The sequence below is a fragment of the Chrysemys picta genome, chromosome 2 (assembly GCF_011386835.1).
Source record: "Chrysemys picta bellii isolate R12L10 chromosome 2, ASM1138683v2, whole genome shotgun sequence".
Taxonomy (NCBI): Eukaryota; Metazoa; Chordata; order Testudines; family Emydidae; genus Chrysemys; species Chrysemys picta.
This window is the reverse complement of record NC_088792.1, coordinates 180,344,271-180,485,126: the sequence shown is the minus strand read 5'-3', so window position 1 is coordinate 180,485,126 and position 140,856 is coordinate 180,344,271. Positions and strand designations below refer to the sequence as shown.

The following is a 140,856-nucleotide window of genomic DNA, read 5'->3' as shown; positions in this document are numbered from 1 at the left end:
AACCTAGCTGGGGAAGCAGCTCAGCTCCCCACAATCCTCTCAGCCACCCCCTGCCCCTCCAGCTGAGGCATTGGGAGGCTTTTGGCAGCAGGGAACTGGGGTGGGAGGAAGTTAAGACCTTTCCCCAAGTGACCTCTGGTTCTTGTGTTGAAGCCATGGACGGTAGCTCTGGTGAATGGGGCACATGGGCAGCCTCTGCTGATTGAATCCTCCAGTTTTCCCAGTGCAGGCCCAGCCCGGCCAGCAGCAGAGCAAGATTTCCCCAGCCCATGTGCCTCGGCCCAGCCCGGTTAGACTTTGTGGCCCTTTCAGTCCTTGGCCTCCAAAGCTGCCAGTGACGGGGCAACTCTGGATGGTGGTTCGGATGACATGGACACTAGACCACTAGGAACTGGTCTGAGGCTCTGAGGGGCACGAAAGGCTGGCAGAGGTCACTAGGGGAGTTTCCTGCCCCTAGCATGAGCAATGGCAGCTTGTCCTGTTGATGTGATGCCTGTAATTAAATAGCCTGGCTGAAAAGCTGGGTCCAGGGGTGAAAGTAACTTAAAGGGCTTACCGGTACTCCGGAGTCCTGAGCAGAGGGCATGGCCTCAACCAGAACGGGTGGGGCCTTTAGAGCCCCTGGCCCTTTAAATCGAAATTTAAAGGGCCCTGGGCTCCGACTGCGGTAGTGGTGGCTGGGAGCCCCTGGCCCTTTAAATCACTGCTGGAGCTACCAGCTGCAGAGGCAGCTGGGAGCTGCAGGGCTCGGGAACCATTTAAAGGGCCGGGGCCTCCGGCAGTGATTTAAAGGGCCAGGGGCTCCCAGCCGCTGCTACCACAGTGGAGCCTGGGCCTTTTAAATTGCCAACGGAGCCCCGGGGGTCCCGGCTGCTCCCCTATCCCAGGGCTCTGGCAGCAGGGCTCGGGTGGCAATTTAAAGGGCCCGAGGCTCCTGTCACCGCAACCGCCCTGAGCCCTTTAAATCTCTGCCGGCTCCAGCAGCAGGGCTCTGGCACCAAATTAAAGGGCCTGGGGTGGTAGCAGCGGCCGGAGTCCCGGGCCCTTTAAATTGCTGCCAGAGCTCCGCTGCCAGAGCCCCTGGATAGTGGAGGTGGCCGGGACCCCCGGGGTTCCGGCAGCAGGGCTCTGGCAGCAATTTAAAGGGCCCGGGGCGTATGGCGTACCGGCTTACTTTCACCTCTGGCTGGGTCTGAACTGCTTTGAGCTGCGCAAGGGACAAGCTGGCTCTACCCTGCGCATGGAGCTGAATTAATCTCTAACAATGGCACCTGCAATGACTCATTCACCTCCTTGCTCCCAGGCCAGTAGGGTGACCAGATCACACAGGTGAAATATCGGGACACAGGTGGGGTGGAGCAATAAATAAATAAATAAATAAACAGCTGCCAGAGCTCCACGCCCCGCCCCCTTCGCACCAGCATGCCTCCGCTCCATTTCCACTTCCCCCCTCCCTCCAGAGCTTGCGTCGCCATACAGCTGATCAGTGCAAGCCTGGAAGAGAGGGGGGAGGAGGAGGAATGCGGCGTGCTTGGGGAAGAGGCGGGGCCAGGGCAGGGATTTGGGGAGGGATCCAATGGGGCAGTGTGGGGGCGGGGCTGGGGGCGCAGGGCCAGGGCAGGGATTTGGGGAGGGATACAATGGGGGAAGGAGGGGGTAGAGTTGGGGCGGGGGGGGGGCGCGAGCCCCCTCCGGGCTCCGCTCCGCCTGTGAGCGGAGGCAAAATATCGGGACAATTTGCGTCCCGGACGAAGGTAGGTCGGGACGTGGGACAAATAAGCAAATATCGTGACGGTCCCGATAAAATCGGGACATCTGGTCACCCTACAGGCCAGCGAATGGGGATGGGATGGGAGTGACTTTCCAGTGCCTGGAGGTGAAAGGCCCTGGATCCCTCCCCAAAGCTAGATGAATCCTTCTCTGGTTACCTTGTCCTCTATCAGCTGGTCGGCTTCCCCCACAATGGAGACCGGCCCAGCCTGGTTGACATGTAGCCGGGGGTTGTGGATGGCCAGCAGCACCACCTGCGGGAAGGATCTTCTCTGGCCTTCTGAGAAGATCTCTCCAAAGACCTAAAACCAACAGCACCTGAGCCCTTGGCAGATTGCCCAGAACCAGGCTTCAAATCCCTCTAATGGCTCACATACAGGGTAAGAGTCCTGCTGCAGCCAAGGCAGCTAATTCCTCTTGAGGACGTTTGGGGTCCCATGGCCCAGGGATCCCCCTTTAGTAAGAGGTCGCAGGCACTGAGGCCTCTAATAGGTCAGGATTCACCTCAGGAGCCATGACATGCTGGGAATGTGTATGTGTGCCTCAGCCTGGTGCACTCTGGAATGTAGCTCACAAAGACCACACAGGGCCCTCTACTGCTTCCAGCAGCGATATCTCCTGGCGCTCACAAGCTAGCGGGATGGGGCTTTCAGAGCTCACTCAAGTCCCACTATCCACCCCACTGACATTCCTACAAGCCTTACATACAGTGCATTAATGCAGCCCAGGGTCAGGGCTGTCCCTAGCCATTTGGGTGCCCTACGCAGCCTGCCCAGTGTCTGAGAGGCAGGAGCTGTGGGGGGCACTTTTGGGGGCCCCACAGGCCCAGAGTGGCCTGGGGGATTAGCGAGGGGCCGGGAGCAGCCGCTCGGGGGAGGGGGTTTGGGGGAAGGGATCCCCACCCCCCAACTTACCAGCAGTGGCGGGAAGCGGAGCAGCCCAGCCCCAGCCCGCTCCACTCTGCCAGCTCCCAGCCACGGCGCTCCACTTCTAGCCACCAGTGAGAGCCGGGGGCGGTCCTTTCCCCAACCCAAGCGACATGGCTGGGGCCGGGGCAAGGAAAGCGGAGCTGCACTCACCGGCGGCGGGAAGTGGAGCACCGCGGCTGGGAGCTGGAGGAATAGAGCTGGCTGGGGCCGGGTTGCTCCGCTTCCCGCCGCTGCTGGTGAGTGCGGGGTCACTGGGGGAAGAGGTGGAATGGGGTGGGCCGGGGGCGGAGCAGGGAGGAAGGGGAAAGGGAAGGGGCAGGGCAGAGGGAGTTGTCCGGGACTCCACAGCCCCCTAGGGACGGCCCTGCCTCTTGCAGTGGGTGCAGCCCGCGGGGGGGGAGGGGCGGGGCAGCCAAGGAATAGGCCTGGTCACCGGGGCTGGTGCTGCCGTATATGCAGCACGCAGCTACCTAGGGAACCATGAAATTTGGGGCAATTTGGTGCCCCAAATTTCATGGTGCCTTACACAACTGCGTATGCTGTGTATGCCTAAGGACGGCCCTGGCAGGGAATCCAACAAGGATCTTGCCAGGCTGGACATGTCCTTCCCAACTCAGAGACACACACAATGGGTCCTCTCTCAGACACTTTGGTGTCAGCCATAGAGACAGTGAGTGGAGCCGTATGCCTCAAGAGACAATCCTGCATTAACTCTATGCCACATAGCAATGGATCTATGATGCATGCAGAAATCAGGGCCATTAGGAAGGCTCCAAACCAGGATCCTCAGCCTCTCCCAGCTGAATACTGTCAGCTGGAAATAAGTAGCAGGCTCGTGTCCTGTATCCAGACACAGCCACGGCAGGGGGAGACAGCTCCACACCTGAGGTGGTGAGTCAGGATGAGTCAGGTTGAGAGTCCTTACCTCCCCCGCTCTGGCCATATTCCTATAGCCAAGGCGCTTGGTGTCCTGAAGCCCGTCCCAACACCACAGCTCTTTGGCATCTCTGATGTCCAGGCCTGGGAAAGAAAGACACACACATTCACAGGCACCAACTTTCCAATATGCTGGGGGATGCTAGACCCCTGGCTCTGCCCCAGGCCCCATCCCCACTCCACCCTTTCCCCCAAGTCCCCATCCCATTCCACCTCTTCCCACCCCTGCTCCACCTCTTTCCGCCACATTTCACCTCCTCCCCTGAGTGCACCGCATCCTTGCTCCTCCCCCTTTCCCCAGAGCCTCATGCACGCGGCAAAACAGCTGATCGCAGCAGGTGGGAGGCACAGTGAAGGAGGAGGGTTGATAGGGGGCTGCCAGTTGGTGCTCAGCAGCCACCATTTTCCCCCGTGGAATCGGCCCCTATGCACACATTTGTGAGAGTTTTCATTCTGGTTTCAGTGCCTGTTTTTGTCTGTTTCCATTGCTGGGTGCACACTGGCTGGGGCCCTCACGATATCCATGTCCCAGTGGATTCGCAGGGTCACCACCAGGCAGTTTAGTATCTGGAGGGGGATTGTTCCATTCATCACAGAAATCATGTGACCATTACGGATTTTGTGCTCTAGGAGTGGGACCCTGTTAATGAAGGCGTCTAATGCTGAGAACCCCCCACTCCCACTGAAATCAGGATCTGGCCCTAGGTACCCAGCTGGTGACATCCTGCAAGCTTTGTGTCCTTCCCCTGTGGTCCCTGCTCCTTCCCCTGCCTTCACTGTGGGATTTTTCCCTCCATGTGTCTCAATAGCACCATTCCTGCCTCTTCACCAGCTGGCAGCCCCATGGATGGGTTGATTTCCCTGGGGTGGGGGACAGAGCTGGGCTGTCAGATAAAAGAGCCAATTTTTTTGGCACTTTCGCACTTATCTCTTCCTAATTCAGGGAGTGGGAAAAAGAAAGAAGAATTATATACGCTGGGGTCGGTCTCAGAGGAGGGGTCTTCTTTCTCTAGAGTCTTATAGCCCTGCAGAGTGAGTGTCAAAGGAGGGCCACTTTTCCATAGAGGTCCTATTGACCAGCTGGGGTCAATCTCCTTCCCTTCCCTCCTGCCCACAATGTGAGCAATGGGTCGGCTCCTCTGCCCCTCCCCTTCCCTCCTGCAGCTGCCAGCCGGGGGTGGGGAGGAACCTCAGGTGCTCGAGGTGTGCTGTGTCAGAGAAAAGGTGGGGAACCACTGCTATAGGGGCCCCATTGCCCAGCTGAAGTCAGTCTCAGAGCAGATCCTTGGTTCTATCGGGGTCACACTGCTCGTCTGGGTTGGTCTCAAAGGAGAGCCCCTGGTTATATTGAGGTCCCAATGGCCCGCTGGAGCTAGTCTTGGAGGGGCTCGTTTCGGTAGGTCACATTCCCCAGCTGGGTTTGTTACCCCTCTTCTGCAGTAGTAGCTGGTAGAGCCGGGACAATGGGGATAATAGTTTCCTCCCTCCCAGGGAGTGAGGAGAGGACAATCCCATTGTCAGCAAGAGACTCAGACACTCTGGGAGTGTATTGTGCCAGGGTGAGGGAAGGGACCCAGAGTTTGCTTCCTTCAGCCAGGGGGAGGAGGATGGGATCAGAAGGTCAAGGAACGGGGCAGGAACTGCTGCCACGGACATTCTTGAATGTGGTGGATTCATTGAAGCAGGTGGCTAGCCGCCGAGTTCGGAGAGTCTGTTGGTAGTGTGGGATGAAATCGGAGGGAAATCTATAGATAGCAAAAAAAAGTACCATTGGGTTTGTGGTTTGCAAATTCTGAGTAGCGTAGGAGGGTGGGGGAGCAATTCTCTTGGTTGTAATTAAGAAAAGCAACATAAATATTGCTCCAGTACTGGAGCAATATTGCTTGCCATCTTGCCATTCATCTGTGGGTAGTATGCCCAGGAGGCATTGGTGTGGATGTTTAGTAGCCGGATAGTTTAGCGCCAGAAACAAGAAATGAACTGGGGCCCTTTATGAGAAGTGATGTGGTTAGGAAGCCTATGCAGGGAGATGACATTTGTTTCTAGGAGCTGATCTGTCCTCTCAGACAAACGTACGTGGTAACTGGGGATGAAATGTGCCATCTTGCTCAGTTGATCTATGATAGTCAGTTTTTCCATATGGCTATTTGATTCAGGGAGTTCTACAATGAAATCCATGGAAATGGGTCTCCAGAAGCATAAGGGTGCCAAGAAGTCTGGTGTGTGGTGCCTTCATGCAAGCGCAAAAGTCACGTGACTGAACATAAGTCTGAATTTCAGCCCACATCTGGCAGCACTAAATGAAGCAGGAGGTTAGGCAGTAGGTATTGAGGCATCCAAAGCGCCCTGCAGGGGAATTCTCCTGGTTCGGATGTAGTACCTTCAAATGGGGACATCCTGGCAGAACACACATGAAGCCCTCAGTTAATGTTATTGTGTCCTACAAGGAATGTTTATTCTCATTCTTGGCTCCATTGCTCTGAGGGGTCCCCCATTCCCTGGCCAACGAGTCATCCCGCGAGGCTGATCAAATTAGCATGATTAGAGCTTGAAGTATGGCAGCATTAAGCACGTTGTGGGGCTTAAGGAGCTAGGGCTATTTCTGGCTAGCTTTCTCCCCCTCTTGGTTATATTCTCTATTATGGGACAGGATGTAGGCCTGCCCATTCTTGGTTCCCAGTCAATAAGTTAAGTAATCTTGAAATTGAAGCAGGAGAAGAATAAGATCTAGCTGAATTGTCCCTCATTCAGTGCTTTGGCCTTGTGCAGATACTGGATGTGTTTGTGATCAGTATAAACTTGCACTGAGTATCAAGCCCCCTTCAGCTAATGACACCAGTCTTTAAATGAGGATTTAATTAGAAGCAACAGATTATCACGGCTCTAGTAGTTTTGGTCTGGGGGAGGGGGGTGAGCCTCCATGAGTGTTATGCACGGGGTGCAACAGGTGCTTGGGGCCATGCCTGAAAAAACACAGTCCCGATGGCCATATTAGGTGTATCAACTTCCATGATGAAATGCTCCAATTGAATCGGGGTGCGCCAGAATAGGTGCAGCAGTGAAGGCATTTTTAGCCATTTGAGGGCTTCTTGGGCCTGGGGCAACCAGACAAATTTGGCGATTTTGTGGAGGAGAGCTATCATGGGGGTTATTCGCTCTGTGAACCCTGGGCTGAAGCAGTAGTAGAAACTGGCGAAGACTAGGAAGCGCTGCACTTCTTGAGCACTCCGAGCTGCCTCCCAGTTGCGAATGGCTTCCATTTTATTTGGATCAATCTTAATGCCTTCTGGGGAGAGGATGTGCCCCAAAAACTCCGTGGAGGATTGGCCGAAGGTATTCTTTTTCAGTTTTGCATATAGACCATGCTGCCACAACCTCTGATGTGGTGCATGTGCTGCTCTGGGTTCTCCAATAGGAGAAGTATGGCATCTAAATAGATGACAATGTATTGATCCAGAATGTCCCCAGATAAATCACTGATGATGTGTTGCAAGGTCACAGAGCCATTAGTCTGTCCAAATGGCATTACCGGATATTTAAAATGTCCATAATATGTTGGAAATCTGTCTTTCCGCTCAAATCTGTCCCCTACCCAAATGAGTATTAGATTCTAAGTCCCTGGAGGTCTAGTTTGATGAATATCCATCAGATTTCATGTGATCCAATGATTCTGGGATTAAAAGTAGGGATTCCAAACTGTCACTTCGTTCAGGGCCTGGTAGTCTACAGAGAAGTTCAGATTCCCACCTTTCTCCTTTCCAAAGAGAGCCAGGGCCCCTATATGACATGCTGAGTAGCAAATAAACACTTGTTTTTTCTTGACTATACGCAGGGAGAGCCACCAGTTCTGGTTCGGACAGTGGGTAAATACGGCCAAAGGCAACTTTCGGCCAAGGTTGGTGATCAATAGGGCATTCTTAGTCTCGACACAGAGGCAATGTGTCTGCATTTCTTTTGAAGATATCCACATTTGAGCAGGGGGTTGGACTAGATGACCTCCTGAGGTCTCTTCCAACCCTGATATTCTATGATTCTATGATATCCCTAGTATTTATCAGGAATGTGGGGTGTCAGACCCAAGAATAATGGAGTAGGTCCAGCAGCAGAGGCTAGTTAAGGAAACCCCTGAATTTTCAGTCATCCCCATCAAAACACTGCAGTAGGGGCACCACAGGGCCAGGCTCACATAGCAAGGCCATTGTTCACACCTGGTATAATGTGTCCCCTTTTGTGCACAGGCCACTTAGGTGCGGAAGGCCTGCCTTTCTGCAAAAATTTCACCACCTGGTGTCAGGTGCTGCCACCGATAATTAGGTCTGGTGGTTGGAGCGTAGGACACAGTTAGGCGTAGGGCTGGACCTAGGCAAAGGGTGGTGCTGGAATAAAGATCCAGGGACAGGATGAGGTCAAAACCAAGATCAGAGTCCACAGACAAACCAGAATCAGAACCGGAGCCAGAGTCCAGGTGCAGGCCAGAGGTCGAAGTCAGGTGGTCAGAGTCCAAAGGAAAGCCAAGACGATATGAAGCCAGAGTCCAGATACAGGCAGAAGGTCAAAGCCAGGTAGTCAGAGTATGAGGGTTTGGGGAAGATCAGGAGGAGGAGGCAAGATTGGAGCAGGTCATTGGTGGGGCTGGAGCGAGACTAGAGGAGGGCAAGGACAATACTGAGCCAGAGTTTGTAGTCAAGATTTAGAGCCAAGGGTCATGCCAGGGTCAGCAGCCAGATACCGGAGACGAGGGTCAAGCCAAGTCAATAGCCAGGAACTGGAGGGCAGAGCAGGGTGGTGCACGGAAGCAGGAACCAGGATCAAAGTGGGGACTGGCTCAGCAGAAGGGCAAGGATCTGCCTTGTTGCCTAGATGCCTTGGTACCCCCATGCACTGCACATCTGGAGCCTTGCAGACCTGGAATCAAGTCCCATGAACCCTCACCTGGGGACTCTCTTCCTAAGAATAAAAGAAGGACAGCACAATGACAAAATGCCTCTGTCTCTGTCCCTGGCCTGATCCAGGGCTGGGGGAGCTCCCACCCAGGCTACGTGCCAGGAACCACATCTCCATCCCTAGCTCCTGTTCATTTCACACTCAGAGACTCCCAAAAGAAGGGGAGAATATCGGGCAGAAAGTGAAGCTGTCCCGGGGAAGGCACTAGCCTAGGAACCCTGCAGTTCCCAGATCTACACCCAGGGTTGTGTAACCTGGGTCACAGCCCTTCCTCTGTGTTTTAGTCCCCATCTGTCAGATGGGGAAGAGCCTTTCCTGCCCCAGGGTGCTTGGGGGGAGTTTCATTCATGGCTGGGAGGGGTTCAGCTACAAGGTGTGTGGATTGGTCAGACATTCATAAGCTCATGAGTGTCACAGGCCATGGGAGCGTCTGAGCAGCGACCACGGGAGTGGGGCTCCACATCAGGCCACCTCTCCCAGATTGCAATGGTTATTGATGATGTAAGCAGAGTCAGAATGAGCTCTACCCTGACATCTGGTGGTGAGCTGTGGAAAAGGACTTCAGGGCTGATCTCGTTTGCATGGGCACACCCACCCTGCCTAGCATGATGGACTGCTTGCCCAAATGTTCACTTTGGCTGCTGTGGGATCCCTAGTTTCTTTGTTATTGGGGCAGGAGTAATAAAGTGTTGTTATCCTGGTTATGTGAATCAAGGACAGTAGAACTGTACTTGGCATTTTATGACGGAGGGAATCACCCTCAACTAAGTAGCACTCGCTAGGCAAGGGACATGGGTTCCAAAGCCCAGTGAGTTAGGAGAGGAGCTAAGATAGACATGTGTACCTGGTAGTGTGGGCCTCTTCTGATAGCTCAAACACCACTTTGATCCTCTCTCTCTTCTCCCCCCCTGCCATGGTGTAATAGAGCTAATTTTGGCTCTGTTAGGAGTCTTGTTAAGTGCTGCAGAGCTGAAATCATTGATTCTTAGGTCTAAGTATTAGATCTACTTTTGGCTAGTGGTTCTCAGTGTGCTAGCACTGAGACCCCCACCCTCCCAAACAGCTGAAATCACTGAGAGCTGTGTTAAGTGGGGGGAGGCCTGAAGACAAGTTGGTGAGCAGCTAGCAGGATGGCTGGCGGTGAAGACTGCAGCAGAACCCCATGGAGAGGTGTGGCAATTGGCCATTGACCCGAGCAGCAGAGCATCTAAGATGCCCCCATATCTCCTCCCACTTCCACCCAGGCTGGGAGGTAAACTCTGAAGATGAGCTTCTGAACTCTGAGGGCTGCACTGACCAAAGATAGAAACTGTGGGTGGGGTGACTGTTGGGTTGCTGGACTCAAGACCCTGAGGGGAAAAGGACACTGCCAAACTTACTTGGGGGTGGGTCTTTTGCTCATGGTTTGTGTTATGAATCCTGTTTGTGGTGTTTCCCCAACATAATGCCGCATTGTTTCCCTCCTTTATTAAAAGGCTTTTGCTACACTCAGACTCCGTGCTTGCGAGAGGGGAAGTATTGCCTCTTAGATGCGCCCAGGGGGGGTGGTATGTAATTGTCCCAGGTCACTGGGTGGGGGCTCGTGTCGATTTTGCATTGTGTTATTGAAAAGGAACCTCTAGATACTGAACCCGGCCCTTGTTGCTGCCAACTCAGACGGGCAGAAGGGTTACAATGATAAACCCTGATTCTATGGATGTTTTCATTGTAATAAACCAAACCTGTTTTCTGGGGTGGGCCAGACTCAGGCCCCGGACAGCCTGAGGCTTCCTAAAATGGCCTCTGCATATGGGGCAGGGACCATATCCAGCCTGCCCCTGGCTCCATGGGGCGGGGATGGGGCGTGGTGCTGAGAGGGAAGTAGTGTTCTAGCTCTGGCTCCCTGAGGTCAGATTCTTCCTCTGCATGGGCATGGGGAGGGACTGAGGGACAGGGAGAGGGAGTCATTGCCCTCGCCCTTAGGAGGGGAAAAATGGGTTGCGGGGGGGGTGTTCTTTAGGATTACCATATTTAAAAAATAAAAAAAGAGGACACTCCACGGGCCCTGGCCCCGTCCCTTTCCCACCCCTGCCCCTGTCCCAACTCCATCCCAACTCCATCCATTCCCCGCCCCTTCCCCAAAGTCCTTGCCGTAACTCCCCCTCCTCCCTCCCAGCCAGGCGAAAAGGACTGCCCAAGCGCTACCGGCTTCACGGTTTGCCGGGCAGCCTCCAGACCCTGCGCCCCTGGCCGGCGCTTCCCCAGCGCAGCTGGAGCCCGGGAGGGGAAGCGCCCGGCTGGTATTTTTCCCGGACATGTTCGGCTTTTTGGCAATTCCCCCCGGACGGGGGTTTGATTACCAAAAAGCTGGACATGTCTGGGAAAAACCGGACGTATGGTAACCCTAGGTTCCTGCCCTGTGAGGGAGGGGGAACAGCAGAAAAGGCCCAAGGGCCTCAGTACAATTCAGCTCCACACCCAGCAGTGAGGGGGGGACCATGTGCTGGGGAACATGATCCCACCCACCACTGCTTTGCCCCCTGCCTTCCCCCCTGACCCAGCTGCAAATTAGAAGAGGCTCTTGCTGTATATCTTGGGAGCTGCTGTTCCCTCACCCAACTTGTGCCCAGCAGGTCTCCTCATTAGCGGCTCCAAACCACAGCAGCCAGGGGCAGGCATGAGCCCAGAGTAGCTGGGAGGGAGATCTCCCGCCTCCCCCTAGCCTGGAGCTTGACTGGTGGGTGTGGCTGTCACTCAAGATTCTCAGGGAGGGCTCTGCCATAGCAGCCCCAGGTCAGACAGTGCTGCAGATGGGGCACTCTGCCATTCCCCCTGCTGCAATGCGGAGCTTTCTGAGCTCCAGTGGGGGACATGGGCCCAGGCCCTGACATACGGGCCCTTCTGCGTCAGGCCGGGCAGGGAGAATGAGGCCAAGAAAAAGGAGGGTGGGGAGAACCTATGGCCCAGACAAAGGGGATGTGGGAGCAGACGGAAGCCCCACCCCACCCACAAGGGAGAGGGTTTCTCAGTGCTGTGGGCTCTATCTCCACTCCCACTAGCCCCTCCCCCCCAAATTTACAGTGAGACAGAGCAGTACCTGCAGCAGGGAGTCTGAGCTGCTGGACAGGTTGGGGGGGCCCTTTAAGGGTGTCCCATGGGGCACAGGCCCTGTAGTGCCTTGGACACCTGGCACAAGCACCGGATGTAAAAAAGCTGGGCCATCACTTTGTCAGTAACATCCTCCTGCTGCAAGGGAAAAAGGATTCGTCAGAGATTTGGACATCCCGCAGCAACCAGGGGTACTAAAGGCACCTGAGGCCACCAAAATTTTCACCCAGCCCTTCTGCACATCTGAGGGATGGAGTCCCCCACCCAACCCCCAGATGGACTCTTGTCTCCTCTCTAGTGACCTCCAACCCCACTCCCACCATTGTAGAGTGAAGCTCCTGCCCCCATTCCTCTCAGTCCCCCTGTGAGAGCTGTTCTACCTCCAAACCTAGCTGGGGAAGCAGCTCAGTTCCCCATAATCCTCTAAGCCACCCCCTGCCCCTCCAGCTGAGGCACTGGGAGGCTTTTGGCAGCAGGGACTTGGATGGGAGGAAGTTGAGACCTTTCCCCAAGTGACCTCCGGTTCTTGTGGTGAAGCCATGGACGGTAGCTCTGGTGAATGGGGCACATGGGCAGCCTCTGCTGACTGAATTCTCCAGTTCTCCCAGCACAGGCCCAGCCCGGCCAGCAGCAGGGCAAGATTTCCCCAGCCCATGTGCCTCGGCCCAGCCTGGTTAGTCTTTGTGGCCCTTTCAATCCTTGGCCTGCGGCTGTCAATGATGGGGCAACTCTGGATGGTGGTTTGGATGACATGGACACTAGACCACTAGGAACTGGTCTGAGGCTCTGAGGGGCACGAAAGGCTGGCAGAGGTCACTAGGGGAGTTTCCTGCCCCTAGCATGAGCAGTGGCAGCTTGTCCTGTTGATGTGATGCCTGTAATTAAATAGCCTGGCTAGAGAGCTGGGACTGAACTGCTTTGAGCTGTGCAGGGGACAAGCTGGCCCTACCCTGCTCATGGAGTTGAATTAATCTCTAACAATGGCACCTGCAATGACTCATTCACCAACTTGCTCCCAGGCCAGCAAATAGGGATGGGACGGGAGTGTCTTTTCCTGGCCTAGAGGTGAAAGGCCCTGGTTCCCTCCCCAAAGCTAGATTAATCCTTCTCTGGTTACCTTGTCCTCTATCTGCTGGCCGGCTTCCCCCACAATGGAAAAGGCTAGGACCGGCCCCGCCTGGCTGACATGTAGCCGGGGGTTGTGGATGGCCAGCAGCACCACCTGCAGGAAGGATCTTCTCTGGCCTTCTGAGAAGATCTCTCTGAAGACCTAAAACCAACAGCACCTGAGCCCTTGGCAGATTGCCCAGAACCAGGCTTCAAATCCCTCTAATGGCTCACATACAGGGTAAGAGTCCTGCTGCACCCAAGGCAGCTAATTCCTCTTGAGGACGTTCGGGGTCCCATGGCCCAGGGATCCCCCTTTAGTAAGAGGTCGCAGGCACTGAGGCCTCTAATAGGTCAGGATTCACCTCAGGAGCCATGACATGCTGGGAATGTGTATGTGTGCCTCAGCCTGGCGCGCTCTGGAATGTAGCTCACAAAGACCACACAGGGCCCTCTACTGCTTCCAGCAGTGATATCTCCTGGCGCTCACACACTAGAGGGATGGGGCTTTCAGAGCTCACTCAGGTCCCACTCCCCATGTCACCGACATTCCCACAAGCCTTACGTATGGTGCATTAATGCAGCCCAGGGTAGGAGTTCAGTGTCCCTCACCAAACTCCCTGGGCAGGGGCAGGTTCTGCTTCCTTATTTGCAATGGTGTTGGGCAAACCCCACACCCTTCCCGTGCTTCCACAGGGAGCAGGGAATCCAATGAGGATCTGCTCAACCAATAGCTGGGTATGAGCTTCCCAACTCACTGACCCAGTGGCTCCCCTCTCAGACACTCAGGTGTCAGCCAGGGAGACAGTGAGCAGAGCCGGATCCCTCAAGATACAATCCTGCATTAACTCAATGCCCCAGGGGATTCCTTTTATGCCACGTAGCGATGGATCCATGTATCACCCCAAACCAGGGCCATTAGGAAGGCTCCGAACCAGGATCCTCAGCCTCTCCCAGCTAGGGTGACCAGACAGCAAGTGTGAAAAATCGGGACGGGGGTGGGGGTAATAAGGGCCTATATAAGAAAAAGACCCCAAAATCGGGACTGTCCCTATAAAATCGGGACATCTGGTCACCCTACTCCCAGCTGAACTGTCAGCTGGAAATACGCAGCAGGCTCTTGTCCTGTATCCAGGCACAACCACTGCAGGGAGAGACAGCTCCACACCTGAGCTGCTGCAATGCACTGGCGGAGAGTCCTTACCTCCCCCACCCTGGCGATATTCCTATAGCCAAGGTGCTTGGTGTCCTGGAGCCCGTCCCGACACCACAGCTCTTTGGCATCTCTGATGTTCAGCCCTGGGATTGAAAAACACACACATTTATGAAGTTGGCATTCTTGTTTCCGTGCTTGATTCCTTCTGTTCCCATTGCTGGGTGGACACCAGCTGGGGCCTTCACAGTATCCATGCCACAGTGGAATAGCAGGGTCCCCACCAAGCAGTTTAGTATCTGGAGGGGGATTTGTTCCATTCATCACAGAAATCATGTGACCCTTACGGTCTTTGTGCTCTGGAAGTGGGTCCCTGTTAATGACGGAGTCTAATGCTGAGAACCCACCACCCCCACTGAAGTCAGGATCTGGCCATAGGTACCCAGCTGGTGACATCCTGCAAAGTTTTGTGTCCTTCCCCTGCGGTCCTGTTCCTGCCCCTGCCCTCACTGTGGGCTCTTACCCTTTATGTGTCTCAAAGCTCCATTCCTGCCTCCTCACCAGCTGGCAGCCCCATCGCAGCTCAGCTGTGTCCTGTGAGATAAAAGAGCCAATTTCCTTGGCACTTTCACACTCATCTCTTCCTAATTCAGGGAGTGGGGAAGAAAAGAATCATCATTTAAGCTGGGGTTGGTCTCAGAGGAGGGGGCTTCTTTCTATAGGGCTTTATTGCCCAGGGAGTGAGTCGCAAAGGAGCGCCACTTTTCCATACAGGTCCCATTGCCCAGCTGGAGTCAGTCTCAAAAGAGGGACCTTGTTTCTACTGGGGTCCCTTGCCCAGCTGCGGTTGGTCTAAAAGGAGAGCCCTTAGTTCTACAAGAGTCTCGATGGCCTGCTGGAGTTAGTCTCCGAGGGGCTTGTTTCTATAGCATCCCGTTGCCCAGCTGGGTTTCTTACCCCTCTTCTGCAGCAGTAGCTGGTAGAGCCTGTAAATCCCCTCCCCTGGATTGCCGGCTGAAGTCATACGCTGAGTCAGTGATATAGAGACCCAGCTGTGCCACAAGATACCCCATCTTGGGGAAGTCGGATGAGCTCTGATGGAAGGAGGAGGAGGAGAGGGGAATCCATCAATATTCTACCTTCATCTCTTCATCTCCCCTGGGCCAGGAGTCTCTCTCCTCCCACTTCTTCTGCAGAAGGAAGAACTAGAGCTGTCATTCTGTCTGCCCCCAAGGGAGCTTGGAGCAAAGGGACCAGGGCAAGGGCTCTCTATGAGGACTCACTTCCCAGCTGCTCCAGAATAACAAGGGCCCTGAGGCCAGGCACAAATCTGCCAGCCAGTGGGCTATGGAGCACAGCCCCATATGGACCCAGGGGACCCACTTAGCCAGGAGAAGAGGAACTTGACTCAAGCATAGTTGATTTTCACTTCTGACTCTGCCTCCCCACAGGGGCCCTCTCAATCTAGAACCCCTGCAGCTGCAAATCTCCCAGCCTGTCAGAGCCAGCCCTGTCTATGCGGTGTGTGTGTGTGTGTGTGTGTCAAAGGTCACTTGCATCAAATCCTGAGAGGCAGGTGATGTATCGGAGCAGGGCAGTGCTGCTCCGTATGGCCCTGGCTCTCTCCTGAGTCACTCTGGAGTGCATCCTGAAATTGATGTGCTGTGGGAGAAGGAGGCAGGTGAGGGTCAGGGGACAGGCGCACATGCTCTACAAATGAGCCTCTCCCCCTCCCCATGGGGACATTGTGCTCAGGGTGGAATACCTGACTTGCCGATTGCAGAGCTTTAAAAGGGGGTTCTTGCACCCAGGACGCTGCCCCCACATCCTGCTGGTCACAAGCTGTCATTGTCTCTCCAGACTGGGACAATGTTCAGTCTTGGGGGTGGTCCCATCCTCTCTGAATCCATGATCCATGAACAGCACATCGGGATCCTTCCCTCTGTCCCAGCAAAGGCAAAAGGGCCCCAACATTGCACTGCACTGCACTACAGCTCTGGCCCGCTGGGTCCCAGCTGAGAGGACACAATGCAAACATGGTGTGACACTCTGTACCTCACAATAGCAGCCTGGACCTCACATATTCACCACTGTGATATGATGAAGATATGTTTGGTACAAAGTATGCCTTGTGAGGTAGCATTTGAGAAGTCATGATCTGTTGGACATTACTATCCTGTTGAACTGTATGTGCTATTTTATTGTATCTGAAGTTATGAAGTTTTGCTATAACAACAAGGAGTCTGGTGGCACCTTAAAGACTAACAGATTTATTTGGGCATAAGCTTTCGTGGGTAAAAACCTCACTTCTTCAGATGCATAGAGTGAAAGTTACAGATGCAGGCATTATATACTGACACATGGAGAGCAGGGAGTTACTTCGCAAGTGGAGAACCAGTGTTGACAGGGCCAATTCAATCAGGGTAGATGTAGTCCACTTCCAATAATAGATGAGGAGGTGTCAATTCCAGGAGAGGAAAAACTGCTTCTGTAATGAGCCAGCCACTCCCAGTCCCTATTCAAGCCCAGATTAATGGTGTTAAATTTGCAAATGAATATTAGTTCTGCTGTTTCTCTTTGAAGTCTGTTTCTGAAGTTTTTTTGTTCAATGATAGTGACTTTTAAATCTGTAACAGAATGACCAGGGAGATTGAAGTGTTCTCTTACTGGCTTATGTACGTTACCGTTCCTGATGTCTGATTTGTGTCCATTTATTCTTTTGTGGAGGGACTGTTCGGTTTGGCCAATGTACATGGCAGAGGGTTTTGCTATGTGTGTGTTATTGAAATATGCTGTGAGGTTGGGAGATGCTCACAGCTAGCCTTTCAGTGGCAACAAAGGAGCAACTGACAAGACAGATTTACATCAGGACCAGCCAGACATGTGTCGATGGCCCATCAAGAAGAATCCACTCTCTCAGAGACTCCTCAGAGAGGGCACAGTACACAATGGGGGCTGCCTAGCCCCATGTCACAGCAAGGATCTTTCTAGCACCTGGGCAGAAAGGATAAGTGAAGGTCAATGACATCACCACTTGGCCTCTCTCCTCCCCCATTTTAACAGCTGCAAGATTGTCTGGAAGACAAAGACTTTGAACCGGGGAGATTGGTCCCAGGGTTTATTTTGATTTCTTATGTAACCAACTTTGATCTCTGCCTACTACTTATAATCCCTTCAAATCTCTATCTTGCTGTAGGTAATCAATCTGTTTTATATTGTATCAAAAACAGTGTGATTTTGGCTGAAGTGCGTAGAGAATCTCAGCTCAGGTTAACAAGGGCTGTTGCCCGTCTACTACCCTTTGTTGGAGTGGCGAACCAATTAATGAGCTTGCGCTGTCCAAGGGAGTCTTGAGCAGTGTACAATGTTATACTTCTGGGGTGCAAGGCTGGGGGCTGGGGTGATTTGCTGGGGCATCTCCGTGTATAATTCATGAGTGGCTTGGAGAGCCTTCATGCAATTTTAGCTGGGTGTGGGTCTCCACATGCTGATGGCTGAGTGATCACAACACCTGGAGGGGTTTGCTGTTGGTCACTGGCACAGCATTGTCAGAGACAGCTCAGGCTGCAGAGTTAAAGGGGCACAGTGGTCCCACAGTTTCAGGTTGTACCCTGGGATCCCATCACACATGGCTCTTCCACTCTCTCCTTTGCAGCCCTTCCACGGAGTTAAGGTGAAATTCCCCCCAGACCCTCCTCTTGTGCTCACCTCCAAGAGGTGCTCAGCTTGTCCGTGGTGGGGGTTTCCGTGAGCAGGCTCCTCAGCATAATGTCCAGGCTGTCTGCATAGGCCCTGTGCAGAGCCTTTAAGAGGAGGACGCACCGGCCAGTCATAGGATCTGGGCCTACACTGGTCAGGAGATGATTAGGAGGGTTCTCTGGGGAGCCCTGGCAAGATCCCAAAGATGCATCCTGACCTCTCCCATTCCTATCACTCCAGAAAAAAAACAACAAGGAGTCTGGTTGGTCTCCCAGTTTCTACACCCTGCCCTGATGGCAGGGCATTATACTGCCCAGTGCAGCACCCTTTCCAGATCACATTGCTGTGGGAGAGCAAGGAAGAGGGCAAGGGAGAGGCCAACTCTGAGCATCTGCTACCCAGCTCTATGCCATCTAGAGCAAGTGAGTGGCACGTAGCTTGTCCTCAGAGGCTTCCCTGTTCTGCTTGGGGAGGGACAGAAATGGGGTGAATCTCCTCCCAATGAGACTAGATTTGCTAACACAGCACCCTACAGCCCTTCACTCTGGGCCTGGGCAGCCCTTCCTTTGTAGGAGACAGTTCCCCAGGCTGAGTCTCTCTGCGGGAGCCAGATCCTGCCAGCTGCTGAACACCTACAACCCCAATCAATGAAATCAGTGGGAACTGGGGGGGGGGGGGGGGGGCAGCAGAGGAGGGATTCCACTCTGAAAGTGAAGACTCCCCCTTTTCCTGTTCTCCCCCATGGATGGCTTGAGCCCTGGAGCCGGTTTGGGTGGGGCGGAGAGGCCCCTAGCTAACCGTTTCTCTCTCTCTCCCCCAACCCCACTCCTAGTGGATGCGGGACAGGGCCAAGCAGCTCCACTTCCTGTACGCTATCCCCACTCTGTGCTTCTCCGCACAAAAGCAGGGGAGGACACCCTGGAGCTGCACTGCTCCAAAGTGGCCCTTGTAGAGAGCATTGCGGTGAGTGAGACCCGGTGCCCGGCCCCTGTGGGGAGGGAGCCAGACATGAGCCAGTGGGGGGAGATGGTGGGGCTGGAGGGGGCAGCAGAGGAGGGATTCCTGGGGCTGAGGACTGGGGAGCAGGGAAGGGGGAAATTCTGGCACTGATTGGGAACTGGCAGCGGGGCGGGGGGGGTAGGGCCGGAGGGGCAGCTGAGGGGAGGGAGGAATGTGGGGGATGAGCTGGAGAGAGGGAGGACGGGGGACCAAGCTGGGTGGGGAAGGGGTTATGCTGGCTGAGTCTGCAACACAGTTTGGCCTCCTCTCTGCGAAGTGCCTGAATCTCACCCATTGCTTTGTCCCCTTTGGGTCTCCCAGGAGCTGATTGAAGACCTCCCCCTGGAGTCTGAGGCTACATCTACACTACGGGGGGGGGGGTCGATTTAAGATACGCAAATTCAGCTACGTGAATAGCGTAGCTGAATTCGACGTATCGCAGCCGACTTACCCCGCGGTGAGGACGGCGGCAAAATCGACCTCTGCGGCTTCCTGTCGACGGCGCTTACTCCCACCTCCGCTGGTGGAGTAAGAGCGTCGATTCGGGGATCGATTGTCGCGTCCCAACGGGACACGATAAATCGATCCCCGAGAGGTCGATTTCTACCCGCCGATTCAGGCGGGTAGTGTAGACCTAGCCTCAGTCAAGCTCCATCCTCTCCAGCTCTATGGCTACAGTTTGCAACCTAAGGTACCAGAACCCTCCCTCCCAGCTGCCCTGACCCTGGTGCTGTTCAGGCCCAGAGTCACAGATCCTCCCCCTCCTAGGTCACCCCTAATTGTGGCTGTTCGCATCCATCAGCAAAGGAGGCCGGAGCGTTCACTCTTTCTTGCTGGAGTGATTCATTTCACTCCAGTAACATTTCAGTGGCCTTAGGGAGAGGCTCACCAGGGTAGGGGGTTATATAAGAGGGACAGCAGGGTCCAGTGGTGGGATCAGGGGAACGGGCCCTGTTTTAGCCCTGCCACTGACTGGCAGGGCTGGCTCTGGCTTTTTTGCCGCCCGCCCGGCAGGGGAGGGCGCCGAGCCCGGCCACTCTCCCCGACCGGCTGGAGCGCCGGCGGGAGGGCGGCAAGCCTGGCCGGGGCTGCGCTGGCGGCCGGAGCCCCGGGGGGAGGGCGACGAGCCCGGCTGGGGCACTGCTCTTCCCGGCGGCCAGTGCGCCGGTGGGAGGGTGGCGAGCCCAGCCGCGGCGCCGCTCTCCCTGGCGGCCAGAGCGCTGTGAGGAGGACGGCGAGCCTGGCCAGGGCTCCGCTGTCCCCGGCGGCCGGAGCCGGAGCGTTGCGCTGCGCCGCCCCCCTCCAGGTGCCGCCCCAAGCACAAGCTTGGTGGGCTGGTGCCTGGAGCCGGCCCTGCTGACTGGCTCTGTGACTTTGGCCAGCTCCCTGCGCTTCTTCGCACCCCTATTTTTATTTTTGCTGGCCTGTGCCTATTTCCCTGACGTTTCATGTCCCATTATAGTGCCAGCGCCACTCTGGTGCTGCAAAGTCTAAGACAGGCTCCTCTCTCATGCCAGCAAACTGAAGCCGCCTCTGGAGCTGGAGCTGGAATCACACCTCCCGCAGGCTGTCCTGTACAGTGTTTTCACCATGCGCCCAGGGAAGGACACTGCTCACTTCCAGGTAGGTCATCATCCTACTTTTCTGTCCCAGGAGCAGGAGCAGCCTGTGGTCCCTGCTCCCTTGGTTTGGTGGAGCTGCTGAGAATAGGGGAGGCGTGAGCAGAGCTGGGAACAGGCCCCAGGTTAACGAAATGGCAAGGAGGTCCCCTTCCCTCCAGAGGGGATCGTGTTACCCTCTGAGAGAGGAGCCTGTCTTAGACTTTGCAGCACCAGAGTGGCGCTGGCACTATAATGGGACATGAAACGTCAAGAAAATAGGCACAGGCCAGCAAAAATAAAAATAGGGATGCGAAGAAGAGCAGGGAGCTGGCCAAAGTCACAGAGCCAGTCAGCTGGGCCGGCTCCAGGCACCAGCCCACCAAGCTTGTGCTTGGGGCGGCACCTGGAGGGGGGCGGCGCGGCGCAACACAACGCTCCGGCTCCGGTCGCCGGGGAGAGTGGAGCCACAGTGGGCTCGCCGCCCTCCCCCCGGTGCTCTGGCCGCCGGGGAGAGTGGTGCCGCAGCCAGGATCGCCGCCCTGCCCCCGGCGCTCTGGCCGGTCGGGGAGAGTGGCTGGGCTCGCCGCCCTCCCCTGCCGGGCTGGGAGGGCGGGGGGCAGTGGGAGGCTTTTTTGCCTTGGGCGGCAAAAAAGCCAGAGCCGGCCCTGCCAGTCAGTGGCAGGGCTAGAACAGGGCCCGTTCCCCTGATCCCACCACTGGACCCTGCTGTCCCTCTCATATAACCCCCTACCCCGGTGAGCCTCTCCCTAAGGCCACTGAAATGTTACTGGAGTGAAATGAGTCACTCCGGCAGGAAAGAGTGAACGCTCCCGCTTCCCTTTGCTGATGGATGCAAACAGCCACAATTAGGGGTGACCTAGGAGGGGGAGGATCTGTGACTCTGGGCCTGAACAGCACCAGGGTCAGGGCAGCTGGGAGGGAGGGTTCTGGTACCTTAGGTTGCAAACTGTAGCCATAGAGCTGGAGAGGATGGAGCTTGACTCAGACTCCAGGGGGAGGTCTTCAATCAGCTCCTGGGAGACCCAAAGGGGACAAAGCAATGGGTGAGATTCAGGCACTTCGCAGAGAGGAGGCCAAACTGTGTTGCAGACTCAGCCAGCATAACCCCTCCCCCACCCACCTTGGTCCCCCTGTCCTCCCTCTCTCCAGCTCATCCCCCACATTCCTCCCTCCCCTCAGCTGCCCCTCCAGCCCTACCCCCGCCCCCCCGCTGCCAGTTCCCAATCAGTGCCAGAATTTCCCCCTTCCCTGCTCCCCAGTCCTCAGCCCCAGGAATCCTTCCTCTGCTGCCCCCTCCAGCCCCACCATCTCCCCCCACTGGCTCATGTCTGGCTCCCTCCCCACAGGGGCCCGGGCACCGGGTCTCACTCACCACAATGCTCTCCACAAGGGCCACTTTGGAGCAGTGCAGCTCCAGGGTGTCCTCCCCTGCTTTTGTGTGGAGAAGCACAGAGTGGGGATAGCGTGCAGGAAGCGGAGCTGCTTGGCCCTGTCCCGCATCCACTAGGACTGGGGTTGAGGGAGAGAGAGAGACGGTTAGCTAGGGGCCTCTCCACCCCACCCAAACCGGCTCCAGGGCTCAAGCCATCCATGGGGGAGAACAGGAAAAGGCCGCCCCCCCCCCCGCCAAAACCAGTGTTCTCCTGCACAGGCAGGGTTTGTAACTGGCATGGTGTCTGTGGGGGGAGGAGGCCCTGGCCTTTGTGGGACAAACATCCCCACTTGGGGGTCCCAGATAACTGGGAGAAGTGCCCCCCATTAGGGGGTTATGGGTTCTCTGGGACAAAACCCCCCTGCAAGGCGTGGGGATGACGCAAGGGGTGGGGATGACGCAAGGGGCAGGACAGACTCAGTGCCAACTCAGATGGGGGATTTTTGTACCTCTTCTCTGCCCTGCAGTTGTTTCTGGATGACCCTGATGGCAGCTTCTTCTGGGGGGCACAACCTCCTCCTCCTCTTCCTCCTCCTCCAGAGAAGGAGAGAGGATGACTCCTGGTGCAGTGGAGAGAGAAGGCTTAAATGTTCCATCCTCCTCTGTAAGGAACCCCATGGCAAAGAGGGCCCCATGGCAGTCAGGCCACCCCTCAACATCATCGGGGCCCAGGAGTCTTGAGCTCCCCTGACTCCACCCCGAATGCCCTGCCCTAGGGCTTGGCTGCGCCACTCCCACTGGTGTCAGTGGGGCTCACGTGGCTCAGGCCTGACACCTTGGTGAACCAATGGGTGCTGGGTGTTTCTAGCCTCCCCCTCATCCTCCTCCCTTCCCCTGGTCTCCCCTCACCTGCAATGGGGGAGTCTTCAGCCTGAGTGCTCTCACACTCCACTGAGGTGCTGCTGCTGGCCCCTCGGAGCTGCTGGTGCTAGAGCCGGGGTCGCCCATCTCCTGCTCTGGGCAGGCTGGGGGCTCTCCAGTGGCCAGGCAGGGGGTGGCTCCTGCTGGGCCCTGTGGCTGGGCTCCTGGCTCCTCTGCTTCCTGGAGAGGAAGCCCCAGAGCTGCCTTGCCTGGCTCCTGTCCTGTCCTGGGTCCCTCCCGCACAGTTGCACCCTGGGCCACCTCCATGATGGCCCAGAGGGTGTCTCAGGGCCTGCTCTGGGAGCTGGTGTCCTCCTCCAGAATGCCAGGCACTTCCACTGCTTGGACAGGCCACAAGCTGCTTCCCCACCAGCGGGGACAGAGGGGCTGCTCTCCTCCTGGGGCTGCCAGCAGCGACTTCCCACTGGCCCTGGAGCCACCTTCACAGCCTTCTTCCGCAGCATCTGCCTGAGCCTCTCCATCCTGGAACTGAGTGGGGAGCAGCCATGAGTCTGGGTTCAAGGCAACCTCTCACTAACAGGCCTTCCTGCTCCGCCCCCACCTCCCCTCTGCTGGGGCAACTCCCCCTCACCGCATGCCCCACCACGGGCACAGGGACTGCAATCTACACACATGGGCAGGAGCTCACAGGACAGGCTGCTCCCAAAGTTCCCGCTCACCACTGAGGCACTGTGACATCGGGGGAGTCTTCACTTTCAGAGAAGTGGGGTTTTCAGTTAGTTTGGACAAGCAGCTCCCGCCCCCGCCAACCCCCACCCCAGGCCACACTCCCTGCCAGGCTAGAGAAAGAACAGAACCTGGGAAGGAGTCTGAGCCTGCCCTGGCAACCCCCAGCTAAAGTTCACAAGGTCCCAATCATATGAGTTCCCTCCCCCAGTTCCCACTGATTTCATTGATTGGGGTTGTAGGTGTTCAGCAGCTGGCAGGATCTGGCTCCCGCAGAGAGACTCAGCCTGGGGAACTGTCTCCTACAAAGGAAGGGCTGCCCAGGCCCAGAGTGAAGGGCTGTAGGGTGCTGTGTTAGCAAATCTAGTCTCATTGGGAGGAGATTCACCCCATTTCTGTCCCTCCCCAAGCAGAACAGGGAAGCCTCTGAGGACAAGCTACGTGCCACTCACTTGCTCTAGATGGCATAGAGCTGGGTAGCAGATGCTCAGAGTTGGCCTCTCCCTTGCCCTCTTCCTTGCTCTCCCACAGCAATGTGATCTGGAAAGGGTGCTGCACTGGGCGGTACAATGCCCTGCCATCAGGGCAGGGTGTAGAAACTGGGAGACCAACAGTGGCTGTGAAAACAAGATGATGTTTTATTGCCAATGGTTGGATAAACTCAGGCCAACAGCTCGGGGTCCAGAACACAGACCTACTGCAGGCAGGGCACCTCTCACCTCAAGGTCTCCTAGCACTTTACACACATTCCTGAAGCCTGACAAGTCCTGGGCTATAGGGAAGGGACTCCAACCCTACTGACCGAAAACTGTGGCCTGTGCAGGGGAAGCCACTGCCTCAGGGTCGCACTGGGATTCAGTGACAGAGCCAGGGATGGAGCCCAGGAGTCCTGTGTCCCGGGCACTGCACTAACCACTAGAGGAACACTCCCTTCCAGAGCTGGCAGTTGCAAGCAGGACCCTATTCCCAGTCTCCCTGAGAGGGTGTGTGGCCTGCTGCAGTGAATGTGGCAGGGTATTGGGAGTCAGGACTCCTGGCTTCCATTGGTGGTTTTCCTATTGACCTTGGACAAGCCATTCCCTCTCTCTATGTTTCAATCCCCATCAGTAAAATGGGTATAGAATACTTACCCACGATTGTAAAGTGCTGTGAGATTTACCCAGAAAAAGCCGCTCTGTAAGTGCTATGCAGCATTGGACCATCAAAGGTCAGATCCAAATTCCTAGAGTGAGAAGTGTTTGGATCTGGGCTTGTTCAGCCCAGTAAAGAGGAAAGGAGCCCACCCTAGAGTTGGATCGAGGAGGATCAGCCCTTCCTGGGTTTGGGAATGAGATAAGAGGCCTTTCCATCCCTCGCTGGGTGGATAAAAAATAGATGATTTTTAAAATATGAATTGAATTTTTAAATTAAATTAATCACAGGTTTATTAAAAATAATCTGCTTAAAATTAACTTTGAAATTGACCACCTATGTTAAGGCCTACATTTATTACAAAATCTTGAAATGATTTTAAAATAATTGAAAAAATTATATTAAACAAAACATGTTTACTGCCATGTTTTAAAGACAGTCAAACCACTGAAGTGATGGCTAAGCCTCTGGAACCAAAGTTAGTCGAAATGCTAAAACAGCTTAGGACAGAAGGAGCTTCGTTAGAAGTTGCAGAGAATAATTCCTTGTTTTCAAATTATTCAAATAGTTCCGTTCAATGACTAGTTCACTGAAATTTAAGAAACCCATTGGGAGCTGGCAAAGATCTACTAGTTCATAAATCTAGGACATGGTGACCAGAATGTATCATTTCACTTCAGTAACTACACATAACATTTCCTTTGTTTAATAAATCAATGCAAAACATTGTTGATAAAGCTTCCCTTGTGCTTCTCTGTCTGGCTATGCCATGGCCTTGCTGTGTGATTATGGATAAATCACTTCCTTTCTCTTTACCTTAGTTTCCCCATCTATATAATGGGGATGGAGACACTTCTCTGGGTATGTCTACACTACGAAATTAGGTTGATTTTATAGAAGTCGATTTTTAGAAATTGATTTTATACAGTCGATTGCGTATGTCCACACTAAGTGCATTAAGTCGGCGGAGTGCATCCTCACTACCGTAGCTAGCATCAACTTATGGAGCGGTGCACTTTGGGTAGCTATCCCCAGGGCCGGCTCCAGGGTTTTGGCCGCCCCAAGCAGCCAAAAAAAAAAAAAAAAAAAAGCCGCGATCGCGATCTGCGGCGCCAATTCGGCGGGAGGTCCTTTGCTCCCAGCGGGAGTGAGGGACCGTCCGCCGAATTGCCGCCGAATACCTGGACATGCCGCCCCTCTCTGGAGCAGCCGCCCCAAGCACCTGCTTGCCAGGCTGGTGCCTGGAGCCGGCCCTGGCTATCCCACAGTTCCTGCAGTCTCCGTCGCCCATTGGAATTCTGGGTTAAGCTCCCAATGCCTGATGGGACAAAAACATTGTCGCGGGTGGTTTTGGGTACATGTCATCAGTTGCCCCTCCCTCCGTGAAAGCAACGGCAGACAATTGTTTCACGCCTTTTTTCCTGGGCTACCCGTGCAGACGCCATACCACAGCAAGCATGGAGCCCACTCAGCTCACCATCACCGCTACTGTTGTGGGCAAGGCTACTGTGGGAGGCTGCTGTGATCCAAGTAGCCAATGCAATCATTGACGTTCTGTTATCAAGGGTAGTGACTCTGGGAAATGTGCAGGCATTTTTAGATTTTAGGTGCATCATATTCCTGTCCTTTGTCGCTGGTGAAGAAGTCTTGCAGCCACACATCCCAGTCCGCTCGGCGCTGTAACACCCCATAGCACTTCTGTGGTTGACACATGTAACAGCTCCAGGGCTATTGCTCTTTTGCCTTGGCCGGGGTATTTTGCCCTACCCGGACCTCCAAGCATTCGACACAGAAGCACCTGCAGCAGCTCCTTGCCTTCGCAGCAGACGGTGCAATAGGACTGCTAACCGTCCTCGTCAGACATGTAGCTTGGCCGGGGGTTCTGGTAACGTCTTCCCTGCCTGGCTCCAGGGCATGGTGTACTGCTCCACCGCTTCCGCTGCAACTCTGCTCTCCTGCAACTCTGCTCTCCAGCTCCACAGCGACGAGCTTGGGGGATCCGTTCTGGTCCTCCTGGGTGCTGCTGGCAGCAGACGGTGCAGTAGGACTGTTACCCATCCTCATCCACTGCTTCCGCTGCAACTCTGCTCTCCTGCTCAGGGGATCCGTTCATGAAGCCTGGACAGTAGTAAGGAGCAGTTCAACTATAGGCTGAGCAAGTGCAGAATGGTGGTAGAATGTGCCTTTGGATGTTTAAAAGCTCGCTGGCGCTGATGGTCAGACCTCAGCGCAACCAACATTCCCATTGTTATTGCTGCTTGCTGTGTGCTCCATAATATCTGTCAGAGTAAGGGGGAGACGTTTATGGTGTGGTGGGAGGTTGAGGCAAATTGCCTGGCATCCGATTTTGAGCAGCCAGACACCAGGGCGATTAGAAGAGCACAGCAAGGTACGCTGCGCATCAGAGAGGATTTGAAAACCAGTTTCACAACTGGTCAGGCTTCGGTGTGACAGTTGTGTGTGTTTCTCCTTGATGCAAACCTGCCCGCTTTGTTGATTTTAATTTCCTGTAAGCCAACCACCTTCCCTCCTTCGAAATAAAGTAACTATTGTTTTGAAACCATGCATTCTTTCTTTATTAATTAAAAAAAATGAGATAAGGAACAAGGTAGCCCAGATGGCGTGGGGGAGGAGGGAAGGATGAGGCCACATTGCTTATTGTAGCCACACTAAAAATCAAACTGTTTGAATGACAGCTTTCTGTTGCTTGGGCCATCCTCTGGAGTGGAGTGGCTGGGTGCCTGGAGCCTCCTCCCCTCCTCCCCCGCGTTCTTGGGCGTCTGGGTGAGGAGGCTATTGAACATGGGGACGATGGTAGGCGGTTATACAGTGGATGCAGCAGGGGTCTGTGCTCTTGTTGGCTTTCCTGCAGCTCCAACAGATGCTTCATCATGTCCGTTAGCTCCCTCAGTAGCCTCAGCATCGTGTCCTTCCTCTGCTCTTCGCGCTCACTTAATTCTTTCCTGACCTCTGCCACTGAATGCCTCCATGCATTAAGCTGTGCCCTATCAGTGCGGGAGGACTGCATGAGCTTGGAAAACATGTCATCGCAAATGCGTTTTTTTTGCCTTCTAATCTGCGATAACCTCAGGGACGGAGATAATAGGGGGAGCGTAGAAAGATTCTACACTCTACGATTCATGAGCTTGGAAAACATGTCATCGCGAGTCTGTTTTTTTCGCCTTCTAATCTGCGATAACCTCAGGGACGGAGATGATGGGGGAGTGTAGAAACATTCTACACTCTACGATTCTGGGTTGACTGCATGGTCACCTGTGCTGCTGAGTTCGCCACGCTGACCAAACAGGAAATGAAATTCAAAAGTTCCCGGGGCTTTTCCTGTGTACCTGGCTAGTGCATCGGAGTTCAAAGTGCTGTCCAGAGCGACCACAATGGAGCACTCTGGGATAGCTCCTGGAGGCCAATACGGATGATTTGCATCCACACTACCCCAAATTTGACCCAGCAAAGTCGATTTTAGCACTACTCCCCTCGTTGGGGAGGAGTACAGAAGACGATTTTAAGAGCCCTTTAGGTCGATGGAATGGGCTTGGTTGTGTGGATGCAGTCATTTTTAAATCGACCTAACATGGCTAAATTCAACCTAACCCAGTAGGGTAGACCAGGTCTCTAACTCCTGGCAGTGGAGAGATTTGAGTAGGTCAGGAGTGTTAGAGGCCTTCGAGCTCAAAAGGACAATAAGTGATTGTTGTTTGGGGCAAGAATTCCTACTGATTTCCTTGAAAACAATAACACATCTCTGGCCTTGGCTACATTTGTAGATGTACAGTGCTGTGAGTTAAACCTGACTTCGTGCAGCTGAGTAGGGAAAACGCTGCAGTCTGTCCACACTGACAGCTGCCCAGCGCACTGTCGTGGCCACATTTGCAGCAATTGCAGCGCTATTGAGAGCGGTGCATTATGGGCAGCTATCCCACAGAGCACCTTTTCCCATTCTGGCGCCATGGGTTGTAGGAAGGGGGTGTGGGTGCGGGGCATTTTGGGTCCTGTCCCAACGCCCCGTGATGCATCACTTCGCATCCCAGAAATCCCTTTGTTTCATTCACCTTTGGTGCCATCTTTCAACGGTTTCTGTGCAGCGCGATCTGTGTGCGGGAAATGGAGCCCGAACTGCTGAGGCGTATGCTGACTTATCTTGCCAGCACGTCATGTTTGGTTGTCAAACTATTCCTTAAGATCCAAAGTGACAGTGAGAGTGAGGAGTCCGACAATGCTATCGATCCGCGTAAGGCGTACAACACGAAATTGCTTGTGGCATTCACGGACATGCTCAGCACCGTGGAACACTGTTTTTGGGCTCGGGAAACAAGCACCGAGTGGTGGGATCACATCGTCATGGAAGTCTGGGATGACGAGCAGTGGCTGCAGAACTTTCGGATGAAAAAAGCCACTTTCATGGGACTATGTGAAGAGCTTGCCCCCACCCTGTGGCACAAGGACACGAGATTAAGAGCTGCCCTGCCAGTGGAGAAGTGGGTGGCTATTGCAATCTGGAAGCTGGCAACTCCAGACAGCTACCGGTCAGTTGCAAACCAGTTTGGAGTGGGAAAGTCGACCGTTGGAATTGTGTTGATGCAAGTTTGCAAGGCCATTAATCGCATCCTACTCAGAAGAACCGTGACTCTGGGTAACGTGCAGGAAATAGTGGATGGCTTTGCACAAATGGAGTTCCCTAACTGTGGAGGGGCGATAGATGGGACGCACATTCCTATTCTGGCACCACCCCACCTAGGATCCAAGTACGTTAATCGGAAGGGGTATTTCTCTATGGTTCTCCAGGCACTTGTGGATCACTGTGGGCATTTCATTGACATTAACACAGGCTGGCCTGGAAAGGTGCATGACGCACGCATCTTTCGGAACACTTGGCTGTTCAGGAAGATGCAGGCCGGGACTTTTTTCCCCGAGTGGAAAATCATGGTAGGGGAAGTTGAAATGCCCATTATAATCCTTGGAGATCCCGCTTACCCGTTAATGCCGTGGCTCATGAAACCCTACACAGGGAGCCTTGACAGCAGCAAGGAATGGTTCAACTACAGGCTGAGCCGGTGCCGAATGACTGTGGAGTGTGCCTTTGGCCGTTTAAAGGGCCGCTGGCGATCTCTGTATGGGAAGCTGGACTTGGCCAAAAACAGCATTCCCGCGGTTATATCCACGTGCTGTGCCCTCCATAATATTTGTGAAGGGAAGGGTGAAAGCTTCACTCAGGCATGGACCTCCGAGGTTCAACACCTGGAGGCTGAATTTGCACAGTCAGAGAGCAGGGCTATTACAGGGGCCCAGCGCGGGGCTGCAAAGATTAGGGATGCCTTGAGGTTGCAATTTGAGGCTGAAAACCAGCAGTGATATCTGGTGCCCTGCACGGGAGTGAAGTGCAGTAGTTCCAATCTTTAGGAATCAGTGTCTGCTAAGCAGACAAGCAGACTTGCAGTGCCTGTTTATTTCCTGGGCTAAGCAGTCTTTTACTTTATGCAGTAATAAAGAATGTTTTCAAAACCAAAGAATCCATTTATTGAAAAGAAAAAAATATTATTTATTGAAAAGAAACAAGGGAGTGGTGTGGGGAATGGTACAATCACAGATTTGCGTATGTCCTGTCTGGTGTGCTGTGCAGTGAGTGCTGCACTTCAGGATAGCTATACTGCATGGAGATCAGGGAGAACTAGAGATCACGGTGGATTGATTTAATTCAAAAGGTTTTGCATTCGTACTTTTTAGTTATTTTCCTAAAAAATGATTGGTTCTCATTACTAGGTAATTATTAAAGCATGTTGACTTGCTGGATGAGCTGGACACATAAAAACAAAAGTTGATTGAAACATATTTTTCATTTAAAACTAACTGATGTAAGGAAGTACTTCTAGTTAGTGAATTGAACTGATTGTTCCTGGTTATAATGTGTCCTTCAAGATTTTAGAACTAGTAGATCACATCCCTTCATATCTAGTGTTTATTCATGGATTAGAAGAGGAAAAGAAGCTTCCTGCTTTTTCAACTCCCAGTCATTTTTTAAAATTTGAATGAACTAGTCATTGAACTGAACTAGCTACATCAACTGAAATGAAGAAAACATTCTTTTTGTACCTGCAGAAGAGGTTGAGCTGAGCATTTCAACAAACTCTGGTTCCAGGTGCTTAGCCAATGACTTCCCATAGTTCAGTGGTTTGACTTCCTTTGAAACTTGGCAGCAAACGTGGACTTCTTAATATTTTTACTTAATTTGAATTAGTTTAATAGGTTAAAGTAACTTTAGGCCTTAATATTGGTTGTCATAGTTTCAAATTTAATCCCCAATAGGTTTGATTTTCAAAAAATAAACCTGTTTTTAATTTAAATTTGAAAAATACAATTTAAATGTTTAAAAATCCCTTTTTGGGGTTTTGGTTTTGAAACAAGCATTGATTTTTATTTACCTTGATTTTAGAAGAACTACTACATTCAAGAGAATCATAAATTGCACGTATTCAATTAAAGGAGAAAAGGCAGAAAAATTAATCATATCAATAATTTGTTGTTCATTATTTGTTCAGTCTTAAAGGAGACAAACTAGAGGGCTGGACACTTGTTTGTTTATGTAGGCCCAGCTAACAGGTGGTGGGAGGGGCAGGAATATGGTCTCCATTCTTGAACAAGTAGCAGTTGCACGGCACACTGCCACAAAACCTAAATTTTATTGTCAAATTGTCTAAGCCATTCCCCTCTTCTCTTCTTATTTTATAAGTTTCAGATCAACAAAAACTTCCCCTTGACAGTCACTGCCCATGTGGCACTACAGGTAGCGGAGTCTGAGCAGTAGCATTGTGATGTCAGAGGTAACTCAGCAACCCACCCATCACTCACTCCCTCCAATAACCCTGACCTTGAAACCTAACCCTGCCACTTGCGTTGGTCATCTCTCCCATTGAAAGCTGCAGGTTCATTTGCTGACTTATTTTCACCAATGGGGTTGAATTATGCAAATCACCTGCAGAGAGTTAGCACTGACTGGCTAAGTTAACTCTGAAGTCACAATGTCCTTCAGCTTCCAGCACCAATTTAATGGGCACGGTGTGGAAATCAAGCTTTTCTGGTGTTGTGTTTTCCAATTGTCACCAAAATCAACAACAGTTTTCCCACTGATGCCTAGACATTCTCTGAAATTTTGGAATCAATTGAATGTAGTCTTCAGAAATTATTGGGTTACAACCAGACAAAGAAATGCCTTTGAACTCAGTGTGAGGCTTCACTTCACTCAGCCAGCAATGACCTGAGTATCCTCCTTATTAGCTCAGCAATAATCCCAAACTCAGCCAATCAGTGTGGAGATTTTCAGGGACTGGAGGCTGAGCATTCTCAACAGATGGGCAAAAGACAGCTTTAGTCACCGCAGGAGGTCACTTTGGTGGAGATCACTGTCAGCACACGATTCCAGCACCACCTCTTTGTGAGGGCCTCTTAGAATGACAGCTAGAGAACAGCCCCACCCTCCTCAGAAAGAAGAGCAGCAGAGAGAAATGGAACAAGAAAAAAGAGAAGAAGAAGAGACAAGAGGGAAGGAGGAAAAGGGAAGGAAAAAAGGTCAAATTCCAAACGTCCCCAGCAAGTCACAGATTCATAAATTCCAAGGCCAGAAGGAACCACTTTGATCATCTAGTCTGACCTTCCATATAACATGGGCCATAGAACTTCCCTTAAAATAATTCCTATATGAATTAGAGTACATCTTTTAGAAAAACACCAATCTTGATTTTTAAAATGCCAGTTATGGAGGATCCATCACAACCCTGAGTAAATTGTTTCAAACCCTGACTGTTAAAATGTTCGCCTTATTCCCAGTCTGAATTTATCTAACTTCAACTTGCAGCTATTGGGTCTTGTTATGCTTTTGTCTGCTAAAGTGAAGAGCCCATTAGCAAATATTTGTTCCCTTATGCTCATCCCTTAACCTTCTCTTTGTTAAGGTAAACAGATTTTGCTCCTTGAGTCTATCATTATCAGGCATGTTTCCTAATCCTTCAAGCATTCTTATGACTCTTCTCTGAACCTTCTCAAATTTACAAATATCTGTCTCCAATTGTGGACACCAGAACTGGACCCAATATTCCAGTAGTGGTTGCACCAGTGCCAGATACAATCTCTCTACTTCTACTTGTGATTCCGCTATGTATGGGTCCAAGAATTGCATTTGTCCCTTTGGCCACAGTGTCCCACTGGGAGCTCATGCTCAGCTGATCAGCAAACATGACCCCAAGTCTTTTTCAGGATCACTGCTTCCCAGGATAGAGTCCCCCATCTTGTACATATAGCCTATATTTTTTGTTCCTAGAAGTATAACTTTACATTTGGACATACTAAACTATGTTGCTTGTGCTCAGCTTACCAAGCAGTCCAGATGGCTCTGTGTCAGTGACATATCCTGTTCATTATTTCCCACTCCCCTAATCTTTCTGTCATCTGCAGACTTTACAGTGATGATTTTATATTAGCTTCCAAGTCACTGATCAAAATGTTAAATAACATAGGGCCAAGAACCAATCTCTGCAGGACCATACTAGAAAGACACCTGCCCAATAATGATTTTTCATTTTACATTTTGAGACCTATTAGTTAGCTAGTTACTAAGGGGCGGATTCCTATGTGGGACATTTTTCTGCCAACTTAACTTGGGTTTTCTGAGCCCAGAGTTTGGATCAGACCGACCAGATTCCAAACCTCACTGAGAATCTTACCTTCTACACAGGGGATGTCTGCTTTCTACAAAATCAAGATCAAAAGGAGAAAACTCCCGAAGAAGCTCTTCCTTAGCACTCTGGTGTGTGAACACAAATCCTCTCTTAGCCCTCCAGGAGAGACTGTGAGAAGGAGGCTTGCTGCAGCAGGGCTACGGGGTCTCTGAGGTTCCCCCTGGCCCGCCCCTCTGTACTGCATGTCTGATGTCAAGGGAGCTCTGTGAGGTCACAGCCTCCTCATCACCTTTGCCCAATAGGCTGAGTTCCTGCCAACGGCCCTTGTGAAGTCACTGCCACACCCACCTCTCCCTTGCAGGGCTGATATCTGTCCTGGCCAGCCCCTTTGGAGGTCTCAGCTCCTCCCCCAAATCTCCCCACTTGCTCACTATTAATTCTGGGGAGCAAGCAAGCTAAACAGTAAAACAGCAGAGTCTGTTCCTCATCCCACACTGAGTTTTTCATAGATTTGTTGCCGGCCCAGAGGGCCCGAGGGGGCAACAGGGTTCATTGCCCGGTGTGCGTCGCACCAATAGACACACCAGGGTGGAGAAGCAAACCAAATTTATTCAAGAGCTCTGAATAGGCACTAGGAGACCAGCATGTCTCCAATCAAGTGCAGCAAATACAAGCAAGTTTCCCATTTTATATTCCAAGCTGTTTGTGTGCAAGCCTTTGTTCTGTCCTCTCTTACCCCTCCCTTCCCAACAGCAGTTACAGCAGGCATTACATTGTGGCGTGTTAGAAAAGTTCTCGTCCGCATGTTTATCTTTGGCCTTGCAAGCTGTCATAACTATAAAGGGAAGGGTAACAGCTGTCCTGTGTACAGTACTATAAAATCCCTCCTGGCCAGAGACTCCAAAATCCTTTTCCCTGTAAAGGGTTAAGAAGCTCAGGTAACCTGGCTGGCATCTGACCTAAAGGACCAATAAGGGGACAAGATACTTTCAAATCTTGGGGGGGGGGGGAAGGCTTTTGTTTGTGTTCTTTGTTTGGGGAGTGTGTTCGCTCTCGGGACTGAGAGGGACCAGACATCAATCCAGGTTCTCCACATCTTTCTAAACAAGTCTCTCCTATTTCAAACTTGTAAGTAAATAGCCAGGCAAGGTGTGTTAGTTTTCCTTTGTTTTCTCAACTTGTAAATGTACCTTTTACTAGAGTGTTTATCTTTGTTTGCTGTACTTTAAACCTAAGACTAGAGGGGAGTCCTCTGAGCTCTTTAAGTTTGATTACCCTGTAAGGTTAATTTCCATACTGATTTTACAGAGATGATTTTTACTTTTTTTCTTTAATTAAAAACCTTCTTTTTAAGAACCTGATTGATTTTTCCTTGTTTAAGATCCAAGGGGTTTGGATCTTGATTCACCAGGAGTTGGTGGGAGGAAGGAGGGGAATGGTTAATTTCTCCTTGTTTTAGATCCAAAGGGATTGGATCTGTGTTCACCAAGAGTTGGTGGAAGGAAGGAGGGGGGATGGTTAATTTCTCCCTGTTGTAGATCCAAGGGGTTTGGATCTGTATTCACCAGGGAATTGGTGAAGGTTTTTCAAGGCTTCCCAGGAAGGGAATTCATTGAAATGGTGGCAGCGGAACCAGAGCTAAGCTGGTAGTTAAGCTTAGAAGTTTTCATGCAGGCCCCTACATTTGTATCCTAAAGTTCAAAGTGGGGATCCAGCCTTGACACAAGCTCTACGTAGTAGGCCTCTCCCTCCCTCTTTCCCCCTCGTTATCACTACTGCTTCTGCCAGTGTGAGCAAAACTGCCACTGTCTGCTAAAAAAAGCTGACCATTACATATTCTGCTTCAGCATTTAGGCTATTAGCATGGAGGCTGGTTAAAGTTCACAAGATGGAGTTACTGTGGCTCACCAACGGGTGCTTGGTATGGGAAAGGAGGGAGCTGCTGTTTGAAACCATTCTCACATGTTATGAAGGTTGAAGAAGCCGAAAGACTGTGGCTTAGCATGGCTGCCTGCAAGCCGAATTCTGTTGCCTGGCCCTGCGTGTGAGATCCCTCACACCAAACCAGCAGGCCCTCAATACAAAAGGCAAAATGCGACCTTGTACCAAAAGCACATGTGCTATGTAATGTTAACAGCTTGGTTCACCCGTGAAAGAGTCTACCCATTGTTCTCTAAAATGTGTCTTTTTAAATACTACTCTCCCTTTTCTTCCTCCCGCAGCTGCAAATGTTTCAACGCTCCCCCTATCATCTCCGTCCCAGAGAATAGCACAGATAAGAAGGTGAAAAAAACGCACTCGTGATGAAATGTTCTCTGAGCTCAGGCAGTCCTCCCGCACTGAAAGAGCTCAGCAGAATGCGTGGAGGCAAACAATGTCAGGGTCCAGGAAAGCAGAAAATGAACGCGAGGACAGGAGGGACAAGCGAGATGAGAGGTGGCGGGAGCAAGATGAGGGGTGGCAGCAGCGCGATGAGAGGAGGCAGGATGCAATGCTGAGGCTACTGGGGGATCAAACTGACATTCTCAGGCATCTGGTGGAGCTGCAGGAAAGGGAGCAGGAGCACAGACCACTGCTGCTGCCCCTATGTAACCACCCGCCCTCCTCCCCAAGTTCCATAGCCTCCTCACCCAGACACCCAAAAACGCGGGGGCGGGGGGAGACTACGGGCACCCAGCCACTCCACCCCAGAGGATTGCCCAAGCAACAGAAGGCTGGCATTCAATGAGTTTTGAAGTGCAGTGTGGCCTTGTCCTTCTCTCCTCCCCTCATCCACCACCCCACCCGGTGCTTCTCTCCTTCCCCACCCCTCCCGGGCTACCTTGGCAGTTATCCCCCTATTTGTGGGATGAATTAATAAAGAATGCATGATTTTGAAACAATAATGACTTTATTGCCTCTGCAAGTGGTGATCAAAGGGGGGAAGGCAATTGGCTTACAGGGAAGTAGAGTGAACCAAGGGGGTGGGTTTTCATCAAGGAGAAACAAATAGAACTGTCAGACCGTAGCCTGGCTAGTCATGAAACTGGTTTTCAAAGCTTCTCTGATGTGCAGCATGCCCTGCTGTGCTCTTCTAATCGCCCTGGTGTCTGGCTGCGTGTAATCAGCGGACAGGCAATTTGCCTCAACCTCCCATCCTGCCATAAATGTCTCCCCCTTACTCTCACAGATATTGTGGAGCACACAGCAAGCGGCAATAACAACTGGAATATTGGTTTCGCTGAGGTCTATCCGAGTCAGTAAACTGTGCCAGCGCACTTTTAAACATCCAAATGCACATTTTACCACCATTATGCACTTGCTCAGCCTATAGTTGAACAGCTCCTTACTACTGTCCAGGGTGCCTGTGTATGGCTTCATGAGCCATGGCATTAAGGGGTAGGCTGGGTCCCCAAGGATAACTATAGGCATTTCAACGTCCCCAACAGTTATTTTCTGGTCTGGGAAGTAAGTCTCTTTCTGCAGCTGTTCAAACAGACCAGATTCCTGAAGATGCGAGCGTCATGTACCTTTCCCGGCCATCCCACATTGATGTCGGTGAAACGTCCCTTGTGATCCACCAGTGCTTGCAGCACCATTGAAAAGTATCCCTTGCGGTTTATGTACTGGCTGCGAAGGTGGTCCGGTCCCAAGATAGGGATATGCGTTCCGTCTATCGCCCCACCACAGTTAGGGAATCCCATTGCAGCAAAGCCATCCACTATGACCTGCACATTTCCCAGAGTCACTACCCTTGATAGCAGCAGCTCAGTGATTGCGCTGGCTACTTGGATCACAGCAGCCCCCACAGTAGATTTACTCACTCCAAATTGATTCCCAACTGACTGGTAGCTGTCTGGTGTTGCAAGCTTCCAGAGGGCTATCGCCACTCACTTCTCAACTTGGAGGGCTGCTCTCATCTTGGTATTCTTGCGCTTCAGGGCAGGGAAAATCAAGTCACAAAGTTCCATGAAAGTGCCCTTACACATGCAAAAGTTTCGCAGCCACTGAGAATTATCCCAGGCCTGCAACACTATGTGGTCGCACCAGTCTGTGTTTATTTCCTGGGCCCAGAATTGGCGTTCCACGGCATGAACCTGCCCCATTACCACCATGATGTCCAAATTGCCAGGGCCTGTGCTTTGAGAGAAGTCTGTGTTCATGTCCTCATCACTATCGTGATCGCGCTGTCATTGCCTCCTTGCCTGCTTTTGCAGGTTCTGGTTCTGCATATACTGCAGGATAATGCGCGAGGTGTTTACAATGCTCACAACAGCAGCGGTGAGCTGAGCAGGCTCCATGCTTGCTGTGGTATGGCATCTGCAGGAGAGCAGAGTTGCAGCAGAAGCGGTGGATGACGACGGATGCCACAAGAATTGGTATTTATACTGAACGACGAGAGGACCTGCAAGGTGGATTCATGGCACCAGGAGAGCAGGAGAGCAGAGTTGCAGCGGAAGCGGTGGAGGACGACGGTTAGCACCAAGCACATTTCCCGAAGAAGAACACACGTTTCCGGGAGCCCATGACAGACAACATGGCGAAATTCGCTATCGAGACACAAGCAGGAGAGCAGAGTTGCAGGGGAAGCGGTGGATGACGACAGATGCCACAGGAATAGATATTTATACCAAACAACAAGAGGAGCTGCGAGGTGGATTCATGGCACCTGGAGAGCAGAGTTGCAGCGGAAGCGGTGGTTGGATGACGACGGTTAGCAGTCCTATTGCACCGTCTGCTGTAAGCAGTATGGCGTCTGCATGGAAAAAAGGCATGAAATGATTGTCTGCCATTGCTTTCACGGAGGGAGGGGCGACTGACAACATGTACCCAAAACCACCCGCAACAATGTTTTTGCCCCATCAGGCATTGGGAGCTCAACCCAGAATTCCAATGGGCAGTGGAGACTGCGGGAACTGTGGGATAGCTACCCACAGTGCAACACTCTGAAAGTCAACGCTAGCCATGGTACTGTGGATGCACTCCACCGACTTAATGCGCTTAGTGGGGACACACGCAACTGACTGTATAAAATCGCTTTCTAAAAATCGACTTCTATAAATTCGACCTAATTTCGTAGTGTAGACATACCCTCAGTAAGTGCCCAATCAAGAAAAACTTAACTGGCAATGGACTTTGGGAGACGCCAATCCACATCTGAGCTTTCCTGGGAACGTTGAAACTAACATGTAAACAATGGTGTCGGCCTACAAACTGAGTCATGCATGGACATTTGACTTGCCCATGTGACTCCAAGCTCCATCTTGCTGCTGTGATTTTCCACAGTAAGAACAAAGAGGGGTCCTGCCACGGGCAGAGAATATAAAAGGCCCTGAAAACCCCTCCATTTTGTCTTCAATCTGGCTTCTGACCTCTGGCGGGACTTTGCTATAAACTGAAGCTCTGAAAAAAAGGACTGAATGACCCATCCCAGCGGTGGATGTACTCTAGAGACTTACTTTGAATCTGAAGTTTATTCCACCACTGCTACAAGCCTGAACCAAGAACTTTGCCATTAATGTATGTAATTGATTCAATTTAACCAATTTTAGCTCTCATATATATTTCTTTCTTTTTATGAATAAACCTTTAGATTTTAGATTCTAAAGGACTGGCAACAGCATGATTTGTAGGTAAGATCTGACTTGTATATTGACCTGGGTCTGGGGCTTGGTCCTTTGGGATCGGGAGAACCTTTTTTCTTTTACTGGGGTATTGGTTTTCATAACCATTCATCCCCATAAGGAGTGGCACTGGTGGTGATACCGGGAAACTGGAGTATCTAAGGGAATTGCTTGTATGACTTATGGTTAACCAGTGGGGTAAAACCAAAGCCTTCTCTCTCTGGCTGGTTTGGTGTGCTTTAGAAGTGGAGAAACCCCAGCCTTGGGCTGTAACTACCCTGCTCTAAGCAATTTGTCCTGAATTGGTACTCTCAGTTGTGTCCCGCCAGAGGCAGCATCGTTACAGATGCTATTACATGAAACAACATAATTCAAAGCAGGAATGTCTAAAAAAGCAACTGATCCTCTCCCTTGTCCCCAGTCTCTCCCTCTTCCCAACCCTAGTAAAAAAATAATCTTCACAGCTCAGTATTTAAAGCCATTGGGATATTTTTCCTCATCTATGTCTAATCAGCACCACTTACATGGATTTTATGACCCTGATTCTGACCTCACTTGCACCAGCATTGTACTGCAGTGCAGTTACTTTTCATTGTGTAAGAGCAGGATCGTGTCCAGAGTCCAAAAACAGCAATTAATCCAGAAACAAAAAATGAATAATAAAATTCTGTTAATAACTAGAGTGACCTCACCGAGAAGCCGATCAGCCCTGAAGACAAACCAGAGCGGCTTCTCTCCTGGCCCTGCCCAAACATCCAAAACCAGGTGAGAAATTTCTCTCTAAAGATTAAAAACAACAGTGAAGAATGATGATCACAGAACCACAGGAACTACAACCAAAGGGCTACAAATGCCCTTGAAAAGGAACTAGCTATGAGTTTATATATGGGGGGGAGGGGGAGGAGAGGAGCAGCGTAATTGATGGTTGCAGGCCAGAGAGCACTTTCTGCTACTTATTGCTGTGATGCTCTCACCTGGGAACAGTTCCTAAACATTTAGAGAAATATTCCTTCTCTCTGTCTTGGTGCTCCTGAGTGCATGTCAGAGGCACTCCAACTTAGGAACAGGCATCTGGGTGAAATATCTTTCAGTAGCTGCCATTATATCCATAAACAACACATTATTCTTTAATGGGGGTGATGGGTTCTTCTTATTGAGCATGTGAAACTATTACTGGTATTAAAAAGGCTGCACATTTGTTTAATTTACTCCAAGGACCAGCATATCCTAGATCTGGTCACTACACTACATTCAGCTGTATGCAACACTAAGATGACAAGCACCACACCTTTAAAAGGAAGCGGGGTCCAGTGCACTTGTGACTGTACCTGCTCCCAAACTGGGCATAATGGAAGGCACCTGCGCCTTATAAAAGAGGAAGCGGAGACAGAGTTAGAGGTCTCCTGCAGGTGAGTTTGATACACCAGGGTTACAAGATTCTAGCCAGGTATGGCTGGGAATGGCCTGCTAAAAGCAGGAAATTGAGTTGGACATTGTGGCCTTTTTTGTGGGGGGGACTTTGAATTTTGTTCTGAACTTTTATGTTAATAAACGCAGACCCTAAGGAGGGGTGTTTGAACAAGGAGCCTGGAAGAAGGGAAACTGAGGCAGGACGTCTGCAGAATGACCTCAGGCTGCAAAAGGATACTTGAGAAGTGACTGACCCTGTTGCATACAGTATAAACCTACATAGTATCATGCACGGCTCTGGAGAAACTTCTGCTCCTTGATGGCTTCTATTCTATGTATGTTTTTATACTGCGCTCCTCACCATAGTGTCTACATCACTATTGGAAGGTGCTCAAGCAATGTGACAAGACATCTGTCACGTGTTTTGGTAGGGTTTTTTTTTTTTTTTTTTTTTAAGAATAAATATACTTGTTCCTATCTCTTTATATCAGAAAAATGTTGTTTTTGTCAATGTTCATTGAACTCTTGCATGTTGGAAGGAGGCGTAATATGGCTGAACATTAAGCAGACAGTGACAGTTGATTATTAGTACTTGTATTTCTGTAGCACCTGGAGGCCCAATCAAGGATCAGGCCCCATTGTGCTAGGCACTGTACACACACAATGAAATGCCAGACTGTGACACCCTGGGGAAGGTATTGCCCTGGTTGTATCCTATCATCGTAATACTGCCCCCCCTCTTTCCTCGTGCCCTGATTCTAATGGCCCTCTCTTTCCCTTCCTTTAAAAGGACAAGCCTCAAATTGTATTTGAGATTCCCCTCTCTGAATGCTCCCCTCCCATTTTAATTTAACTTAATTGTGCTCCAGTCCAGCATGTCTCAAATGCCGCCACTGTGGCTGCATGCGACCACCATGGGATTTTCTTGCAGCCACAGCCTCCTGGGCTGTGATTGGGGCAGGGGAGGCAGTGGCCCCTCTCCCTCCCTGGTGCTCCTGGATGCACTGTCTTGATGTTGGTTGCTGGGCTTCCAGTTGGGCCCTGCCCGCCTCTGGAGACACCTGGGGCAGGCAGCTGGTGAGTTCCCCACCTTCCCAGGAGTGGTGGGGCTCAGGCTTTGGGCTTCAGCCCAGGGGTGCCATGGAAGGCAGGCTCTGGCCGCGGGGCTATGGGCTCCAGCCCCAGGCGCTGGCCGTGTGGCTTTGGGTTCCGTCCCCTAGCCATGGGGCTTCAAGCTCCGGCCACCTGCTGCCTCCCCAGCCAGCCTCCCCCTCCCCATCACCCCTGCTGCCTCCCCCAATCTCCCACCCAGGGCTTAATTTGTCCCCAGACTTGCTGGGGCTGAGTAAGTCTGTTGAGAAAAGTGATACTTATATGTTTGTTAATATCACTTTTCACAACAGACTTACTAGCTAGCAATAAATAAATGATAATGATTTGGACGTATATGTGTCCGTATTTATTTGTTTTTCCTAAAAGGTAACTAACTATTTTAGGAAAAAGTGTGAGAGCGGCCACCAGCAAGAGATGGTGGCTGCACACTGAGGCCATCAAATAATTTGTCCTGAGAACCCCTGCTCTAGTCTGTTCTCACAGGCCTCTAGCCCTTGCACCAGATGCCATCACTCAGGCAGCAGCCTCCCACAGGCCAGGCTCAGCTACAACGCTGGCTGACTTTTTGGTGGAGGTGCAAATCCCCGTCTCAAGGGACTGAGGGGTTCACTTCACTGCCTTCCCAGCAGGGCATCTACCATCCCCTGCTACTATGACAGTGAGGGGAAGAGCAGGCATTACTAAGGATAGGCAATACCACATGCTCAGGGCCGGCTCCAGGCACCAGCCGTGCAAGCTCGTGCTTGGGGTGGCAGATTCTATGGGGCGGCATTCCGCCCAATCCTAGGGCAGCATGGCTGCTTTTTTTTTTCTCACTTTGCCATTCTGGCCACCCCGATTTTTGTTGTTGTTGTTGCTTGGGGCGGCAAAAAAGAGTCGGTCCTGCACATGCTTCCCACCACATTCAGTGCCTAACCTCTTTGTGCTAGCCTGACATGTATAGTGGTGTCACACTCTACTTATGCTCTTCTCACTAGGATTCTGTTGCTTTGCTGATTATCATATTCATAGCAATGTATTTCTCTATTAACCACGTCACCTAATTCCGTGTATATCCCTTGGCTGTATTATCAACAATTGAGGCTCAGACACATTTCTTCTTTTACATAAATATTAGTCATTGTGTGGGGGCGGGGGAGGTGCGACACTACAAGACAGCATAAAATAACCCCAGTGAACATCAACGATATTAGTTTGAAAAGTGAGCAATTAAAATACAAGAGACCAGAGCTTCCCATATTATGACTGTGTGTTTGCATTTTTCTTTTTCATTTACAACAGTAACAGACTGTTCTGTCTCGCTCACATGGCTCTTCACCAGTATACTTGCAAAACAAGTGTCATTTGCAGAGAGAAATCAACAGAGGGGTTGCCAACAGCAGATAAAATGTGATGGTCACATCATTATTGCCCAAACAAAATGTTAATTCGGAAACTCAACAGCCTTGCAAGACTCTTCCCAAACCTGCTTTCTGAGCACACAGTGGTACTGCAAACTGTTTAATTACAACACTTCATTTTCTACAACTCCTGGGGAAAAACTAGGAACATGGTCCTTCTTAGAAATGTACTGACGAGTCCTTATTACTATTTATTTGTCATGCAGTAGTGTCTAGAGGCTCCAACTCATTGTACTGGGTATGGTACAAACAGAAGAAAAAGATGAGCCCCGCTCTCAGAAGCTTATTTATAAAGCTGTGTGATTCAGCTGCTCTTGTCTCTCCACCCAGTACATGGTTCAAACTAGGTCTGGCCAATGTGATTTTTTTTTTAAACCATTATCCAGCAGAGCCCCTTTGGCTTCATTCAGATGTCAAGTGCCCATACTCAGCTTCCTGTAAGGTTTGTCACCTGATCTTGCCTTAACAAATTGGCCGAGTCATCTGTGAAAATAAGCTATGAGGCTGCAGCATCTTGTATTCTCCTGTGTAGTACTGCAGTGTGCTACTAAAAATAGCTGCCGCCTTCAATTCCAGAATGGCTGCTTTTGGAAGACAAGTGAAATGATTTTTGTACTTTGCGTGTATAACAGCCTTGAAATATTCTACCGTCCTACTCACACAGCCTGAAATTCACCCTTGGGCAGAGGGCCAACACAAAGCTTATGTCCCACTTAAACATTGCTTGTCCCGCTTTTACTCTACACAGCTGTTTTTAACTCTTCTTCTTTGGAGTGTTTCTCTTTTGTTGGTTCCATAATAGTCTACATACTTCTATATTGCTGATAAGATCTAAGTTCCTCTATTAAATAGTGCAGAACATCTTGGAGGTATCAAGTGCACTCTTAACAAAACTATATTTAAACAATGAAATTCTAATCTCAGTTTACCTGATGTAAATCTGGAAAAAAAACCAATTATGTCAATGAAGTTGCTCCAGGGTAAAATTAATGAGAGCAGAATCAGGCCTTGTGTTTCTGAACTGCTTGTGCACAGGGGTTGAAATTCACCTCTGTGCAGAGAGACAGCAAAAGACATACACGCTCCTTAAATCCCACTTAAACTCTATTTTTGAAGTGGTGCGTAAACTGTGTAGGCTCTTTGCCTAGGGATGAATTTCACTCCTCTGCAGTAGTAGTATTATTTAAACTTCTTATATTGCAGTAGCATCTAGAGGCTAATCAGTTCAGGGCCTCCTTGCGATAGGGTGACCAGGTGTCTGTTTTTTTACTGGAACACCCGGTCGAAAAGAGACCCTGGCGGCTCCGGGTCAGCACTAAGGCAGGCTAGTCCCTACCTGTCCTGGCTGGCACCATGCTGTGTGCACCCCAGAAGTGGCCAGCAGGTCCGGCTCCTAGGCAGGGGGAGGCACTGGACTCCGCACGCTGCCCCTGCCCCAAGCACCAGCTTCACACTGGGAACTGGAGGGGGTGGTGCCTGCGGGTGAGAGCGGCGTGTGGAGCCTCATTTCCCCCCCCCCACCACCCACCGGCCTAGGTGCTGGACCTGCTGGCTGCTTCTGGGGCACACGTAGTGCGGTGCCAGGACAGGCAGGCAGTCTGCCTTAGCTCTGCCCACTGCGATGCTCACCGTGAGCTGCCCAAAGTAAGCCCACACCCCAACCCCGAGCCCCAACCCCCTGCCCCAGCCCAGAGCTCCTTCCCACACCCTGAACCTCTCATCCCTGGCTCCACCCCAAAGCCCTCACCCCCTCCTACACCCCAACGCTCTGCCTCAACCCACAGCCCCCTCCTGCACTCCAAATCCATTGGCCCCACCCCCCAGCCTGGAGCCCCCTCCTGTACCCCAAACCCCTCATCCCCAGCCCCACCCCAGAGCCAGCACCCCCAGCTGGAGCCCTCACCCCCTCCTGCACCCCAACTCTCTGCCCCAGCCCGGAGCCCCCTCCCACACTCTGAACACCTAATTTCTGGCCCCACCCTGGAGGCCACACCCCCCGTTAGAACCCTCACCCCCTCCTGCACCCTAACCCCCTGCCCCAGTCCAGTGAAAGTGAGTGAGGGTGGGGGAGAGCGAGCCACCAAGGGAGGGGGAATGTAGTGAGCGGGAATGTAGTGAGCGGGGGCGGGGCCTCAGGGAAGGGGTGGGGCTAGGGTGTTTGGTTTTGTGTGACTAGAAAGTTGGCAACCCTACCTTGAGCTAGTCACCATACAAAGAGAAGATTACACTCCCTGTCCCAAAAACCTTACAATATAAAAAACAAGACATAAAGGTGGATGAAACAAAAGGTTCAGGGGGTGGGAAAGAAGGAGTAACAAAAATAATATGCTGTGCCTGATTCTGAGCCATATCTGTGAATGAGATGACCCAGAGATAGGGAGAAGAGAATAGACCCCAGAGGGACACCCACTGAAAGAGGGAGAGGAGAGGAGGAGGGCCTACCACATAAGGCACTGAAAAAATTATTCCCAAGATAGGAAGAGAGACAGGAGAGGCACAGTAACTGCTCTGTGTCATTTGCATGGCTCTTCCCCTAATCAACTAGCAAATAAATAAATAGCAATTACAGAAAACAATTAACATGCTATTGCTTCTACCTGCAGCAAAGTGTATATGAAGGTCCAGGTTTTTTTTATTTTGACTGTACACATAGGTGTGCGCAGCACATTTCATTAGGATATGCACCCAGGGAATTTTTTTTTTTAAGGCGAACATCATAAAGGTTGGGATGTGGGAGGCAGTGTGTGGTGTGGGAGGGGGTGCGGTGTGCAGGAAGGGGCTCCCGGCAAGGGATTGGGGCAAAGGAGGGGTGCGGAGTGTATGAGGGGGCTCAGGGAAGGGGGTTGGGGTGCAGGGTGCAGCAGGGGGCTCAGGGCAGGGGGTTGGGGGGCAAGGTGCAGGCAGGGGGCTCAGGGCAGGGGGTTGGGGGCCGGGGGGCAGGAGGGGGCTCAGGGCAGGGAGTTGGGGGGCAGGAGGGGTGCAGGCAGGGTGCTCAGGGCAGGGGGTTGGGGTGGCAGGGGGCAGGAGGGGCTCAGGGCAGGGAGTTGGGGGGGCAGGGGGAAAGGAGTTGGGGTGCAGGAGGGTAGGCTGTTTGCAGGCGGGCCCCAGGCTGGGGATCTGGGCTCCCCCGTCCCGGTGGGCAGGCTCGGGGGCCGGGCCGAGGGGGCCAGGATGGGCGCTTGGGGCCAGGTCGGGCAGAGGCAGCTGCGGTGGATCGCAGCGGGGCCAGGCTGCTCCCAGAGCTGGACTCAAGGCCAAGGGAGCCGGGCCAGAGCCCCCGAACAGCGCCGGGGAGCTGAGCTCGCAGCCAGGCTCCGGGGAGGCCTGTGGGCTTGGCTTGCCTCCTGCTCTGGGCCCGCTGGCTCCTGGGCCCCACTTAAGGTGGGCTGGGCTCAGGGGCAGCCTGACCCCCTCTGAGAGCGCAGGTGGGTTTGGGGCCCCGGGTGCTGGAGGGGGCAGCTGCCTTGGGGGCGGGGGGGGCTGCAGCAGCGCCCCCGCGAGCCCCACAGGCCACCTTAAGCGGCTGTGTTGGTACTGCCAGATGGGAGGCTGCCAGTGAGCACATGGGGCTGTTAAAGCAGCCGGGCCCAGCCCTGGGGAAGGGGAGCCCGGTTCAACAGGGTGCGGGGGGGGCGGGATGCAGGAGGGGTTCGGGCTCCCCCAGCGCCGCTTACCCGGAATGGCATGCTCCCTGCCTGCCTGCCTGCCCTGGCCCCACGCCGCGTCGCTCACCACGTCCCCGCGCAGCCCCAGGGGAGGGGGGGGGCGGCATAGGGCTCTGCACGCTACCCTTGCCACGCCTCCAGGTACCTCCCCCGAAGCTCCCATTGGCCGCAAATCCCCCCCAGCCCCAGGGAAATGGTGCCCTGCCGGCCGCTTCTGAGAGGGCATTAGGGTGTGCCCAGGCACACCCGGCACATCCAGTGCGCACGCCTATGACTGTATATATTTAGGAAAATTATACTTGAAGGGTTTTGTATTCCAGGCCCTTTAAAAAATGTCTTTTGTGAACAACAGCAGAACTCTATTTAACTGCAAAGACTTCATTTCAGCAACTGTTTTTAAAAAAAATAAATGACTGTACTGAGTTTAATACATGAGGGAAAGCAACTAAAGTCAGACTCCGACCAGACAGTCTGTTGTGATATTTGGGCCTATATATTTACCCTAATTGTGAGCTCAACTGTAAAAAGTGAGTGTAAGTTCATAATATGTCACAATCACCTCTCCCAACAAATGCTGATGGGAAAAGGCACAAATGGAAACAAAAAAATCTAAATTAGTCCTAACAAAAAGCCCGACCCGATATAATTCAAGGACGGTGCTAAGATCATTCCTGGAAACAAGAACAGTGTGAGAGCAAAAATAAATGAACCAAAATTGGTGTGTCAGAAATTAAGACTATTGGTGGACAAAATAACGAAGAGAGGGGCTATTCCCCCATCAATCGTGTTTGGAGTCCTTAAAGACAGAGATTTGGGGGAGAAAAATTCTCTACTAGATTGAGTTTCACCAGCATGGCTGCCACTCCCACCACCTCCTGGGGCACCTCTCCTCCCTGTCCCTGTCCCCCCCCCCCCCCCCCGGGACCTTCTTCATGCTGATCCTGAAAGATGTCCTGACCAAACGAGGCCAGAGGGAGGGAGCCAGATAGCATCACCACCTCCACTGGCTCCCGCTAAATCCTCAATACCACTTGGGATGTGAGACTTTGTCTCTCCCTCTTGCACACATACACACACAGTGTTCCTTTTCTTTCACATCCCTCTCCTTTTTCTTTATGTCTAATAAGAGTCTGGCTTAGCCAGCCAAGACTATATATTTTGCAACACTGCTGTAAGCCTGAGACTAGAGAGAAGCAAATACAAGCAGTGACCTAAACAACCCGATGCTGGTATGAGTTTGCCAGGTCTCGGAATGGCTAATCAGACCATGTACTGTGCCTGTTTTTCTCCAACAGTAAGGTTGCAAGTGAAAATCACCGCCAGAGACAGAAGCTGCATTTTCTATCTTTGCTATTCTTTTCTCTCCCCCTTCTGTGTGAGAGTTTTGTTTTGTCTTCTAGGAAATGGGATCAGACTTTAACAATGACAGCTCCAGCCCAACTCTATTAATTTCTTCTCTTTTCCCCAAAAGGACAATTATTACCAGCTAAACAACTGTCAAACGAGGATTGGTTTTTTTTTTTCTTTCTTTCTAAAAGCTCTCTCTAGCTAAAGGAAAAGGGAACAAGGGATGTTGATAAAATGAAAGCCTTACATAATACTTCACATTTCAAAGGCTTTAACTGTTTTTCCTTCTTTTCTGTATCTTTAATAAAAAGTTAAAAGGATGTTTAATGATGTGTTTGCCATGGTACTAAGCAGCTTGAGGTCTCTTTATACCACACCTCCAACCTTGTTCAATGCTGGACAGTGATTGTGTTATGTTTACACCTTTGATTTTTTGGGCCCCTTTATTCCATCTAAATTAACACAAGTCCCTAGAAAGCAGCTATATTACGTGCTCAATTTTTCATCTTCAGTAACATCTTAAATCCAGTATATAGCAGCTGTATTTGGAGATGGGCCCAAAGCAGAATGCTAGATTCAAACACCCACAAACTTTGGCAAAGTTTCCATCTGGATTCTACCTTCACTTCTATAATGGGTCAAGCCAAAGCCATGGCTCTCAACACTTGAAAACCATGGGAAAGTCATCTGTAGGTTAAAGCAAGGTGGCTGTTGCTCTGCCAAGCCTTAGGGCCTTTTTGTCCCATAAAACCAAAGACAAGGTGAGTTGGCTCTGGATCACAAAGTTCTGGGAAAGAGGTTCAGATACACAGACCTAGCTTTGGCCCCTCTCCAGTTGCATTTGGTTGTGTCCCTTCTTTCCTGAGAGATTTTCAGTTCAGTCCTTAACACACTTAAACATTCTCAGGAAAGCTCCTATCCCAACTAGGATCAGTAGCTTGTATAGAAAAATAACGACAATACTTTGTCCTTCTTAGGGCTTATCTACAGGAGGAAACCTACCAGCATTACTGCACCACTATAGTTATACAAGTATAACTCCCCATGCGGACGCTTCTCTTCCAGAATATGTCCACATGGGAGTTCTACTGGTATAACTATAGCGGTATAATTACACCGGTATAGTAATGCTGATAAATTTCCCAGTGTAAACAAACCCTTAGAAAGCTGCCAGTCCATGCTTCGTCTAGTATATGCAAGGTGAGGCAAGATGGTTTCCTGGTTGTCACTGCACTGAAATGCAAGAGATAGACTCATAGACTGAGCGCACGTCTTCACTACCCACCGGATCTGCGGGTAGCAATCGATCTATTGGGGATCGACTTATCATGTCTAGTGAAGACGCGATAAAATCGATCCCCGATGGCTCTGCCATCAACTCCGAAAATCCACTGTGGCAAGAGGCGGAAGCGGAGTTGACGGCGGCGCGGCAGCGGTCGACTCGCCGCCGTCCTCACAGCCAGGTAAGTCGACCTAAAATACGCCACTTCAGCTATGCTATTCACGTAGCTGAAGTTGCATATCTTAGGTCGACCCCCCGCCCCTCCCCGTAGTGTAGACCTAGCCTAATAGACTCTAAGGCCAGAAGGGACCATCGTGATTATCTAGTCTGATCTCCTGCACATTGTAGGTCACAGAACTTTGCCCATCCACTCTTGTAATAGACCCCTAACCTCTGACTAAGTTACTGAAGTCCTCAAATCATGATTTAAAGACTTCAAGTTACAGAGAATCCACCATTTACACTAGTTTAAACCAGCAAGTGACCCCATGCTGCAGAGGAAGGTGAAAAATGCACGGCATCTCTGCCAATCTGGCCTGGGAGAAAATTTCTTCCTAACCCCAAATATGGTGATCAGTTAGACCCTGAGCATGTGGGCAAGACCCACCAGCCAGGCACCTGGGAAAGGATTCTCTGTTGTAACTCAGAGCCCTCCTCATCTAGATATTTGCTGCTAGCAGTTGCAGATCAGCTATATGCCATTGTAGATCTGAGTTCAGTTCCCAGCTCTATCACAGCTTCCCTGTGTGACCTTGGGCAAGTCACTTACACTCTTTACCTCAGTTCCCCATCTATAAAATTAAGAATGACACTTCCTTTCTTCCATGTTATACCTGTCTTGTCTCTCTGGAGTGTAAGCTCTTTGGGGCAGAGACCGTCTGTTACTGCGTATTTGTACAGTACCTAGCACAATGACACCTCTATCTCAGATAACTCTTGGTTCCCTCCATCAAGCACAAAAGATAGACAGAAACAAACAGATGGCACCAGGTTAAAAAAGAATGACTCTGTGATGATCCAGAATGAAGGAAGATCCAGACTTCTATGACATTTCTGACCCAGCTGATGCAGCAAGGATAGGGCTCTATCCTGCCAGTTCGGCCTAACCCCATTTCAGGGGTAGTGTGGAGCTGCACTGCTCAATGGGGAGCAAACCTACTGCCATGGCCACTCATGGGGTAGGGTTACCATACGTCTGTTTTTTCCCGGACATGTCCGGCTTTTTGGTAATCAAACCCCCGTCTGGGGGGAATTGCCAAAAAGCCGAACATGTCCGGGAAAGATACCGCCGGCCGGGCACTCCCCTCCCGCGGCTGCTGTGCTTCTTCACTGACTCTTCGGCTCTGTTTAAGAGCCGAGCTGCCCGAGTGCTACCGGCTTCGGGCAGCCCCCGTGCCTCCGGACCCTGAGCCACCGACCGGGCACTTCCCCTCCCGGGCTCTGGGGGCTCAGGGTCCGGAGGCATGGGGGCTGCCCGAAGCCGGTAGCGCTCAGGCAGCTCGGCTCTTAAACAGAGCCGAAGAGTCAGGGGAGGAACACAGCAGGAGCCCGGGAGGGGAAGTGCCCAGCCGGGGGCGCAGGGTCTGGAGGCATAGGGGCTACCCGAAGCCCAAGCGCTACCGGCTTCACGGTTTGCTGGGCAGCCTCCAGGCCCTGCGCCCCCAGCTGGGCGCTTCCCCTCCCGGGCTCCAGCTGCGCTGGGGAATCGCCGGCCGGGGGCGCAGGGTCTGGAGGCTGCCCGGCAAACCGTGAAGCCGGTAATGCTCGGGCAGCCCTTTTTGCTTGGCTGGGAGGGAGGAGGGGGAGTTAGGGTGGGGGCTTTGGGGAAGGAGCGGGGAATGGGCAGAGTTGGGGCGGGGAAGGGGCGGAGTTGGGGCATGGCCGGGGTGGGAAAGGGGTGGGGCCAGGGTCTGTGGAGTGTCCTCTTTTTTTATTTTTTAAATATAGTAACCCTATCATGGGGTGCAATCAGGGCCATCCGTAGGATTTATGGGGACCTATGCAGTATTATGAAACTGGTGCCCCTGTGCCCACTGCAGCCCGGGCTCACATGTGTATTTTACATAAGGGTGATCTTTTGAAGGATTTATTTAAAAAACTGTATGTCTAAAGATCCAAGCATTTAAGGCTAAAGATGAATACTCAGATTGTGCATCTAAAAATCTATGCAAGGATTTTTTAGAGATTTGATTTTATCATCTTGAGCAACACACTGATGAATATTTTTAAAATAAATTTTAAACTAAGGGCCTGTAGACTAACGTGTTCTGAATAAATATTACAGCAATGCACAACTGTTTTTGTCAGTAAATTCAGAAACTGACACTATATAACTGGGGGTGGGCAAATGCCTGTTAAATGGCTTCATTACCACTTGAATGGCTCTTTAACAGTTTCAATGTTGTACTAATAGGTCTGGAAGGCTTGTATGCTGCGTATGCCTAAGGATGGACCTGGGTGCATCATACTCTCACCATATGCCTGTGAAGGAGAGAATGGGGCCATGGCCATGGTTCGCCCCCTTTGAGGTGTCATTCCCCCTAACGGCACATGGGGAGACTGCAGCTGTACCCCAGTGCTGGGCAGGGGTACAAGGTGTGGTTCCTTGTATCCTCTCTCCTCCCCACCCCACTCACCTATAGAACAGCTGGGCTCCATCTGGCCCCAAAGGAGGAGAAATGTAACATCATTGCAAAATTTGGATCCCGATATCGAACCCCCTATCTGTTCAAATGTGGGGCTTTGGTATGCCCCATTACAAGGATATGGCCAGCCATGAGATGCAGGTCTGGGTTCAGATTCTGATATCCCCTGCACTCCCCACATCATAGGGGTGTTTCATTTGGGCCAAGAACTAGTAAGCAGATCCTGCTGCAGCTTCCACTTCATCTTTGGGCTCTTCAGCATTGGTGTTGGAACACTCACTCTGCATGTTTCCGCACCGCCAGAATCAAATAAGCGCGACATTCCAGGAAACCTGGCTACCTGTATCGCTATTAGAATGATGTAATCCTCTCATTTTGGGGAGGAAAAATACTGACCCTAACAACAAACTGAATGGAGGCCTTTTAAACTCTCCACATATCTGATGCAAGGATGTTTTGCCCCTCCCCAGCTTTGCCTATGTTGATATTCCAAAAAAATCCCTGGTGAATGTCTCCGCTAAGCCAGATGCTGCCTTCATATCTCGTGGTCTGTGGGGACGCTGCAGGGTCAGAAGCAGAGTGTTCCTGTGGAGACCCAGAGCATCCACAATTTGAAGACTGTTGGCAGCTCAAGCCCAGTAGAGACTGACAGACACACTGAGATCTAGCTTGGGGAATTTCAACAAAGGTGAAAGGTCCTGTTGTGATTGGGGAGATAAAAGAAGCATCTGGGTTGGGAATTGAGAGAGCCTGGGAGTCAGTCAGCATCACTAGGGAGAGGGTCAAGGGTCAGTTTGAACGGGGAGAAAGAAACTGAACTGGAGGCAGACAGGATTGGAGGGGCAAGCTTCAGATAAGCATCATTTAGTAACTTTTGGGGCTTCTTTTAGCTGGATACAAACAGGGCCTGGATATTGTGGCCCATACTTTAGTATGGCCAAGCTGTTCTCAGCACAGCAGTGGAGGCAGAGGCAAAGGTAGCTTTATGCCACCTTTATCATAACTCAGTCCTATGGCCAGGCAGGGACCAATCTGGCCCTCAGAATAATTTAGGACAGCCTGATGGCCGCTCTAACTTACACTTAGCTACCAACAGCCCCTCCTCAGAGTCCTGCTACATGGCAATTAAATGAGATGGACAGGGATCCAAGCTCACTCTTTAAACTAGCACCACATACACACTGTTACTTCATGTGACTAGAATGAGAAAAAATTACTTTTAAACTCTGCCCCAACCAATAAATAGTACAGTAGCCTGCTTTTTCTAAAAATAATGACTTGTTTTTGATGCCTTGGGCAAGGTCAATGTGGCCCAGAAGGGAAACACTGAACATTTCTAAGATTCTCAAATCCTGCTTATGTGCTGCCTTTCCCTATACTGCTAGGTCTCTATGATGGACTCAAAGCCCCAGTGGCTCCTTCATGCAGCCCTACTGATTATAAGTGTTATGCTCAACCAATCAGGGAAACAGAAACAATAGCACATGACTTATATGACCAATTACAGTTAACTAAAACATCTTGAGTTTTGAAGATCAATAGCTCTCAGCAAACTATTCAAGACCAATCCACAGAGTAGTTAAACCCTCCCCCCCACACACCACAACATTCATTTAGTTAACCTGAACAAGTGCATTTGGGAACATCACAATCTGCACGTGACCATTTGTTAAGTAGACAGAGAGAGGCTAAATCCATGAGTAAATAATTTGCTGCAAATGTGCTTGGCTCTGCTTACTATCTACCTCGTGGGTGTTGAGAGTCTTATCTCATTAATGTCAGGAAACTGCCAGCTATCCTTGGATTTACATTTCTATGTAAGGCTCTGCTATTAGGGGGAGGGATAGCTCAGTGGTTTGAGCATTGGCCTGCTCAACCCAGGGTTGTGAGCTCAATCCTTGAGGGGGCCAATTAGGGATCTGGGTCAAAAATCTGTCTGGGGATTGGTCCTGCTTTGAGCAGGGGGTTGGACTCAATAACCTCCTGAGGTCTGTTCCAGCCCTCAGATTCTATGATATGCTTTAGTCCAAACAGGAATTAATTCAGGGAAAGCCTAGGGCCTGTGTTATGTGGGTCAGATTAGATGATCACAATGATCCCTTCTGGCCTTGGAATCTGTAAATCTATGATTCAGCAAAGCACATGCTTAACTTGACTTCAAAGGGAGTTAAGCAAGTGCTTAAGTGTTTTGCTGAATAAAGAGGAACATAAGCATATGCTTTGCTGAAATGGACACTAACTGCAGAAAATTACTACTTTTTAAAAATTTATTTACTAAATCTAAATTTGGGTCCAAAGCTACCTGACACTGTCTCTTTACTATTATTTCTATATTGATACTATGCTAGAAAATACTACAGTATGATACTACCATTATATTAACATAAGTGCAGTTAATATTAGTATAATTGCTGTCATGTACTTGCTATTGTTATCACTGAGACATCGTTGCCCTCTGCTGGTTTTTAGTATTAAGACACATATGTCTCAGATATATAGTGTTTACAACACCATGGTGAGCTAAAGCAAGGTGGAAGAAGTTGGTATCCAATTAATCACCTACTACTAACTCTCACCAATATTGCTTATGCAGAGAAGAAAAAAAACGAGTTGGTCGATTTCAAAGACATATAAACACTTTTACTTAATATCTGTGCAATGAGAAATCCCTTTTTCCCCTTATGGTTTTGTCTTGGCTCTCAATCATCTCTTCGTCAGCTTCCCACTGGCTGCTTGAATAACATCTAGCAGGATAACTGGCAGGACCAACTTGTTATGCTACAGTCAGACACTGGAGGATGAGAGCGGTGGAATATGTTGATTTGATACAGCACTCCTCGCTAGGGACAAGTCTATAATAAATGACGTACAGGCAAGGACCACTTCATCCGTCACAGCAGTGTGGCTACTGCTAGGTTTTAGATACACAGCAGCAATTCCGTGCCAGGAGCTTTTGGGAGTGGGAGTGAGGAAAAATGATTTCTCCAGTTGAAGCTACAGGGAAAGTCTGCAAGCAGAAATGTAATTGCCTGAGTGGGAATTCTGGCAGAAAACCCAAACTCCCTTCCCCCCCACTCCTTAAATAGCCATGAATGCTATGCAGTCACCATGGAGAGATTACACACAGCATTGGGATCAAATACAGTACTGATATACAATATGTACACACACTGCCAGTGCTAGCCAGGGAACGGATTTCAGCTGCACTGACAGCAATCAGCTCTGCACACACTGCAGCCACCCAGTAAAGCTGCAACTGAGCTCTCTCAAAGGTCAAACCTGGGGCCAGACCCTTCGTTAGGACTCACCCCTGTTAGGTGTTCAGCATCTCTGGGGTGGTTCAGAATTCCTTTAATGCCCACTGGGCCAAATCCTTAAAGCTGTGAGGCCCTTACTGTCCTGGAGTTAAGCCCAGCATGACTTAACCTGGCTACTCAATAAGATGGATTCATTAGCTGCCCCAGGCCGCTGACTAGGTCTCTCTAGGTCCTTTCCACTGCCTCCACAGTGATCCCATGAGGGTTGCCAATCCTCCAGGATTGTCTGAGAGTCTCCTGGAATTAAAGATTAATTTTTAATTAAAGATTATGCCATGTGATGAAACCTCCAGGACTATGTGAAACCAAAACTGGCAATCCCTAGATCCCATGGATACAGATGACCGAGGTTAGCAGTAACCCCTCCCGAGCCTCCTGTATACATGGCAGGGGAAGGGTAAGTAAGAGGGCCCCAGAGATCATAGGACTCAGAGCCCCCAAGAAAGTGAGGTTGGGGAGGGAGCCCCATTCTTGCTGACTGAGGCCTTGTCTATTTTTAATGTTGCACTGCACTTAAAAACGGATTTAGTCAAATTAGGGCAAAAACCACAGCGTGGATGCTCTTAACTCTATTTAAACCAGGCATATTATAGGCAGAGCCAGTAGTATCACCTAGTAGTGAGGTTGCCAGACACTTCCCATTGTAAAACCCTGTTTTAAGTTGTGTGTAACTTTTCCCAGCTTTAACCCTTTGGGCTGAAATTTTCCACACGAGATGTCTGCCTCAGGCTAATGATTTTTGAAAAGATTCAGCCAAAACGTTCCAGTTGTTTCCAAGACCAAGAATGGGGAAAATACATGTTTTTCTCAATGTTAAAAAATTCTGGTGACCTTTCCTTTAAGAAGCTTTAGCACTTTGAAATTTGGCAGAACGATGACCTTTCTGTGAGAAAGTGCTTTTTGGTGCCCATGAAAATCCACTCAAATTTGGCCAAGTTATAAGCCTGTTAAAAAAAAAATCACAGTTTGCACATGCTCAGTCCAGACTTCAAAGTTTAGATCTGAGAGCAGGGAGCCTGTCTCTCCCATGCTCTTAATGACCTCCCACCAATGAGCGTGGAGAAGGAAGCAGCTTGATTTGAATGCTGATGGGACAAGAGATGGACTGGTGTGGGGGAACAGTTTCCGACAAGGTGCCCAGGAGGGCAGGACTGAAAGCTGGCAGGGGGAGGAGAGGAGCTCTTGTTCATTAATTCTTTCTACAGAGGGTAACTTGCTCAAGTTCACACCCATTCTCGGTCCATATAAGAATCGAGGTAGGTTTTTCTTGCCCCTGTTCAGGAGGACTCCCAGTCCCCTTCTTTGATTTGTAGTTGTACTTCAAACAATCCCTCTCGTGATAGCACCCCCTAGCTCTCCTCCTTGGAGCTGGGGGTTGTAATTTAGGCAGTTCCTCTGTCTCACCTTCAGACAGGAGTCCGCCAACTTTCCTCCCTGCAGCTGGAGTTGTAACTTAGGCCAGTGGTAGGGCCTTAACAAGCTTCTCCTTCAGCTGCCTCTTTTCCCCAATTAATGGCACGCTCAGAGGGTACAGCAGATAAGCCTTTTCTTGCTAGGAGGGAGGAGGCAGCATATCTGATGGGCCCCTTCCTGTAGCTCATCCCATCTGGCTGGGAGAGAGGGGAACCTTGCTCTGCTCACTCTGCGAGGCTCCTGGTCCCGGGCCCTTAAAGAAACAGTAGTGGGATTTCCACACACACTACTTATTCTCAGGACCGCTTCCTCTCTACCAGTATGTCCTAGGTCCTTGTATATATCAGACCTCCCAGATCGTAAAGGGCCACGCCACATGACAGGGTTGTGCTGACCCCTAGGCACCACTGCCCATAAGAGGGCAGACTACCCCACCATAAATCAGTTAATAGGTAACATGCCACATGCTGAAGAACATGTAGCAAAGTGCTTGGGTCTTACAGGACCAATAAAACTTGTTGTGTACTGCAAAGTGCTCCCCATGTACAAATCTTTGCATCATCTCCTAACACCACCCATTTTTCTCCCATATGGTTTGGGACTTTGTGGGGGGCACATGGGAGGAGAGAGGTGGCGAAAGTCATATACATTTGAGAAGTCGTGACTCCTGTCCAATATGTCCAACCAGCTTGCAAGCCACTAAACTGCTTGGGAAATTGTGTTTACTGTTTATAAAGTACATACAGTAGAACCTCAGAGTTACGAACCACAGAGTTATGAACGGAGCAGTCAACCACACACCTTATTTGGAACCAGAAGTACACAATCAGGCAGCAGCAGAGACAAAAATAAAACCCCAAATACAGTATAGTACTGTGTTAACTGTAAACTCCTTAAAAATTAAGGGAAAGCAGCCTTTTCCTTCTGCATGGTAACGTTTCAAAGCTGTATTAAGTCGATGTTCAGTTGTAAACTTTTGAAAGAACAACCATCACATTTTGTTCAGAGTTACGAACATTTCAGAGTTACAAACAACCTCCATTCTCAAGGTGTTCATAACTCTGACTACTGTATTTCAATTTCCTTCACTCAACCCCAGCAATTTCTTAAAAAGTTGCTTTTGATTTTGCAGTGATCTTTTTCCAACATTCACATCCCACAGATTTGGCTTTTGTTTTCATTTTCACAAGACAAGCCATAAAAAGGCTTTTGATTTTTAAAAAAGAAGTGGTTTGCATTTTTCCCCTCTCACTGCTAAATATTGGCCTTGCTCTTCTTTTCTCTCTTCTGTTTCAACTTCTGTACCTCACACGAGCCCTCCTGTTCTGTGGACTTACCTTCTTAAAAGAAGGCATCCTGTATTTATCCTTATGGAAAACTCCTGTTCCCTCCGTCCCGATATGCACACACATTTTTCAACCACCTCTATAGAATGCTTTAAGGCCCTGATCCTGCAAAGACTTATGCATGTGCTTAAATTTATACACTGTGATCCAGCCTAATACATTTCTATAATTCTGTAATTAAAGACTGGAAGAGACCCTGAGAAGTCATCAAGTCCAGTCCCCTGTGGTGAGGCAGGACCAAGTATACCTAGACTGTCCTTAACAGGTGTTTGTCCAACCTGTTCCTAAAAACCTCCAATGATGGGGATTCAACAGCTTCCTTTGGAAGCCCATTCCAGAGCTTAACTACCCTCCTGGTTAGAAAGACTTTCCTAAATCTCCCTTGCTGCAGATTAAGCCCATTACTTTTTGTCCTACCTTCAGTGGGCAAGTAGAACAACTGATCACCATCCTAGCAAATTAACAGGCCTTAATATATTTGAGGACTTTCATCAGGTTCCCCTTTGGTCTTCTTTGCTCAAAACTGAATGTGCACAGTATTTTTAACCTTTCCTTAGGTTGGTTTTCTAAACTTTTTGTCTTTTTTTATTTTGCTTTCCTCTAGACCCTCTCCCATTTGTCCACACCTTTCCTAAAGTGTGATGCTCAGAACTGGATACAGTACTCCAGCTGAGGCTTCACCAATGTTGAGTCGAGCAGGACAATTAATGGGACTTTGGTATCGACTTCCATAAGTGTAGGATCAAACCATGTAAAGAACATTTGCACAATCCCTAGTGAAAGCCTACAGCTCATACTGACTTCAAAGTAGAGTGCATTAAGTATGTGTGTACGGGCTTGTCTTCACTATGGGGGAGATCCATGCTGCTGCAATTGATGCAACAGGTGTCGATTTAGCGGGTCTAGTGAAGACCTGCTAAATCAACAGCAGAGCACCTTCTACTCGACCCCGGTACTCCACCTCTCTGAGAAGAGTAAGGTAAGTTGACTGGAGAGCATCTCCCATTGACACAGCAAAGTGAAGACACTGGGGTAAGTCGACCTAAGATACGTTGACTCCAGCTACATTATTCACGTAGCTTAGGTCAACTTATCCCGGTAGAGAAGACAAGCCCTAAGTCTTTCCAGGAACAGGTTTTAAGTGTCCACATACTAATGAGCAAGGTTCTTTTCACTTCATAAATATGACCATATGCAAACTGCAACACAATTTGTTTCAGCCTATATAAAATACTCACTGTTTCTTCTCTATTGTCATTTATCTCGCTTTCTCTTTACATACCACTATCAAGCATAACTTGATCTACAAAATGCAGAAGCATGATTCATAAAGCATTCCTGATTTTGATTATATAATAAACTTATGTTTAATCAGCTTTCTGTGTTAAGTTATTTACATTCAATTTCTATTCTTAAACTTTACTATTTTATTGTTGAAAGAGCAAATATAAAGATCTGTGGCTTATTGCTAAGATTAAGTAAATAATTGTTTATGGATTTTTAAAAAATCTTTTGATACTGCATTGTTATCATTGCAAGTGCCTAATCACAAAAGCAAACAAGCAACCAGATCTGCATAGCACACTGTGATTCATGCTAATTAATATACTAATAAAAAATAACATTGCAATCATATTATATTATGATCACATACATTCTATAAACATTTGCTGGAAAAACTAAAAGTAATACACTCCCTGTGAACCAAAAGCTACCCCAAAAGTCCAATCTCCAATGGAGTTACATTGATATAAAAGGAGAACAGAATTTGCCATCAGAAGTGAGAGAACGTCCTTGAAATGGGATTGCATCTCAGGAGTCTCTGGATTCACAGTTATTGGCAACTTTAGTTTGCAGGCATTCTCTTTTACTTCTGGGGTTCACCTGATCCTCACATATGGACTAACCTCACTGACTGGCGCAAAGTACATATGCATGTGTCATGTAAACATCTCCATGCAGTTCCATCTACCCAGAATGCCCCTGCTACTTCAGTTCTAAAGGAGATAATTATGGAAATCTTTGTAGTGGGTTTTGTGATATGACCCTGAAAAAGCCCACAGACCCTTTTTAATTTTGTGATCCAGGTCTCTAGAAGTGAAAATCTCCTCACTAGCTCTCAGTAAGCGATTAAAATATGCCCCCCCCACACACACAAAAAAAAGAGAGAGAGGAAATTTAAAAACAAAGAGCAAATTCTCGGTGCTCACAAGAAACTAAATGGCTGATTATAGCAGCTTTATGGGTATTGGGAGATAATACACTTGCTTTACAAACAAAACAATGAGTTATCAAAACATTGCTTTACCAAGACATAGCAGGTTAGTTTTGCTTTACCAAGACATAGCAGGTTATCACCTTTATCACTTTACTTGTATGTTATACTTCTCTTCCCTACCACTTCTCTGTTACCTTTTCTCATATAAGCTTTTTGAGGCGAGAACTGTGTATTCTTTTACGTTTGGAAACTCACTTAACCCTGTGGATGAGAACAGAAAGAAACAACAATCATTAGGCTCTTTGGCATTTCCAATATACATTTGAAAGCTCTATCCTTGGTGTTCACTAATCTCCTTTTCTGTTGGACTACACTACCTCTCCCTGAAATGCAGAACTTTTGCCAACAAGTTACGGTAACATAACCCACAATATGACCCTTGGAATTCTAGGTTGGGTGGCATTTATTTTCTGCATCCTTTGCCATTACTAAAAATGATGGACAATCACAGGTGATGGGAGGAATCTGGGCAGAAATTGCAGGATGGGAAAAAGTTACATGAAAATGTCTCTCTTTTTTTCCCTTTAAAAAGCCTGGAGGCATCCTGCCCCCTTGTGTGACCTGCAGAAACTTGCTGTTGTCACTCCAGTGCCCGCGGCTGGCACAGGGAAGCCAGATTCCCTCTCACCATAAGGTGAGATCACCTGGACATAGGTGATGTGTGTGTACTGCAATCTTCCAAACTCTAGGAGGAAACCTTTTGTGTTGTTATTTATTGTAGCAACAGGCCCAGGCAACTACCTGAGTCCCTAGTGACCATGCACAGCCGAGCTCCTCCTGGCCCTTCAAAGCAAGAGAAGGAGGTGGTCACGGTCTTGCCATGGGGTGCGGCAGTTCCAGCAGGATAGAGGTGCTGCAGCCATCAGTCAAGGAGCTGCCGAATGGCTGGGGAGCCAAGAACCAGGTAACAACTTTTCCCAAGCAGATGGGGAACAGAATGTTACAAGAGAAGCCTGATTGGGTGCGTAGGTCGGTAAGTAGGTAGAAAGAAAGAGCTCCCTTTGGGCAACTCTTTATATCAGCCCTTAACACAGAGCTCACCCAAGGTGGTACAAGCCTGGCACTGCAGGGGCACAGAGAAGGCAGGCTCACTATATGTCTATGGATACGGGTTTATTGATTTTAACAATTCTTTATGGAGACTGGGAGGTTTTTTGTAATGCTCTCCCTCACTCCTCTAATTAAGGGTGCTAGATCCCTCTAGTTGCACCTTCCACATCAGTGATGAATGATCACGTGTGTATAGGTAAGTCTGACCCAGGAGGTTATATATTACAATGCCTGAGGGCACTCTGAAGTGGCACATGCTCATGAAGATGGTATGATGCATATTTGCCCATCTGCTTTGAGAGGTTATGTTGTGCTATGGGAGTGGACAATGGATTCACCACCACGTGCAGGCAAATTTTTTTAGCTGACGTCATGTTTCAGTGGGTTCAATGGTGTATTCTTTATGCAGCAGGTGTGCAATTTTCTTTACAGGGTTTGTGTCCGATTATTGAAGGAAGTTGCAAATGTGTCTTGTGTGATCCTCTTGTTAGAAAAGAGAAAGGGCATGAGTGCAGGAGAGTGGAACTCTAAGCAGCATGTAATGGGGAGAGTCCAGATGCAGGCATTGCCCTGTCACCAGCCTTGTCAGTACCAACTGCACACTGTCATGGACACAGCATAACAGAGGGGCACAGAAATTCTGCCCAACCAAGGGCTGCCTGAGCCATTTGCTGGGAGCATAAGGATCGTGCTTAATTGGCATAAAATGGAGCATACTATTGTTGCCCTTCTTATTATTGCAGAGTTAAGGCTCATGGAGACTTACAACCAAAAGCATAAAACATAAAATACATTGAGGGCCAATCCTGCATTCCTTGGGCACCCAAAGCTGCCACTGAGTTTAGAATGAGGAAGGCATGTAGGATGGGATCCTTAGTAAGTAATAATTTAAGACTCCTGAATGTTTATTGTGGTCACATTTTCCTACATAGTTCCAAACAAAGCTTCATTTAGAATGGTTTCAAGACTTTACCTTTTAATGTGATCAAGGACACAGCCAAGTGTGAGGTCACTGCTTCCGTTCTTGAAATTCTTCTTCATTTCGTTATTATAGCCGATAATCTATGAGAAAATGTGGCTCACTGTCAGGACATTTCGGGAGCAGCACAGATGTGCAAAGCTATGTTCTGCTCCGCTCTAAGCCTGACACTTTTATGGAGCTATTTTAGAAACTGTCTGCTTATAAATGGGGTTACATTTCCCCAAGTGTCTTTCTCATGTATTTATTTCTTTTTCTCGCAGGCTAATAATGACCCGTCTCAGAGAGCAGCTGGCTCTACCCTTCGGGATGGGTCCACTGTGTCAAAAGGCAGTGGAGTAAAACTTGAAGATGAACTCAGTGGGGGAAATTCACCCCGGGAAAGTCCAGAAAGGTCACCTTCTCCTAGAGAAAAAAATAATGGGCAAAACACAGGTAAACAACCGAAAACCTCATAGCAACCAAAAGGAAGAAGATACAGAGCCATTCACCCCTTTGAGCCCAGTGCTGCAAACAGTTACTACACAGTACAATGTAATGTCCCATTGACTCCAAGTATTCGCAGGGCTGCGCTCCCTAATCAGTTGTTCAAATTTGGCCCAAGTCAGTAATATCCAATTACTGGTTTTAACTCTGTGTGACTCAATTCTCACAATCGTAATAGACAGTAATTTTCACCCTTGTTGGTAGGCTTGTTGAATGGACCGTGGAGAATGAACTCCCACGTTGCCCCTACAAAAGGTCCCACCCTTCCAATCAGGGTTGTGACATATTGGCATTGACCCTGCCAGTGTTGTTCCTGTTTTGTGGCTAAACAGGGGAGTAATTTGGCCTTTCACATGCACTAAATTCACATTAAAATTAAGGAACAAAATGGAAATAAATATTTAGGGGCAGATCCTCTGCTGGTGAAAACTGTCATAGCTCCAGCGAAGGCAATAAAGCTACGTAATTTTTTACACCAGCTAAGGATCTACCCCAGACTGTGTAAGTGCAAAAGGGAACATTCAGCTTTGATCCTTGTATAAGTTTAAGATACTTTAGCAGTGGTAAGAGTTGCTAAACTAACAGCAGACTTTGGTACACATTAAAACCCTTATCTTGCTGTTTAAATCCCGTATTTGCCTGTCTTCTAAATACACCTCTACCTCGATATAACGCTGTCCTCGGGAGCCAAAAAAATCTTACCGTGTTATAGGTGAAACTGCATTATATCGAATTTGCTTTGATCCACCGGAGTGCGCAGCCCCGCTCACCCTCCCCCCCCCCCCCCCCCGAGCACTGCTTTACCGCATTATATCCGAATTCATGTTATATCGGATCAGGTTATATTGGGGTAGAGGTATACTAAGAATGGTTTGAATTTCATAAACATACTTAGTCAAACTGAAAGTCTAAAGGAACTGTTCTTTTTACAAGCAAGGTCTGTAATAAAACAGTGTTTCCAAGTGAACATTAAAGGAATAAATACTAGAATTTGCTGCTTTTTAAAAACAACTTAAATTCCATTCCCATGTCTCCTGATTTCCTCCACATTAAAATTAAACAGCTGTATTTGCCTGAGAACGTTGTGTGTAAAATATAGAGCTAGATTAATCAATCTAAATGGGTAAAATTGTGTTTTGGGGTAACATGTTTTTTACACACACACACACACACACACACACACACACACACACACACACACACACGGAGTTAAGGAAATATGTAAGTCAAAGTCGTTACAGCAAACTTTATCTGCCCTCACTGAAAATACTCAATAGAAAACTGCTATGTAAGCACAAAGGATTATTACTAGCATTCATACTCTGAGGGATGAGTGCTTTATAAATATGGATTGTGGTACTAATAATTTTAAGTCATATTTTGTGATAAATATCATTTTTGGTTATGTTTAACTTCATATTTGCCCCTCTCTCCACTCTGTGGAAATCATACAATTAAACATTGCTTTATATTTTACATAATGAATCATAGTTTTGATCACAGTAGTAAGTTAAATATGTTGAGAAAATGTCAATGTGATTACATCTTTTGTCATTATTCTTGCTATATTTAAAATACTTTTGTGGGGCCTACTATAATGAGCATTATACACATTTCCTAATTTTTTGCTACAGAAAAGCAAAATATAATCTATGTTCCCAAGACATCAAGGTCCTGCATTCCAGAAAGTTTGCTGGACACACAAATGCATGCTTGTTTTTCACACACAGTATTGAGTATGCTCACATATATACAACAGCATGCTGGCAAAGGATTTTTCTTACCTGCACATGTGTGCCTGCAAACTTACCAGCCAAAAATTGCTAAGCTATTCATAGAGTGTCACTCATGTAGAAATATAAAGTAAAAGAGACTAAAAGACCAATGATACTTTTGAGATTACAGTTCACAAAGGGTCTTCAAAAGGAAGTTGGGAGTGGCTAACTCATTGCTGGGAAAATGTTAATTTTAAATGGGCATTACCCAATATGGCCCTTCCTTAACTTGAAAGGGTACATATCCTTTTAGCACACTTAGTCTGTGAGCACATAAGCCTGTTTTTGCTGGCATATTTTTGGATGCTGGTTGGAAGGCTGGCCCCCTATGATTTTTGGGTGACAGCTACAGATGACTAGTAAAGTCATCTTTGGGCAGGTATGATCTCAATATTCAGAAAAACTAACCCTATCCAGGCTTACTGTTCTTGTTTTCTCACAATAAAATACATCAATTGGATTTTCACACCACTCATGAAAAAGTGACAGATGTCAAATAACTGTCATTCTGATGTGGTCCAAGTCATCATCTCACACAAGCCCTCACTTTTGCTAATGTAGATTGTGTAATTGCAAACCAAGGGCTGCAAACCTGATCTATCTTGGCAACAAAGTGTCCCTTGATTATCGTTCATGTCTAATGTGTGGAAACCTAATGGCAGCTTAGAAGGGTTATCAAAATAATTTTTTATTCTTAATTGCTGTTTATAAATATATAATTAGTGCAGAAAACAAATGTAATCAAGCGCAAGGGTATACACTTTCTTACAACCAACTATAGGTCATGGAAGCATATGAAAGGTTTTTGTTTCCATTTCTAAAGTGCAATGGTCGCAGTGGTTCCCAAACTTGTTCTGCCGCTTATGTAGGGAAAGCCCCTGGCGGGCCGGGCTGGTTTGTTTACCTGCCGCGTCTGCAGGTTCAGCCGATCGCGGTTCCCAGTGGCCGCGGTTCGCTGCTCCAGGCCAATGGGAGCTGCTGGAAGCGGCGCGGGCCGAGGGACGTACTGGCTTTCCCTTCACAAGCGGCGGAACAAGTTTGGGAACCACTGGTCTATAGAAAGCTCATTGTTAATGGATAACCTAATATCATCCAAAAATAGTAGAGTTCTCTAACTGGCTCAATGAATCTTTTAAAATCTGAATTACAAAGACTCACTAAGGCCCGGTTCTGGACAGCATGTAAATATTGACTTCCATGGGACCTCAGCATATCCTCAAGTGCAAGTGCTTTCCTGAATGTTGGCCTAAGAAGCCACAGTGTGGGATTCATCCCATGCAGGCGGCCAGCACAAAGCCAGTGCATCAGTTAAGACCACTTAAAACCTTAATGCAGAGTTTAAGTGATGCATAGGGTGTGCATTGGGCACCCTCTGTAAATAAATACATGGAGAAGTTACAGGATTGGAAGTGACATTGAAATTAAATTGGTGAATTGATCTCGGCTCTGTGTGAGTAATAATTTTAAACATTTTCTTTTTAAAGACATCATGTTACTCAGTGGTGGATTTGTCAATAAACCGATGCACTTACAGGAACGGGAGAGACAAAAGTCATCAGATATCCTTGAGGAGCTAATGATGCAGGGAATAATCAAGAGCCAAACTACAACTTTTAGAAATGGAGAAGCAGATGCCAAGGCAAGTATTTTATCAATGCCATTCAAAACCTTAGACGATTACTAAAGGCCTGATCATGCAATGAGCTCTATACTGATCAACCACTGCACCCACCCAGAGCCCACTGCAATTAGTGCAGCTCTATACATAACTCCTTTCAAGAGAGGGACCTACGTGATTTAGAAATAAGAAGTTGGATGACAGAGAAATATATTATTAAGAAGCTTATTTTAATGCAGAGGACGCTGACCACAACTTTTGTTAATTTGTTTGCACACCCCCATACTGGCCTTAGGTGGGGAGTTGTGCTGCTTGCCCATTGTTAGAAATGCTCCCTGGAAATTGAATATCGCTGAATTGTTTTTCAAATCAGCAAATATGTGGCAGAAGTTAATTGACATAATCTACTTTCAGTCTTTTACTATTTGGGGTTGACAATTACAGCTAAATCAAGATTTTGGGAATCAATATCTGCGTCTCTGAGTAATCCACAATTCATGTCAGATCCCACATCCAAAATGTATTTAAAAAATGAAATTCATTTTTATGAAACCCAGATTTGAACAAAATCTGAATCACTATTTATTTTAGTAAAATACAGTGCTGCTTTTCCCCCCGTACCTGCAAAATTTCTTTTTCCTGTCAAACATTAGTTTAGGGACTAGATTCAAGATAAGTTCATGGATATCCAAATGTAAGGGAGGGGAAGTTCACAAGAAGCTCATGGACAGTTTGTGGATTCAAACAAAATGTGATCAAACCACTGCTGGTTCATAGACACAGCTCAAACCCAAACCAAGGATAGTTTTGAGTAGTTTTGTGGTTTGAGGCAAACCATTCACACAGCTCTAGTCTTGACTACTTGTGTAATTAAAGAACTAGAGCTTTCTACAAGAAAAAGTACTTGGTACTTGCTTATCCAGATTACAAGTCTGGGCACGGAAGGAGAGAATGCTCTGTGCAACATCTCTTCCCGCCGGCAAGCAGCAGGGGAGTGGACGGCTACAGCCCTACAATCTGTGTTTAGGGTTTCTGTGGAGTTTGAAGGATTAGGTTTGCCTAATCCATCCCCCCCTCCCCAGCAGGTTTTTGTATATCTGAATGGGGTTTGCATTCCTCTTATCCCCTCTCTGGCTAAAGTTGGTTTGCATTTTTTGTTCATAACCCAAGTGAGTGCTGTCTGCTCTATTGTTTTTTTCGTACTAATTATTACTCAAGCATTCAGATTACATGTACCATTTTATTGACTTCAGCTAACGTTTATCTGTTCTCCTTTGACGTTTGTTTGTTTCCCTCAAGGATATTTTTTTTTTAATCAATTTTTTATTGGAGGGAGCAGGTTTCATTTCTAGCCATCTTATCACTTAATATTTTAAATTGGAACTGGGTCTGTGTCCTTCCTGAGCCGCCTGACAGCAGGAACACAGATTTGTCACCAGGGTGTTAACTATCAAATATTCCTCAGTCGCATTGGAGAACTTGGCCTCCACTACATCCTGTAAGAGCAATCTACTCCAAGACTACCACTCCATCGTAGCTGTAAAGTAGCTGACTGGAAACATAATCCCAAAGGGGTATTACCAGAGAAGGTTCCAAACCACAATATCATACCACAGCAGCAAACTATCCTGTTGTGAAGGAAGGAAAGAAAGAAAGAAGAGTAAGAAGCCAATGTGGCTGAATCAGGGGCTCTTTAATTCCCTGCAAATCAAAAATGAATCCTACAAAAAATATGGACAAATTGCTAAGGATGAGTACAAAGGAATAGCACAAGCATGTAGGGACAAAATCAGAAAAGCTAAGGGACAAAATAAGTTACACCTAGCAGGAGACATGAAAGACAATAAGAAGAGATTCTATAAATACATTAGGAACAAGAGAAAGATGAAGGAAAGTGTAGGTCCACTGCTTAGTGGAAAAGGAGAGCTAATAACAAATGACATCAAGAAGGCTGAGGTGTTTAATGCCTATTTTGCTTCAGTCGTCACTAAAAAGGTTAATTGTGACCAGACACTTAACACAATTAATATTAACAACTTGGAGGAAGGAATACAAGCCAGCATAAGGAAAGAACATGTTAAAGAATATTTAGATAAGTTAGATGTTAAGTCAGCAGGACCTGATGAAATTCACCATAGGGTACTTAAGAAACTAGCTGAAAATCTCAGAACCATTAGGGATTATCTTTGAGAACTCGTGGAGGACAGGTGAGATCCCACAGGGCAGGAGAAAGGCAAATATAATACCTATCTTTAAAAAGGGGAACAAAGACCACCCAAGGAATTATAGACCAGTCAGCCTAGCTTCGATACCTGGAAAGATACTGGAAAAAAATATTAAACGACCAATTTGTAAGCACCTAGAGGATGATAGGGTGATATGTAATAGCCAACATGGATTTGTCAAGAACAAAGCATGCCAAGCCAAATTAATTTCCTTCTTTGAGAAGGGTTACTGGCCTAATGGATGGGGGAGAGGGGAAGCAGAAGATGTGATATATCTTGATTTTAGTACAGTTTTAGACACGGTCTCACATGACAGTCTCATAATCAAACTAGGGAAATGTGGTATAGATTAAATTACTACAGGGTGGATGCACAACTGGTTAAAAAAACATACTGAAAAAGCAGTTATCAATGGTTTGCTGTCAAACTGGGGAGATGTATCTAGCGGGGTCCCACAGGGATCTGTCCTGGGTCTAATACCATTTAATATTTTTGTTAATGATTTGGATAATTAAGTGGATAGTATGCATATAAAATTTATGGATTGCACCAAGCTGGGATACACTGGAAGCACTTTGATTGAAGGGCAGGATTTGAATTCAAAATGACCTTGATAAATTGGAGAATTGGTCTGAACTCAACATGATGGAATTCAATAAAGACAAGTAAAAAGCACTACACTTAGGAAGGAAATATTGAATGCCTAGCTACAAAATGGGGAATAACTGGCTAGGTGGTAGTACTCCTGAAAAGGATCTGGATTTTATAGTGGATTACAAATTGAATGTGAGTCAATAATGTGATACATTTGTGGAAAAAGGCTAGTATCATTTTGGGGTTTAGTAATAGGAGTGTCATATATAAGACACAGGAGGTAACTGTCCTGCTGTACTCAGCACTGGTGAGGCCTCAGCTGAAGTAATGTGTCCAGTTTTGGGCATCACACTTTAAAGAAAAGCCGTGGACAAACTGGATAGAGTCTAGAGAAGAGCAACATATATAATAAAAGGTTTAGAAAACCTGACCAATAAGGAAAGGTTGAGTCTTGAGAAAAGAAGACTGAGTGGGGGGGCGGGGGCAGGGAAATCGATCTAAGTTTCGCAACTTCAGCTATGTGAATAACATAGCTGAAGTCGACGTACTTAGATCGACTTACCGTGGTGTCTTCACCACGGTGAGTAGACTGCTGCTGCTCCCCCGTCGACTCCGCTTGCGCCTCTCGCGGCGGTGGAGTACAGGAGTCGACGGGAGAGCACTCGGGGATCAATTTATCGCATCTAGACTAGACGCGATAAATCGACCCCCGCTGGATCAATTGCTGCCCGCCGATCCAGTGGGTAGTGTAGATATACTCAAAGACTTTAAGGCCAAAAGGGACCATTGTGATCATCTAGTCTGACCTCCTACATATCACAGGCCACAGAATCTCACCCACCCACTTCTGTAACAAACCCATAATCTGATAATAGTCTTCAAATATCTTACAGGTTGTTGTAAAGAAGACAGTGATCAATTGTCCTCCATGTCCACTGAAGGCAGGACAAGAAGTCATGGGCTTAATCTATAGCAGGGGAGATTTAGGTTAGATATTAGGAAAATATGTTCTAACTACAAAGATAGTTAAGATCTGGAATAGGCTTCTAAGGGAGGCTGTGGAATCCCCACCATTGGAGGTTTTGAAGCACAGGCTAACCAAAGTCAGGGATGGTCTAGGTATACTTGGTCCTACCTCAGTGCGGTGGGGATGGACTAGTTGACCTGTCAGAGTGCCTTCCAGCACTGCATTTCTATGATTTAAAACTGAATTTTGATCACTCAACATTTGGGGGTATTCAGATATGAAGTTTTGGCCTGCTCTGGCACAAATGCAAGGGGCACCTGCAAAATCTGGATTCAGCGCTAGTATCATGGAAGGAGAGGAAAGAGGTGCACCACACACATGCACAAGACATCACTGTGAAAGACTTGCACAGTTGGTTTCAAGAATATTTTGCACAGAAATATTGAAGACTGAGCCATCCCAGCAGCAACCCATCACTGCTGTGCTTACATGCCTAGTCACAACAGTTTACACATCCTAGGCCATCTGTATGCTTTCTTTCTTTTGCAGCAGGGGTGGCCAAACTGCATCTGTTTTGCAGTTAAAGTGTGGCTCTCAGAGCCCCTCCTTCCCACCCCACCCCCCATTCTCTGCCTACCAGGGAGGAAGCTAGGGGCTTCTGCCCTGCGGTGGGATGGTGGGGCTAACAGAGATGACTGGTGCCTGTTTAGAGTGTGGGGGGGGCACAATTTAAAGTTATCCCCTAAACAGCTGGAGTCACGTCCCCCTCTTCCCCAGCATACCCCTGTCTTACCTTCAATGGCCCCTCCCTGCAGCTCCCAGATGTTAGCTCCCTGTGAAGCAAACAGCTGCAAGTTGGGGCCACTGCTTTAGCTCCGTGGGGAGAGGCAGCAGCAAAAGGAGTGGCTCTCCCTGCTGCTCCCAGCTGTTTGCCACTGCCTCTCTCCACAACCGCAGCTCCCAGCTTGCCAGTTCCAGCAACTACCATGCAGGGAGGGGGCCCGATGGCATCATGTGAGCGAGCAGAGACAGCAAACCCTGGCAAAAATCCCCATGTGTCCCCCCCATGCATTGCCTTTGCCTGCCCAGCGGGGAGGAGGGTCTCGGGGCTTCAGCCCTGCCAGGCGCGCCTGCCGGGGCTCAGGTCTTCATCCCTGTGGGGCACCCCGAACCCCAGCAGGTGCCTCCCACAGGGCTGAGGCCGCGAGACCCCCTTCCCTGGAGGGCTGAGGCCCTGAGGCCTGGCAGGCATCCCCCCCAGGGCTGAAGCCCCAAGCCCTGGCAGGCTCCTCCCAGCTTTTGAACTTCTGAAGACAGTCGTATGTGGCTCGGGGGGTCAGTAAGTTTGGCCACCCCTGTTTTATAGCATTTCCCATATTGCTCTTATTGATGCAGCTCCGCCTGTGGGGTAACAATATTGGGAGTCATCAATGTTTTAATCACCACCTTGTCTTACCCTGCACAGAGCAGGTCTAGGTGACCCTGTGGTTAAAATACCCACTGACTAGATAGCCCTGTATTCTAAGCATTGCTGCCACCAGTGGAGCTACACCATTGACAGAGACAGTGAGAAATTTTATGGCAATAAATCTAGAGTAGACAAGGTCAGAGAGAGCCACTCTCTGCTACAATATAAATTAGTCAATTGAATTCTAACAGGAATCATAGCACCAAGAGAGCTACTTAAAATACTGATAACCAAGTTGCATTGCACTGATATATCCCCCAGGTGATGGTGTTTCAGCATTTCAACACAAAAACATAACCATAATCAATACTCGAGTTAAGAGAGAATAGTTTTTCCTCCTGTGCTTTGACGGAGTTTAGCTGAGTTTATCTACGAAGAGGTTTCTTTCTCTTTCAGGAAGAGTCGCATTAAACTTTTGTCCAAAACTCATACTCCTCTTTCTCCTCCAACCCTTGCCATTTATACAGGAAGGCTGAACACTTAAAAAATTATTATAACTAAATCATTAATAGCAAAATACCCACTTTCCAAATCTGTTTTAGGAATAAACACTATCTCATTAAGAGAGAGGCTAGAAGAAATTAACTGGAAAGCTATGGATTTCAAGTAGGGCAAATTGCATGTATTTGATCCACTTATCATAAGTTCCTAATTGTCAATACACTGTGCACCTCAATCATGTTAATATTTCTTCTTTGTCCATTATTGGTATCATTCCTTGAAACCCATTATGATATCCCCTTACTGAGGAATCCAGCTGGGAGATAATTTTTTTTCTCCTGATTTGGGAAGTGTTCTGCTGTCAGAATTTCCTGTTTAGTTAGAGTATGTATTCCACATTCATCATTTTTATGGTCTCCACGCTTAAGTTTGGATAGAAGAAATAGCTATACAAATTGTAAACAGCAATTCAGAACACTTTGATGCTGTGGAGTCTGATACAACTTATAACACCAGTTTAAATGAAGCATTCTGACAAGCAGAAATCTCTCTCAACCACTTTCAGCCTTTGAAATGTAGGGGTCCTATTCAAATCTCATTTATTCCAATCATTGCCTGGATTTTCACCTATGTTTAATGAAAAAACTATAAGACTTTTTCCCATTTTGCATTGAGGGGTGGTTACATTTTCCCCTTCTAGAGCTAAGAGCATGAATTGAAACTTGCTGCGGTATACAGGCATGAAGTTTGTGGGGAGGAGAAGGACTGCAAACAGGAAGTGCAATTTTTTGCCCCAGCCTCTCAGTTGTGCTGGCACTCGACAGTACAAATAAGAGACAAGTATAACAGGGCCTCCACAAACCCAGTATCTAGGGTGACCAGACGTCCCGATTTTATCGGGACCGTCCCGATATTTCCTTGTTTGTCCCGCGTCCCGACCGACGTGCGGTCGGGACAACCGGACAAACAAGGAAATGCCCCGAGCCTCGAGCCCGGAAGTGCTCGCGCCCCCCCCCCCCCCTGCCCCGACTCCGCCCCCTCCTCCCCCGATTGGCTCCCTCCCCGAATCCCCGCCTCTTCCCCGGGCTCACCATTCCCCCTCCCTCCACAAGCGCTGGAGGGAGGCCCGGGAGACACAGGGGAAGCGCAGGGCCGGGGTGAGTAACAGTCCGGCCTGGCCCAGTGCAGGCAGGACTCAGTTGGGTGGTTGGGAGAGGAGGGGGGCGACCCGCGGGGCCAGGCGACGGGGGAGGAAGCGGCCATGGCGCTCGGCGGCTCTGGCGCCCCCGAACCCCCCGAGCCGGGGCCTGCAGCAGCGCGTACGCTGGGCCCAGCCCCTGGCTAAGCACGTCTGGGCTGCCCAGCTGGTGCTATCCCGCGGCGGCCCCGGGGCGGAGGCATCGGCAGCCCAGCCCCGTTCGTTCCCCTGCGGGACGGGGGGGCTGGGGCCTGCTGCCCCCACTCCGGGGCCGCCGCGGGATAGCACCAGCTGGGCAGCAGCCCAGACGCGACTGGCCAGGGGCTGGGCCCAGCGTGCGCGCTGCTGGGTCACCGCAGCAGGCCCCGGCTCGGGGGGTTCGGGGGCGCCAGAGCCGCAGCCGCCGAGCGCCATGGCCGCTTCCTCCCCCGTGGCAGTGGGAGCTGCAGCAGCGGCTGCTCCCGAGTCTCGCTGGCCGGGGGTGAGAACAGCCGCCGCCTGGCACCGCGGGCTGCCCCCCTCCTCGCCCTACCACCCAACTGAGTCCTGCCTGCAAGGGACCAGGCCGGACTCTCACTACCCCGGCCCCGCGCTTCCCCTGAGTCTCCCGGGCCTCCCTCCAGCGCTTGCGGAGGAAGGGTGGTTTTTTTTTTTTTTGGCCCCGCCCCCCGCCACGCCCCCCCCCCCCCCCCCCCCCCGATATTTGTCTTTGGTGATCTGGTCACCCTACCAGTATCAGACCCAGCCTCTGTCCCAGGTACTCTAGTGTTTCCACTTTTGGACACTGTTAGAATGGCCTTCTTCATTAATGATAAGACGACCATTTTCAGAGCTTCATTTTGTCCCATTTTAGGTTTTTATGACAACTGAACATGTCATTATTCATGAGTTTTTGGTACATCGTTTGCATGAAAAAAAGATCAGTAGATCAAATTTCTTCCATTATAGTCACCTACTGATTTCCTCATCCACCTCAGTCACATTAAGTGAGTCATCCTCCATACTAATTGATTCTTGATTCTTCTGGCATGGAGGCCTGACTTGCAGAGTTATTTGTGATGGAATCTGGTGACTGGATGACTCAGGGGACTAGTATCAGAATACAGAGCTTTTCACCAGAGGTTATTAGTTTGAATTCAATAGTGACAGAAACTTGTTGCCATTTGATATCTGTTTGATAACTGGTCCCCATCCAGTTTTCCCATCACAAAGTAACCCCACTGTTATTGACAATGGGGAGGTCACAGAGAGAACAGGCATGGGAGAATGAACTTTCATCCTGGAGGTAGCCCACACCAGAGACAGATCGACAGGGCAATGTGGGTTGCACAACTGCCTCCTATAGGGATAAACAGCAGAATTCAGTCTCTGAGGTTGTCAAACACGACTTCGATGTCACAGCAGCAACCACTACACTCGGCAATAGATAGCTACAAGATTGGGCTGCTAATTTGCACATACTGAAAACCATTTTTTAAGTGATTATAAAGTTACAACAAAATCTTTTATAAGCCTCTTCAGTGTCAGTTGCTTAATCTCCCCAATACGTGGGGACTGATTGTACAGTCCTTACTAATATGGATGTGACAGTGAAACTACTCACTTCAGTAAGTGATCATCAACAGGAGTAAGCTGCATAATTGGGTCTTTGGTTTTTTTAATATGTTACTGCTTCCAGCCTTTTTTATGTCCAAGTTAATCACTTAATTATTGCACACAGAGGCAGGAAGGGACACAGCACAAGTGGAATGAGATTCAGCTCCTTCCAGCGCCAGTTCCCACTACACTCACGATATTGTCATTTTTTAAAATGTCTTTCCACAGAGCGAAGCCCTGGAAAAGCCACTAAAGAAACCACCAGCCAAGCTGGAAAAGCTTAAGATCAAAAAGAAGGAAGTGAATGCTTTAACAATGAAGGACATTAAAAATTCTGCCGAAGAAAGAAGAAAGGTAATTTAATTTTGCTACATAGGATTGTTTTGTCTTCTAAAAAACACCCCCCATTTAAAATCTGAGCTAGTGGAGGCTGCATCTCTGAAAAATGCTAGTAAACCATGGACATCAATGTCACAGGAAGGAGCATCCCTCTCAACAACAGATGTTTGCAGGACTGGGCTGTTAAGCTTTCTGGTTTTCAGAGTATGAAAATTGTGCTGAAGATAGGGACAAAAAAGGAGAATTCTAGAATAGCATTTTTCCATTTTCTGCAGCAAAATACATAAAACCCAGTGGTTTTGAGAGACATTTTTTTTTGTGCAAACTGGCCAAATTCTGAATCAGTTGGAGTAAAATTCCAGTTAAACTCAGATGGAAAGGTAAAAGCAACTGTTAAAGTGAGTGTTCAAATACAGTTTATTCCTACTTCCCCCCGGTTACAAAGCAATGTATTTTTCAGACTAAAGAAGAGCAACCGAAAGAAAGACTTCAGAGTGGCAGACTTTTTCCAGCAATTGCCCATCAAAATATTGCTGAGCTGAATGAGGAAGGCTATTCAACTTTGGAAGGTCAAGAAGGTACAAACATTGTTCAGCCTTTATCATTCGACCTGGAGACAGAGACTCTGCTGGAGAAGGAGGAAATAGCTGTCGAAATTGTAAACAGCAATTCAGAACACTTTGGTGCTGTGGAGTCTGATACAACTTATAACACCAGTTTAAATGAAGCATTCTGACAAGGAAAAATCTCTCTCAAACACATTCAGCCTTTGAAACGTAGGGGTCTTATTCAAAACTCATTTGTTCCAATCATTGCCTGGATTTTCATCTATGTTTAATGAAAAAAACAATAAGACTTTCTCCCATTTTGCATTGAGGGTTGGTTGCATTTTCCCCTCCTAAAGTTAAGAGCATGAATTGAAATTTGCTGGGTTACACAAGTACGGAGTTTGTGCAGAAGAGGAATGCAACCAGGAAGTAGAAGATTTTGCTCCAGCCCCTCAATTGTGCTGACACTCTACAATAAAAATAAAAGACAAATATAACAGGGTCTCCCCAAACCTAGTGTCAGAATCTGCCCTGCCTCAGTTTCCCCACTCATGTTAGAGAGTGGGCCACCTTGGTGTCCGGTGTGTCAATGAAGCTCCCACCAGGGGCAGTATTTCCTTCCTTGTTCTGAAGGATGCATCCATGGTTCAAATACAATCATAGTTCAACATCAATCACGACAGGTAAACCAGGTCCTGCCACTTGGCCTCAGAGTTGTTGTTGCTGCTGCCTATGCAGCAGGCATCCCCAGCCAGCTCTTTCACCTAGCTGGTGTGTGGCAAACCCCCTTCCAGATCCTTTCCCTGACCCAGGGTCTCCTACAGGAGCCTCTCAAGAGCTCTCCCTCTTAGTGAGCTGTGTACTGGCTTTTCCTCTCAACAGCTAAGAAGCAGCTGATTAGTCACAGGTGGGGGCTAAGTCCACCTCCCTAGAGGGGGCATCCTACCCTGTGACAACAAGTTTACAATCTAATTGTAGGTGTGACAACAATTGAAAGTAACAGGAAAAAAAACGAGGAAGGAGGAGCAAGGAAGCACTCGGGTTAAAGTAGTGACCCGGTTACTCTGTCTTGGCATTGCACACCTTGATGCTTCCATTAAAATGATATTTTTAATTTATCAAGAAGGCATGTGGGAGATTTCTTTGTTTAGGGAGGACGTGAGTGAGGAGAGAGTGGCAGGTTAGCAAATACGGATTGGGTGGGGATTGCATCCCAGGGCCGATGTGTAATTAAAGAGAGGCAAATTAAGCGGTAGGAGTTGTAACTAGCAGAGCTCAGGGGTGGCAGAATAGGATAGTAGGCAAGGCCAGAGTGAGGTACAGCCCTCATGTAAGAACAAGAAGTTTGAACCTGATGTGCAGGGCAATGGGGAGCCAGCAAAGGGATTTAAATAGAGGGATGACAGGGTCTGAACAACAGGAAAGGACGATGGTTTCAGTGGCAACATTCTGCGCTGACTGGAGGGAGGCAATGTGGGTATCAGGAAAGCACCAGCAAGAATCAGTGGGCTGGGGCTGAAGATAATTAGGGTACATGATTTAGCCATCAGGAGAGCAGAAGGGCTATTTTTGTGTGCTATTGTGATGGTTCAGGGGGGACTTCTCCGAATTCTGTTTGAGATTATGATCTCTGTATGTTTAAAACCCTTGTGATGGTCTTTACTGTATTCTTGAATCATACTTCTTGTGGCAAGGAGCGAGGGACTGGTGCCTGGGGGTCTGCCTATAAATGGGCCAATCACTAAGGACCATCAACAACTGAGTTATGTGGCCCAAGCAGAACAATGGGATGGCTGCAGCTGAAAAGAAAGAAACAGTGCCTGGAGCCTACCCAGACCTAGGGGAGCTGAAAAGCACAAGGATCTAGTGCGCGGATCCAAACACGGCAGCCTGGTGTGTGTCCAACAAGGGGGAGCTCGACCAGGTCTATGTCAACTATTGTATCGTGGAGGGAGAAAGTGCAAGATTTGGTCATGACTGGATGTGAGGGAAGCGTAGAAGATTACCCTTGTGTCGTGTGAATGGGTTGTCAAAAGAATGAACGTTTTCAGCAATGGAGAACAGTAGCAATACAGAGGCAGAAATGCTGATCTTCAGTTGATAGCAAGCCATCCAAGATGGCAACTGCAGAAAGAATCACAAAGGTAAGACTGAACACAGACACAGTTCCAGCGTGAAGAAATACACTGGAGAGTCCTAGCAAAATGACAATGGCTGGACTGATGGAGCAGATGAGGTCACCCAAGATCTATGTCTAGAGGGAGCCAAGGACAGAGTCCTCTGGAACTCCCGAAGACAGTGCTAAAAATCATTGACTATGCTGCCAGAAGTCCTAATGACATACACATGGGAAAGCACAGCACCAGTGAGGACATAGTAACTCAAGCAGGGCTGTGCAGTGTGGCTGCTCACTACCAGGCTAGGCTAACCCGGGTGCCCAGACACAGATGCCCAATCACCTGAATTAAACTCTTCAGGGAAGACATACCCTGAAGGAGCCAAGGGAGGAGGAGAGAGCCAAACAAAGTACTACATAAAGTGACAACTATGAATAGTAGGGTTACCATATTTTGAGTGTCCAAAAAGAGGACACTCCATGGGGCCCCGGCCCCGCCCCAGCCCCGCCCACGCCCACGCCCCAACTCCACCCCTTCCCCAAAGTCCCCTCCCCAACTCCGCCCCCTCCCCTGCTTCCTGCGAACATTTGATTCACGGGAAGCCTGAAGCAGGTAAAGGGGGTGGGGGTGGGGGGAGGAGGCGCGGCCCAGTCTGGCCCCCCCTGGCGTCTCCAGCCTGGGTCGGCTCGGTCCCTGGGGTGCCGGCCCCAGGCCAGCCTCCGGCCGAGCACCGCCGGCCCGGCCCAGCACCGCCGGCCCGGCCCCGGCCCCCAGCCCAGCACCGCCGGTCCCCGGCCCAGCACCGCTGGCCCAGCCCCGGCCCCCGGCTCAGCACCCCCGGCTTGGCCCCGGCCCCCGGCCCAGCACCGCCGGCCTGGCCCCGGCCCCCGGCTCAGCACCCCAGCCCCCAGCCCAGCACCGCCGGCCCGGCCGCGGCCCCCGTCTCAGCACCGCCGGCCCGGCCCTGGCCCCCAGCCCAGCACCGCCGGCCCCACATGTCCCGATTTTCCCGGACATGTCCGGCTTTTGGGGATTTCCCCCCGGACGGGGATTTGAAGCCTAAAAAGCCGGACATGTCTGGGAAAATCCGGACATATGGTAACCCAATCTGTACTGGGACCTGTGCTGTTCAACATATACATTAAAGTTTGCAGACAATACAAAATACAAAGTTTGCAGAAAATACAATTCAAGATAGTTAAGTCCAAAGCAGACTGCGAGGCATTACAAAGGGATACCACAAAACGGGGTCACTGGGCAACAAAATGGCAAATTAAATTCAATGCTGACAAATGCGAAGTAATGCACATTGGAAAAAATAATCCAAGCTATACATACAAAACAAAGGGGTCTAAATTAGCTGTTGGGATCCAAGAAAGAGATCTTGGAGTCACCATAAATAGTTCTCTGAAAACTTCTGCTCAGTGGGTTCTCCTGTCACACAATGGGTTAGCGCACGGTACTTATAGAGCAGTGCTGACTAGAGACCGGCTGAGGTAGTGAATTCAATCCTCACTTAGAACACTGGTTTTAATTAACCAAATTGCTTCACCCACACATTTAAAACACAAAACAAAACAAAACCAGCAGCCAAAAAGGCTAACTGAATGTTAGGAACTACTAGGAAAGGGACAGAAAATATCATAATACCACTATATAAATCCATGGTGTGTCCACACCTTGAATACTGTGTCCAATTCTGGTCGCCTCATTTCAAAAAGGATATAATGGAAAAGGTTCAGAAAAGAGCAACAAATATGATCAAGGGGACGGAACTACTTCCATTGAGGAAAAACTAAAAAGATTAGGGCTGGTCAACCTAGAAAAGAGATGACTAAAGGGGAATGTGATAGAGGTCTATAAAATCATGAATGGAGAAGTGTTATTGACCCTTTCACACAATACAAAGCCCACCGGTCACCCGATGGAATGAACAGACAGCAGGTTTAATACTAATGAGAGGAAGTAAGTTTTCACACAAACACACATCTAACCCAGGGAGCTCATTGCCATCCAATGTTGTGATGGCCAAAAGTATAACTGGACTCAAAAAAAGAACTGGATATGTTCACGGAGGATGGGTCATTAGTGGTCTTAGCCAAGATGGTCAGGGATGCAATATCATGTTCAAGGCAACCCTAACCTCTGACTATCAGAATCCAGGAGTGGAACACTCCATAATTGCCTTGTTCTGTACATTCCCCTCTGAGGCTGAGGTATGGGCAACTGTTGGAGACATGATACTGGGCAACATAGACCATGGTCTGACTCAGTATGGCAGGTGTTATGTTTGTGTGTTTTTATAGTAGTAGTCTATTTGAGTACAAGGCAATAAAAGTGAAAAGTTGTAACGATTGTAACAATGCAGCATATGCAATGCTAAAAAGTCTTTCAAGAAAGCCTACTAGCAGAATACAAACACTTCATGAAATGATCAGAATGAAGACTCAGAACAATGCGTAGATTTTCTTTATAAATATTTATGACACCTGTTTCTGGTATCCATCTCAGGAGGTTCTATCGAACGCCACAATTTAATAATGCATGTTTTGGAAATTTTTTCTTTTTTTTTTAATAAGAAACTGCTGAGCTTTTTATACCCTTCTTATAAATGGAAGATGCTTTAAATATACCAGGTGTGAATAAAACACAAGTAAATTCATAGGTATGAAACACATTTTAAAATTTATTTGAACTTAGAAATCATTTCAAAATAAAGTTTAAATATCTCTCTTGGAAAAATATGTGTGTATGTGTGTGTGCATATATTTATATATAAAGATTTAAAATGCTATGCATTTATTTATTTATTTATTGAATTATGTAAATGATTATTTGAAACCTGATCCAACTCCCACTGAAGTCAACCTGAATCTTTCCATTTACTTCAGTGGAAGGTGGATTGGGCCCTTGATACACAAAAGAATGGTTACAAAGAGGATGAAGCTAGTTTGCTTTGGGGCTTAACAGTAAATGCTTAGGTAATACTGCCATCTCTTTCCTTCTTACTTCTGCACTGGTAAGTGTAGAGAATGGAACATAACTTTTGAAGAAATCATTCATCAACTCGCTCTGTAAATATTTATTTACATCATAGATGTTTCTTTGGAATTCAGAAGAGTTTTTAAACAACTGCTATAAATTAGATGCCAACATTCAGTGTTGTCAAAATCGCACATTAAAGGCCAGATCTTCAGAATTTAGCCTCAGTATTTTTGAGCAAATTTGTATCCACGCTTATGTGTGTCTGCAATTTCCTATCTTGGTCCCTGATTTGTGGGTGCAATATTGAGATCACAGGAATGGAAACCAAGTAAGGCTAGGCAGAAAATTGGCCTTACATCTTGAAAGGTTCATTTTTCACTATGTTCAAACACAAATACAAACCCCAAAGGAAAGATAACCTGTTCTAGAATGGACTGCAAGCAAATCAGTGTCTCTATAGGCAAGATGTTTACCTCCTCTTCAGTGACCCAGTTGACAGTTGTAGGGGTCATCTGTTTCATAGGAAGATTTAACTTAGACAGGAACACATACATATTCCTTGAGTCTGCTTCAAACTCATTTTATTCCCTGTTTAGTGTTAAAGTGTATTCTGTTAATATGCTCTCCCATTTTTTTTTTTACCAGCCATAAGGGTGAGCAACGGGGGGGAAGGGGCGGAGAGGAGTGAGCAGGGTGCAGGGTCTTGGGAGGAAAAGGAGGCATGAAGACGGGGCACGGGGAGAAGGGGCGGGGCAGGGGCAGCATGAGAGCAGGGCCTTGGGAGAAGGGGCAGTGGAGGGGCAGGGCCTCAGAGGGAAGGGGCAGCGGAGGGGTGGGGCCTCAGGGGCAAAGGCCAGTGGAGGGGTAGGGCTTCGGGGGTAAGGAGCGGCAGAGGGGTAAGGCCTTGGGGAAGGGGTGGCGGAGGGACAGGACCTCGGGGGGAAGGGGCAGCACAGGGGCGGTGCCTCAGGGGGAAGGGGCAGTACAGGGAGCCTTCTGCCACTTCTGGACACAGGGACTAGAATATTGGTTGCAGGCTGCATGGATTGGAGACAGAAAGAGAGGAGAAGGAGCTGTGAGCGTGACCCTGAGAGGAAGACAAAGCCCAGAGCTTCTTGGACACAATGCTCGCTGGAGTAGCAGACTTGGGTATTTCTGAGCAAGGAAACTGCCTGCTGTTATTTGTTTCTACCATGTTCAGGGAAACAGGATGCTGTGTACATATTTTAAAAATTAACAAGTTTACACCAAGAATATACCTGATTCATATCATAAATTTCTCATCCTAATGAAAACAACCTTGCAAAGCCCTGAATATTGGCTAACTACTCAGGCCAAAGGGGGAACAATAACAGCAACTCTCCCCCTCCCTTCCTTATCTATGTAGGAGAAATCTACCAGTAGGTGTCACCACAGAGCATATTAACACTGTCTTATGGCCATAGCTCTAAGCCAGGGGTAGGCAACCTATGGCACGTGTGCCGAAGGTGGCACACAAGCTGATTTTCAGTGGCACTCACACTGCCTGGGTCCTGGTCACTGGTTCGGGGGGCTCTGCATTTTTATTTAATTTTAAATGAAGCTTCTTAAACATTTTTAAAACCTTATTTACTTTACATACAAAAATAGTTTAGTTATATATAATAGACTTACAGAAAGAGACCTTCTAAAAACATTTAAATGTATTACTGGCACGCGAAACCTTAAATCAGAGTGAATAAATGAAGACTCGGCACACCACTTCTGAAAGGTTGCCGACCCCTGCTCTAAGCTTTTAAAATTATTCATCTGTTTAAGTAATTGGAGTGCCCATTGCCAAAGACAACAATGCACTGCACAATTCAGCAATAACAATGAACCAGACCCAGTAGTTCAGGTCAAAGAGTGGAGTTTGTGTTGCTGCTATGTGTCTGCTAAAGCTTGCCTCCTGAAGTCTTGGGAATGACATCAGGTGTGCAAGTGCGCATGTGCAATCAGGGCAAGCAAAAAAAAAAAAAAAAAGCGCTGCTCCACCGAAACAACCTCCCCCCCTGAGCGCCGCCCTGCCCCACCGAAACAACCCCCCCTCCCCCGAGAGCCGCCCTGTCCCACCGAAACAACATCCCCCCCGAGCGCCGCCCTGCCCCGCCGAAACAACCAACCCCCAAGCGCCGCCTGGCCAAAACAAAAACAAACAAAAAAAAACCTTGAGCGCCGCCCCGCCGAACCAAAAACAAACAAAAAAAACCTGCGCGCCGCCCCGCCAGCCAAAGATTGGCCGCCCCTTACAAGGTGCCACCCCAAGCACGTGCTTGGTCGGCTGGTGCCTGGAGCTGGCCCTGTGTGCAATACCATACCAGCTTTGCAATCAGGGCATGGGTCTCCCCTTACCCAGCATTCTTGTCTGTTAGCACTAGCTGTCAACTGGGAGACAGACAGAGTCCACTGGAGCATAGATGCCCTTGTCCTCTTACCCCAGAACAACTGTGGAGAAAAAGTGATCTCCTCAGCCCAGCACTTACTCACCTCCCCACAAATACATAGCAAGATTACAGGCTTGTCTTCACTGCAAGCAACCGTTAGCTCAAGTTAACTCCTCTTGTTAGCCTAGCTCGAGCGAGAGCAGCCATGCTGCAAACCAACACTCGAAATACACAGAGAGATTGGATTAGCAGCACTGAGTGGTCATAGCTACTTCCTATCACGCTCTGAGCTAATTCTCTCAGCTAACCACCTCCTCAACACGGCATCTCTGGTATGATTCATTGTGAGGTACAATATAAATCACACAGTATGTGACATGAATAATACTCCAGGAGATCTATATTATTTCCTGTTTTTCTTGCTAAAAGACAGACACTAAATATCACAGAGAGTGCCACCAGGACTGTAGCTGCTTCCACACAATGAGCAGCAAGCTCTGCACTGGTTTTGCAGTTCTAAAGCTGATTGGAATCGATTCACTCTCTCCCTCCCCAGCAGGTGTCACTCTGTTCCAGAGAAATTATACTGACTAGTTTGTAAGTATTTTAGCTAACACATTTAGAAAGCACTGACATTGTTTTATATCGTGAGTTTCCTCCTTTTTTGAATAGTAATCAAAATTTAGGACCAAATCATGGGACAGCACCATTTGGACATGTACTAGTGCTGCAAAAGTTTGGTTTTGGCCTTTATTCTGGCCAGCAACAGCCCATTGCAAAGCATCCCCTGTCTCCTTTTGACAAATTATTCCTATCCAGAATAGGAATAATCTCCCCTGACAACTTTCCTTCTGGAATTTCACAGAGACTCCTGCAGCATTAGCTTTTGATCCATTGTTTCTACCTCCCTTATTGAGAGTAGTATGTAGTTGCAGACCAGAGACCAATGGCAGCTCAGTGACTGCCATGGGAGGGGATGCAGAAGACAGCACATAGAGTGGATAAGCACTCAGCACAGGTGACCCAAATTCTGCTGGGCGAGGGTCAGGATTCTTCAGATCCTTGGGATTTGCACAGGTTTGAGGTTTTCTGACCCTGGCTATACCACCGCTAACCCCTCTCTCTCAAGGAAAGAATGCAGCATAGTTGCTGTACCATCACCAGCATGGTTATTTGACATTAAATGTATCATTTCCATGTGTTTTTGCACAGGAAGGGAGGGTATTGCTCAAACTTTAATTGGAGAAAACCAAATACACACACACACACACAAAATTTGTCCTCCAGCACAAATCACATTCTTCAAGGATACTTAGCTAAAGAAATTCATGAACATTATTTTTGCTACCTGCCACCAGACAAAGGCAACAGATTCCCAGGAATATAGAAAGAAGAATGAAAATTAAATGAAAATTGCACTTAAGTTACTGAATTACTATTTCTAGCCTTAGCTCTCCAATAGACAATTTCGTACCATTTGGCTATATTTTGCCTACAACAAGCACATCTATTAAAAGGCAGTGTTGTATGTGCTGTTAAGGTGACTAGTTCAGGATGGGGGAAGAAAACAAAGTTCCTGGGCTAGGATCTGCCCTCAGTTACATCAGTGTAAATCTAATGTACACATTGTTCTCCATGGGGATTTTCTGAGATTTACACTAGTGTAACAGAGCAGAATCTGGCCCCCATTGTTTGAAATTTTCAGGCCAACAGCTTTGGTTGACTGGCAAGTTCATTTCTAGGCCCATGACAATGGTAGCTCTTTTCTGGACTTGGCCAGAGTTTTTCCCTTTACACTAATATTCTTCCTCTTCTGCAAAGTATATGCATGCCTGTTTTGGGATTTTTCTCCCACGTTCCTCACTTTGTTCAGTTACTCATCCATCCCCTAGAACTGGAAGGGACCTTGAAAGGTCATTGAGTCAAGTCGAGTCCCCCGCCTTCACTAGCAGGACCAAGTACTGATTTTGCCCCAGATCCCTAAGTGGCCCCCTGAAGGATTGAACTCACAACCCTAGGTTTAGGAGGCCAATACTCAAACCACTGAGCTATCCCTCCCCCATCTCGTGTTGTACTTCTCTTTGACCTAGTTCTTTTTCTCTTCAGAATGTGAGTGATTTATTATTCTTTATCTTACCCTTGCATGTCTCAATTACGACCACACTGAGGGAAAACATGTCTTGTTTTAAACTCCATTCCTTTTTGGCTGTTCCAATCTGAAACTTCTATTTCACTTGTGGACATGTAAATGAATTTGCAGAGCACTTGTATAATGCTGCACCAAAGAACCAGATCTAAGCACCTTGGGGGGTGAGTTAAAATATGTACCTAGATCAGGATGTGAATTTGGCAACCTCCAACTTCATAATGGCAAGAACAAACCCACTAGGACCTGAACTCCCTCAGACTTTGGGGTGTCAAATCTAGATCCAAAATTCTGAAACTTGAGCCCATCTCTCCTTTATAAGCAGATTTAAGGACCAAGCGGCTGAGTCCCTGTGAAGGGGTCAACTCACATCTGGTGCTTCCTCATGGTTGGGCATGGCATAGCACAGAGGTGGGCAAACTATGGCCCGCAGGCCACATCTGGCCCACAGGACCGTCCTGCCCGGCCCCTGAGCTCCTGGCCTGGGAGGCTAGTCCCGGCCCCTCCCCTGCTGTTTCCCCCGCAGCCTCAGCTTGCTTGCTCCGCTGCCAGCACAATGTTCTGGGCGGCGGGGTTGTGAGCTCCTGGGGCAGCGCAGCTGCAGAGCTCGGCTTAACCCGGTGCTCTGTGCTGCATGGTGACAGCGGCGGGGCTGGCTCCAGCCGGGCGGCACGGATGTAGTGCTGCCAGCCACTGGTGTTCCAGGCAGCATGGTAAGGAGGCACGGAGCCGGGGGGTTGGATAGAGGAGGGGAGTTCAGGGGTGTGGATAGGGATCGGGGCGGTCGGTGGGGGAATGGGATTGAATGGGGGCAAGGGTCTTGGGGGGGCAGTCAGGAATGAGGGTGGTGGGGGGCAGTCAGGGGACAGGGAGAAATGGTGGTTGGATGGGGCAGGGGTCCCCGGGGGGCCGTCAGGAATGAGAGGAGGGGTTGGATAGGGTGGCGGGGATCCGGGGGCGGTCAGGGCACAGGGGTGTGTGGATGGGGCAGGGGTCCCAGCGGGGCCGTTAGGGAACGGGGGGGTGGATGGGGCAGAAGTCCCGGGGGGGACAGATAGGAGCTGGGGGCTGGGACACAACCCCCTCCCCTAACCGGCCCTCTATACAATTTACGAAACGGCCCTCAGAACAAAAAGTTTGCCCACCCCTGGCATAGCAGCTCTCCTTCCACTGGGGTCTCCTGCTGGGGGCTGCTCCACCTCTGCGGAGGCCTGCTTCTTACTTGTGAGTTGGGCCTCTGGCCAGATCATTTCCAAGTCTGTACCCTTCCAGAGTAGTCTGTTAACAAAAAAACAAGGGAAATTAGAACAAACTGAGTTAGTAAGAGAGAGAGGGAAATGCCTCCGTCTCAGGGGGTATCAGGGTCTGGTCTAGGGTGACCAGACATCCCAATAAAATCGGGACTGTCCCAATATTTAGTTGTTTGCCCCATGTCCCGACAGATGTACGTTCGGGACGCCATTTGCAGGGCCAGCTCCAGGCACCAGGGTAGCAAGCTGGTGCCTGGGGCAGCCAATGAAGGGGGGGCGGCATGTCCGGCTGTTCGGCGTCAATTCGGCAGCGGGGCCGTCACTCCCACTAAGAGCAAAGGACCTGCCGCCGAATTGCTGCCATAGAATGAAGCGGCAGTAGAGCTGCCGCCGCTTGCGATCATGGCTTTTTTTTTTTTTTTTTGCTGCTTGGGGCGGCAAAAACACTAGAGCCGGCTCTGGCCATTTGTCCCGATATTTTGGCTTGAGACTGGGGCACTGCATGCTACTCACGCCCCCAAGTAAGTCCCACTCCCACAGCTTCCAGCCAATGGCAGCTGGAGCCAGTGCTTGTGGCAGGCGCAGCACATACAGTGGAGACCCCGCTGGCCGCTGCTGACCCTAGGAGCCAGAGGAACCTGCCAGGTGCTTCCCAGTTGGTGGGAACCGTCCCCCAGGTAAGCGGCAGGGCTGCAGCTGGGGCCCTGCGCCCGTGGCGGGGCTGCAAGCAGGAGCCGGGGCTGTGTGCTTGTGGTGGGGGCCGGGGCCATGCACCCCCAACCCATGGCTTTCAGCAGGGCTGGAGCGGGGTCCATGAGCCCCCGACCTGCGGCGGGAGCAGGGGCTGTGCACCCCTGATCTGTAGCAGGGCTGTGGCTGGAGCCAGGGCCATGCACTCCCAACCTGTGGTGGAGCTGTTCCCGGAACCGGGGCCATGTGCCCCCAGCCCGCAGCTTCCTCAGGCTGTGTATCCTCCTTCCCCCATGGCTCCAGTGGGGTGGGGGCTGTGAGCCTGTGGCTGACCCCCCCCCCATGTGTCCCAATATTTTATTCTTGTCATCTGGTCACCCTAGTCTGATCCTGAGGAAAGAGAGGGAGCGGCCCTCAGGCAGTGGTTGTCGGGGAAGCTCCTGACATCAGTTAGCGCTTTCCTCAGGAGCTGAGGGCTGTAGGTCTGTTCTTTTCCCTGGTCCGCCAACAAGCCACCTGCCCTGTTCCACTTTTAAGCTCCTCCTCCAGCCTTTGAATGCTTGCAGGTGGCTGAGCCCAGAGCAGCCTCTTAACCCCTTGTTGTCCAGTGTGGGATAGATTATATACCCCATCACAGTCCCCAAATCAGTCATATTACTTTCTAGAGTGATTACGTCCATTGTGATTCACTTTCCACCTGCAATGCTGCACCATCCTCTAACCTACTCCAAGCAAACTATATGTAATCTTATTTTGTATGGTGAAATATAAATGCCATCCTTCTAAACTTTCATTAATGGGGAGTGAAAATAAACTTCTTTAGCTTCATTTGTATTTGAACCCATCAGTGATCACAGAGACTTCCTCTCAGATTTACCTGCTCCCATTCAGAACAGAATGAGCATATCATTGCAACACTGGGGGCCAGATTCTGCCAGCCTTGCTTGGGCTGAGCCATGCCTTTTTCTGTGTGTAGTCCCATGGGAGACAATGTGACTACTTGTGGGTACGGAAGAGTGGCAGAATCTGGCTACATCAATAAGCAACAAGAGGGTGTGCATTAATAGCTGTTGGTGCATTCCCTCTCATGCCTTCAGCCACCCATGACATGCACCAATAATAAGCGCCTGTGTAGCTTATTGCTACTTGCGCAGAGCTCTTTGGTTTTAAATGTAAAAGTTTAAAAACAATTTCAGACCATGTATCCTTCCACTATGAAGTGTAGTTCATATAGAAGTATGAGATAAAATAGCAAAAGAGAAAGGGTATAATAACCCTCTCACTACAATTCTCGTTATGTTAATTGTAAAATTGATCGAATTAATTTTTCTCCTTTTAGTTTCTCTGGATTAGTGGGACCTCTTCCCCCTCTTTTTATATCTCCATGAGCCTGGCTGCCTTTTCAGTAGTGCTTTGAGGCCTAACAGCCCATTTTTCAACTAACATTTCCTATTGGAAACATAGGGTATTGAAAATATGAATTATTCCCAATTTAAGCAAGTATATAACCTTACTCACATGAGTAGTCCCACTGAAGTCAATGCACTCTGGCTATTCTGGGTTGATGTAATAGCCTATCAAGGACTGCTAAAAGCAAGGGCACATTACAGCAGCCCTGTGGCTGCCCTGAATTATGCCAAGAACTGAGCAGACCCCTAACACTGTCTAGAATTAAAGAACAAAGCTAACCCAGGAATGAAGCTCTACTGAATCTGGTCCCAGGGATGAAGTGGTTTCATAACATGGTTTTTGTTAAGAATTCCATGTCAAGAGCTGCATAGAAGTAATTTGCAGTACACAATGACAAGCTTTATTGATCTACAGAAAGCAGGAACTATGCTACTTATTCTTCAGTGCCATCTACTGGCACCTTACTTGTTAACTATTTACATTTATATAGGCATATCATTTATAGAGCACACCTGTAATAGTTTTTATTCTGTGTGTGGTTCTGTCTATGCATGCAAGACCAAACTTATAACATGACCAGGGCAATATTGTGTAATAGAATAATGTGCCTTGACATGACACTACTGGTACAGACAGACCCAACATTAAAAATCTGAATTGAGAGCCTTAAACCAATCTGGGTTTCTACATTAATTTTTTTTTTAATACAACTTGGATGCTTCTGCTGGGAACTGGTGGTTTTCCTTCTGAAGAGCTGATGTTGTCTCTCCTCTGGGTATACTTCAAAGAGAAACCAGCACTTCTCCTCCTAGCACAAGGTGAGAAGGGGCTTGGACACTTAAGTATAGCTACTCAGGAAATCCAAATTGATTTAAGACTCAGGTTTTAACTTAAAAGGCCAACCTTTGGGTTGGGAAAGATTGGGGGAAGGATAAGATTGGTAAGGGAGGGTTAAACACTGTAATGTTTTAGCACAGAAAAATCCCTATTGCACCCCAAAAATAAGAATTAAAAGAAAAAAATTCTCTCCTTTTCCTTTGTTTTAAAACCTATTGCATATAAAAAAAGGTAAAGATTTACTAAAATCAACAGTAGTAACCAGTTGTGCTAGGACTGACTTTGGCTCACTGATTTCCCTCTCTTTTCCTTTTGATTAGGAAGGCACCAGCAAAAGGAAGTCTTGCTCCGGACATCGGTGTAGTTCTTTTGAAGATACTATATCTGGGTTCAATCGCTTACTACTCTCCATGTTGTGACCAACCTTTAGTTAACTCTTGGAGCGTTATTCCATACATAAGCCAACAGAGCTGTTGTGCGAATTCTGGGATGGCTATTTATGTATTGTAGGGGGGTTTTATGAACAATTTATCCTAGAGAACAGAGGAGGTCAGCATAACTTACCCTAGTGTACCTGCAAATCCACTTAACCACAATTAGTTTTTTATCCAATTAACACTAGCATTCTTACCTAGAGTTTCATTATATAAAGGGAATTTTGCCCTTGTGGAATTACTCTGAAATAAAGATCCTACTGATATATAAATAGTGAAACAGGTTTACTCATTATCCCCTACATCCCCACACAATGATCGAGATATTTTATTTTCTCTTATTCCTTCTGGATTCTATTTACTTTTTAATGAGTGATTTTAAAACTTTTTAATGCCTGAACACCTGTTGTAGCTTTTAGTTCCATTCTTCTTCTCTAGAAGCTTTGGATAAATTGGTGCTACACTAAAGTGTGGCAGGGATAAGAGATAAATACGAATCAGTAAATGTAGCAAAACCCAATTAAATATTTCCTTATAAAAATAGTCAGGTGGAACAGTTAGACTCTGCTCCAAGTCAAAATCTTTACAGTGTAACAAACTTTTCCTGTCCTGTGATTCAGCTGTGCTGAAGTGACTGCTTCCCTTATCTGGGGTTCTGTTTGTACCTTGGAAGTACCTAGAACTATGGAGGTTCAGGAAGAGAGATCACTTATATCATCTCCTGGAGATGCTTTAGCAAGGTTAGCCTAAGTAATACTTGAACTAGGCTGAGGTTGACCCTCCAGCAGGGCTGGCTCCAGCTTTTCAGCCGTCCCAAGCGGCAAAAAAAAAAATAAAAAAAATAGACGAGCGGTGGCACTTCGGCGGCAGCTCAATCGCGCTGCTTCTTCGGCGGCAGCTCAAAGGGGAAGACAGGGAATGAGGGACCCGCAGCCGAATTCCCACCGAAGACCCAGTCGTGCTGCTCCGATACCGGACGGAGTGCCACCCCTTTGAATTGGCCACCCCAAGCACCAGCTTCCTACGCTGGTGCCTGGAGCTGGCCCTGCCCTCCAGTTCTGGATCAGTCTGTAGGATTGCAAAACAATATCTTTATGCCAGGTCTACACCAGAAACCTTTGCCAATATAGTAATGTCAGTGAGGGGTCTGAGTTTTTTACAATATTTATGTACTGGCAAAAGTCACAGTGTAGATGCAGTTACACCATCTTATTTCACTCAGGGAACTGGAATAAAGGCACACCTGCCAAAGCCCTCTTTTGCTGGCTTGTGTCTGCACTAGGAGGGTTTGCCGGTTAAGCTATACAGGCAAACCCTTTCTAGTGTAGATAAGACCTTAGTCTATTCTCTAGGGCCTCTGATTAAAATCTTGGCTCTACTTGACTACAGTATTTTTTTTGTCAGAAGTCATTTTAGACATTAAAGCCTCTTTCATCCTGGTGCGACAGCCACCATCTTGGCTGAGGGTATGTCTACACTACAAAATTAGGTCGAATTTATAGAAGCCGGTTTTATAGATATTGGTTTTATACAGTCGATTGTGTGTGTCCCCACATAAAATGCTCTAAGTGCATTAAATCGGCAGACCGCATCCACAGTACCGAGGCTAGCGTCGACTTCCGGAGCGTTGCACTGTGGGTAGCTATCCCACAGTTCCCGTAGTCTCCGCCACCCATTGGAATTCTGGGTTGAGATCCCAATGCCTGATGATGCAAAAACAGTGTTGCGGGGGGTTCTGTCATCAGGCCCCTCCCCCTCCGTCAGAGCAACGGCAGACAATCGATTTGCGCCTTTTTACCTGGGTTACCTGTGCAGACAACATACCACAGCAAGCATGGAGCCCGCTCAGCTCACCATCACCATATGTCATCTGGGTGCCAGCAGACGTGGTACTGCATTGCTACACAGCAGCAGCTAATTGCCTTTTGGCAGTAGACGCTGCAGTATGACTGGTAGCCGTCATCGGCTATCTGGGTGCTGGCAGACGTGGGGCTGCATTGCTACACAGCAGCAGCTCCTTGCCTTTTGGCAGTGGATGGTGTATTACGACTGGTATCCGTCATCGTCGTATTCCTCAGTGAGTTCAATCAGAGGCACCTGGGCAGACATGTTTTGTCTCCTGGAGACTCAGTCCTGCCGGCAGTCCTATTGAACTGTCTTGATGATGATGGCTAGCAGTCGTAGTACAGTATCTTCTGCCAAGCACCCAGAAGATGCCGATGGCTATCAGTCATGCTGCACTGTCTGCTGCCAGCTTAAGATGTAAAAAATAGATGGACCAGATTTGTTCTGTATTCATTTGCTTCCCCCTCCCTCCGTGAAATCAATGGCCTGCTAAACCCAGGGTTTTGAGTTCAATCTTTGGGGGGGCCATTCGGTGTGACAGTTGTTTGTGTTTCTCCCTGATGCACAGCCACCTTTGTTGATTTTAATTCCCTGTACCTGTAAGCCATGTCATCACTCGCCCCTCCCTCCGTCAGACACTAGTTTCATGCCTTTTTTCAGCCCAGACACCATAGCACTGGGATCATGGAGCCCGCTCAGATCACCGCGGCAATTATGAGCACTATGAACACCACGCACATTGTCCTGGAGTATATGCAGAGCCAGGACATCCCAAAGCAAAACCAGGACCAGCCGAGGAGGCGATTGCAGCACGGCGACGAGAGTGATGAGGAAATTGACATGGACAAAGACCTCTCACAAAGTACAGGCCCCAGCAATGTGCAAATCATGGTGTTACTGGGGCAGGTTCATGGTGTGGAACGCCGATTCTGGGCCTGGGAAACAAGCACAGACTGGTGGGACCACATCGTGTTGCAGATGTGGGATGATTCCCAGTGGCTGCGAAACTTTCGCATGCGTAAGGGCACTTTCATGGAACTTTGTGACTTGCTTTCCCCTGCCCTGAAGCGCCAGAATACCAGGATGAGAGCAGCCCTCACAGTTGAGAAGCGAGTGGCGATAGCCCTGTAGAAGCTTGCAACGCCAGACAGCTACCGGTCAGTCAGGAATCAATTTGGAGTGGGCAAATCTACTGTGGGGGCTGCTGTGAACCAAGTTGCCAGGGCAATCAAAGACCTGCTGATATCAAGGGTAGTGACTCTGGGAAACATGCAGGTCATAGTGGATGGCTTTGCTGCAATGGGTTTCCCAAAATGTGGTGGAGCGATAGATGGAACCCATATCCCTATCTTGCCACTGGAGCACCAAGCCACCGAGTACATAAACTGCAAGGGGTACTTTTCAATGCTGCAGCAAGCCCTGGTGGATCACAAGGGATGTTTCACCAACATCAACGTGGGATGGCTGGGAAAGGTACATGATGCTCGCATCTTCAGGCACTCTGGTCTGTTTTGAAAGCTGGAGGAAGGGACTTTCTTCCCGGACCAGAAAATAACCGTTGGGGATGTTGAAATGCCTATCGTTATCCTTGGGGACCCAGCCTACCCCTTAATGCCATGGCTCATGAAGCCGTATACAGGCAGCCCGGACAGTTGTCAGGACCTGTTCAACTATAGGCTGAGCAAGTGCCGAATGGTGGTGGAATGTGCATTTGGATGTTTAAAAGCGCGCTGGCGCAGCTTACTGACTCGGATAGACCTCAGCGAAACCAATATTCCCATTGTTATTGCTGCTTGCTGTGCGCTCCACAATATCTGTGAGAGTAAGGGGGAGACATTTATGGTGGAGTGGGAGGTTGAGGCAAATCAGCTGGCCGCTGATTACAAGCAGCCAGACACCAGGGCGGTTAGAAGAGTACAGCAGGGTGCGGTGCGCATCAGAGAAGCTTTGAAAACGAGTTTTGTGACTGGGCAGGCTATGGTGTGAAACTTCTGTTTGTTTCTCCTTGATGAACTGTCCGCCCCCCGGTTCACTCTACTTCCCTGTAAACCAACCACTCCCCCCTCCCCTCCCCCCTTCGAGCACCGCTTGCAGAGGCAATAAAGTCATTGTTACTTCTCATACATGCATTCTTTATTAATTCATCACACAACTAGGGGGATAATTGCCAAGGTAGCCCAGGATCGGTGGGGGAGGAGGGAAGGCAAAGGACACACTGCACTTTAAAACTTTAACACTTATTGAAGGCCAGCCTTCCGATGCTCGGGCAATCATCTGTGGTGGAGTGACTGGGTGGCCGGAGGCCCCCCCTACTGTGTTCTTGGGTGTCTGGGTGAGGAGGCAATGGGACTTGGGGAGGAGGGCTGTTGGTTACACAGGGGCTGTAGCGGCGGTCTCTGCTCCTGCTGCCTTTCCTGCAGCTCAACCATATGCTGGAGCATATCAGTTTGATGCTCCAGCAGCCGGAGCATTGACTCTTGCCTTCTGTCTGCAAGCTGATGCCACCTATCATCTTCAGCCCGCCACTTGCTCTGTTCAGCCCGCCACCTCTCCTCTCATTCATATTGTGCTTTTTTGCACTCTGACATTGACTGCCTCCACGCATTCTGCTGTGCTCTTTCAGTGTGGGAGGACATCTGGAGCTCCGTGAACATATCATCCCGAGTCCGCCGTTTTCTCCTTCTAATCTTCGCTAGCCTCTGAGAAGGAGGAACATTTGCAGCTGGTGGAGGAGACGGGAGAGGTGGTTAAAAAAAGACACATTTTAGAGAACAATGGGTACACTCTTTCACATTAAATTTTGCTGTTCACATTACACAGCACATGTGCTTTCATTACAAGGTCGCATTTTTCCTCTTATATTGAGGGCCTGTCGGTTTGGTGTGAGAGATCACTCACGCCGTGCCAGGCAACAGAATTCGGTTTGCAGGCAGCCATGGTAAGCCAGTCTTTTGGCTTTTTTAACCTTCATAACATGTGGGAATGGTTTCAAACAGCAGCACCCTCATTTCCCATACCAAGGACCCATTGGGTTGGCCATTTAAAATGGGTTTGCAATGTAAAAGGAGGGGCTGGGGTTTCCGGGTTAACATGCAGCACAAACCCAACTACCTCCCCCCCACATACACTCACCCAATTCTCTGGGATGATCACTTCACCCCGCCCCCCCACCACGTGGCTAACAACAGGGAACATTTCTGTTCAGCCGAGCAGGAACGGACACCTCTGAATGTCCCCTTAATAAAATCACCCCATTTCAACCAGGTGACTGTGAATGATATCACTCTCCTGAGGATAACAAAGAGAGATAAGGAATGGATGTTGTCTGCATGCCAGCAAAAACTGGGACCATACGCTGCCATGCTTTGTTATGCAATGATTCCAGACTACGTGCTACTGGCCTGGCGTGGTAAAGTGTCCTACCATGGCAGATGGGGTAAGGCAGCCCTCCCCAGAAACCTTTTGCAAAGGCTTTGGGAGTACATGAAGGAGAGCTTTCTGGAGATGTCCCTGGAGGATTTCCGCTTCATCCCCATACACGTTAACAGACTTTTCCAGTAGCTGTACTGGCCGCGATTGCCAGGGCAAATTAATCATTAATCATTAAACACGCTTGCTTTTAAACCATGTGTAATATTTACAAAGGTTCACTCACCAGAGGTCCCTTGTGTGCCCTCAGGGTCTGGGAGCATGCCTTGGGTGAGTTCAGGGGTTACTGGTTCCAGGTCCAGGGTGATAAACATATCCTGGCTGTTGGGGAAACCGGTTTCTCTGCTTCCTTGCTGTGAACTCTCTTCATTGTCTTCATCATCATCTTCCTCGTACCCCGAACCCACTTCCCTGTTGCGTGATTCTCCATTGATGGAGTCAAAGCACACGGTTGGGGTAGTGGTGGCTGCACCCCCTAGCATGGCATGCAGCTCCGCGTAGAAGCGGCATGTTTGCGGCTCTGCCCCAGACCTTCCGTTTGCCTCTCTGGCTTTGTGGTAGGCTTGCCTTAGCTCCTTAATTTTCACGTGGCACTGCTGTGCGTCCCTGTTATGGCCTCTGTCCTTCATGGCCTTTGAGACCTTTTTTAATATTTTGCCATTTCGTTTACTGCTACGGAGTTCAGCTAGCACTGATTCATCTCCCCATATGGCGAGCAGATCCCGTACCTCCCGTTCGGTCCATGATGGAGCTCTTTTGCGATCCTGGGACTCCATCATGGTTACCTGTGCTGATGAGCTCTGTGTGGTCACCTGTGCTCTCCACGCTGGGCAAACAGGAAATAAAATTCAAAAGTTCGCGGGGCTTTTCCTGTCTACCTGGTCAGTGCATCTGAGTTGAGAGTGCTGTCCAGAGCGGTCACAATGAAGCACTGTGGGATAGCTCCCGGAGGCCAATAACGTTGAATTCCGTCCACACTACCCCAAATCCGACCCGCAAAGGCCGATTTTAGCGCTAATCCCCTCGTTGGAGGTGGAGTAAAGAAACTGGTTTAAAGGGCCCTTTAAGTCGAAAAAAAGGGCTTCGTCGTGTGGACATGTCCAGGCTTAATTCGATTTAACGCTGCTAAAGTTGACCTAAACTCGTAGTGTAGACCAGGCCTTAGACACCAGGGCCCTTCAGACTAAAAGCATGGGCAGCTAGAGCTTGAGCTAAAGAGCCAGTGCTCTCCAGCTGGGGCGGTAACCAGCTCACCTCCTCTATGGATTGGCACAGAGGGAAATAGGTAACAGTGGGTTACACTGACTGAAAACAATTTTCTCCTCCCCCCCATTGGTACTGTACCCAGGAGCGGCACCAGGGTTTTTGCCACCCTAGGCGGCAGCACTCCTCCTTGGAGCATTCGCTGGCGGGGGTCCTTCTGCTCCGCGTCTTCGGGGCACTTTGGCGGCGGGTCCCGGAGCAAGTGAAGGACCTGCTGCCAAATTTCCGCCGAAGACCCAGAGCGGAAGGACCCCCCGCCGCTGAATTTCTGCCGAGGGCGGCAAAATGCCGCCCCCCCCAAATCCTGCCGCCCTAGGCAACCGCCTAGGGTCACCTAGTGGAAGCGCCGGCCCTGACTGTACCCCCTTCTAGCCCCAGAGACGTGTGTCTCTTGACACAAGACAGCTACCCAAAAACATGATTGCTCCATGACCAGCTACTTACCCTTTAGAAATTATATCATGTCTCTTGCCTTTCCCCCCCCTCCCCATACCATTCGTGGAAGCACTAGCTCCCTTCATGGGCTATTTGACCTTTCTGGAAATGCTGGCTCACTAAAGCAGTGTGACAGGTGAAAGGAAGCCAGTAAGAGAGGGTGTTTACTAACAGATAGCTCTCACTAGCAAGGAAACCTGCTGATCAGAGGTGTTGTCTGCCACTCTACATGCCCATGATTACCTTGGGATATTAATATACTAAAAAGGAAAAATAATAGTAAGTGATCATGTAGTTTACTTAACATAACACTAGGTGGAGCAGTGGGCAAATGTCTTTATTTTTTCATTATTCATAATGGACCATTGCAGTTTTTAGATAGTACGGCTGGACCTGTGTCACAAAACTGAGTTCCAGCTAAGTCCTTTCTCAAAGCTCAGGGGTCTCTTGGTCTCTTACATGCTAACACCACACTTTAAATCCTAGTCTAGACAAGGCACAAAAGAGCAACTCTAATATGAGCTCCTAGCACACCAGCAGTTGTGGCCCGGGATGTAGGCAGTCAGACTTAGTGGTGAGGGCAGCGGGGGTCAGGCCTAGTGGTTGGAGCAGGAGTCAAGAGCCAGGGTTCAGAGCCATAGTCAAGGCAAACGTCAGAGCTGGTGTCAAAGTCAGGAATGAAGCCAAGAGTCGGAGCTGGAGTCAGAGCTGGTAGTGTGGGTAGAAGCAGGGATCTGGAAGAAAGCAGGAACACGACAGGAAAGCAGGGACCAGGAACAAGGGAGGAAGCCAGAACCCAGGAGTCAGATGAGAAGGCAGGATTCAATACAACAGCCAGGCAGAGATTCACCAGGTTGCTCAGACAACTTCCCATGCTTCCTTCTGGGTTAAATAGCTAGTCTGAGCTCATTGGAGAAGCCAGATATCTCCACCAATCAGGCATTTCATGGGTGGTGCCTATGACAAGCTGAGGTCCCCCAGCCCACACTCCTCACTGGTACCAGTAAGCTGCCAGTTGGTGGCTGCAGACTGAGGACTGCCCGGAGATTTGCGGACCTGGGTTTGAGGTCCATGAGCCCTCAATTGCACTTTGTGTTAAAAAAACAAATGCGGTGTATAAACACAGAGATAAAGGAATAAAGTTAACAAAATCCAAGTTGTGTACTTGACCAACACATCAGCAGCCACCAAGTGATGCACAGCACCATGGGCCCAAAAGTAAGTTGTGGAGAATCATACCTTACCTTTATATCCAGTCGTTCACGTTAGTGCTCAATGCGCTTACAGAAAATATCCAGAGAGTGGCACCATGGTGCACGCTTTTTGCAGATGATGCAGTGCTTCTGCGGGAGAGCAAAGAGGAAGCGGATGAAGGTTTAGAGAGATGGAGGTGTGTACTTGAAAGAAATGGCATGAAAATCAGCAGAAGTAACACAGAATATATGGTCTGTAGATTTGATACCACCTTGCAGGAAGACAGTGAGACTGGAGACAACAAATCCAGTAGGCCAGCCATTACCAAAAGGTAGAGAAGATCAAGTACATAGGTTTGATAGTACAGGAAATTGGTGAACTCAGCAACGTACTTAGCAGAACAGGAAAGGCATGGACTAAATGGAGAGAAGCGAGTGGAGTGACCCGTGTTAGGAGAATGCCTATCAAACTGAAAAGTAAGATCTACAAGACAGTAATTAGGCCTGCACTTTCGTCTGAATCCAAATGCTAAGCACTGAGGAAGAGACAGGAGCAGATCTTGAATGCAGTGGAAATGAAAATGTTAAGATGGATGGTTGGCATTACAAGGATTGACCATACTTGGAATGAATGAATTACGTCAAGTGTGAAGTTGGTACCAATTATAGAAAAGCTGAGGAAATCCATGCTTAGGTAGTTTGGGCATATGAAAAGAAGATCAGACAAATATATAGGAAACAGACTATTAATTTAGAAGTGGAGGGTAAGAGAAGGGTTGGAAGACCCAGAACTACATGGATGGGTGCTATACAAAGGATTTGATTGGCAGTGAAGTTTGCTAGAAACTGCTTCAAGACAGACTGGAATAGAGAAGGACTCAAAGTGCCGGCCCCATGCAGACGGGACTAAGGCTGTAAGAAGAAGATTTATGTTCAGCAGTAGCTCAAAAGTCTTAAATTCCTCTACAGACATAAATTAAATAATCTTCATGGCACATACACAAGTATTACACCCACTTCACAATGCTGTCTATCCCATCCCTTTTTAAAAGAAACACTTTACCTAGCACTTTCTCCAACTGGCTATTTAGAAGACAAATGCTGCATACTTTGATCCGCTTTCTCTACAGTTTTACAGAGCCAGTTAAAAATAGACCTAAGCCAGTGCACTGACCACACACACCAAATTCTGCATCTGCCTTACATGATAAATATTGTTTTAGTGTGCAGCTATTTTAAATGGTGATTGCTCTGATTCATGAAAAGACTTTTTTTCCCCCACTCACTCTTTTTTTTTACATTGATAACAATGCGCTAATGATTCTTGGATGACAAAGCTATGCACTAATTTAGCAATACATTATTTCACTTGATTGATTAGTACATGTGAGAACAGATAATAAGCAATCTAAATCCTACAGGGTAGAGCTGTCATAGTAATCCATATATTCCTCTTATTTGAGTAATTGGTGTAGCAGTAGGAATAGCTCTAGCTAGCACTTCATCAAGCTCAGATACAGTATATGCTATTACATGGAAGGTTCTCAGAAGCCCAGGAGATTGATAATATAATTGGATATGACTTGTTGATGGGAATAAATAAATAGTTCTAATAATACACATAGAAAAGATTTACATTCTGTCTCATAGTCAGAAACTATTAGGCATCATGTAATAACAAAACTGGAGCACAAACCTCCCATGTATCAGCAGGGGAAAAAAGCAAAACAGGTAATATAAACACATCACATGGTGGGGGGGGACATTTGCTGGACAAGCAATTAAGGGAAAAACTTGTATACAAAGTGATCAGTGCATCCTAAGAAAGGGATGAAGATCCTGATTGCTTCTCCTTAAACAAGTTTGAACAATCTCAGACTCAACAAAAATGTAAAATCCTTTAGGAAGCTTGTAGATTCATCTTGTAGTATGTAATGTAACAAATTGGCTAATGTTTGCATTACTGGGTGGAATCAAAACTGTTCACCTGTGTGTTTGTCATAAGCCCTATGCTGTTACTACAAAAGAGAATGCCCTTTTATGCCCTTTTTAGGGGTCTGGGTGGAGCAGGAGGATTTGAATTCTGTTAATTTTTTATTGTGCTTTGTTTTGGGACAGCAAATAGCTGCTTTATTCGTTTAGGACAGCCAGAAGAATGTTGTGGTGCTGGAGAATGTAGATTGAAGCAGCTCTGTGCATTTAAATCTGTTTGTGTACATTCTGGATTTCATGCTGGCCTGTTTAATATAATTATTGGAGTTTGTTTTCTGATTACTTCAGATTATGTTTTTTTTTAAGGGTGGGTGGTTGTGGGGAGGCATCAGTATTGTTATTTTGCCCAACCACCTCCTGGGAACTAACTTTAACATCTGTAACCTTTTCCTGGTGATTGTGTGTGTTCTAACAGCAAGGGGCCTGAGAGTTGTGATAGATCCCATTTAATCTTTTGAGAAACATCTAAATTCTGTGGGATAGCTTGTTTTCTTTTACCATCTAAGGGCTATTAGCAGGCAGGAGCCATTTTCCTCTGTTAGACCTTGAAATGATGCTTCATGCTTTTGTCACATAATTAAAATTAGATTATTGCAACTCCCTGCTGGCTGACCCTAGAGCCTTGTAAACGTTCCAGCTGGCCCACAGGCTCATAGTAAAAGGGATGCTCTAAGCATATTTTTTCCTCTTTCCTCGCTCATCTGTCCTGAAATCACTGCACTCTGCCAACTAAATGTATTTGCTTATTGCTTTCTAAGGGCAACGAGCACACAGTTAGAGATTTGCATGCTGTGAGCCAAAGTTTGTCCCAGGCTTTCCTTGAAATAGTCTGGATCCAAGAACAGCTTTTAATGCATTTGCTCCTTGTTGGTGAAGTTCACTTCTACTGAAAGGGAGGTGGTTAAAACGGGGGAAAGAGCAGGCTGCCTCAGCGTTGAGTTCAACAGGACTACACATGTGGTTCTGCGTTAGCAGGACGGGGCTCTTATATTCATTGACTGGGGATTGAGACTCCCTGGAAAAATAATGCAGCAACTTAATCCCCTTCTATAAACTAGGCTATACCTGCAAACTGATGAAGAAATTTACAGTTTCGACTCCCATCAACAACCCCTCTCGCCGCCCCCGCAAAAGAAAGAAAGAAAGAAAGAAACCCAAACCCAAGCAGCAGTGGTTTTTTTTTTAATTAAACCGGAGTATCCTGAATCCAGTATGCTATTTTGTCTGGCAGAGTTTTTCAGTTTTTTATGTCAAATGTCATCAGTGAACATTAGTCCCAAATTCACTACCGACCCGTTCTATAATATAAAGCATTTGTGTAAGACCCCACCACCATTAATTGATTCAATTCAAAATCACTTTGATTGTGTGAGATTTACTGGACGTGGCTGTGTAGATTATCAAACAAAAGTTTATTGTTAACATGGGAGATGACTAAGCTTTGAAGGATTTAACGCTTACTGGTAAATGTCAGTAAAGGTTGATTTCACCATACACACACAAACCGACCACAAAATATTTCCATCAATAATATCTGAAATTTACATATTGGCAAAGTAAGAAAAATGCTGTTTGGGAACTTATTAGAGTTTGATTTAAGGATATTTACTTTTTTTGACATTTGATGTTGACAATTTGTGTTTTAACAGTTATAAAGTTTTAACTTCTTGAATCTCAGCATCTACTGTCATTACTGTCTGACCTACCATTGTCTGACACTGCCCTCCATAATTTCCCACAACTGAGAAACCTTAAATAGATACCATTTTTTTAAAAAATACTTTAAAATAAACATTGATATTATCCATCGAAATGATAAAAAAATAAAATCAAATTCTGCTAAGCCTTGTGATAACTAAATTACCATAGAGGGATGGCAGCATTTTAAAGCAAAAGAATAATAGTATTGTTTAAACTTGGATATGGTCACCAGTCTTTCTGTTCACATGTGCCAAGAAGCACAAACAGAAGGTATGCTCCGCAACCATCATGATCTCCTCTGTGCTAACAATACATTTGTTAAAACATATTTTGCAGGCCTGGCTGGCCAGAAGCAGGCAGAACTATGGAGCAGACACTGTCGATACAATACCAGTACAGAAATAGCCTGCTTAGCAATACATCCTAATTTATGCTACACATTATTAGACATGTTAACGATCTGCACTACAGCATTTAATCCTCTCTCTGTCCAATCACTTTTCTGGGTTGTCACTTGTCTACTCAGGCACTGATTCCCTATTATATGGTGCCATCATCAGCCATCCTCTTGATTTAAACTCCTGAGCACCAAGACTCCAGTTAAAGCCAGTGGGAGGTGCAGGTCTTTAGAAGCTCTGAAGATCAAGCCCTCAGTGCCCATGAAAGCTTTTATTTACCGTACACTCTTTTAGACTCAGTGGGTTTTCCAGGTGCCTACAGCGGTACAATTTGTGTTTGTTGGCAACCACAAGTGATCACAAGCCCTATGCCTTATTTTCCTGTACAGTGAGGCCATTTATTAGCACACAAGTGTTAACAGGTGCGAGCAAATGTAACATGCCAATGCAGAGAACACACTTGCTACAGCAGAGGTGGCATTTGCAGTGCTCTGCTGGCTTCCCAAGGCAGCCATCTTTTGTTGGCACCCACACCACAGCAGTGCTGGCATACCACCTTTGAACAGGCATGTCAGCCTCACAGGCGTGCATGAGTGTAGCAGTCAAGACACCATGTAGCAACATCTGATGTGTACCCTGAGGGCAGATTTCCCAACCTGAAATGTCAAAGCAGCTGTCTATCCGGAGGTATGTCTCCATGGTGAAGAGAATGTGTTGCCTCCGAGCTCAGACTTGGATTAAAACCAAATGGATATTGAATCCATCAAAATTTCAGTGTCCCTCATCTTAGAAACATTAGGGCCTTCTGGCCGTCTCTTTCTTCCACCACTCAATCTGCTTTCCAGCACAGTGAGCTGTGCACTGATCAGATTGGACATCATGGCTGCAAACTGGCCAGTGTTGCGAGGTGCTGCTTGCACCCCACAGGAGGCAAATGCCTGGAGAGCAGCGCTCAATGTTTTTCTCAAACACAGGGTCTAGAGCCTGGTGCTCAAGAATCCTGCTTTAACCTGCCATTGTCTGTGCCGGATTTCCTTCAGCTATCAAAATCAAATACCGACTTCTGCCAGGTACTGAGGCAGAGTGGTAGTGGAGAGGGTGCAGGACTGGATCTTAGGAGACCTGGGTTTTATTCCTGGCTCTGCCACCGATCTTCTGGGTGACCTCCGGCAAGTCACTTCACTTCTCTGTGCCTCTATCAGGCAGGAGGGGCTTATCAGCCACAGCAAGCAGTCCAAATACAAGGAAAACTCTCATTGCAAATCAAAACATCAGGGGGGCCAGCCCGTTTGAAAGATTGTGCCAATCACACATACTCTGTGGGTCTGTACCACCGACTCCGGCTAATGGGACGAGGTGAAGATGCAGTGAGCAAGCCAGCCAGGTACTATGCAGGAGAGGAAAGAGGTATTAAAAGATGCTCTTTGCTGACCCTAGGCAAGGCTGCGTGCTGCTGCTTCAGAAAGACCTGAAGGAGGCCAATTAATTTCAGCATGTTGAAAACTCAACTGAGGGGCCTGATTTTTGACCATACTTACACCAACTTTATTTTGGAGTAACTTACTGAATTCAATAGAGTCAGTCACTGACGTATATCTGAGGAAATTTAGACCCACTAGGTATTTAACACCTAACAGCATAAGCAACAATGTGATGCCTCTAAATTATAGAATTGCAGCATGTAAAATATTGGGTTAAACAAAAGGAGGTGGATACTTTATAACTGCACTAAAATGGGCAAGAAGTTAAACCAGTTATCGATGACAAGTAATTTTATGTTAGTTCTTCGGAGTTACTGCGATCAATATTTTCTCATTCAAAATAGCACAGGTATCTTTTAAATTAGGGCACGTGGACACTGATCGAATCAGAGCTTCATACCCCTGACACAGTAAAATATGCCCCTACCATGCGTGCTCTAGTTTTCATTCACCAGGCAAGACATAATTATTATCCTTGCATTTTAACTCTGTCCTAATTCAAAATACAACTTCTAGTTCAATTTAAAATAGACACGGCAAGAACACTTGACATGCCCTGCATTCCTGTCAACAAGTGATAATCAAATTTCCTTGCAGTGCTAAGGCTGACCAAAAGACTTTTCTTTAACCCATCGGGTTACCACATTATGCTGAATTTCTGAGACACAGACGACATTTTTTCCTTGTGCTAATAAGGAGAAAAGAGAAATTACATACTTGGAGTGGGGGTAAATCATACTTCTCTGCAATGTTTTAGGGGTAATGTTACTATAACTGAACGATCAGATAATTTCTCTATTGTATTCAGTTTGTTTATTTTGTACAGTCAGTTTTACTATTTCCCATGTATAACGAGTCACTTTCTCCCATTGTTTCTGCAAATCACACAGCAACAGGGAAGAGCAAATCAGGAAATGTGATGGTTAAAACACAGCATTGCAGTGGTACTCAGGCAGGTGTAGAAGCTGAAACTATTTTTAATTCATTTTTTGTAATAGATGGTACCAAACTGACAGTATCCCTTAAGAAATTGCTTGGGAAGTGACAACCAGGTGCCGAAGTGAGAACTCAGATAGACTCGCTTCTTTTGGAAGGGAGTAGTGCCTCAGAACCAGGACCTAAAGCAGCACTATTTGCCAGGGAAAGGGAGAGAGAAAACGATGGTCTCCTTATAGAAATGTTTGTCAGAAACAAACAGGTCTGTGCAGTACTTGGTTAAAATTATCAGTGTTTCTCACTCACTTGTGATCCAGACCAAGCAGAGTACTAAACGTATCCAAAATAGCATAGCATCTCCTATTCCCGAAGAGGGGGAAAGGGCACACTGATGTAACAGTTTCCAACAGCTGTCATAACAGCATGCACAGAGTCATTTTGGAACTGATGGACAACTGCCTCTTGCACATAAAGTGCTAGAGGTGTCAGCTTCCCACGACTGCAAGTTTCCAGCTCCTACTCTGCCTACTGTGTTATCAAACCATAATCTTTCTGTGACTGTCTCAGTCCTCACTTTACAGAATGTACTGGTCCTTTTCTGGCTTTGCCAAGGCAGACAAATGTTTATTCCTACCTCTCTCATTTATTTTATTTGGCTTGTTTCACCTTTTTCTCATAATTCAGACACAATGGTCCTCTTCACATAGATGTGTGAACACTGCAAATGCAGGAGGTCACTGGTTTTTGTGTTAAGCAAATTCTCGTGTCATACAAAAGTTCAAAATTTCTGCTAAAAATGGCATCAAGGACAAAAGTCGCCAGTTATAATGGCAACAGGTACACTTAGAGATTTTAAAATATAGGGCTAAATCCTGAAGCCCTTGCTTTCTCTTTACTCAGACCACCTCTCGCAGACTCAGTGCAACCTTGCCTGAGTGAGGGCTGAGTAAAACCTGAGTCAAGACCTCAGGATTAGGCTCCACCGAATTTAAAAGATCATAAGTGCATAATGATCTCCAGGGGCTGGATTGCTCTCGCTCACAGAAAAACAACACTGGGGAGGAAAATCCTGGGATTTAGAGTTTTCCCCAGATCATTGTGGCAGGGGAGGGGGGAAGATATGTTGTTTCTACACACCCAGAACTGGGGAAAGGGGTTCCAGGCCCCCAGAACCCAAAGTTCCCCCAAATCAAGTGGCATCTGCCAGAAGCCCAGGTCCATCTGCTCCCTTTTTCCTCTCCATCTGCTCTGTGAATGCACCTCCTTGGCAGCAAGGTTTCAAGGGAGAGATTCTGCCAGGGCTTCCCCTGCCTCCTACTGCCTGTTGAGTGTGAAAGGGAGCAAAAGTCCCCTAGCACAGACTTCTTCATGGGAAGCATGATGCAATCTCAGGATGCATTAACTTTTCTGTGGATTTCCAATGAGGAGATAGTGATGGGGAGGTTGAACAATCACCCCCAGCCTGTCCCCTCATATAGATCTCCAGGCCCCAGAGTCTGGCTCGCCATAGGTCTGGGGACATTTTGGAGACTATTGTGACTTCTGTGCTGCGAGGGTGAGATCTGCACCTGGAGGGCATAACCTGTTCTTCTATCTCTAGTGATATTGGCTGAAGAGGTTTCTTGCCTTTTTTTGTGCTTAGGACATTCAGTGCAGGGGGCTGGACTAAATGACCTCTCAAGGTCCCTTTCAGCGCTACATTTCTATAGTTCTGTGATTGTACACAAGCCCCTCAGGAAAGCTGTTTGGAACAAAAACTAAACATTTTTGAAGCTGCCCCCTGGGTTCCCTCTTGCAGATGGTGACAGACTTTACAAAAAAAAAGTCCAATGCAGAAGGGCATCAAAGAGCTTCAAATTCCCCCAAAGGACATAGGGTCTGGAAAAATGTAGGAACAGTCAGGACAAAAGACAAAGCACTACATGTACTACCATGGAATTACAAAGCAGATTACTACAGAACACTAATCCTAAGGAAATGATGATGTGAGCAGCAGTAACTCACTGCTGGCAAAAGTCTTCACTGCATTGCATCCAAATGTATAGGTCCCAGTAGATGTCTAAGTCATCTGCAAATGCTGGAGGCACATAAGCTTCATCTCAACTTGCAGGGAGCTTGGAAAGGTTTGCTGAAAGATTCCCATACCTTCACCTCCAATGACAAAGTCTGCCATATGTATTGCTGCACCTGACCCTACGAGGGCTGACACTTTTAGAGATGCACTGACTTCATAGACTTCAGTGAGAGCAGAAGTTTCACAGATTGGAATAGGAATTAGAGATGAAAAAGACTCATTAGAGACTGTAGTCCATGTCCTTGCCAAGGCAGCATGGTTTCCTAGACTGTACTTTCTTGTACTTTGCCCAGTCTAATTGTAAATGACTCGGATAATAAAACTCTCATGACTTCCCTTGGGGATATGCACAGCCTACTAGATTTCGCAGCTAGGAATTTTTTCCTGACACTTATTAGGGGTGGTATTAGAGAAGCACCTTGAAGCCCCAACCAAGAATCCCATTGTACTAGGTGCTGTACAATGCAGCCTGTCTCCTAGTAGGAGACAGTCCCTGCCTAAACATACTTGTAATCCAAATAATACTAATTTTCAATTGGCCTTGGAGCACTGGGGAAGTCCCAGAAAACTGAAGAATGCTAATGTTGTGTCAATTTTTAAAAGGGTAAGCGGGATGACTCCGGTAATTATAAACCTGTTGGCCTGATATCAATTCTGGACAAGAGAATGGAGCAGCTGATACTGGACTCGATTAATAAAGAATTAAAAGAGGGTAATGTAATTAATGCGAATCAACACGAGATTTTGGAAAATAGATCCTATCAAATTGATTTTAATATTTTTTTATGAGATGACAAATCTGGTTGATAAAGGTAATAGTGTAAATGCAATATACTTAGACTTCTGTAAGGCATTTGACTTGAAACTGCATGACACTTTGGTTAAAAAACTAAAACGATACAAAATTAACAAGGTACACGTTAAATGGATTAAAAACTGGCTAGCTGATAGGTCTAAAAATGTAATTGTAAACAGGGAATCATGATCGAATGGGTGTGTTTCCAGTGGAGTCCTGCCAGAATTGTTTCTTGACCCCGAGCTATTTAACATTTTTATCAATGACCTGGAAGAAAACATAAAATCATCCCTACTAAAGTTTGCAGATGACATGAAAATTGGGGGAGTGGTAAATAATGAAGAGAACAGAGGTCACTGATACAGAGCTTGACTAACTTGGCACGAGCAAACAATATGCATTTTGGATAGGCTAAATGTAAATGTATACATCTAGGAACAAAAAATGTAGCCCATTCTTTCCTGGCAAGCAGTGACTCTGAAAAGGATTTGGCGTCATGGTGGATAATCAGCTGAACATGAGCTCCCAGTATGACTCTGTGGCCAAATGAGCTAATGTGATCCTGAGGTACATAAGCAAGGGAATCTCAAGTAGGAGTAGAGAGGTGATTTTACCTCTGTATTTGGCAACTGCTGCTGGAATACTGTGTCCAGTTCTGATGCTCTTAATTAAAGAAGGATGTTGATAAATTGGAAAGGGTTCAAAGAAGAGCCACAAGAATGATTAAAGGATTAGAAAACATGCCTATAGTGATAAGCTAAATTGGTTGAGCTCTTTGAGCCTAACAAAGAGAAGGTTAAGAGGTAACTTGATTACAGTCCATAAGTATCTGCATGGGGAACAAATATTTAATAATGGGCTCTTCAAATCTACCAGAGAAAGGTATAACATGTTCCAACGGCTGGAAGTTGAAGCTAGACAAATTCACGCTGTAAATAAGATGTACATTTTTAATAGTGAGAGTAATTAGCCATTGGAAAAATTTACCCAGGGTTGTGGTGGATTCTCCATCACTGACCATTTTTAAATCAAGATTGGAAGTTTTTCTAAAAGATCTGCCCTAGGAATTATTTGGGGGAAGTTCTATGGCCTGTGTCATATGGGAGGTCAAGCTAGATGAGCACAGTGGTCCCTTCTGGCCTTGGAATCTATGAACAAACAAGACAGACAAAGGGCAGGGAACTTAGGCACAGAGGGATAAAGTCCCCAGTCCTAAAAACACTTATGCATGATGAGTTTCACTGATTTTGGTGGGTCTCCTCACATGCTTAAGGGCAAGAGTATGCGCACAAGTATTTGGCGGATCAGGGCCTAAGTGAATTGCACATGGGTACACAGTGAGTCTGTAGCAGAGCTGAAAAATGAACCCAGATCTCCCAAGTCCCAGACCAATGCCTCAACCACAAGACCAGCCTTCCTGTTACCTAGTTTTTCCTCTCCTTAACTAAGAACAATAGGATGAAATTATTTGCCTTATGTTATACCTCCTTAAACAATTCCTCTTCCTCCCTGGTGTTTCACATGAATTTCTAACTTGTGCTAAATTTTGCTTCTATATTTTATTCAAGCACCTTTTTTACAATGTTAACAAAACCTGAGTAAGATAGTTGAAAATTAAACAAGTACAAAAATGTTCCCTTCCCTCCAAAAAGAGGAGCATTCATGAAGATGCCATCAATAAGTAAACACCACCTAGTATAATGTTTCTTTTGTTTAGTTTATTGGTGTTGAGAAACCTTCTTGTTGATTTATTTATGCTTGTATCTCATTTCCCTATTCAGTTTCAAAGATAAAGTAGGGGAAAAAATAGCCAGGGAACATTTAATAGGCCAAAGCCTCCAATCTTCTTCCCAATGGAAATAAACAACGCAATCACATTTTAACACAAAGATTTCCTCGTGTTACTAATTCTTCTTGATTCTGTTTAATGTAACCTACCTCCACTATGGAATGTATAATATTCTATGTATGAGAGCTAAATAGTCTTTAAAACAAACTCCTAGGTATAAGTGCTGAAGGGATCTAATTTACTGTGGTGATTCAGAATTAACCTTACCTTAGACCCGCCCTGTGCCATTGACACGTTGGACAGTCCAGTTCCTCCACTGATTACAGTTGCTCACTAATTGTGGTACTTCTTCCCAGGTGATGCCAGCACATTCAATATCCTCTGTCCCTGTCTTCTGCCAATTCTTCCTTGGCCTTCCTCACTTTCTCTTTCCTCCGTTGGGTACCCCATTCAGTGCTTGCTTACCATGTCTCCCATTTTTCATACAATGTACATACCCCAACCACCCTGAACCTTTTTTCTTTGAGGATATTTTCTAACATGTCCTGGTCTATCAGCTCTCTTACTCGGACATTTGTTATTTTGTCTTTCTATGAAATGAGTAATATCTTCCTCAGCCACCCGTGATGGGCAGCCTCCAATCTCTTTCTGTTAGCCTCTGTCATCGGCCAAGTCTCTGCTCCATACAGTAGCATGCTCAGTACAATAGTGAATTAAACTAAATCAAATTAAGGCCACTTTAATTCTGTCTAAGTGTGTCCACACAGGTATTTAACACAGTTTAACTAATTCACTTCAAAATTTCACTCAGATTAATTTTCCTGAGTATCCCATGCAGATAAGCCCTATAATTGCTTTTATGTCCCTTTACCCAAACACCTTAATATACTTATAAAGGCAAATTTTAATTATGGTTCTGAGAATCAGGGCCGGCTCCAGGGTTTTTGCTGCCCCAAGCAGCAAAATAATTAAATTAAAAAAAAAAAAAAAGCCGCGATCACGATCTGCTCTACCACCGCTTCAGTCTTCGGCGGCAATTCGGCGGCTGGTCCTTTGCTCCGAGAAGGAGCGAGGGACCCGCCGCCGAATTGCCGCGGAAGAGCCGGATATGCCGTCCCTCTCTGTTGGCCGCCCCAAGCACCTGCCTGCTGGGCTGGTTCCTGGAGCCAGCCCTGCTGAGAATAAGTGTATTCTAAACTGTTTTTGTTTATATTTAGGGCTCAATCTCAACAAGATTGGCAAAACACGGGACAGGACTGGGCTCTTAATGAGATAGATAGATAGGATAGATAGATATTGCTACAAAGTGTGTGTGTGAACTTCCATCACCTGGATTGATTGGTATTCAGCTGTCGTTAAGACTGCGCCGATCACAACACGTCCACCATTCTTCTCGCATTCTTGCCTTTCTTTTCCACGTTCGTCTGAAATGTTTTACAATGTCATCTTCCCATCTTCTTGGAGGCTGACCAGGTAGTCTTTTCTGTTCTCGCGGGTACCACTCAATAATGATTGCAGTCCACCTATTGTCCGTGAAGCGTCCTATGTGGCCCGTCCATCGTATCTTAATATATCTGCTTTCCATGACAATATCTTTCACACCACTGCGTTCTCTAATCATTTCATTTGGGATACGATCCAGAAGGGAAATTCCCAACATAGCTCTTTCCATTGCCCTTTCAGTTACCGACAGCCGCTCTTCTTCTCTCTTCGTCAGTGCCCACATTTCACTGCCATACAGCATGGCTGGCAGCACTGTTGAATTGAAGATATTTGTACGTGTGGTCTTGTCGATTTTTCCTTTGAGGATGTCCTTGATGGAATTAAACGCACACCATCCTGCCCGAATCCTTCGCGAGAGTTCTCCGTTCATGTCTTGGTGCATATTAACTTCTTGGCCCAAATATATGTACTGTTCCACTTCTTCAATTTCTTCTCCGGTTACTGTTATTCGGGCTTTTCATAAGACATCTGATCGCATGTATTTCGTTTTGCAACAGTTCATTTTCAGACCGACCTGACTGCTTTTCTTGTTGAGTCTTCGTAGCATGCTCTGCAGTTGGTTGGTGCTTTCGGCAATTAGTACGATGTCGTCCACGAATCTGAGATGAGATAATTGTTCTCCATTTATATTGACACCACTCCTCCAATTGATCTTGTTCATAACCATTTCAAGGCAGGCGGTAAATAGTTTTGGTGAAATCGTATCTCCTTGCTTTAAGTCTTTCTCGATTGGAATGCGGAGGGGAGCTCTGAGGAGAGTAACGTCTGTTGTACATCCAGTATTCACTTCCTTCAACAAACTGATGTACTGCATGTTAATGCCCTGCTCCGCGAGTGCCTTTAATATTGCGTTGAACTTAACGCTATCGAAGGCCTTTTCATAGTCGACGAAAGCAATGCACAGCGGGAGTTTGTATTCCCTCGCTCTTTCTAGGAGCTGGCTAAGGGTAAACATATGGTCGATCGTGCTGAAATTTCTTCGAAACCCTGCCTGCTCTCTTGGCTGTTGTTCATCCAGACTCTGGTTTGTTATCACCTTTGTAAAGAGTTTATAGATATGAGAGAGCAGGCATATAGGGCGATAGTTCTTAAGATTTTCTCGATCCCCCATCTTGTACAGCAAGATGGTATTCAACTCCTTCCAGCTTGATGGTGAACTTCCATAGGCAACTCATTCTGGGCAAAATCCTCACCCAATTGAAGTCAATGGCAAAACTCCAATGTGACTTCAGTGGGGCCAGGAACTCATCCTCCAAATTAAAAACCTTTTCCTACTATTTCCAACAATGAGTTTGACACGAGACTGTGATGCTAGCAGACCAGGTGCCAGCTCCTTCCAAGAACCCTAGGCCTCATTGAACACTGACAAATGCACATCTGGAAACCAGTCTGGCTCACCTATGTGTTAGTATTGTTAAAATAAATATTAGGACTATAAGAATGTGTTTAGACTTTATGAAATGCTTGTATGTTTCTGCATGTATTAATTTTACTTATAATAACTGTATCCCATGTTATAAGGTAACATGTAAGGGGTTACTCTGTAACTATACAAATGTTTGCTAAGACTGTAAACCCCCACAGTTGGGGAGAAGCATTACCAAGTGTGACATGCTAGTTTACCACAAGATGTGTCATCTTCTCCCTAACAGAAGAAGGCCTACAGACACCTGACAAGCCATTGTGAAACATCAGTAGTCAAAATACTTTGTGGATGGCTTCCCGCACACCCATGAAGACGGTACGTGCACAAGCCCTCTCATCCCATCACAGCTTCAACTCTGGGGGAAAGGCATAAAAATCCCTGTCAAGGGGGAATTGTTATCACTATGTTGCTTGGAATTCAGAGAGGGCAATATTTCATAAGCAAGGTATCCCCAAGCTGCTTGGTTTGGGTTAGCCATAAGGACATATAGAGCTTGCATATGATAGCAGCTATCTTTTGGAGACTAAGACTGTATCTCATTCACATGCATATGTTTACCTGTTTTAACCTTGCAAATATCTCTCATTTCTTTTTCTTAGTTAGCAAATGTTTAGTTAGAATTACAGGATTGGCTACAAGAGTTGTCTTTGATTTGAGATCTGAGGTACAATTGCCCTTGGGTAAGTGACTGGTCCTTTGGGACTGGGTGCAACCTGAATATTGTTGTGATTTTTGGTGTAAGGGACCATCTATCAAAAGCAGTCTTGCCTGGGTGGCAATATAGACTAGAGTGCCCAGGAGGACTGTCTGTGACTCCATGTTAAGGCTGTTATAGTGCTTTAGGAGTTCACACACTTGTTACTTGGTTGGTGAAATCTAATTATAGAACATACAACCAAGGATTTGTGCCCTGTTTCTTGACAGTCTGCCCTGAGGTTGGTACTCACACACATGAGCTACTCTAGACTTCCTGACAGACAATGCAAAAAAAAAAAAAAAAAAAAAAAAAAAAAAAAAAAAGAATGGGAGTACAGTATGTTACATTGGTGAAACTGAATAGAAACTAAAAAAATAGAATGAATATATCTAAATTTACCACTAGAAAATGCAGAATTTATTTCTATAGACTGCAGTTTGCATCTGATTTAACAATCTGACATTTAAGAAAGCTTAATTCAGACTGGAACAGGTGTAGAGAAAGGCTACTAGGATGATCAGAGGAATGGAAAACCTGTCTTATGGGGAAGACACAAAGAGCTTGGCTTGTTTAGTCTAAACAAATGAAGACTGAGGGGAGATATGATTGCTCTCTATAAATACATCAGATAGATAAATACCAGGGAGAGAGAGGAGTCATTTAAGTTAAGTGCCAATGTTGACACAAGAACAAATGGCTATAAACTCGCCATCAACAAGTTTAAGCTTAAAATTAGATGAAGGTTTCTAACCATCAGAGTGAAGTTCTTGAACTGCCTTCCATGGGGAGTAGTGGGAGCAAAAAACCTAACTGGCCTCAAGACTGAGCTTGATAAGCTTAGGGAGGGAATGGTATGAAGAGATTGCCTACAATGGCACGTGGCCCATCTGTGACTGTTTCTAGCAAATATCCCCAATGGCCGGAGATGGGACACTAGATGGGGAGGACTCTGAGTTACTACAGAGAATTATTTCCCAGGTGTGTGTCTGGTGGGTCTTGCCCACAAGCTCAGGGTCCAACTGATTGCCATATTTGAGGTCAGGAAGGAATTTTTCCCCAGGTCAGATTGGCAGAGACCCTGGCAGGGATTTTTTTTTTTTTGTCTTCCTCTGCAGCATGGGACACTTGCTGGTTTGAACTAGAGTAAATGGTGGATTCTCCATAAGTCTTTAAATCATGTTTTGAAGACTTCAGTAACTCAGCCAGAGGTTAGGGGTCTATTATAAGAGTGGGTAGGTGAGGTTCTGTGGCCTGCAATGTGCAGAAGGTCAGACTAGATGGTTCCTTCTGGCCTTAAAGTCTTTGAGTCTATCAAAGGGAATTTTAGATCTTCCAAGAAATAGGACATTTGCGCTCAATGTTCCAGGTTCATTATTCTGTCTAGGTATTTTTGATTGTTTGTTTTCATTGGGCCTGATTTGGACTCCATTTATGCCTGACTTCCACTGAAATAACTCTGTTGGAGTTACAATAGTATAAAACACGTGTGAGCCCAGAATCTGGCTCATTGGTTTGCCAGCACACAACAGATAATCTACACCAACACATTGTGTTCTACAGCAATATTTTTTAAGTATGTTGTCCTTTGTATACTACACACTAGCTCCATTGTAGCTGATGACAAAACCTATTATCTTAAAAGAGACCTAGATCTGGCCCATGCGGTACCTTTGTCAGTGTAAATTCAAACAGAGTAATTAAGGAGAAGACATGTACAAAATATAACCTGACTTTTCTAGAATTCCCCTTTTATTTTTGTCTTTTGGTTGTGTAATATGAATGATCTTGCCATTTAAATTGTACTTTAATTTATTCTAGGCCAAACTCTGATGAAAAAATTCCAACAGTTTCAATGGCAGCAGACTCAGAAGGTCTACTTTTATTGCTTGTTGAAGGATATGTGGTTCTGAAGCCATAACACTTTGGGCCATGATCTCATTGGATCTCATACGCTTAGCAGGGTTGGATTCTTGCCAGCATTTGGATTTGAGATTTCTAGAAAAAGCTACAGTGCTTCAGGAAGCCATGGTGCATTAGTGCAAGGTGCTCTTTCACCCTGAGTCACTTCTGAAAATAAGCTCTAGCACGGTGCTAAAGAGCACGATATGCTGCTGGCGGGATCATCTTTCAGATAAAATGTACAACAGAAGTTCTAACCTTTGGGGGGCATGGAAAGATGCCATGTTATTTTCCCCCCAAGGATAAAAGCATTAACTTTGGTGTCCTGGACAAATTTCAACATTGATAATTCTGTCTACCTAAAAAATCACCATCTTTCAAATGGAGCAGTTAATTCTTCAGTGCCTCTCCTTTAAACAATGTAATGTTGGTGTCATATTTGCTTATACAGAAGTGACTACAGTGAGGTGGTGGATGAGTGACTTTGTACAGACTGTATAGCACTACAGGAGCCTTTTGAACTGCAGGCACTATGTATTGCCATAAGATGTTAATATTTTTGAAAAGAGTTTTTCCATGGAGCCCCAAAAGAGATACCATCTTGCTATCACTGTTGTTTTGGACATATTTTTACTTACAGAAAACAAGAGACTGCAAAATAAATTGGAGATTAAAGAAAGGGCTCAGATGACAAATATTAGAGTGATAACATACGGTAGATACCTTTGGAGTAGAAAATAAAGATGAACTTGCAAACAATTGGCTGAAATGCAACATCTATACTCTTCTTACTCCTACATCATCACTAATCAGCTCAATATGGGCTAGAGCAGGGGTGGGCAAACTTTTTGGCCCGAGGGCCACATCTGGGTGTGGAAATTGCATGCAGGGCCATAAATGTAGGGCTGAGGCAGGGGGTTGGGGTGCTGGAGGGCCTGCAGGGTGTGGGAGAGGGTGCAGTGTGCAGGAAGGGGCTCGGGGCAAGGGGTTGGGGAAGAGAAGGGGTGCGGGTTGTCTGAGGGGCCTCAGGGAAGGGGGTTGGGGTGAAGGAGGGGGCTCAGGGTAGTGGTGCAGGGAGGGCTGCGGAGTGTGGGAGGGAGCTCAGGGCAGGGGGGTTGGGTGCCGGAGGGGTGTAGGGTGAGGCAGGGGGCTCAGAGCAGGGGGTTGGGGTAACTGTGTAGCCGTTGCTTTGATGTTCACCCAAGGCTGGAACTCAGGCTCTGAACCCCCTCCTCCCCCCCCCCCCCGGCTTCAGAGCCTCAGCTGCAGCCCAAACCAGAAGGTCCACATGCTATCTTTGCATAGGGTGACCAGATGTCCCGATTCTATAGGGACAGTCCCGATTTTTAGGTTTTTTTCTTATATAGGCTCCTATTACCCCCCACCCCCGTCCCGATTTTTCACATTTGCTATCTGGTCACCCTATCTTCACGTAACCTGCTAAGGCAAGGCTGCGAGACTTGCTCCCAGCAACTGCGTAGACATCCCTTTATGTCTAATCTTCATACAGGGCCAGATCATAGAATCATAGAATATCAGGGTTGGAAGGGACCTCAGGTGGTCATCTAGTCCAACCCCCTGCTCAAAGCAGGACCAATCCCCAGCTAAATCATCCCAGCCAGGGCTTTGTCAAGCCTGACCTTAAAAACCTCTAAGAAAGGAGATTCCACCACCTCCCTAGGTAACCCATTCCAGTGCTTCACCACCCTCCTAGTGAAAAAGTTTTTCCTAATACCCAATCTAAACCTTCCCCACTGCAACTTGAGACCATTACTCCTTGTTCTGCATCTGGTACCACTGAGAACAGTCTAGATCCATCCTCTTTGGAACCCCCTTTCAGGTAGTTGAAAGCAGCTATCAAATCCCCCCTCATTCTTCTCTTCTGCGGACTAAATAATCCCAGTTCCCTCAGCCTCTCCTCATAAATCATGTGCTCCAGCCCCCTAATCATTTTTGTTGCCCTCCGCTGGACTCTTTCCAATTTTTCCACATCCTTCTTGTAGTGTGGGGCCCAAAACTGGACACAGTACTCCAGATGAGGCCTCACCAATGCCGAATAGAGGGGAATGATCACGTCCCTCGATCTCCTATTTATATAGCCCAAAATGCTGTTAGCCTTCTTGGCAACAAGGGCACACTATTGACTCATATCCAGCTTCTCGTCCACCATAACCCCTAGGTCCTTTTCTGCAGAACTGCTGCCTAGCCACTCGGTCCCTAATCTGTAGCAGTGCATGGGATTCTTCCTTCCTAAGTGCAGGACTCTGCACTTGTCCTTGTTGAACCTCATCAGATTTCTTTTAGCCCAATCCTCTAATTTGTCTAGGTCCCTCTGTATCCTATCCCTACCCTCCAGCGTATCTACCACTCCTCCCAGTTTAGTGTCATCTGCGAACTTGCTGAGGGTGCAATCCACGCCATCCTCCAGATCATTAATAAAGATATTGAACAAAACCGGCCTCAGGGCTGACCCTTGGGGCACTCCGCTTGATACCGGCTGCCAACTAGACATGGAGCCGTTGATCACTACCCGTTGAGCCCGACGATCTAGTCAGATTTCTATCCACCTTATAGTCCATTCATCCAGCCCATACCTCTTTAACTTGCTGGCAAGAATACTGTGGGAGACAGTATCAAAAGCTTTGATAAAGTCAAGGAATAACACGTTCACTGCTTTCCCCTCATCCACAAGGCAGTTCTCTCATCATATCCTCATATTGTGTAAATCGCCATAGCTCCATGACTTTGCTGGAGCTAATACCAGTTTATACCAGCTGAGAATTTCACCCACAGTATTTTTCATCCCAGGCTTCTTCATTCTGCATATACGAAATGCAGCCATGGAGCAAGTTACGTGGGGGGGTGGGGGGATGCAGCCTACGGGCGTCTGCCCCAGCAAGCAGCTCTGAGCACGTACTGCTCTGTCAGTTACCAAAATGGGAGTGTGCATGCAATTCTTTGGATGCAAGTGGGACTAGGGTGACCAGACAGCAAGTGTGAAAAATCGAGATAGGGGTAATAGGAGCCTATATAAGAAAAAGACCCAAAAATCGGGACTGTCCCTATAAAATCGGGACATCTGGTCACCCTAAGTGGGACTGGGGGAAGGAGGATTGTATTTAGCCATCCAGCTATCATTGTACGGGGCAAATAAATGTTCAGGTGTCTCAAAAGGACGTTTAGATTTGTTAGGAGACCATTTTTCAATTGCCTGAGGCTGGGACAGGCAGGTGTGTGGTGAGTGCCGAGCCTCAGCTTCTGCCTTTCCCTCAAGCTGGCACCGCAGCTGGTTTGCCAGACCACATTTATTTGAGGTTACTCATTCCTTTGTGCTGCTTGATTTCCCTTTGCAGATCTGAGGAATGATCATTCTCTTAACACCCAACCTGTGACATGATGTGGGTGGAACCGTATGGGCGTTTTGAATTTTTGCCAGGATCAGTGTGTGGCGTGATGTCTTCCGCAATTACACCAGCTTGGGGCAGCTTTATTTTCTGCCAGGCATTAGACATCAACCTACCTCTAGCTTGCACTAGCACTGAACCACCATATGTCCATCTCATCCCACATGCCCCCTATTATTTGGGTAATGATGAACATTTCACCTTTTTTCCTCAGCCCCTACAAGAGGTTCCCCCACCTACAACTTGCTCCAGTTACACCTACTTAGGTGTGTTCTGAATCCCCTACAGGCATATCTTACATCTCAGGCTACACCCATAATACCTATTACTTTGCCATATACTAGCATGGTGACTTTCATCCACAATTTCAAAAGCTCTGAATTTTGACCACTGAATAGTTGGAACTTTCTAAGTCTGTTCCTGCAGTCCTTATCGAGGCAAGACTCCCATTGGGCTGCAAATCTGGGGCCTGTCAATCTATGTTTAGGGGTTTAACTTTAAAATGATCAACAGAAAAAATTAGGCTAATTATCACCTGGCTGCTACAGCAACAGGTGCTAGATAAATGGATATCAGAGAAAAAAAATTCAAAACAGTAAAGTCTGTGAAGATGGAGAAATAATCTCCCAAGAAAAGTGGTGGAAGCCTCGTAAATTGAATAATTTCCAAGTAAATTTGCCAAAGCACTTGAGAACATCCTATAGGTAGCAATTGTACGTTGGTAGGAAAATGGATAAAATTATGATGATTTTATGTCTCCTGCACATAGATGTTAATATAAAAATGCAAGTGTACTTTTCAGATACCAAGTCAATCGATAACAGGATTTAAGATTTGCTAGCATAAAGTCAGATTATCTCCTGTGTAATGTATATGTGCTGATTAGACATTTTGTTCCCTTTTTTAGTGGGACTTTACTGTTCACAAATGTGATGATTTCAAGACAAAGCAATGTCTAACATTACCAGTTGAATACTTTCACAGTTTCAGGGCATTATGGAACTGTAACAGAAATACAACTCCCAGTAGCCAAGATTGTGTTTTTCCTAGGAAAACAAAAGAGGAAGTATTTGATTTTTGTCTTCAATCCTACATAATAATTGTAAGGGTTTAGGCCACAAGCATTCTGATGACATTATTACTGGTTCAAATATCCAAGACATATTAATTTGGTTATACTGTGACACTGTACACCAAATGTCCCACAAGTCATTATCACGTGCTGAAATAAAGCATTGGCAAGAATGAATGGAGTGCAATATAATCAGGAGGGCTTTGTTGTTTTCAGCATCCTAATGAATGACTACATGACATCCACTGGTCTCGGACATGACAGGCATATGGTGTTTATAAATAAATAAAGAGGCTGACGATACAATTACGTTGATACCACTGAATTCAGTAGCTGGTAACATTTGGTAAACTGGCAAGCTGTCTACTCCTAGTGATCCTGACAGAATAAAATAAAATGCCTCAGTAAAAATGATTAATTGCAGGTGATAGCCTTTGGGGCTTCTTCAGTTAAACTATGTTATTGCTTTTCCCAAAAGAAACATTAGACAGCCTTTTAATTCATATCTTCAGATGCATGACTATCAATTATTTAAGTTACACTACGTTATCATCAGCCACAGGTTGGTGCTTTTAATATTAAGGACCTCAGCAACATCAGCAGTATCTAAATTAACTGCCCATGTACTCCATCCCCACCTCCCTCTGTCGCTCGCCCTCCCCCACCCTCACTCACTTTCACCAGGCTGGGGCAGGGGTTGGGGTGTGGGAGGAGGTGAGGGCTCCAGCTGGGGTGTGGGCTCTGGGGTGGGGCTGGGGATGAGGGGTTTGGGGTGCTGGAGGGGGCTCAGGGCTGCAGCCGAGGGGCTCAGGGCTGGGGCAGGTGGTTGGGGTGCAGGAGGGGATTCGGCGTACAGGCTCCATCTGGGCAGTCCTTACCTCAGACAGCTCCCAGAAGCGGCCGGCATTTCCCTGCAGCTCCTAGGCAGAAGGGCCAGGGGGCTCTGCATGTTGCCCATGCCCACAGGCACCTCCCCGGCAGCTCCCATTGGCCACGATTCCTGGCCAATGGGAGCTGCATAGCTGGCATGCGAGGCGGGGGCAGTGTGCAGAGCCCCCATGGCCGCCCCTGTGCCAAGGAGTCGGACATGCTGGCCGCTTCCAGGAGCCGTGCGGAGCTAGGTCAGGCAAGGAGCCTGCCTTAGCCCCGCTGCGCCACTGACCGGACTTTTAGTGGCACAGTCAGAACCAATGCCAGGGTCCCTTTTCAACCAGGCGTTCCGGTCGAAAACCAGACACCTGGCAACCCTACATTTATAAGATGTAAATGAGTGCTGTTTCCTCAAACAAACAACACACAGGGCAGAGGTGCAGGAACAAATTGTATAATGGGGGTGCTGAGAGCCATTGAATCAAACTATAAATGCTTTATATGACAGAAACCACTTCAAGCTGGGGGACGGGGAGGGGGCGGGGGCGGGGGGGCAGGGCAGCACTGAAGTCAGCAGAGTTGAACAGAATGAGCTCAAAAACAGGCTCAATGAATAAAATTTACACTCTGCTGTGAAAGATTTCTCTATTAGGGGGATCTACACAGACACTCTCAGTCGTATCTGGGCTCTGCAACACAAAGAGGACACACTATGCAATATTTGCATTGCACCACTGTTAAGATGTCAGTCTGGGGCCATTTAATCTCCCAAGTATATTGCACACCAAGGACTAAATTCTGCTGTTGTGTCTGTGCAGCCCCATTGATTTCCATTAGCTCATACAGGTGTAATCAAGAATACAACTTAGCCCCTAAATTACTACTACTATGTCTAATTATTACCCAAGGTATGTAGCCATTGCAGTGAAATTAGAGAATTTCTACTCTTTCCATCCTCTGTATTTCTATCATTGATACTGTTGTTGCTGTTACTTTCTGTAGTACTATGAAAACATGCCATCTCCTTGGTAATAAGAAAGGAAAGTCAATGGGAATACAGAGTACATACCAGGTAGAAGAAAGGGAGTCTTGGGAAGCAGAAGCCAGTTTCAAAATGGCTACCTCAGGGAGGGAAGGGCTGTGGTTCTGGCAGATTTAAAGGGTCAGTCACAAAAAAGGCATGATGGGAAAAAAGTCCTTTAAGGGCATAACCCTGAAGTGGGAGAGAATAGTCAGGACCAGACAGTCACAAAGAAGAGTGGCCCAGATCCAAAAAGGGACTTAGGCACTGCAACACCCAGCGTTGTAGTACCTAATTTTTAAGTGCCTAGAAACTCTCAGGCATAAACTGTGATCCACAAAGCCTGAGTTAGGTGCCTAAGCTCCCTATACAATGAATAGTGAATGACAGGTGCCTTAGCATGTGATCCACAAAAGCTAGCATGCAAGGCAGGGAACCACCTAAACTAGCCAGTGGGAGTGTCCTATCAAGGACAAGAGTTTTTTCTAAGCCCCCTCCCCTCACATGGTGATAGATGCCTAAGTCTAGACTGCTGCAATCCACATCCAGGAACCCTTCTCCTGGAATCAGACAGCCTAGGCACCTAAGCCATTTCTGGTGAGAATGAGTTAGGTACCTGCCTCAGTCCATGCAACACAGGCAAAGGAGAAGGTGGTGCTCACTCCCTATGCTTTAACTTTTACAGTCCAGCCGTTAGAGCACTCACCTGGGAGATGGGCAACCCAGGTTCAATTTCCCAGGCTGCTGGAGAAGGAGAAAGATTTGAATGGGGGAGGGGAGTGGTCCTCCCACCTCAGGAGCATGCTCAAACCACTGAGCTATGGGATATTCTGATGTAGCACTCTCTCCTGTTGAAGCTGTTCCACTGAGGTTAACTAAAGAGTCATTGAGCCAGAGAAAGAGATCAAGTGTGCGAGTGATTCTATAATCCAGTGGTTATGTTACCAGGGTGGAAGACCCAGCATCCAGTCTATCTGCTCCAGTAAATGTGCTAGCCCAAACTCAGATTTCTCTCCATAGATACATAAGATTATAAAGCCAAAAGGGATCATTGTGATCATCTAGTCTGACCTCCTGTATAACAGAGATCTTAAGGCTAAATAGCTTTACACAGTTACATTTGTTTAAATATTAGTATATTAATACACTGTAGCTTGTATGTGCTTAACTATTCAAACAATTATTATAATCTTTATACTTGTTTCAGAGAAAAATATCTACTTTAATCAACACACAATTAACTACATATTTAATAGCTGTATTAGACAATCAAATGATAACATGGATTAGGTTTCTGTTTAAAATAAATATACCTTTGTTTACTGGCAATTATGAAAATGAGAGCCACAGATGTCTGCAGAATAAATTATAAAAAATATGGGCATTAATCAACATTTAGGGTGTTTATTGGTGATTAAATTATTTTCAGTTTTAAATTGATAATGTTAACAAATCAAACTCGTTAAGTTGGCTAAAGGCCTGACAGTGAAAGGGAGGACATTACTCATTGTCTTCACCCAAAACATAGGTCATGTATGAAATGGGTTCAAAAGTCTAAAACTGACAAGGCTCAATTTTGCCCTCGGATGCATCCCAGCAACCTCTGTGATTTAGTTCACATGATATGAAAGATATTTCTGGTGACTCTATAAGAAAACAAGTGCATCTCAAAGGACTGTGTCCTTGCTTAAGAGAAGCCTAAACCCAGCTGAAATTCCCTGTAGAAGAATCCTCATCATGAACAATATCTGACTTAATGCCTAAGCGACCTAATTCTTGCTTATGGAACCAAAGATCCTGGGTTCAAAACCCCTCAGGAAGCCCTTATTGCAGATCTGAAAACTTTAGTATCCCTAAATTAGGAGTCACGGGGTGAAATTTTATGGCCTGAGTTATACTGGTGATCAGAGTAGATGATCAGAACAGTCCTTTTCCAATTAAACCCTGTTCAGTTAGAAAATTCCTGTTCAGTTCTATTACTAGGTGACATTTTTAGGAAGGATGTTGCTGAACTTTTTATGCTAAGTTTCATTATGCACCCAAAGCTAGTGTGTGATTGATGGAAACAGAAAGGCTGGTGACAGCCAATGCCTCCGCACCTCATATAAATGCATAAATAATCCATTATGTGAGAACTTGTTAGCTGCAGGAGAGACAAAAATTAAAAAACTACCCCACAAAAATGATCGGGTGGATCTTTGCATGGAAGCTCAGGCTCTCAGACCCTCCCCCTTGCGTGGTCTGAAAGCCTGGGCTCCAGCCCAATCCCTCCCTGTGATTTTTCTAGCCCCGGAGCCTTAGGGTGACCAGACAGCAAACATGAAAAATCGGGACAGGGGGTGGGAGGTAATAGGATCCTATATAAGAAAAAGACCCAAAAATCGGGACTGTCCCTATAAAATGGGGACATCTGGTCACCCTACTGAATCCTGTGAGCCTGAGTCAGCTGACATGGGCCCGCCGTGGCTGTGCCAAGGCTCTTTTATTGCAGTGTAGACGTACCCATAGAGACTGATCTAGTCCTGGGTATAGAAAAAGTTAAAACCTATGCCTGAGTGAGGGGTTTACAACAAATGTGTCCTCTCATGGCAAGAATTACAGAGAAAACAAGAACTAAGCTGGGCTTAGATGGAAAATGATTGCTTCTCAGGAAAGAGGAAATTATCAGAAGCTTGAACTGCATAGGAAACTGGCCCCCTGTTACTTTTATTTATATTTATTTAGACTTATAATAAAAAGCAACTATGCTATCTTTCTAGGAGCATGCTGAAACAAATATTGTAAAGATAAACCAATGACAATTCTTGAATTCCCCTTGCCCATTGCCCGTCAGAATTAATACATCATCTCCCTCTTTGGATTTACTTACACCTTCCCTGATCGAGACAGGTGCATGAGAGAGAATTCACTTGCTCACAGGTGACCTGGCTTTTGCTTGTCTTGGGTGTTTGGTGAGTGCGGGTTAGCCACTTCCTGTCATGGATGGTCAGTAGGCTGATTAGAACTTTAAACTGACCATAAACAACTGATCTTTCTAAACATGAGACCATTGACTCAAGAGAGCAAAATATTTAATATAAAAAGTCTTTTATTTTGTGGAAGCTTTTCTGCTTCAGTCATTTCCCCATCGCAGCCCCAAATAATTCACTCCAATAAGACATTTGTTCTGGGTCAAGGCCTCCCTAGTAAAACTATTGTGATCTATTAAAAGAAAAAAAAAACAATCCAGTGTGGAATCTGAGAGGGAGCTTTCTGAGCAAGACTTGACATATTTTCCCTGGTGTACTCTGTTTTATTAAACATTATACTATGGAACATATACTGTAAGTGCATATTTCCCCCCATCCCTGTTATATAGTCTTATCAACCAATGGGAGATTGTTCAAATCCTGTACTCATCAAAAGGAATTTTTATCATGCTGTGTAAGTTAATGAGACAGTGTTGCTGAACTTTGTTCCCTTATTAAGCTTAGCCCCTGGTACTTTTCTCTTTGCTTGGTATTTGCAGGTGGTAAATTGAGGCCCTGGTCCTGCAAACACTTACATATATGCTTAACTTTAAGCATGTGCATGAACAGTCCCATTAACACCATTTTACACCTCACTTATGATTTCAATGGGATAACTCATGTGCTTAAAGCTAAACATGTGCAAGAGTGTTTGCAGAATTGGGGCCCTGGTTGCAAAATAGAGAATGTTGGCTCCACTTCATTGTGTAGCAAGCCTAGGTGACTAACTCAGCTTTGTGGATCACAGTGTAGTTCCTGTGATTTTTCTAAGTGCCTAAAAGTTAAGCTCTGTGACACTCAGCATTGCAATGCCTAAGTCCGTTCATGGATCCCACTTTATGTCCTCAATTAAGTGGAAAGATTATGAAGACAAGGCTGAATGAGGATCTGCAGGTGCAGACTCCTCCTATCTGAAGGTTCATGGAAATCCATGGAACATGACAAAGGCAGGGCCGTCCCTAGGGGTGTGCAGGGCCAGGACATGGACGCCGAGTTTCTATCTACCAGGGGGGTGCTCCCCCTGACTATGCCCAGGCCTTGCCCCTACTCCAGTCCTTCCCTCAAGGCCCCACCCCAGCCCCGCCTCTTCCCACCCCCACTCCTCCCCCACCCCTTCCTGCCCTCACCCTGCTTTTTCCCACCCTGCCCCACCTCTTCCCCACCCAGTTCTGCCCTCTCCCCCAAGTGCCCTTGCTCCTCTCCCCTCCCCCCAGATGCTGTGAAACAACTGATCGGTGGTAGGCACTGGGAGGGAGAGGGAGAGGGAGGGGCAGGCAGGAGGCACTGGGGGGAGGGGGAGGTTAGGGGGGTGGCTCCTCCTCACTCCCCCACCCTCACCTCCCCACCCACCTTCTCACAAAGCACAGGACCCCCCAAAGCATGGGGCCTGGGCCCCGATTCGCCATACCCTAGGGATGGCTCTGGATACAGATAAAAAGGGCTGTATGTGCACAGGCCCTGAGGCCATGTCATCCCATCAGTTTTTAAGCAGATTTCCCCCTTAGCATTCATAAGGAGTTCTGCTTGAGTTAAAAAAGAGGGTATTACAATAGGGCCCCCATGATTCAAAAATGTCTTCTACAACTTTGGCTTCCAAAGCCTAGGGGGAAAGAACTCAACATACCCAGAAGTCTATCCAATTTGAAATGTACAACTTGAAAAGTTTGGGCATGGGTCTCAGAGCACTAAGTAATGTTCCAAATTGACGTGGAAGCCAAAAGCATACAAAGATAAATATCTAATGCCAGTAACGATCATGTTCCTCTAACTTAAAAGCTGCTAAAAGTTATTTTCTTGCTTTAAAAAAAATGCTTCCAGGAAGAAATGTTTTATAAACAGGTACATTCAGCCCAAACACAATTTATTTATGATCAGATTGTTAGTTTGTGATTAGGTCAACGTAGACACCATTTTGACTACAGAAGTGTTGCTAGGATTGAGTGGCACTTATAGCAATACAATGTCTCTTCCATAATGCTTTTCAACACACTTTAACCTTCCAGTTCTGTATATCTGTCTATGCTGAGTTTTTCTTTTATTAAAATGTTTTTTATTTCTAACTCAAAAAGAAACAACATAGAATAACTTTGTGTGTGACACTCCTAGAAGTGAAAGGTAGTGCCACAAAGGAACTGCACCTGTCCCTTAAGGTAAATCGTATATTAAGTAATTATAAAAAAATAACATGTATTAGGGACAAACAGATTCCCTATCCAGGAAGTTCATTAATATTTTGAATCAGGAAACAGAGCTATTTGTCGACCAGCTTAAGAACAACCATACTGGGTCAGACCAAAGATCCATCTAGCCCAGTATCCCGTCTTCTGACAGTGGCCAATGCCAGGTGCCCCAGAGGGAATGAACAGAACAGGTAATCATCAAGTGATCCATTCCCTGTTGCCCTTTCTCAGCTTCTGGCAAACAGAGGCTAGGGACACCATCCCTGCCCATCCTGGCTAATAGCCATTGATGGACCTGTCCTCCATGAATTTATCTAGTGCTTTTTAATCATGAACACCTGATCACTGGAGAGAGAGGGAAAGAGACTTTTTAAACTGCAGATCATGGACCACAAAAAGTCTGCAGAGCCTTTCTTCCTGATGTGTGAAAGGGAGCATTTTTAAAACCACCTATTTTGATGTAGGAGAATTTTGGAATAGAGGTGGGCCATAAGGCTTTCTTGTGTGAAGTAGCCTGCAGAACGAAAGAGCTAGAGGTCCTCTACAGGTAAACTGTGTATTTTAATCTTGCAGGGCACACAGATACTCTGGTAAGGGAAGCTACAGAGAGATCAACGTAGACACCATTTCAACGATAAAGTCCCACTTGCAAATTGATAGGGGACTTCTATCTATAGCAAGGGTGGGTTCAAAGAAAAAGGCCAAAGGGGAAAATGAGCACAGAGGAGTGAGGGAAGAGTCAATAGTAGCACTAAGAAGGGTGTGGGGGAGCAGAGGTGAATAGCTTTGGTTTCCCAATACTACACTGATGCACACCTGTCTTTCACTCACCTTTCTTTCCTGTTATGTCCTTTTCTTTCCTATTCACCCACAAAAGCTTATACTCCAGTACATCTGTTAGTCTATAAGGTGCCACAGGACTCTTTGTTGCTTTTCTTTCCTATTACCTTTGGCCCCTTCCTGCCTCTCCCCTACCAATCTCCCGCCTCAAATTCCCCTATCTGTATGGCACAGGAAGGAGTTCTGTGACTGTGAGAGGCACCCCTAGAGCTCTGAGCCCCCATCCACCTGCCCCTCAGCGCACTCTAGGTCTCTTCTTTCTCTCCAGTGGTGATTGCGCAAGGAAAAGGGGCTAGTGAAGAGAAGGGCCGAGGAAGCAGCTCTACCAGCGTCCAATACTCCCACCGCCAGGGGAGTCAGGAGTGGGATCGGCGATATTGCAGGACAGTGGCAGCTGAAGCAGAAACCTCGCCCCAGGGTGTGAGCGAGCGAGCGACTTCCACGAGCCCTGCCACAGAGCTGCCTCAAGGCCCTTCCCACTCACAGCAAGCCGGGAGAATCCGCCTCTCCTGCTCGGGCTGCTCCTGTCCTGAAGCGGAAACCTGAACGTGCAGCACTTTTCCCAGGTCTTCCCTGCACTCCGGGCTACCAGACACACGAGAAGAGAATCAACCCCCCAGCTGTTCGCAACAGCTGTGTGTCCGCTCCAGCTGCCAAGCGGGCCAATAGGCGAAGAAGGGCCCGCCCCATCCCCGCCCCTGGTGACGGAGGCGGAGGATCCCAGGGTGCCCCGGCTTTTAGGGGAAAGCAAACAGGGAAAAGCCATTCCGTTGTTAGCGTCCGGGCCCTGCATTTCTCTCCAGTAGCTGCTGCCTCCGCTAGACTGGACGCGCTCTATCCTCCTTGTCTAACATCTACCTCAAAACTGCTGGAGGTTGCGGGGCTCCCTCCCTTAAAGTAGGAGGAGGAGGCAGCGGCGGATTGGTTTGCAAAAGGCAACGCAGTGTAGTTGCAAAAGGGATTTGACTCCGGAATAAGATCCCCTCCCACCACGTGTAAACGCACCGCATACTACTCTCCCCGTTTGTTTGCCTAGGGCTGTCCGGCTGGCAGGGCCAGCGAACGACGCGGAAGATGCACACGACCCAGAAGGACACCACTTACACCAAGATCTTTGTCGGGGGCCTGCCTTATCATACCACCGACTCCAGCCTGCGCAAGTACTTCGAGGTGTTCGGGGAGATCGAGGAAGCCGTGGTCATCACCGACAGGCAGACCGGCAAGTCCCGGGGATACGGATTTGTAAGTCGTGGGGATGTTTCTTTGGGGGGTCGTTTTTGCCACTGCTGCTCCTGCAACCAGCGGGTGGAAACTTGCTGCTGGGTGGCACTGGGGCTACTTTGCATCGTTTTTAGCTTCGGTCCGCTTTGTGGGTGGGAGGGATCCGACCGCTTTCTGGGGAAACTAAAACAAGCTGAGAAGTCAGCATTGTATCGCCTGTGGGGGTGGGAAGACAGGTGAAGCCGGATAAGCGCCTGAAGCCGGAAAGAAACTTCTTGTGAGGCAAAGACCAGCATGCTGCTGCACCGTAGATCCAGAGGGCAGCCCTAGATAAAGGGTTTGTTTGATTGGGGGGAAAGGGTACTGTGTTTTGAGGAGTTATTTAATTTTTTTGAGGGAGGGGGAAAGGATGGGGAATCCCTGATGGGGGGATTTGGATCGTGGTTTGCACGTGAAAAGTTAGTGCAGATTTCTGGCAACAAATTAGGCTAGCTGGTTGTTTACTGATATGACTTAGAAGTTTTATCTGTGGTAGTACACGGGGCTCCTATACATGTACACACCCCTAATATTGTACTGCAGCAAACTAGAAGCTTAAAACAACCTGATTTCAGTGTCTGTTTACCAATTAAGCACAGAACAAAGGAAAGGAAGGGTATTTTTTGTACTTCAATGAGTTTTAAGCTAAAGAACTAAGGTCCCTTTATTTCTGAATGAGAGCATCCACGAAGGGATTTAACGTGCTTTAACTAATGCATTTTAACTTCTCGGGCCTTTCGTTAATTCGTGTTAAAGTTCCCCAGTCTCTTCATGTAAACAAACCCGATTTATCTTAATTATTCAAGCAAGCCCATTAGTTTTGACCAAAAACATCTAGGGAGATGAAGCTTCATATTTTTCATACTGTCCTTTTTTGTGGAGGGGAAGCTGGTTGTCTTAGTGAAAAGGTGAATTCTGCTTCTTTTTCAATGGCAAAAGTGGTTTAATTCATAGCATTGTATATTGTTAAGGTCACCATGGCTGATAGAGCAGCTGCTGAAAGGGCTTGCAAAGACCCCAATCCTATCATTGATGGCAGGAAGGCCAATGTGAACCTGGCATACCTGGGAGCAAAACCAAGGATAATGCAACCAGGTGAGGAAAGTATCTTTCTCTCTTTTTCTCCCTCCTCTGACCTTCAACAAAGTTTCTGAGAAGAACAAAACTTCAGTTTGAGTTAAAATTTAAAAAAAAAAAAAAGGCTCTCTCAGGCAATGCCACCACTTTCCGTGGAGTACAGTGTGTGTGTGTTTGTGTTTTAATGTTGTATGTAATCCATAATTTTTTGGCTATCTGTAAGAATGCTTTCATAAAAACTAAAGGTGTGCATGTGTACTGTACATAGAGGAATACATGTCCCCTTTGAGAAATTTCCTCCATACAAAATTTCCATTTTGTTGGACCCTATATTATGAATGAAATGACAAACCCAATTTACAGTATAATTGAGGTAAAAGATTATTGCTAGGATATAGAAGTTCCTGTATGTGCCCAGTCTTATTAACACAGTCGGTCTCTTAATGGGAACTTCTAAAACACATGGAATCTATTGCACTGAATGAAAAAAGGAATGGATTTATCATAAGGCCAGATCTGATCCAAAACTCACTCACTGATTTCATGCCCTGTTCAATACCACAGCTTCACAGCACAATAAATGGGAATATAGTAGCGCGTTAATGTTCACACTTTAAACCCCTTACTGGTGTTGGTGGGCTGTTAGTCACGTGAGTAGACCCATTAACTTCAGTGGAAATACTCAGGTGACTAAATACTCACATTGGTGGGTACTTAGTCACCTATGTGAGAACTTAGTCACCTGAGTATTCCAACTGAAGTTAATGGGTCTACTCACATGACTAAGGGGCTTGCAATCAGGCCCAATATGAATATTTCAGGAAGTAAGAAGTCAGTGTATATTACAGTATGAGTAATTCTACCCTTATGTTTGCATGCATGGCTCCCAGTTAAGTCTGTAGAAACACATATATTCATCCAGTTACAATCCAATTTATAATTCTCTGCTGCTAGAAAACATTTGCTTTTAAATAACAGTTCGGTGAAATTCTCCTAGTTGTTGCCAAATAAGTTGTCTTTTTGAAAATTGGCAGGAGTCACAATCATGTACCTCTGGTTTAAATTGTAAAAAAAATTATCTAAAACACTCATTCTGTAACCTGTGGTTCTTTGCTCTGTTGAACATCTTTACTAGTGCTTGTTAGTGAAGGTTACTGTGTGTATAGCATAACTAAGCAGCTGATGGAATGCTCATATAGAGAATGTGATGTGTTTTGTTGGTAGGTTTTGCCTTTGGTGTTCAGCATCTTCATCCAGCTCTCATACAGAGGCCTTTTGGGTAAGTCTCTAAAACAGGTCCACAAACAAAGTATAACCTTGGATGGCCTCTCACAGTACTGTCACTGACTTTATAATGCTGCCATTCAAATTTCCAGACTTAAAAACATATACCTTGTAAATATGTTCTCTTTGGTAATGCTCTAAAGACCATAGCTGAGTCGAGTTGTGATACAAAGTATGCAGCCCTCCCAACCCAAGCGGATCAGACCCATACCACCTCTGATAAAAGAAAGTGGTATGACTTCATACAAGATCGCTGTGCCCCCCATTTATTTATTTTTCCCCCAGCTTGACTCAATGTTATTTATCTCTTTCTAATCTGACAGGGATCGTTTACAGTTAAGATAACTGATCAGAAGGATATGATGATAAGAGGTGGAATAGTTCTGTTTGGAATTAAACACTGTAACCAGTAGACTCAAACACAAACAAGCTAAAATGGTGATTAACGATGCATGTATGTTTTTTCATATAGTCAATAGACCTCCGTGTGCTTTTTTTTTTTTATTATTTTTTACAGAAATGAAGTGGTGTTGATAGCTAAACCGTGTGCTTTTATTTAATTGAAAGAGCTGTAGTGAAAGTTTTTTGGGGGTCTCTTAATTTTGTTTTTGTTGTTGAGGAGTGTTGACTTTGCCATGGGGAGCAAAGGGACTTTTTTTTTTTTTTCTTGCTTTCAAGCTGTAGCCTGTAACTTTTTTTTTTTAACCATATTCATATTTTGTATTGAGTGCTAAATTGTGTGACATCTTGATTTTTTTTTTTAATAAAGAAAATCAACATATTGCTTGCATGTTTATAGTTCTTGGTTTTGTTCCTTGAGAGGGGTATGAAGGGGTGTGGAGCTCTTTTGATTAACATTGTGCTTCCACTTGGGCTTTCTAATTCCAGTCTTTAACTTCTCCATCAGACTTCAATATGTAGTGCATTTCCTTTAATAAAAAAAAATAAAATACAAGTATACTATTCCTAAGTACTTCTAACACTTGCTTTTTATAGACTTAAAATTAGGAGGTGAAGTCTGCTTAAATTTTCTGTCCTGTACCACCTCACTAATTCACGCTGACTAGGTCACTGCAAAATAATAAATTTTGCTAATTTAATAAATAAGCTAACAAAGCAGGAGAATGCATCAAAGGATGTACTTTGTTCAATTACTTGACAAGTGTAGATATAAGATACTGTACCTTGGTATTATGAAATGGCAGTAGCTGCTCCATAGTTAAAGTTGAAGCTAGCTTTCCATTAGAAGTTGATCGTTTTCCTTTTGAAAAAGTTGTGGGGATGGGAAATCAGTCTTCCAGAAACGTTACATACAACTTCTTATCTCACAGTAGAGTGGTTTAGTGGTTTTTTGGGAAGCATGGTAATAATCAGGAAACTAATTTTGAAAATGTATCTGAAGCTCAATTATGACTTTTTTTTTTTTTTGCTTCTTATAATATTCCCAGATATGTCTTGCTGGCTTTGTTGAAGGGAAGTATCTCTTAATATTCTTGGAGAAATGGTGGGGAAACTGAAAAGAATATATGATGATAATCTGATGCTCACACTAAGGGAGGGGTTACCTAGAAGGGCATGAAAGCAGGGTTACAAAGAGGAGCTGGTGGAATGAGAAGGGAGCAGCTGTAGGAAGTACTTGCCTAGCATAGCAAGAAAGGAGGAACTGGGACTATCTACTGCTTAAGGGACTTAATAAAAATGGATGCTCTTCTCCAATCCATCAGCCTTTTCTGGTTCTAACACACTGTATATCAATCTGAATTAGAGGCATATTTTGCAAAGAGGGGTGGTATGTGCTTTAAACTGGCAGAATCCAGTATTCATTTTTATCCTTGTTCCCTGCACCTTTTCTGTTACCTCCAGTTACAAAAGATTATACAATCTAACTTCATGTTCAAGAGATGCACTTCCAATAATCTCCCACTAAACTCTTATTTTGATCTATGCATATATTCTAGGGGATAAAGGCTGGGGAGAGCAGTGAAAACTGAGTGGAGTAAGAGAGTGATGACTGTATGAAAAAGGGGAACAGGCTGTGTTGTGTAAGGGCTCATTTTTCAGACATTTTAATGTTTGGGTCTGCTAAAAAGGACAGAATTTTTCTGTAAAGAGTAATATTTTGAGGTGATAGCTGGGCTCCATTGAAACATACTTTGAGTTTTAATTTTTTTCTGTGAATATTAGTAAGTGTACTTCCATATGCTATGTAAAATTAAGTAATATGGAACCTCAGAACTGTGCTCTGCGAGTAAAAGGGGAGAGAGTTCCATTTTTGTGTGGATTAATTAGCAGAGTGCCATTTCTGCATGTGAATTAATTAGCAAAGTGCAAATTAGTGAGGTTCTACTTTGCTCTTGTCAGCAGTGCTCTGTCAGAGTTCTACCTTTCAGACAAAATGCAGTTACTTTCAGCATCACATTACATCAGATTTAGTGGGAGAATATACTTAGTTCTGAGTACGGTACCCCCTTCCTCTCCCCCCCCCCCCCTCCCCCGGCTTTACTCTAGCTAAGAGAGGCAACGTTAGTTCCTGTTCATAAAATAGTTGTAGTTCTGGTTTGTTTTTTCTATGCTATAGCGATTAATTCTCTCACCCAAGTAACATTTCCTGATCTCACCCCCTCTTTACATCCAGAATCTCATTTACTATATGCTGAGACCTGGCATGCTGAATCTGACCACAATCATAGAAATGTAGGTCAGGAAGGGACCTTGAAGAGTTCAGTGTGGGTTACTTATCCCACTGTGACTCATAAAAGTATAGCTGTATACTGAAACACCAAATGTAGTTTTGAATTAATGCGGTTTTTTTAAAGATCTTTTTGTTCCATTGAGGTAGCTTCTTTTCCTTTGCATGCATAATTACGACTTAACATCAGTGGAAAATTACATGCATGAAGGGAGAGGTGGATGTAGGATGTGAATAGTTAGATCTTTTTCCCTGTTCGTCTAAGGACTGATCCTGAAGTAAATGGAAAAGTTCCCACCAACTTCAATGACGGCCGAATTAAGTCCCAAGAGGACAAGCTGGCCAACGAATGGTTAGCTGATATCAAACACTTGCTAAGTCACCTCTAAGTTTTACAAAATCCTAATAATTGATTATAAGGGATGGGGGGAAGAGTTCTGACCTCAGTTGATAATTAAAAGATCTGTGTAACATCAGGCAGCTGATAATTTTGAAACAGTTGTGGCATGAAACTGCCATGGTCAAAGAAAACCAAATGTATATATTTTTCAATATCCTGCAGAAGGCATTGAGCACAAACTTAACCCCCAAAACATGCTTGATTTTTTTGTTTGTTTGTTTGTTTAGTGTGCATAACTCTTGTTCTGGTATAAGAAGGCTGTTCAATATTGAACTTTGAATTAAATCTGCTAGTTAATTGTACTTACAAAGAACAGATGAAGCAATGCAAGATCCAGAATAGAAGGAACAGGTCTCATGCACAGTCCAGTAACTACTTGTTCAAGAATTCAATGATATCACAATTGTTCTGTCCATTAATACTATTCCAGATCAGCCTAGGCTACCTTTTTGTTTCAGTTGTATTTTGTATGCATAACACTTACAGTAAACTGCCAAATATGTTACTTATACAGCTACTATAGTATTAAACCTAATTAATGTTCTAACTTTGCAAAAGTATTCTTGCAGCTTAGGTTAATGAAAATCTTAAATCTGATGGCAAGAGCACTTGTATGCACCAAAATTACTTGGTGCTAAACATTACCTTTTTTCTTTAAGGCAGTAGCTTTACTACAAAATGGAAAAAAATTCCTTGCCATAAGACCGTTGTATAATTAAAATATTGTCCCAATATAATATTGTCTGTTATAAAGTAGTACTCTTTTATAAAAACCTGAGTGTTTTATTAAGGTGTCACAGCACAATGGGAAACTGAGGTCAAAAGATTAAAGAGCAGTGTTTCAGTGTCATTGAGATGTATGCATTCTTGCCTTTGCTGTAGATAGACGTTTACTTTGGCCTTATAAAGTCATTTTACTCTGCTTGAAACCCTTGTCTCATGACAGATGGATCAAAAATAGCCCCACTGCAGCTTATACTGTCAATCACCATATCTGAAACGGCATGATGGTGGGGGGCCTGCACAGGGTTCATGTATAATGCAGACTAAAATGCTGTTGTAAAGGGATAGTTTTGTAATTCACCACCTGTTTTGTTTCTTGGCTTAAAGGAAACAAGTCACAAGGGTTTAAGTGGGAGCATGTGTATCTTTCAGTCTAGTTTTTAAAAAGAAGTTGTACAAGTGTTCTAAGAAATCCTCGGTAACGTCATTTGTGTTCGCACAGAGAAAGATCTAGAAATGTAGTATGTATTACTATCTTCTCACTGTTTAAAGTAATATTTAAGTCATAACTACTGCTGCTCATTCACTTCTATGTGGATGTTAAACTGACGGATGTTTAAGTTTTTATAATTTAAAAAGCCAATCAGATTTAATGCTTTGGCTTTTTTATTTTGGGATGAATTTAGTTGACAGTGTCCCATTTAATTGAATTGTTGACAACTGGAAGTAAAACTATTATTTTATTTTCAAAAAAACTGTCTGGCTCTTAAAGCTGGAGGAAGAGGACAAATGGTAGTGCTGCAATTTTCCAGCTATGTTTACAATGTAAATATAATGGTAAAAGGCTGGAGTTGTCTTTAGACTCAGCCGGAAAGGGAAATTTTTAACGGTCATGCAAAGTCTAAGGCTCCGATCCTGCACTGGGAGCTGCAAAAGCAGACTTTGTGGCTGCGTAGAGCCCCACTGACTTCAGTCTACTCATGGATCCAATTGCAAGATTGGGGGATTAAGTGTATAATGAACATGGTATTACTCTACTCTAAAGCATGTCTTTAATATTACATGATACAATGGAATGATGGGATTAATTGTATGCAGATGTGTGATGTGAGAGGATTACTACTGGTATCAAAAGTAGTTCAATCATGGGCTAGTAAGTTAAGGAAGCAAAGCTCTCTGATTTGGAGGAGGAAATGGGAAAGTGTATCTATTGACTTGTTCAAACAGTTATTTAATGAGCCATAAACTTGTTTTTTGCTTTTGTTAAACACCAGATCTATTTAGATTTAATCCTACCCCCATCTCCCAAAACTCTATGCTGTATGTCCTGCATAGAAATAAACAAGCTGGCACAAAACAGGACATCAGTGGCCTGATAGTCAAACAGGTTTGACCCTTGTGTCCTTATGACCTTTACAAAAGTGTGATGCACATGTACTTAGGAATCACTGTTATTAATTTTAATAGCATCTATGTAGCTTCTCCTCTATGGCCTCTTGTGACCGAGTGAGCTGCACTATAGTTCGTTTGGAAAGTGTGATTCGTGCTGTGTTTACCACACTTGTGAACTTTAAACTCCTTTGTCGCCTGTGTTTTTTTTGTTTTTGTTTTTTGTTTTGTTTTTTTTAATTTTTAATAAGGGTGACTGAAGTTGCAGAGAAATTAATGTGTGCTGAGTCTGCATAGCAATCTAAGTAGGGTTGCCACAATACAAATTTTTTTTTTTTTACAAGAAGATTGGGGGGTGGGGGAGAGAGAGTGATGGGCTACAGAACTGACCAACTAAAAAACTGTTTAGCTGCATTATCTACTACTGGCAAACTGCTTGACAGTGACTACGCTGTCAAATTGCATAGCTGTTGTAATAAAACCTGTATTCATAACAACGCATTTTACTAATAGTCAATGAGGTTAGTCAGAATTAGGGCAACAAAATCACATACAAATTATTTTAAAAATAAACAATCCAAGCTTGGATCTGGAATAAACAAATTTAACTTTTTTACAGATGTCTTAAGCTGACATCCCAAATATTGGCCCTTCTAAAGCTTTTAAAGTGAACATGTTTAGTGTTGCTGGATGGTGTTATGTTTAATGTTATTAAGTCATCTCTTAATGCTGGGTTTTTGAGCAATGCATCTCTTTGTGCTATTGAAATGATACATTGGTGTATTAAATAAATCTAGCTATTGTGGCAACCCTATGCTCATAACAACAACTAAATTGAGTTTGGTTTAGTTCTGAATTATGGAAATAGCACTTAAAATTCATAAGTTTTCCTCTAACTTTCTCTTCCATCTTTCAACAGGATACCTGCTCATTATGTCTATCCACAGGCTTTTGTGCAGCCAGGAGTTGTAATTCCACATGTCCAACCTACAGCAGCTGCTGCCTCCACCACACCTTACATTGATTACACTGGAGCGGCATATGCACAATACTCAGCTGCGGCAGCTGCTGCTGCCGCTGCTGCCTATGACCAGTACCCGTATGCAGCATCCCCAGCTGCTGCAGGATATGTCACTGCTGGGGGTTATGGCTATGCAGTCCAGCAACCACTCACTGCAGCAGCACCTGGGACAGCTGCTGCAGCTTTTGGCCAGTACCAGCCACAACAGCTGCAAACAGACCGCATGCAATAGCAGATGGACTTCTGAAGAAAGATGGATCTCTTTCTTTCTCTTCCTTTCTTCCAGCCTTCCAACATAAGTAGTTAATAAGAGACAATTAACATTTAACTAAGCAGCTTTAAGAAAAGCTATGCTACTGCAAAGTTAAAGATTTTTTTTTTTTTATTCCACTGTCTTCATACAGCATGCATCCAAATAATGTTGCTATTAGGGAAGGGGTGGGGTGGGAGTACCAGTTTCAGGTATCAATTGAGAAGAAACAATCTATAATGTACTGTCATGAAACCATGGCAGGAGCAACAATGGGACTTTATATTAAAAAAAAATAAAAAGTAAATGTGTATTTTTTACAGTATCAGGGAAGCATACTGCCTTTTACAAGTGAGAAAATATTATTTGAAAAAGTTGAACCAGGGAAAAAAAAATCAGTGAGCAATATGTAGCCTGTATCAAGTTTAATTTTTTTTTTAACTGTGTAAAGCACTGATTGTCATTTCTAGTTTTCACTGTGGCCTATAGAACTTGTTTTAGTGGGAAAATATTTTCCCACTATCTCATTAATGGGCATCGAACAATCTGAGGAACATGGCCGGTTGATAAAATGGTGGACAGGCACCAAAGTTATTTTCTTATCTGTCCTCTGGATGAGTGGAACTATGGAGCAAGTGATGTGGAATTAATGGGCGCAACAGCTGTAGAGACAATCAATAACACAGACAGTTCTGGAAAGAACACATCACTTGTGCTCGTTTGATGAGCTTGTCACTTTCTAATCCCTCTCCCCAGCCTGTTTCACTTTTGGGAAACTTTAACTGCTCGTGTCAGCTATTCTGATTCTGAAATAGGATCAGCCCTTTACTACAACAGCCTCTCTTTCTATTTATTGCATCTGTTCATGGTTTGTGAATAAAGGCAGGAAGAAGCTTGCTGAATTTAAACCTTTAAGAACTGTTTTAAGGGAACTTCTTTTTTTTTCCTTTTTTGAAACTTTGTACAATTTTAGTATCTATTTCAGAATATTTAAAAATATTTATTAGAGAACATACAGTACGAGACAACTTTTGTTACTGAGATTGCAGTTCTTCAAGGGTTAATGGTATGTGATATATACTGTGCCTTAATTGTAATGCTATTTAAAAAAAAATATTTATTTTGAAAGTTTTACTATGCTGCGCTCTAAAGAAAGCAACTTTAGATGTGACACTGTAAAATTATGTATTCATCTCATGGCATAAATTATTTAGCAGGTTTAGATGTAGCATATTAAATATTAACCTAATCAATTAAATATGTTGACTTGGATTTATTTAAATTCAGTACGTGCACTGTATGAGGGTACTCTTAAATTAACACTTTTTAGGTTTTTACATTAAATATTGCTAGATCCAGGCTTTTCCCTCTTAAGTATTTTTTTCATGTAGGCCTCTCAAATACATTAGTACAGATTTTTTTTTCCACACATCTGTATGTAGACTATTTTTTCATTTGCTTGAGAATGCTGCTTTACATTGTCCTGTGAAACTGCAATACTTGCGATTTTTATTCTTGACCTAATTGGAATTTAATATTTTACACTGTATTGGATTTTTTTATACTTGAACAATTTCATACAAGGGAAGACAGGATAGCATTTTTATGGACTTTATCCAATGTCACTGGATTTATTTTAAGTATTCTGAATACTAGCCAGTGTTATATAATGTAGACATGACTCCTGTGCTATTTATTCAGTATGTATATTGCCTTATAACATTTCAGATCTTCTAATCTATTCACTTGTATTAAATATAATAAAAAATATTGTTGCATCCAGCCTATTTACATTTGTGCTCAACCAGTAGTGGATGTCTTCTAACTGTAATTAGAAGCCTTGACTTGCTTGTAAAATTCCTGGACTGTGGGGAGAACAAGGTGTCACAATGGTTTCAGAGCTGCAGACTAATGTAAATGGAGCACTGTCAAATTATATTGAGCAAATCATAGAATAGAGATGATGTAGGGTAGAAAATACACTCTTTGGATGGAAAGTTATTAAACATTTAGTGCAAGGGAACATTTGAGGGAGGGGGCTGGTGTTTTTTTGCTTTAACATTTCCCAACATTACAAATAGAAGCTTTGGAGAGTTCGGTGTTTAGCGTTAGTTCATGCTGTCTGGCAGAGCTCTTCTATCTGTTCATGATCAGCCCAAGTTACTAATGACCAAAAACCGCTGTCATCCAACAACTAAGAGGAGCCTCATATGAAATGAATGGCAGCCTCAGCCAATACTTACTGAACAAGTTATCCACGTCCTGAAAATCACTACTGTACTATACTATACTGTACTATAATTGATGCTAATTGCTAAGATTGTAATGAAAAATGACAGAGATGAAAGTTTGAGCATGGAGACTGACCTGCTCTCTTACTCCTAGATGTGGTCTCCCCTGCACACTGGATTACTTAAGTGGAGTGGTATAGAGAACGCTTCCTCTGTTGCTATGTCTGCTGCATCAGTTCTGTGGGTGAAAGTTGCTCCCATACAGCGGGTCAACACAAGGTGTGTGTGCTCTGTTGGGGTCTTATCCTGCGGGCATGAGTTAGACTTCAGTGGTGCTGATCTGCTGCTCTGGGGTAAATTTCACCTTGGGTGAACATAGGACTTAATTCTCCAGAACTACTGCACTCATGTTCACAAGCATCAAATTCCCCTTCTAAACAAACAGTGAACTGCTCGTAGCCTAGTAGGGGCGGGAGAGAGTGGTGCTGAACTGCCTCCTGTAGGATCACCTGAGATCCATGGGCTCAGGGAGAAAAATCTCCTTTGCTTCTTCCTTGGGGATATATAAACACCCAGTAGAAGAATGAGTCAGAACTTCCTAGTTTAAACTCACTTACTTCTTTCCTACATGTGTTAGGCCCACAGGGGAAAATGAGGGCCTAAATTCAGACATGGGATTAGCTCAGAAATACCAATTCCTCCCAGAATGCAAGAAGAACACAGTGTCGCACTTCCTGAAGCCCAGTGGCACACTAGCCTCCCCTGCTGCTGCACTGGGTCTGCTCCTTGGGCCAACATGGAAGATGGTGGGGGGGCAGGCTGCATAGTCATAGGCCCTACCTCTGTTCTTCCCTGCTGTTAAGGTGATACGAACCCCTGTGTGAGATATGAAGAGGGGACACACTGCACTCCAGGGATTGCTTTGTGACAGGCCATTGCATGAGTTATGTAAGGGTAGAGAAAAGGTTGTTGTTGAAGACCCTTTTAAATGTAAATCACTTTGGTGCTACAGCTAAAATAACCGAGTCAAGAAATACAAACATTAAGGTTCCCACAGCAAAGTTAACTCAGGTGTGTTTCATAGACTGTATCGCCCATTTTTTATTCTTCTTAGTGTAGTATATTTTTATATTGTAAAATGTGTACATTTGCTGACCCACTACATATGCAATATGACCATGTTAATATTGCTATTGGGACCTAAACTTCAGAATGTCTTTTTTTCTTTTCTTTTTCTTTTTTAAACTGTGCAACCTAAACCATTGCATTAACACAGATTTGTGCATTTAGTTGAGAGACAACAACTACACAACTAGCAATAAGTTAAACAGTACAGTTCTGGAGTCTTACATTTTCACTCAACCCATAAATGATTTTACACAGCAGGCTAAGTAACATTGAGTCTGAGTGTATGTATGTGTAGTTTTTGCTTTTTAAACACCCTTCCTGAAGAACAGATAGAATCTTAAAATCCAGAGCTTTGAAGTACTAGAATTAATATTGCTAGAGGAATTGTAATTTCTTCATTTACTGATATTTGTAAGTTGACATTTACAAGCTTAATTTGGAAGTAACATAGCTTTCTGTATTTAATTTTCCTGTTTTGTTTTAAAGTGAAAGAAAGGAAAATATCCTACTAGCACTCTGGCATAGGGCAACTATTTAAACTTTGCTATCTTAATACTTATACACTAGCTAGGCTGCCATAGAGTTGCACAAAGCACAATTGTGCAACTTCATAGTACTGCTTGCAATTACACAGTTAAAAACGGATACATTTTATTTTGCACCTGCATACAAATAATTTTTTAAAGATCTACAAACTATTAAATTTATTTCTGAAATTTTGAAGTTCAGGCTCCTTT

General features: G+C 46.7%; 3 protein-coding genes across 7 annotated transcripts; 2 read left to right on the top strand and 1 right to left on the bottom strand.

Moving 5' to 3' along the window:
- Positions 1-65,638: 65,638 nt before the first annotated feature.
- STMND1 (stathmin domain containing 1) lies at positions 65,639-75,630 on the top strand. The gene is made up of 3 exons (XM_065585023.1): positions 65,639-65,789; positions 74,486-74,611; positions 75,057-75,630. Exons 1-3 carry the CDS (start codon positions 65,640-65,642, stop codon positions 75,330-75,332), a joined length of 552 nt encoding a protein of 183 aa, XP_065441095.1. The 5' UTR covers position 65,639; the 3' UTR covers positions 75,333-75,630.
- Positions 75,631-93,374: 17,744 nt separating this feature from the next.
- Positions 93,375-126,799, bottom strand: LOC135981644 (uncharacterized). Of its 2 annotated transcripts, XM_065585021.1 has the most exons (3): positions 126,659-126,799; positions 94,916-95,515; positions 93,375-93,982 (listed from the first exon to the last, which is right to left on the bottom strand). In XM_065585021.1, exons 2-3 carry the CDS (start codon positions 95,466-95,468, stop codon positions 93,816-93,818), a joined length of 720 nt encoding a protein of 239 aa, XP_065441093.1. In that variant the 5' UTR covers positions 95,469-95,515; positions 126,659-126,799; the 3' UTR covers positions 93,375-93,815. The 2 variants fall into 2 exon arrangements, with proteins under 2 accessions (XP_065441093.1, XP_065441094.1); XM_065585022.1 differs by lacking the exon at positions 126,659-126,799 and having other exon boundaries at positions 94,916-109,711.
- A 145-nt stretch (positions 126,800-126,944) lies between these two features.
- On the top strand, positions 126,945-138,542 carry RBM24 (RNA binding motif protein 24). Of its 4 annotated transcripts, XR_002888385.3 has the most exons (5): positions 126,945-127,909; positions 128,899-129,022; positions 130,229-130,283; positions 130,612-130,726; positions 136,409-138,542. XR_002888385.3 is itself a non-coding variant. In XM_005309960.5 (4 exons), the coding sequence occupies exons 1-4, from the start codon at positions 127,742-127,744 to the stop codon at positions 136,740-136,742; spliced, it is 681 nt and encodes a 226-aa protein (XP_005310017.1). In that variant the 5' UTR covers positions 127,395-127,741; the 3' UTR covers positions 136,743-138,542. The 4 variants fall into 4 exon arrangements, 3 of the variants coding, with proteins under 3 accessions (XP_005310017.1, XP_042716448.1, XP_042716447.1); XM_005309960.5 differs by lacking the exon at positions 130,612-130,726 and having other exon boundaries at positions 127,395-127,909; XM_042860514.2 differs by lacking the exons at positions 130,612-130,726; positions 136,409-138,542 and adding an exon at positions 135,375-135,399 and having other exon boundaries at positions 127,395-127,909.
- The last annotated feature ends 2,314 nt before the right edge of the window (positions 138,543-140,856 follow it).

What these genes read in the sequence shown, in the direction of transcription:
- RBM24 (XM_005309960.5), top strand. Translation starts at nt 127,742, where the DNA reads ATGCACACGACCCAGAAGGACACCACTTACACCAAGATCTTTGTCGGG. An exon ending in AGTCCCGGGGATACGGATTT is followed by an intron (nt 127,910 to 128,898) that starts GTAAGTCGTGGG and finishes TATATTGTTAAG; the next exon opens with GTCACCATGGCTGATAGAGC. An exon ending in ACCAAGGATAATGCAACCAG is followed by an intron (nt 129,023 to 130,228) that starts GTGAGGAAAGTA and finishes TTTTGTTGGTAG; the next exon opens with GTTTTGCCTTTGGTGTTCAG.
- LOC135981644 (XM_065585021.1), bottom strand. Translation starts at nt 95,468, where the DNA reads ATGATGGAGTCCCAGGATCGCAAAAGAGCTCCATCATGGACCGAACGG. An exon ending in GGGCACACAAGGGACCTCTG is followed by an intron (nt 93,983 to 94,915) that starts GTGAGTGAACCT and finishes CTCCTCCACCAG; the next exon opens with CTGCAAATGTTCCTCCTTCT.
- STMND1 (XM_065585023.1), top strand. Translation starts at nt 65,640, where the DNA reads ATGTTACTCAGTGGTGGATTTGTCAATAAACCGATGCACTTACAGGAA. An exon ending in ATGGAGAAGCAGATGCCAAG is followed by an intron (nt 65,790 to 74,485) that starts GCAAGTATTTTA and finishes GTCTTTCCACAG; the next exon opens with AGCGAAGCCCTGGAAAAGCC. An exon ending in CTGCCGAAGAAAGAAGAAAG is followed by an intron (nt 74,612 to 75,056) that starts GTAATTTAATTT and finishes TGTATTTTTCAG; the next exon opens with ACTAAAGAAGAGCAACCGAA.